The sequence below is a fragment of the Erithacus rubecula genome (assembly GCF_903797595.1).
Source record: "Erithacus rubecula genome assembly, chromosome: 34".
Taxonomy (NCBI): domain Eukaryota; kingdom Metazoa; phylum Chordata; class Aves; order Passeriformes; family Muscicapidae; genus Erithacus; species Erithacus rubecula.
The window spans coordinates 1-141,289 of NC_136684.1; the positions used below are offsets into that span (position 1 = coordinate 1).

Genomic DNA, 141,289 nt, shown 5'->3' on the forward strand with positions numbered 1-141,289 from the left:
AACCCAGAGAGACCCCAAACCCACAGTGACCCCAAACCCACAGGGACCCCAAACCCAGAGAGACCCCAAACCCACAGGGACCCCAAACCCAGAGACACCCCAAACCCAGAGAGACCCCAAACCCATTGAGACCTCAAACCCAGAGTGACTCCAAACCCACAGGGACCCCAAACCAGAGTGACCCCAAACCCCCAGGGACCCCAAACCCCCAGGGACCCTCAAAACCCTGCAGGGAACCCGAGTGACCCCCAGGACCCCTAAGGACCCCTCAGGACCCCCAGGATTCCCCAGGACCCCCAAGGACCCCTCAGGACACCCCAGGCCCCCAGGATCCCCAGGAACCCCTGAACCCCCCAGGCCCCCCAAGACCCCCAGGACTCCCCCAGGCCCCCCCCCCCCCCCAGGATACCCCAGCCCCCCCCTAGGCCCCTCCTCCCCCTCCCCCTCCCCACCTGCAGGGCGATGGGCAGCAGCACGTGTAGGGCGGCGGCAGCGAAATCCCCATCGGTGACTCGGGGCTGGGACAGGGACAGAGGGGATGTGCAGCCCCACAGGACCCTACAGAGCCCTACAGAGTCCTACAGAGCCCCACATGACCCTACAGAGCCCTAGGGAGCCCTAAGGTGCCCTACAGGACCCTACAGAATGCTACAGAGCCCTACAGAGCCCTACAGAGCCCAACAGAGCCCGACAGAGCCCGACAGAGCCCCATACCATCTACAAATGCCCATATTCCCTATAGAGCCCCATATCCCCTATATATGCTCTATATCCCCTACAAATCCCCATATCCCCTATAGATTCCCTATATATTGCCCCTACCTGCTCCCAGTGCAGCTCCATGCTGAATCCCTCCCCATGTCCCTATAGATCCCCTATAAATCCCCTATAAATTCCCTATATCCCCCTATATCCCCCGTACCTGCTCCCAGCGCAGCTCCATGCTGAACCTCTCCCCATGTCCCTATAGATCGCCTATAAATCCCCTATATCCCCCTATATCCCCGTACCTGCCCCCAGCGCAACTCCACGCTGAACCCCTCCCCATGTCCCTATAGATCCTCTATAGATCCCCTATAAATCCCCCATAAATCCCCTATAAATCCCCTATAGATCCCCTATATCCCCATACCTGCTCCCAGCGCAGCTCCACGCTGAACCCCTCCCCAGGGCCCCACCCGGCGCTCGGGGGTGGCTCCAGCCCCGACTGAACCCCGAAATACAGCACACTGCAGGGGATGAGCACAGACCAGTACGGACCAGTATAAACCAGTACGGACCAGTATGGACCAGTACTAACCAGTACGGAACAGTATGGACCAGTACGGACCAGTACGGAACAGTATGGACCGGTATGGACCAGTATGGAGCAGTACGGACCAGTATAAACCAGTACAGACCAGTATGGACCAGTACAGACTGGTACGGACCACTATGGACCAGTATGGGCCAGTACGGACCGGTACGGACCAGTACAGCCCCCCAGTATCCCCAGTACAGCTCCCCAGTGTCCCCAGTGCCCCCAGTACAGCCGCCCAGTGTTCCCAGTACAGCCCCCCACTATCCCCAGTACAGCCCCCCAGTGTTCCCAGTACAGCCCCCCAGTATCCCCAGTAGAGCCCCCCAGTGTTCCCAGTACAGAACCCCAGTGTTCCCAGTGCTCCCAGTACAGCCCCCCAGTGTTCCCAGTATCCCCAGTACAGCCCCCCAGTGCTCCCAGTATCCCCAGTACAGCCCCCCAGTATCCCCAGTACAGCCCCCCAGTGTTCCCAGTGTTCCCAGTACAGCCCCCCAGTGTTCCCAGTACAGCCCCCCAGTGTTCCCAGTATCCCCAGTACAGCTTCCCAGTATCCCCAGTACAGCCCCCCAGTATCCCCAGTACAGGCTCCCAGTGCTCCCAGTATCCCCAGTACAGCCCCCCAGTATCCCCAGTACAGCCCCCCAGTATCCCCAGTACAGCCCCCCAGTGTTCCCAGTACAGCCCCCCAGTGTTCCCAGTATCCCCAGTTCCCACCTGGGGTCCTCCTGGAAGAGCCGGGGGAGGCTCCGCCCGGGCCGGGGGCTCCAATCCACAATCAGGACACTGCGGGGGCAGGGCTGGGACCCCAGACCCACAAACACCCCACAACACCCAAAAACACCCCAAAACAACCCAAAACACCCAGAAACACCCAAAAAAACCCAAAACACCCAAAAATATCCCAAAACCACCCGGGAACACCCCCAAAACACCCCAAAACTGGGCCTGGCCACCATGACCCCTCCAAATGCTGCCCAGAAAGGGATCTGGGCCCTGAGACCCCCCAAAAACACCCCCAGCCCCTCCAAAAAGGGGGATCTGAGACCCCCCAGAAACACCTCCAGCCCCTCCAAAAAGGGGGATCTGAGACACCCCAAAAACACCCCCAGCACCCCCAAAGGACTCAGGGGGCCAGGGGGTGCTGGGCCCCCCAATCTCTCCCCCAGGTGTCCCCTCCCCCTCAGGTGTCCCCCAGGTGTCCCCAGGTGCCCACCCAGGTGTCCCCTCCCCCCCAGGTGTCCCCAGGTGCCCCCAGGTATCCCCAGGTGCACCCCAGGTGTCCCCTCCCCCTCAGGTGTCCCCCAGGTGTCCCCTCCCCCTCAGGTGCCCCCCAGGTGTCCCCAGGTGCCCCCTCCCCCCCAGGTGTCCCCCAGGTGTCCCCAGGTGTCCCCCAGGTGTCCTCAGGTGTCCCCCAGGTGTCCCCTCACCGTTGCACCCCCAGGTGTTTCTGCGCCACCCGCGCGGCCACGGCCGTGGGCTCGGGGGGGTCCTGGGGGCTGGGGGGAGAGAAATGGGAGAGACCCGAATGGATCCTATAGATCCCCATGGACCCCTATGGATCCCTATAGACCCCTATGGATCCCTATGGACCCCTAAGGGCCCCTATGGAACCTATAGACCCCTATGGATCCCTATGGACCCCTACAGACCTCTATGGATCCCTATAGACACCTATAGACCCCCATGGACCCCCATGGACTCCTATGGACCCCTATGGATCCCTATAGACCCCTATAGACACAGATGAACCCCTACAGACCCCCATGGATCAATATACACTGCTATAGACCCCTATAGACCCCCATGGACCCCTATAAACCCCTATGGATCCCTAAGGACCCGTATAGATCCCTAAGGACCCCTATAGACCCCTATGGATCCCTATAGACCCCTATGGATCCCTATAGACCCCTATGGAACCCATGGGCCCCATATGGCCCCTCCCAACTCCCTGCAGACCCCATATGGCCCCTCCCAAATCCCTACAGACCCCATATGGAGCACCCAAGCCCTTATAAACCCCATACAGACCCTCCCTGCCCCCATAGCCCCCCAGACCCTTCTACCCGCCCACATCCCCCCATAACCCTTTACTGCCCCCCACTTTCTGTCCCCCAAACTCCTCACCCCATTCCCCCCCTGTACCCCATTTCCCCCCGTACCCAATTCCCCATCATACCCCATTATCCCCCATTATCCCCCCATACCTCATTATCCTCCCATACCCCATTATCCCCCCATACCCCATTATCTCCCGTGTACCCCATTTCCCCCCCATACCACATTTTTCCCCCTGTACCCCATTATCCCCCCCTGTACCCCATTTTCCCCCATTCCCCCCTCTGTATCATTATCCCCATACCCCATTCCCTCCGGTACCCCATTTCCTCCCCGTACCCCATTATCCCCCTGTACCCCATTATCCCCTGTATCCCATTATCCCCCCTGTACCCCATTATCCCCTGTACCCCATTCCCCCCATACCCCAATCCTCTCCCATACTCCATTATCCCCCCACACCCCATTTCCCCCCCATACCCCATTTTTCCCCCTGTACCCCATTTTCCCCCATTCCCCCCTCTACGCCATTATCCCCATACCCCATTCCCCCCCATACCCCATTTCCTCCCCGTACCCCATTATCCCCCTGTACCCCATTATCCCCTGTACCCCATTCCCCCCATACCCCATTCCCCCCCCATACTCCATTATTCCCCCATACCCCATTATCTCCCCATACCCCATTATCCCCCTGTACCCTATTTTTTCCCCCCATATCCCATTATCCCCCATTTCCTCCGTACCTAATCAGCGCCATCCTGTTGCGCACGTTCCCCCCCATACCCCATTATCCCCCCATACCCCATTATCCCCTCATATCCCATTATCCCCCTGTACCCCACTATCCCCCATTTTCCCCCATTATCCCCCCCGTACCCCATTCCCCCCGTACCTGATCAGCGCTACCCCACTGCGCAGGTTCCCCCCCGTACCCCATTATCCCCCTGCACCCCAATTTCCCCCATTATCCCCCTGTACCCCATTATTTCCCCCATTATCCCCCTGTACCCCATTTTTCCCCCATACCTGATCAGTGCCACCCCGTTGCGCAGGTTCCCCCCCATACCCCATTATCCCCCTGTACCCCATTATCCCCCTGTACCCCAATATTTCCCCCATTATCCCCCCCGTACTCCATTTCCCCCGTACCTGATCAGCGCCACCCCGTTGCGCAGGTTCCCCCCCAGCACCTGCTCCAGCAGCGCCAGTGCCGCTCCCACGGCCCAGCGGGGTCCTGACCCCCTCTGTGGGCACCCCAAAATCAGGGGGAGCCCCCCAAACCCCCGGGGGGACCCCCAAAATGGGGGAGGGCCCCAAATCCCCCAAAACGGGACCCCAAGGGTTTGTGGGGACCTGAAAACGTGGGCGGGACCCCAAAATCCCCATGGGAGGGACCTGGGATCAGGGGGGACCCCAAAACCTCCAGTGAGACCCCAAAACCCCCATGGGGGTTCCCTGGTGTCCAGGAAGGCACCCCAACCCCCCCCCAGGCTCTCAGGGTTTTGGGGACCCCCCAGAGACCCCAAGATTGGGGGTGCTTACCTGGGGGGGGCTGTCGGGGGGCTCCAGCCGTGCCACAAACGAGGGGCTGGGGGACCCCAAAACCGTGCTCAGGGGTCCCCAGAATCTCTGAGACCCCCAAACCCCACAGGGATCCCCCAAACCTCCCAGACACCCCTCCCCAGCCCCCCCCAAAATCCCCCAGACCCCTCAGGGCCCCCTCAAATCACCCTAAGTCCCCCTAAAACCTCCCCAGCCCCCCCAAAACGCCCCCAGACCCCTCAGTGCCCCCCCAAATCACCCAGAGCCCCCCTCAAACCTCCCTGAGCCCCCCCAAAATCCCCCAAACCTCCCAGACCCCTCAGTGTCCCCCCTAAATCATCCTGAGCCCCCTCAAACCTCCCTGAGCCCCCCCAAAAATCCCCCGGACCCTTCAGTGCCCCCCCAAATCACCCTGAGCCCCCCCCAAACTCCCCCAGACCCCTCAGTGCCCCCCCAAAACGCCCCCAGACCCCTCAGTGCCCCCCCAAATCACCCCCAGCCCCCTCAAACCTCCTGAAGCCCCGCCAAAACCCCCCCAACCCCCCTCAAACCTCCCGAAGCCCCCCCAAACCTCCCCCAAATCCCCCCAGCCCCCCTCAAACCTCTCCAGCCCCCCCAAACGCCCCCAAATCCCCCCAGCCCCCCACCTGTGCACCAGCAGCAGCTCCTCATCAGTGGCCGGGCGGCACTGGGGGGGAATGGGGGTGTTAGGGGGGGGCCCCAAAATCCCGGGGGGGTCCCCAAAATCTGCAGGGACCCCAAGATGGATGAGGAACCCCAAAATAGGAGGGGACCCGAATTTGGGGAGGGGTCTCACCTGCACAGGGACGCAGCGCTGCAGCAGCCCCGCCAGCACCGGGTCCCCAGGGGGGCTGCAGAGACCCCCCAGTGTCAGGGGGGTTTAGGGGCACCCCCTCCCACCAAAACCCAGCAGGGCACCCCAAAAACCCCTGACATGTTCGGGGGGAGGGGGAAATGGGGTGTCCAGAACCCTCCACCCCACTATAGGGGGGACCCCAGAATGGGGAGGGAGAGTTTGGGGGTGGGGGGACCCCAGTGTCGGGTGGGGGGGGAGGAAAGGGGAGATTTGGGGGGAATTTGGGGGTGAAATCCTGGGAGGAGGTTTTGGGGGGACTCCAGGAAGGAGGAGTTTGTGGGGAGGGAAATTTGGGGGTGGGGGAACCCCAGCGTCTGGGGGGGTTGAGAAAGGGGAGATTTGGGGGGAATTTGGGGGAATTTGGGGGTGAAATCCTGGGAGGAGGTTTTGGGGGGACTCCAGGAAGGAGGAGTTTGTGGGGAGGGAAATTTGGGGGTGGGAGGACCCCAGTGTCTGGGGGAAAGGTGGAGGATTTGGGGGGGGGGGATTTTGGGGAGGGAAATTTGGAGGTGGGGGAACCCCAGTGTCTGGGGGGGTGAGAAAGGGGAGATTTGGGGGGAATTTGGGGGCATTTTGGGGGTGAAATCCTGGGAGGGGGTTTTGGGTGGACTCCAGGAAGGAGGAGTTTGGAGGGAGGGAAATGTGGGGGTGGGGGAACCCCAGTGTCTGGGGGAAAAGGGAGATTTGAGGGGATTTCGGGGGTGAAATTCTGGGAGGTTTTGGGGTGACTCCAGGAAGGAGGAGTGTGTGGGGAGGGAAATTTGGGAGTGGGGGGACCCCAGTGTCTGGGGGAAAGGGGGAGGATTTGGGGGGATCTGGGGGGCATTTTGGGGGTGAAATCCTGGGAGAAGATTTTGGGGTGACTCCAGGAAGGAGGAGTTTGTGGGGAGGGAAATTTGGGGGTGGGGGAACCCCAGCGTCTGGGGGGTTGAGAAAGGGGAGATTTGGGGGGAATTTGGGGGCATTTTGGGGGTGAAATCCTGGGTGGGGGTTTTGGGGGGACTCCAGGAAAGAGGAGTTTGTGGGGAGGGAAATTTGGGGGTCTGGGGGGAATTGAACAAGGGGGATTTGGGGAGAATTGAAGGATTTGGAGGTTGGGTGGAATTTGGGGGGTCCCTACCGGCCGTCCCCGTGCTCGGCTCCGTCCCCTCCATCACTGACCAGTCCTGTCCCAGTGGGGGCTGCAGCCTCTGCCCCCAAATCCTGCTCGGGGGGGGGACCAGGGGGGTCTGGGGGGGTCCTGGGACACCCCAAAGGGATCCCCAAAGGGACACCCCCAAAAAGAGCCGAGGTTTGGGTCACCCCCAAACCCCCAGCCCCCAAAAGGGACCCTGCTATAGGGGAGCCCCCCAGCCACGACCCCACAGATCAGGACCCCCCCCCCCAAAGGGCTCCTGGTGTCCAGAACCTTCCCCAAAAGAAGCCAAAATCGGGAGCCCCCCAGGGCACCCCAAATTCCACCCCCATTACTGGCTGCTGAAGCCCCCCCATGTCCCAAACCCCCCAACCCCCATTTTTGGAACCCCCCCTCCCCCATTTTTGGCGTCCCCCCCCATTACCAGCAGCTGAAGCCCCCCCATATCCCAGACTCCCTAAACTCCCATTTTTAGGGTTCCCCCTCCCAAAGACCCATTTTTGGCCCCCCTCGCCATTTTTTAACCCACCCCAATTTTTGGGGATTCCCCCCCCCATTTTTGGAGCGTCCCCCCCATTTTTGGGGTGTTCCCCCCCTTTTTGGGGTCCCTCTCCCATTTTTGGGGTCCCTCTCCCATTTTTGGGGCGTCCCCCCCATTTTTGGAGTTTCCCCCCCCATTTTTGGGGTCCCTCTCCCATTTTTGGGTTCCCCCCCTATTTGGAGTCCCCCACCATTTTTGGGGCCCCTCTCCCATTTTTGGGGCGTCTCCCCCATTTTTGGGGTCCCCCTCCATTTTTGGAGCGTCACCCCCCATTTGTGGGGTGTCCCCCCCCTAATTTTGGAGCCCCCTCCCCATTTTTGGGGCCCCCCCATTTTGGGGTCCCCCCCCATTTTTGGGATCCCCCCGTTACCAGCTGCTGAAGCTCCGCCTCCAGCCCCGCCCTCCGGCCCCGCGCGCGCCCGCGCCGCCGCGCCTGGAACAGCGCCCCCTGCTGGGGGAGCCGCCGGCCCGCGCGGCCCTGGGCGGGGCCGGGTCAGACACGCCCCCCGACCGCACCCACCGACCACACCCCCCGAGACCCCGCCCACAGCCCGACCGCGCCCCGAGACCCCGCCCGTGTCAGCCCCGCCCCCCGCGCACAGACCACGCCCACCTCTGTGCGAGCTACAGCCGCCCCGGGATTTGGGCGGGGCCGTGCAAACCCCACCCGTCGGAAGCCCCGCCCCCGCCCCGCCCCCTCACGCGCAGGGACCCCTCCCCCTTTCGGGGCGCTGCGGCCACACCCCAGCCACGCCCCCCCCGCCCCTCTCACCATGGCAGCCGGGGGCTCTAGCGGCGCGCGGGGGGGGGCATCGCGGGGGCCTGGGGGGGACACGGGTTAGGGACAGCGGGGGACAGCGGGGAGGGCGGGGCCGGGAACACACGGGGCTGTGAGGGGAGCGAGGGCGTGCGCCGGAAGCTCCATGGGCGCGGGGCTCCATGGGCCGGGAGGGCTCCGGGGGCGCGGGGGGTCCGGGAGGGGCCTGAGGGCTCCCACAGGGGCTCGGGGGTCCGGAACCGCCTCGCTCACCTGCAGCCCCGCACGACGCTAGCGCCGGGCGCGCCGCGATGACGTCAGGGGCGGGCGGGCCGAGAGCGAGGCTGGGGGCGGGGTCGTGAGGGTGCGGGGGCTTAACCGCGCCTGGGGCGTGGCACCGCGAGTGGTGGGCGGGGCGAGTGAGGGGCGTGGCCTGCAGCTGCCGAACGGCCGCCGCTCGGCAGGCCGCCATGTTGGCTGAGCTAATGGGGGCCGCCATCTTTGCTGTTCCGCATGGAGGCCGCCATCTTGGGACCAGCTATACGTTGTCCATGGCGGGGGAGCATCTTTAAATAAGGATTTTTGTGGTTCCCCCAAAACACCGCCCGCCCCCCCCGCAGTGGGAGCACGACCTCCGCTTTCCTCCCCCCTCATCCCAGCGCAGTCCCCAAGAACGAGGCGCGAGCCGGGCTCCGTTTTGGTACCAAACTGTATTGGGGTCCCCCCGTTAGAGCTGCGGGCTGAGCCCGGGGGGCGGCGCGCTGGGGGCGGGGCTGTAGTCGGCGCTGGCGCCCCCCAGGAATGGCCCGGGGGCAGCGAAGGGCAGCAGGTGCCCCGACAGGACCAGCGGCCCGAGGGCGAACAGCGAGGCCGGGTCCTCGGGGGGGGGCGGGGGCGGCACGGGGGGGGGCAGCGGCGGCCCCGCCGAGGTTTCGGGGACTCCCCCGGGGCCGGCGCCCCCCCCTTGGCGCCGCTTCTTGCCCTTGGCCGAGACCTTGCGGTTGCGGGTCTGGATCCCGTCCTTGCGCATGGTCAGCGGCCGGTTCACCTGGGGGGCAGCGGATTGGGGGGTGGCACCGCGGGGAGGGGGCTGCACCCCGTCACCCCAAACCACCAAAAACCCAAAGCTATCACACCCCATCACCCCAAACCCCAAAACACCAAAACCCCAAAGCTATCACAGCCCAAAACCCCATCACCCCAAACCCCAAAACATCAAAACCCCAAAATCCATCACAACCCGTCACCCCAAAATCCATCAAACCCATCATCATAAAATCTATCAAACCCATCACCCCAAAACCCATCACAGCCCATCACCCCAAAACGCATCATAGCCTGTCACCCCAAAACCCCATCACCCCAAACCCCAAAACCCATCACAGCCCATCACCCCAAAATCCATCACAACCCGTTACCCCAAAACCCATCACAGCCCAAAACCCCAAAGCCATCACAGCCCAAAACCCCAAAACCATCACAGCCCATCACCCCCGGCCACCCCAAAATTTCCCTTCCAGATCCCTTCAATCCTTTCACTGGGCTGAGAATCCGGGGGGATTTGGGAGTTCTGGATGTCTTGGGGTATGTTTGGGATATTTAGGGATATTTTAGGGATATTTAGGGGTATTTTGGGATGTCTCACCCTGTGCAGTTTGTAGTAGAGCCCGCAGGCATTGCACACGGGGTTTGGGGTGGGTTTGGGGTATTTCTGGGGTGTGTTTGGGATATTTTGGGATGCCTCTCACCCTGTGCAGTTTGTAGTAGAGCCCGCAGGCGTTGCAGACGGGGTTTGGGGTGGGTTTGGGGTGTGTTTGGGGTATTTTAGGATATTTTGGGATGCCTCTCACCCTGTGCAGTTTGTAGTAGAGCCCACAGGCGTTGCAGACAGGGTTTGGGGTGTGTTAGGGATATTTTGGGGTCCCTCACCCTGTGCAGTTTGTAGTAGAGCCCGCAGGCGTTGCACACGGGGTCCCCGCGGGGGCTGCGTCTCCACAGGGTGGTGGTGCTGGTCTGGCAGTTGCTGCACACGGTGCCCGCGCGTTTGCTCACCAGCTGCGGCAATGGCACGGCTCAGTGGGGGGGTTGGGGGAATGAGGGGGTTTGGGGGGGCTGCAAGGGGATCTGGGGGGGATTTGGGGGGGTTTGGGGGGGCTGCAAGGGGATTTGGGGGGGGAAAGAGGAGGTTTGGGGGGGTTTGGGGGGGCTGAAAGGGGATTTGGGGGGATCCAAAGGGGATCTGGAAGGGGGTTTAGCAGGGCTGGAAGGGGATTTGGGGGGGGATTTTGGGGGGTTTAGGGGGGCTGCAAGAGGATTTGGGGGGGGTTTGGGGTGGAAAGAGGAGCTTTGGAGGGGTTTAGGGGGGCTGCAAGGAGATTTGGGGTGGAAAGAGGAGGTTTGGGGGATTTATGGGGGCTGCAGGGGCATTTGGGGGGAAAGGAGGAGATTTGGGGGGGATTTTGGGGTGTCTGGGGGCACTGGATGAGGATTTGGGGGTGTCAGGGTGGGTTTGGGTGTATTTGGGGTGTCTGGGAGGAGCCTGAGGTGGATTTGGGGGGACTAGGGGCAGTTTTGGGGTGTCAGGATGGCTTTGGGGGATTTGGGGAGGGTTGGGGCACTAGAGGGGGTTTGGGGTGTAAGGAGGGTTTTGGGGGGATTTCAGAAGGTTTGGGGAGATTTGCGGTGTTTTGGGGGAGATTTGGGGTGTTCCGGGGTGTTTGGGTGTATTTTTTGGTGCTTTGGGTGTATTTCTGGGTGTTTGGGGCTCACCAGGCGCTTTTGGGTTGGATTTTGGGGCTGGTTGTACCCATTGTGGCTTGGGGTAGATTTTGGGGTTATTTTGGGGCAGGTTTGGGGTAGATTTTGGGGTGATTTGGGATTTTTGGGGGTTCAACAGGCACTTTTTGGGCGGATGAGCGGCCGGTTGTGCCGGTGGTACAGGGTGGGTTTGGGGGTTGGTTTGGGGTTATTTTGGGATGTTTGGGGTTATTTTGGGCTCACCAGGCGCTTTTTGGGGCAGATGAGCGGCTGGTTGTGCCGGTGGTACAGGGTGGGTTTGGGGGTTGTTTTGGGGTTATTTTGGGATGGTTTAGGGTTATTTGGGGTGTTTTGGGTTATTTTGGGATGTTTTGGGTGTTTTTGGGCTCACCAGGCGCTTTTTGGGGCGGATGAGCGGCCGGTTGTGCCCGTTCAGACGGTGGTACAGCCCGCAGGCGTTGCACAGGTAGTGCCCGGTGCCGTCCCGGCGCCAGAGCGGTGTCGCTGTTGCCCCACAGTTCACACACTCCCGCGCCTCTGTCCAGTAACGACCAGCACGGACCAGTAAGCACCAGTACGGACCAGTATGGACCAGTACAGACCAGTACAGACCAGTACGGACCAGTACGGACCAGTATGGACCAGTACGGACCAGTACGGACCAGTATGGAACAGTACGGACCAGTACGGACCAGTATGGACCAGTATGGAACAGTACGGACCAGTATGGACCGGTACGGACCGGTATGGACCAGTATAAACCAGTATAAACCAGTATGGACCAGTACAGACCAGTAAGCACCAGTACGGACCAGTACGGACCAGTATGGACCAGTAGGGACCAGTATGGATCATTACAGTCCAGTACAGAGCAGTGCCCACCCCAGTGTCCACCCCCAGCTCTCCCTGTCTGTGCAGTACCAACCACTACAAACCAGTTTGAACCAGTAAAAACCAGTACCAGCCACTGCACACCAGTACAAACCAGTGTTACCAATACATACCAGTAAAAACCAGTACGGACCAGTATAAACCAGTATAGACCAGTATGGATATCCTGCACCAGTATAAACCAGTATGGACCAGTATAAACCAGTACAGACCACTATGGATATCATACACCAGTATAAACCAGTACAGACCAGTATAAACCAGTACAGACCAGTATGGATATCCTGCACCAGCATAAACCAGTACAGACCAGTAGAAATCAGTACAGACCACTATGGATATTCAGCACCAGTATAAACCAGTACAGACCAGTATAAACCAGTATAGACCACTATGGATATCCTGCACCAGTATAGACCAGTACAGACCAGTATAGATCACTATGGATATCCTGCACCAGTATAAACCAGTACAGAAGAGTATAAACCAGTACAGACCACTATGGATATTCAGCACCAGTATAAACCAGTACAGACCAGTATAAACCAGTATAGACCACTATGGATATCCTGCACCAGTATAGACCAGTACAGACCAGTATAAATCAGTACAGACCACTATGGATATCCTGCACCAGTATAAACCAGTACAGACCAGTATAAACCAGTACAGACCAGTTGAAGGCAGGACGAGGCACTGGAAAACCCAGCACACATCCCAGGGTGCTCCTGCAGCTCTGCCCAGTGCAGCCCAGAATAAACCAGTATAAACCAATAGCAATCTCCAAAAACAATACTGACCAGTACAGACCAGTATAAACCAGTATAAACCAATCCAGAAACAATACTGACCAGTACAGACCAGTATGAAGCAGTACAAACCAGTACAAACCAACACAGACCAGTCTGTGCCCCATTATGAACCATTGCAGGCGCCAATATGAGTGAGGACAAACACCAGTACAAACCAGTACAACTCCAGTATAAACCAGTATGAGTTCAGTAAGCTTCCTAGTGCATCCCAGTATGAACCAGCATACCCCAGTAAGCTGCTCCAGTCCCTCCCAGTGCTCCCAGTGCTCCCAGTGCCCTCACAGTCCCCAGCAGTGCTCCCAGTGCCCTCCCCCAGTGCTCCCAGTGCCCTCCCCCAGTGCTCCCAGTCCCTCCCAGAGCTCTCCCCCAGTCCCTCCCAGTTCCCCCCCGTACCTCCCAGTCCCCCCCAGTCCCTCCCAGTGCTCCCAGTCCCTCCCAGTGCTCTCCCCCAGTCCCTCCCAGTCCCTCCCAGTGCCCCCAGTCCTTCCCCCAGTCCCTCCCAGTCCCTCCCAGTGCCCCCAGTCCCTCCCCCAGTCCCTCCCAGTTCCTCCCAGTGCTCCCAGTCCCTCCCAGTCCTACCCAGTCCCTCCCAGTGCTCCCAGTCTCACCGCAGGCCGGGGCAGGCGAGCCCAGCAGGGGTCCCGGGGGAGGAGGGGTGTGTGGGGGCTGCAGCAGCTCCAGGAACCGGGGGGGCTCTGGGGGGGGAGGGGTCCAGGAGGGGCCCCCCAGGGACCCCCCCTCAGGCCAGGACACCAGGGACAGGCGGCCTGGGGACAGGGGACAGTGTCAGGGGGACACTGGGGACACTGGGGGGACTGGGGACAGTGTCAGGGGGACACTGGGGACACTGGGGACAGTGTCAGGGGGACACTGGGGACACTGGGGGGACTGGGGATAGTGTCAGGGGGACAGCGGAGACACTGGGGACAGTGGGGACAGGGGGGACACTGGGGACAGTGTCAGGGGGACACTGGGGACACTGGGGACAGTGTCGGGGGACACTGGGGACACGGGACAGCATCAGGGGGACAGCGGGCACACTGGGGATAGTGTCAGGGGGACACTGGGGACACTGGGGACAGGGGACAGTGTCAGGGGGACAGTGGGGACACCTGGGGGGACTGGGGACACTGGGGACACTGGGGGGATTGGGGGACATTGGGGGGACTGGGGACATTGGAGACACTGGGGGGATTGGGGACATTGGGGCGATTGGGGGACATTGGGGGGATTGGGGACATTGGGGGGATTGGGGACATTGGGGACACTGGGGGGATTGGGGACATTGGGGACAGCGGGGACACCTGGGGGGATTGGGGGCATTGGTGGGATTGGGGACACTGGGGGGATTGGGGGACATTGGGACACTGGGGACATTGGGGGGATTGGGAACATTGGGGGACGTTGGGGACACTGGGGACATTGGGGGGACTGGGGACTGTTGGGATATTGGGGACATTGAAGACACTGGGGACACTGGGGGATTGGGGGCATTGGGGGACATTGGGGGGATTGGGATCACTGGAGACATCAAGAGGACATCAGGGACATTGGGGACAGTGTGAGGCAGGGACACGGGGGGGACATTGGGGACATCAGGGACAGCAATGGGGACATTGGGGACATTTGGGACAAGGGGGAGCAGGGGGCCACAGCAGGGGACACAGATGGGGGGACATTGGGGACAGCATGGGGGACACGGGGGGACATGGTGGGGGTTGGGGACAGTGTCAGGGGGAGGGGACATTGGGGACACGTTGGGGACAGGTTGGGGGCGGGGCGGGCGGTACCTGGCGGGGGGAGGGGCCCCAGCAGCGGCCCCGGCTCCAGCCCCTCGGGCGCCCCCAGCCCCAGGAACGGCCCCGGCTCCTCGGGGAACGGGGGAGGCGCGTCCGGCCCCCCCAGCGCCACGAACTCCATGGCACCCCAAAAACCGCGGGGGGCGGGGAGCCTGCGAGACAGACCCCAATCAGCATCCCAAAACACCGAGTGTGCCCCAAAACACCCGAGTGTACCCCAAAACCCCCGCTCAGCACCCCAAAAAACCCCCGAGTGCCCCCAAAACTTCTCACTGTCCCCCAAAAACCTCTCAGTGCCCCCAAAACCCCTGAGGCCCCCCAAAATCCCCGAGTGCCCCCCAAAAACAGCCGGGGGCAGGGAGCCTGTGAGACCCCGCTCAGCACCCCAAAAACACCGAGTGGACCCCAAAAACACCGAAGTGCACCCCAAAAACACCGAGTGCCCCCCCAAAACCCCCGAGTGCACCCCAAAAACACCGAGTGCCCCCCAAAACCCGAGGGCACCCCAAAAACACCGAGTGCCCCCCAAAAACCCCCGAGTGCACCCCAAAAACACCGAGTGTACCCCAAAAACCCCCGAGTGCACCCCAAAAACACCGAGTGCCCCCCAAAAACCCCCGAGTGCAGCCCGAAAACACCGAATGCACCCCAAAAACCCCCGAGTGCCCCCCAAAAATCCAAGCGCCCCCAAAACCCTAGTGCACCCAAAAACCCCCGAGTGCACCCCAAAAACCCCCGAGTGCCCCCCAAAACCCCCGAGTGCCCCCCAAAAATCCAAGCGCCCCCAAAACCCTAGTGCACCCAAAAACCCCGAGTGTACCCCAAAAAGCCCTGAGTGAACCCAAAATCCCGAGGCCCCCCAAAACCCTTCCGTGCCCCAAAAACCTCTCAGTGCCCCCCAAAACCCCTGAGTGCACCTCAAGAACACCCGAGTACACCCCAAAAACCCCCGAGTGCACCCCAAAAGCCCCCGAGTGCACCCCAAACCCGAGTGCCCTCAAAACCCCCGAGTGCCCCCCAAAAATGCGAGTGCCTCCCAAAACCACTCAGTGCCCGCCAAAACCCTTCCGTGCCCCAAAAACCTCTCAGTGCCCCCCAAAACCCCTGAGTGCACCCCAAAAACACCCGAGTGCACCCCAAAAACACCCGAGTGCCCCCCAAAACCCGAGTGCCCCCCAAAACCCGAGTGACCCCAAAACCCCCGAGTGTACCTCAAAACCCCCGAGTGCCCCCCCCCATCAGCACCCCAAATTCGCTTAGTACCCCCCAAACCAGCACCTCAAAAACCCCAAACCCCCCCACGTGCCCCCAAAATTATCCCCCGGCCCCCCAAACCCTCAAATTCCCCAAACAGGGACTGGGGGTCCCCAAGCCCTGGGGGTCACCCCTCCCCCTCCCCAAATTCCCACCTGGGGACCCCCAAACTTTGATCCCAAAATTAGGGGGTTCCCGCATCCCCGGCTGCCCCCCCAAATGAACACCCCAATCTGCAGAACCCCAAATTTGGGGAGGGGGTCCCAACCCCCTGAGACCCCCAAATTGGGGGTCCCAGACCCCAGGGTGCCCCCAAACCAGCGCCCATCCCCCTCCCACCCCCCCGGCCCCCCAAAATCCCGGGGGGGGGTCCCTGACCTGGAGCCGCCGTGTCCCAGCTTGGACGGACAGACGGACACTGGGGGAGGGGCGGCCCCGCCCTGGGGCTGGGCGGGGGGTGGGGGAGGGGCTCTGGGACCCCACCCCTGCTCCCCCCTCCCCCCCCACACACCTCAAAAATCGGGGGGGGCCCCGAGCCAGGGGGGGTTTGGGGGTGCAGAGACCCCCGGTGCTGCCCCATGGGGGTTTGGGGCGCTGGGGCTGGGGGGGTTTGGGGGGTTTTTTGGGGGGATTTTCGGGGTTTTGGGGGATTTTGGGGGTTTGGGGGGGCGGTAACGGCCCCGGGGCTGCCTGGGGCTGATAAGGCCTTATCAGATTTTGGGGCCCCGGCGGTTGGTTTGGGGGGGCCGGGCAGGGCCGGGGCCCTTTATCAGCCCCGGCCAGAGAGGGGGGACGGGGGGGGCAGGGCAGGGCTGGGGCAGCACCCCAAAAATGGGGCTGGGACCCTAAAATGGGGCTGGGACCCCAAAAACGGTGGATGGAATCCCAAAAATGGGGGATGGAATCCCAAAAACAGGGCTGGAATCCCAAAAACGGGGCTGGGACCTAAAAATGGGGTTGGGACCCTAAAATGGGGCTGGGACCCCAAAAACGGTGGATGGAATCCCAAAAATGGGGGATGGAATCCCAAAAACGGGGCTGGAATCCCAAAAATGGGGCTGGGACCCCAAAAATGGGGCTGGGACCCTAAAATGGGGCTGGGACCAAAAATGGGGCAGCACGCCAAAAACGGGGATGAGACCCAAAAAATGGGGCTGGGACCCCAAAAACGGGACTGGTACCCCAAAAATGGGACTGGTACCCCAAAAATGGGGCTGGGACCCTAAAATGGGACTGGGACCCCAAAATGGGGCTGGGACCCAAAAATGGGGATTGGAACCTCAAAAATGGGGCTGGGACCCAAAAATGGGGGACAGGTACCCCAAAAATGGGGCTGGAACCCCAAAAACGGGACTGGGACCCTAAAATGGGGCTGGGACCCCAAAATGGGGCTGGGACCCAAAAATGGGGCTGGAACCCCAAAAATGGGGCAGCACCCCAAAAATGGGGCACTGACACCCCAAAATGTGGGACTGACACCCCAAAATGTGGGACAGACACCCCAAATTGGGGGATTTGAGCCCAAACTTCAGCATCTCTCAGCCCCAAATTTGAAGTTCTCAGTCAGAAATTTGCAATTTTCCCTCTGCAATGAATTTTTTTTCAGCACCAAAATGGGTTTGAAGTATAAATTTGGTATTTTTGTTAAAACACTCGGAGCACAACAAGAAAAAAAAAAAAAAACATTGTCAGCCTCAAAAATTGAGATTTCAAATAAAAATAAAAAAATATTTCCAGTGTAAAATTTGACAGCTCCAGCCCAAAATCAGGATTTTTGAAGCTCAAGTAAAAATTAGGGATTTTTGGCCTCAAATTCACATTTTTCAGAAGCAAAATGGAGATTTTGAGCCCCAACTTGAAAATTTTTAGACCTCACTGTACCAAAAAAAGCATTTTTTGAGGGAATAAAGGAGTTGGGAGCCCCAAATGTTGAAGTTTGAGGGTGAAATTCACAATTTTTAACCTAAAATTGGAGGTTTCAGGGTAAAATTTGTCATTTTCAGCCAAAGTTTTGGAGATTTTCAGCCTCAAATCCACCATTTTGGCATCAAAATGGGGATTTTTTTAGCCTTAATTTTATTTTTTTTTGGTGACAAATTGGGGAAATTCAGCCCCAAATTTGACATTTGTGGCCTCAAAAATGGAGTTTTTCAGGAAGAAACCCCAAAATTCGGGTTTTTAACCCCAAAATCAGAGAGTTTAACCTAAAATTGCTGTTTTCAGTCCCAGATTGGCAATTTCAGAGACCAAACTGAGAATTCTGATCTCAATATCAGGATCTGGATATTTTTTGGTCCAAAATTCTCATTTTTTAGCATCAAATTCAGGTTTTTTTTATTCCAAATTTGGTATTTTTACTACTGGAATTTTCAGCCTGGAAATTCTATTAACCACTCAAAAAAAATTGGATTTTTCAGCTCAAAATGACAAATTTCAACCCAAAATTTGGAATCTTCACCCAAAATTAGGAGTTTTAACCCAAAATTGAGATTTTTCAAGACAAATTTGGGGTTATCAAAATAAACCACAAAATTTTCACTGTCAAAGTGGAATTTTGCAGCCTAAAATTGGGGTTTTTTTTACCAAAACTTGGGGATTTTCACCCTGAAGCTGAAGATTTTCAGCCCCACATTTCCAAACCCCAAAAATGAGATTTTTCACCCCAAATCTGCTGCTCTCACCTGGACTTTGGGTTCAAATCCAGCAGTTCCAGCTCCAGCCTGTGCAGGTTTCATCTCTTGCTCTTTCTGGCCCCAAATTTTGATTTTTTGGGGTGAATTTTTACCATTTTTGGTGCTGGGGGGGGGATGGGGGGGGTCCAGGGTTTGGGGTTCCCCTCCCCAAATCTGGGGGGATCATCAGGGGTCCCTTAAAATGGGATGGGAGGCAGTGGGGGGGGTGGGTGTCTCCCAGTTTGGGGGGGTCAGTGGGGATCCCCCAGAGTGGGGAGGGGTCTGAGGGGCCTTGGGGGGCTTCCCAGGGCTCTCCCAAAAAGGGGAGGGGTCTCCCAGGATGGGGGGGGCAGTGGGGGTCTCTCAGGGTGGGGAGGGGTCTCAGGGTCCCCCGGGGGGGCAGTGGGGGTCTTTCAGGGGGTCTCTCCGGGGGTCTCTCAGGGTGGGGAGGGGTCTCAGAGCCCCTCGGGGGGGCAGCTCCAGCGCCGTGTCCAGGCTGAAGTCGGGGGGCTGCCGGGACCCCCCCGGGGGTGGGGGAGGGGTCAGCTCCTGGGGGCCAAAGAAGAAGGGGTGCAGCAGGGCCTGGGGAGAGGGGAGGGGTCAGGACCCCCCAAAAATGGGGGACCAGGACCCCCAAACACACCTGGGACCCTCCCCAGCCCCTCGACCCCTCCCCCCACCCAGGGCTCTCACCTGTTACCTGGGCAGGGCTGACCCAGCACCCCGGGACCCCCAAACACCCCGGAACCCCCCAAACCCCTCTGGGACCCCCAACCAGCTCTGGGACCCCAACCTCATCTGGGACCCCTCCAAACCCCCCAAATTCCCCCCAATTTACCCCTGACTTGGTGAGCCCAGGACTGTAGCAGGGCTGAGGGTGTCCAGTTCCCCCAGTTCCCCCAGTTTAACCAGTCCCAGTCCCAGTTCCCCCAGTCCCAGTTCCCCCCAGTCCCACCAGTCCCCCCAGTCCCTCAGTCCCAGTTCCCCCAGACCCCCCCACTTCCCCCATTCCCAGTTCCGCCAGTCCCATTCCCAGTTCCCCCAGTTTAACCAGTTTCCCCAGTTTAACCAGTCCCACCTGCTCAGCCCAGTACCGCAGCCGGGCCGGTACCGCAGCAGGGCTGAGGGTGCCCAGTTCCCCCAGTTTCCCCAGTTCTCCCAGTCCCATTCCCAGTTTAACCAGTTCCCCCAGTCCCACCTGCTCCGCCCGGGGCCGCAGCCGGGCCCGGTACTGCAGGAGGCTCCGCAGCAGGTCCAGCGCGGCCGGCTCAGCTCCCGGCACCAGCAGCTCCAGCGGCGGCGCCGCCCGCGGCCGGAACCGCAGCTTGGGGAAATCGGGCAGCTGGGCCAGCTCCTGGGACAGCATCAGAACGGACCAGTATGGACCGGTACGGACCGGTATGGATGAGTATGGACCGGTATGGACCAGTATAGATTGGTATGGACCAGTATGGACTGGTATGGACCAGCATGAACCAATATGGACTGGTATGGACCAGTACGGACCAGTATGGACTGGTATGGACCAGTACGAACCAATATGGACTGGTATGGACTAGTACGGACCAGTATGGACCAGTACGGACCAATATGGACTGGTATGGACCAGTATGGACCAGAACGGACCAGTATGCACCAGGAAAACACAGTACAGACCAGTACGGACCAGTACGGACCAGTATGGACCAGTACAGATTGGTACGGACCAGTATGGACCAGTACTTGCCTGTAGCCACCAGTATGACCCAGTGCTCCCAGTGCCCTCTAAGTGCCCCCAGTGCCCTCCCAGTGCTCCCAGTGCCATTCCAGTTCTCCCAGTGCCCCCAGTGCCCTCCCAGTGCTCCCAGTGCCCTCCCAGTCTCTCTCCCAGGGCTCCCAGTCCCTCTCCCAGTCCCTCTCCCAGTGCTCCCAGTCCCTCTCCCAGTGCTCCCAATGCTCCCAGTGCCCCCAGTCCCTCTCCCAGTGTTCCCAGTGCCCTCCCAGTGCTCCCAGTCCCTTTCCCAGTGCTCCCAGTGCTCCCAGTGCTCCCAGTGCCCTCCCAGTGCTCCCAGTCCCTGTCCCAGTGCTCCCAGTGCTCCCAGTCCCTGTCCCAGTGCTCCCAGTACCGGGCAGTCCCACGGGCTGGGTGTGCCCAGTGCTCCCAGTGCTCCCAGTCTCTGTCCCAGTCCCCTCCCAGTGCTCCCAGTGCTCTCAGTGCCCTCCCAGTGCTCCCAGTACCGGCCAGTCCCGCAGGCTGGGTGTGCCCAGTGCTCCCAGTCCCTCTCCCAGTCCCCTCCCAGTGCTCCCAGTCCCTCCCAGTACCGGCCAGTCCCGCGGGCTGGGTGTTCCCAGTGCTCCCAGCACACAGCAGAGCTGCTCGATGTCGTTCTCGCCCGGGAACAGCGGGGACAGAGTCAGCAGCTCCCCAAAGATACAGCCCACAGCCCTGGGACCCCAAATACAGACTGGGACCCCAAAACACAGACTGGAACCCCAAATACAGCCTGGGACCACAAAATACAAACTGGGGACCCCAAAACACAGCCTGGGGACCCCAAAAAATACAGACTGGGGACCCCAAAAAATACAGACTGGGGACCCCAAAATACAGACTAGGACCCCAAAATACAGACTGGGGACCCCAAAACACAGACTGGGGACCCCAAAAAATACAGACTGGGGGACCCCAAAACACAGCCTGGGGACCCCAAAATACAGCCCAGGGCCCTGGGGGACCCCCCAAATTCCAGGGGATCCCCAAAATCCCAGGGGGACACCCATGGACCAAAGGGAGACCCAGAATTCCAGGTTGGGGGCACGGGGTGGGGGATGAACCTACAAAACACAAAGGGGGGACCCCAAGATCAAGCAGAGCTGTGGAAAGGCTGAGTGGGGACCCCAAAACCCTGGAAAAGACCCCAAAATCCCGAGAGCCCCCCCAAAAACACAGGCAGGACCCCCCAAAACGGAGCACTCACCACAGATCCACGCCCTCGTCGTAGTGCCGGGCACCGTAGAGCAGCTCGGGGGCTCGGTACCACCTGGGAAAAGGGGGGGTCAGGGGGGCTTTTGGGGGCACCCCGACACCCTGGGGAGGGGGACACCCCAAAATCCGGTACCTGGTGGCCACCTGGTGGCTGTAGGGGCGCCCCGGGGGGGGGCCCAGCAGCCGCGCCAGCCCGAAATCTGCCAGCTTGAGGCGGCCGGCGCTGTCCAGCAGCAGGTTGGCTGGCTTGAGATCCTGCACCCCAAAACTGGTCAGCAGGGCAGGCTGGGGACCCCAGAGACCCCCAGAATGGCAACAGGGTCCTGCAGCACACACAGACTAGGGGGCCCTAACCCAGATTTTTAACCTTCTTTTTAATACATTTTTTAAATACAACTTTAAATGCGTTTTTTGAACTCATCTTCAAATGTATTATTTTAATGCATTAAAATTAAGTGAGCAAAAATTTATATTAGTTTTTGCAGCAATACATTGCTTCTTTACAATAACTCCTCAGCATTTAATATAAAACAATGAAATAAACTCTTCTCTGCTCCTCTCTTTTTCCTTTTGGAAAGGGGAGATAAAGCTTTGTCTATGATTATGCGTACAAATGGTATTTTGGTTGTTTCCATTCAGTGATTGAATAAATAAAAAAATCAAATAGTTAAATATTTGAGAATGTTTTTTTTTTTAAATCTGCCTGTTCACACTTTCATTTGAACTGAGTGCCCCAAAGTTTTGGGGTTTTTTCTCTCAAATAAATGCTTGTGATTTACATTAAAGTGTTGTAATTGCTTGAACAACTTGATAGCTTTCCATCCAAATGTCCTGACACAGAAATAACTGTTAACACAATTTAAAATCAAAAAATACTTTAAATTTGCTTTAAGAACACAGTGCCTGGGGGTTTTGGGGTGCCCCCAGCAGCATGTGTCCCCCCCCCCCAGATATTGGGGTCCCTTTCAGGTCTGGGTTCCCACCCTGCAGCTGACACATTCCCTCCCCCCTCCATTCTGGGGTTCCCAACTGCTTGGGTGCCCCCCCACCCGAGTTTTGGGGTGCTCACGTGATGTGGGAGGTGCTGCTGGGGCCTCCTCCCAATTTCAGGGCTCCCCCTTATTTTTGGAGTCGCTCCTTATTTTGGGGTGCCTCACCTACTGCAGCAGGCAGTGCTGGTGCCCCCATTCCCAATACCCCCCCCCCATATTTTGGGATCCCTTTTCCCATATTTTGCGCTCACCCTGTGCAGCAGGCGGTGCCGGTGCACGTGGCCCAGCCCCCGCAGGGTCATGGCGAGCAGGGCCCGCACTCGGGCTGGGGGCAGCGGGGCGGGGGCCGCGCGCAGGAGCCCCCCCAGGTCCCCCACCAGCAGCTCCAGAGCCAAAACCACGGCGGGACCCTGGGCAAAGGCGGCGCGGAGCCGGATCACCTGTGAGGACAGCGATGGGGACAGTGACACCTGCGGGGGCAGTGAGGACAGCAATGGGGACAGTGACACCTGCTGGGACAGCGTGGGGACAGTGACACCTGAGGGGGCAGTGAGGACAGCAATGGGGACAGTGACACCTGCAGGGACAGCGAAGACAGCAATGGGGACAGTGACACCTGCGGGGACAGCGTGGGGACAGCGTGGGGACAGTGACACCTGAGGGGGCAGCGAGGACAGCAGTGGGGACAGTGACACCTGCGGGGGGACAGCGGGGGCTGGGGGATCCTGGAGCTGGGAGGAAAGGTGGTTTGGGGGCGTTATCCCGGGATTTTGGGGGGCAGCAGGGACTGAGGGGGGCCCAGGGTTTGGGGTCACTCACATGGGGGTGCGCTTCGATCTCCCGCAGGGCTTTGATCTCCCGCAGGGTCTGGGGGGGCAGCCCGTCCTCGGGGCGCCGCAGCGGCACCTTCTTGAGCGCCACCAGCTCCCCGGTCTGGGGAACACGGGGGACACGGGGGGCTCAGGGGGACACGGGAGACACGGGGCCCAGAGCAGCTTCCCCGGCCCCACAGCCGCTCCCCCCCGCCCCACAGCCCCGGCCCCACAGCCCCTTCCCCGACCCCAGAGCCGTTCCCCCCGCCCCACAGCCGCTCCCACCGGTCCCACCTCCCGGTGTTTGGCCTTGAACACGACGCCGTGCGCGCCCTCCCCGATGCGGCCCAGCACGATGTACTGGTCCATGCTGGTGGAACTGGGCGGGCGCGGGGCATTGTGGGGCGGGGTCGGACCTCCACAGACCCACAATGCACAGCGCGGCGCGCGCGGCATCTGGTTGCCATGGCGATAGGCACCGCCCTTGACAACCAGCCATAGCAACGGCTAATCGTGCCCCGCTCTACGCATTAGGCCCCGCCCCCAGCAACGCAAATCCCGGTAACAGGCCAAGCCCCTAGCAACCGCCCGCTACTTCCTAACAACAAACCCCGCCCCTAACAACCAGACCACGCCCTCAGCAACACGACCTGTCCCTAGCAACACGGTCCAGTTCCCCGGCAACTGGACCCCGCCCATAGAAACAGAGCACCGCCCTTGGCAACCAGGCCCCGCCCCCCCGGCATCCCCCGCTCCCCGGCAACCGAGCCCCGCCCCTAGCAACTGCCGCCCCGTCGCGCGCCGCCATTTGGCCGCGCCGCGCTCCGATTGGTCAGCGCGGCAGCGCGGGGAGGTACGGCGGGCGCTGATTGGTGCTCGCGGGCGTCCCGCCCCTTTCCCCTCAGGCGGGCGGGCGGCGGCGCCGGGCGAGGCGCGGGCGAGGGGATTCGGGGGGTTTTGGGGGCGTTTGGGGTTTTTTGGGGGGTCCCGAAACGCAGCGAGCCCCGCTCGGGTCGGGATGGCGGCCTTACCTCCGCGGGAGTTCGCGGCGCAGGTGCTGCCCGGCTGTGTGGTGCCCACGGCGCGCCAGGGCCTGGCCCAGCTCTGGCCGCTGCTGCTGCTCTGCCTCGGGGCGCGGCTGCTGCACCGGCTGCGTGAGTGGGGCCGGGGAGGGGGGCCGGGGGTTTGGGGGGGCCCGGAGTGTGGGGGGACACCCAAGGGGCTGATGGGACTCTGGGGAGGGCCGGAGGGTTGGGGGGTCCCGGCTGCTGCCGGGGCTCCGTGAGTGGCCGGGAGTCCGGGAGGGGTTCGAAGAGTGGGGGAAGCGGGTCCCGGGGCTTTGGGGGCTCGGGGGTGTCTGGGTGTTTTGGAGTCTGGGGGCGGCTGAGGGGAGCCGAGGGGTCGGGAAGAGCTGGGGGGTCTGGGTGGCTCCGGAGTCTGGAGGGGCTCGGAGGAGCTCGGGAGAGTGGGGGACCCGGGGAGGATGCGGGGCTCTGGGGAGGGGTCCCGTAGGGTTTTTGGGGTTGCGGGGCTCTGGGGAGGGGTCCCGCAGGGTTTTTGGGGCTCTGGGGAGGAGTCCCGTAGGGTTTTTGGGGTTGCGGGGCTCTGGGGAGGGGTCCCGCAGGGTTTCTGGGGCTCCCCTGACGCCCTGTGGCACAGCCCTGCCGCGAGGGGGGAAGCACGCGGGGGCGGCGGCCGGGGGGCTCCTGGCCCTGCACCATTTCTTCGGGGCCCAGGCGCTGTGGGTGGCTCTGCTGAGCGGGCTCTGCGTCCTCACCCTGCTGCTGAGCCGCGCCCGCGCCCAGAGAGGGCTCTGCCTCGCCCTGGCTGCTCTCAGCTACCTGCTCATGGGGTACGGGGCGCTGGGCAGGACTGGGGCCACTGGGAGCCGCTGGGAGGGGGTTTAGGGGTGCTGGGAGGGGGATTTGAGGCACTGGGAGGGCACTGGGAGGGGGTTTGGGGGTGCTGGGAGGGGATTTGGGGGCACTGGGAGGGGGTTGGGGGTTCTGGGAGGGGTTTGGGTGTTGCTGGGAGGGGGATTGGGGCACTGGGAGGGGATTTGGGGCACTGGGAGACACTGGGGAGGGGTTTGGGGGCACTGGGAGGGGATTTGGGGCACTGGGAGGGGGTTTGGGGCACTGGGAGGGACTGAGGAGGGGATTGGGGGTACTGGAAGAGGAACTGGCAGAAGTTGGGAAGAACTGGGAGTAACTGGGAAGGATTGAGAGCGTTGAGTGGGAGGAGCACTGGGATGAACTGGGGCATTGGGAGGAACTGAGGAGTTGATTGCACTGAACTGGGAGTGACTGGGAGCCCCCCCAGGGAGCTGCACATGGTGGACACAGTCACCTGGCACAAGATGCGAGGTGAGACACCCACCCCCCCCCCTCCCCCTGCACCCCACAGACCCCATTCCCCTTCCCCCCACGCTTTGGGCATCCCTCCAGTTTTGGGGTCCCTCGGTGGGACCGATGGTGGTGGCCCTGACTGTGACACCTCCCTCCCTTTCCCTTCAGGACACCCCCAAGTTCCCCCCCACCATTGAGCCCCCAGACCCCTGGGGACTCCCCACATTTTAGGGCCCCCCAATTTGGGGTCCCCATGGATTTTGGGGGAGCACAGATGGTTGTGGCCTTGAAGGTGTCTCCCCCTGAGCCCCCAGACCCAGGGCAATCTGGGACTCCCCATTTTGGCTGCTGGCTGATTTTGGGGTGCTGGTTCATTCTGGGGTCCCAGGGGCACAGATGGGGGTGGTACCCCCGTTTTGGGGTGCTGACTTTGGGGTGCTGTCTGATTTTGGGGCTCACTCTGCCTTCCCAGGGGCTCAGATGAGGGTGGTACCCCCATTTTGGAGCTCTGTCTGATTTTGGGGCTCACTCTGCCCTCCAGGGGTGCAGATGAGGGTGGTACCCCCATTTTGGGGCGCTCTGATTTTGGGGCTCACTCTGCCCTCCAGGGGCACAGATGGTGGTGTGACCCCCCCATTTTGGGTTCTCATGGATTTTGGGGCTCCCAGGGGCGCAGATGGTGGTGGTACCCCCATTTTGGGGTGCTCTGATTTTGGGGCTCACTCTGCCCTCCAGGGGTGCAGATGGTGGTGGTACCCCCAATTTGGGGCGCTCTGATGTTGGGGCTCACTCTGCCCTCCAGGGGTGCAGATGGTGGTGGTACCCCCAATTTGGGGCTCTAATTCTGGGGTTCACTCCGGGCTCCAGGGGCACAGATGGTGGTGGCCATGAAGGCCGTGTCGCTGGGCTTTGACCTGGACCGCGGCCCCGCGGGTGCCGAGCCCAGCCCCGCCCAGGTGCTGGGTTACCTGTGCTCACCTGGCTCCGTGGTGTTCGGGCCCTGGGAGCCCTTCAGCGCCTACCTGCGGGCAGTGGAGGGCCCGCCCCTGGTACCGGGGACACGGGGAGGGGACACGGGGGAGGGGACACGGGGACATGGGGAGGGGACACGGTGGGGGAAATGGGGGGTGAGCAGGGATGAGGGGAGGTGCAGTGGGGAGCTGGATTTTGGGTGGGGGGTGTCTGTGTCTGGGGATGTCTTGGGGGATGTTGGGGTTTGGAGGGGGGCGTTTGGAGGTGTCTGTGGGGGGGTCAAGGTGTATGTGGGGGTTCAGGGGTGTCTGTGGGGGTTCAGGGGTGTCTGTGGGTCAGGCTGTCTGTGGGGGTTCAGGCTGTCTGTGGGTCAGGCTGTCTGTGGGTCAGGGTGTCTGTGGGGGTTCAGGCTGTCTGTGGGTCAGGCTGTCTGTCTGTGGGTCAGGCTGTCTGTGGGTCAGGCTATCTGTCCCTGACTGGCTCCCTGGCCTGTCCGTATCCCTTGCAGAGCCTGGCCTGGCTGAGGAAGGCCCTGAGCAGCCTGGCTCTGGCCCTGCTGTGTTTGCTGGTCAGCACCTGCCTGGCCCCGTTCCTGTTCTCCAGCCTGCTGCCGCTCTACGGGGCGCGGGCGCTGCGCAGGTGGGGCCTGAGTGACCTAATCCACCCCAAATCCACCCCAAATCCACCCCAAACACACCCCAAACACACCCCAAACACACCTCAAACACACCCCAAAAACACCTAAATACACCCCAAATACACCCAAATCACCCAAAATGCACACCAAATCCACCTAAATCCACCCCAAATCCTCATAAATACACCCCAAAGACACCCCAAAGACACCCCAAACACACCCAAACGCACCCAAATGCACCCAAACACATCCCAAATCCACCCAAATCCACCCCAAATCCACCCCAAACCCACCCCAAATCCCCCCCTAGAACACAAAACCCTTCTTAGAATTCCAAACACTCTGAGAATCCCAAACCCTTCCCTGGGACCCCAAACTCTCCCCAGAACCCCAAACCCTTCCCTGGGACCCCAAACCCCTCCCTGGGACCCCAAACCCTCCCTGGGACCCCCAAAATCCTCCAGGGATGCCCCCAATCCCCCACTGACATCTCTGTTCCCCCCGGTGCTGCCCAGGAGCGTCTTTGCCAGGTGAGGGGGGGATTTGGGGGGGGTCAGGAGGGGTTGGGGGGGGCAAAAGGGGTGGGGGGAGGTCAGGAGGCGTTTGGGGGGGTCAGGAGGGATTGGGGGGGGTCAGGAGGGGATTGGGGGGGGGTCAGGAGGGGTTTCAGGGGGGCAGGAGGGATTTTGGGGGGGCAGGAGACGTTTAGCGAGGGGGGTCAGGAGGGGTTTGGGGGGAGCAGGAGAGGTGGAGGGGGGGGGGCAGGAGGGGTTTGGGGGGCAGGAGAGGATTTGGGGGGTCCCTGGGGGGAGGGGGGACATTGAGGGGATGTGAGATGGGGGGTGGCACCTTATTGTGTGTCCCCCCCCAAATCCCCTCTGTCACCCCCAAACCCCCCCACGTCCCCCCAAAATCCTCCCAAACCTTCCATTTCCCCCACAACCCCCCAATATCTGCCCCAAATCTCCCCACGACACCCCCAAAATCCTCCTAAATCCCACATTTCCCTCCAAACCCCTATGTCCTCCAAAACTCCCCCACTTCCCCCCCAAATCCCCCCAAACTCCCCCATTTTCCCCCAAACCTCTCATGTGCCCCCAAATCCCCCTAAACCCTGAAATCCCCCAAACCCCCCCAAATCCCCCCCAAACCCTGATCTCCCCCACACCCTAAATCCCCCCCAAACCCTGATCTCCCCCATTCCCCCAACCCCCCCAAACCCCGATCTCCCCCATTCCCCCAACCCGCCCAAATCCCGATCTCCCCTATTTCCCCCAACCCCCCCAACCCCCGATCTCCCCATCCCCCCGTTCCCCGTCCCGGTCCTCCCGGCTGCTAGGTGGCTCCGTGCCTACGAGAGCGCGCTCTCCTTCCACTTCAGCAATTACTTTGTGGCCTTCCTGTCCGAGGCCACGGCCACGCTGGCAGGCTCCGGCACGTCCCTGCAGCACGACCACCTGCACTGGTGAGGGGACAGGGACACTGCGGGGACACGGACCTGTGTGACACCTGTGACACTAATCACATCCGCAGTGACACTGATCATACCCACAGTAACACTGATCACACCCGCAGTGACAATGACCCGTGTGTGACACCTATGTGTGACACCTGTGTGACACTGATTACATCCGCAGTGACACTGATCACACGCACAGTGACACTGACCTGTGTGTGACACCTGTGTGACACTGATCACACCTACAGTGACACTGACCTGTGTGTGACACTGACCTGTGTGTGACACCTGTGTGACACTGATCACACCCACAGTGACCCTGACCTGTGTGTGACACTGACCTGTGTGTGACACCTGTGTGACACTGGTCACACCCACAGTGACACTGACCTGTGTGTGACACTGACCTGTGTGTGACACCTGTGGGACACTGATCACACCCAGTGACACTGACCTGTGTGTGACACTGACCCGTGTGTGACACCTGTGGGACACTGATCACACCCAGTGACACTGACCTGTGTGTGACACTGACCCCAGTGTGACACCTGTGGGACACTGATCACACTCGCAGTGACACTGACCGTGGGTGACACCTGTGTGTGACACTGATCCCTGTGTGACACCTGTGACACTGATCACACCCACAGTGACACTGACCCGTGTGTGACACCTGTGACACTGATCACACAGTGACACTGCCCTGTGTGACCCTGTCCCTGTGACCCCCTGTGACACTGTGCTGTGTGACACTGTGTGTGACACTGTGCTGTGTCACACTGTGCTGTGTCACACTGTCCCCACAGGGACCTGGCTGTGTCCCGGCCCCTGCGAGTGGAGCTGCCGCGCTCCATGGCCGAGGTGGTGACAAACTGGAACCTGCCCATGTCCCGCTGGCTGCACACCTGTGAGCACTGGGACCCACTGGGGACACTTGCAGGGGCACTGGGGGACACTGGGAGGGACTGGGGGACATTGGGAGGGACTCGGGGAGGGAATGGGGGACACTGGGAGGGACTGGGGGCCACTGGGAGGGGCTCGTGGGGGCCAATGGCCCACCCTGGTGTCACTGGTGTCACCAGTGTGTCCCTGGTGTCACCCTGTGTCCCTGGTGTCACCGGTGTGTCCCTGGCAGACGTGTTCCAGACCGCCCGGCGCTTGGGCACCTTCGCAGCCGTGCTGGGCACCTACGCAGCCAGCGCCCTGCTGCACGTGAGGGACCCCAAAAACAGCCCCTAAAGCACCCCAAAAACCACCCTGGGAACCCCCAAATATCCCCAACTCCCTGCTGCATGTGAGGGACCCCAAACCTCCCCCCCCAAAGCACACCAAAAACCACCCTGGAAATCCCCAAATATCCCCAACCCCCCCAGTGCCCTGCTGCACGTGAGGGACCCCAAAAACAACCCCCTAAATCACCCCAAAAATAACCCCCTAAAGTACCCCAACCCTCAATCCAGTGTCCCCTTGCACATGAGGCCCTCAGGACCCCCAACCCCCCTGACCCTCCCCCATTTCCCCCTGAGGACCCAAAAACTCCCCCTGGGATTTCTTGAATCCCCATCTAGGAACCCCAAAAACTCTGTGACACCCCAGCCCCTGCTGGGCTCCCCCAAATCCCCCAGACCCCTCCCAGTCCAGCAGGGGGCTCCCCCAGACCCCCCCCAGTCCAGGGGGGGACTCCCCCAAATCCCCACTGTCCCCCCAGGGCCTCAGTTTCCACCTGGCTGCTGTCCTGCTGTCCCTGGGCCTCATCACCTACACTGAGCATGGTCGGTGCTGGCCCTTTAAGGGGTGGGGCCAGGGAGGGGTGTGGCCAAATGGGGTCATTGAGGTGGGAGGGGCTTAAGGCATGGGGCCACAAAGTGGGGGGAGATGTAAAGGTGGGCGTGGCCTAAAGGTGTGGGTGGGTCTGGATGTGGGTGGGGTCTCTGCTGTGATTGACATAAAAGTGTAGGTGGAGCCTAAGTGGAGCAGGTGAGGCTACGGGTAGAGGCGGGGCCTGTAGATGTGGACGGGGTCTGAAGCACTGTGGGTGTGGCTGCAGTGGTGGGCGGGGCTGTGATTGATGTGGGTGTGGTTTCAGCGGTGGGCGGGGCTGTGATTGATGTGGGTGTGGTTTCAGCGGTGGGCGGGGCTGTGATTGGTGTGGGTGTGGTTTTGGCAGTGGGCAGGGCTGTGATTGGTGTGGGGGTGGTTTCAGCAGTGGGCGGGGCTGTGATTGGTGTGGGTGTGGTTTTGGCAGTGGGTGGGGCTGTGATTGGTGTGGGTGTGGTTTCGGCAGTGGGCGGGGCTGTGATTGGTGTGGGTGTGGTTTCAGCGGTGGGGGGCTATGGGGGCGTTGCCCGCACTGACCCCTCCCCCCAGCCCTCAGGCAGCGTTTGGCCGCCATCTTTGATGCCTGTGTCCTGTCCAAGCGCTGCCCCCCTCACTGCAGCCACCGCCACAAGAACGTGAGATGGGGGCTCTGGGGGGGTCCCTGAGCTTTGGGGGGCCCTGTGGAGTGTGGGGGGGCTTATATGGGTCGGGGGTCCCTGGGTGGGGGAGTTTGGGGGTCCGTGGGGAGGACAGAAGGTCTGGGAGGTCTGAGGGGATTTGGGGGAGGGCTGGGGTTGCCTGCAGGCACGGCAGGGGGTCCTGCAGGTGTTGTGGGGGGGTGGATTTGGGGGGTCTCTGGAAGGGTCTGGGGTCCCTACAATGAACACGGAGGGATTTGGGGGGTCCCTGCAGACGCTGTGGGTGCGGGCTCTGAACGGAGCCCTGGGCGCCCTGGCCCTGTTCCACCTCTCCTACCTGGGCGCCCTGTTCGACGTGGAGGCCGAGGACACCGTGGAGGAGCAGGTGAGACCCCCGAGCCCCCCCCAGACCCTCCCCAAAGTTTTGGGGTCGCCCGCGGTGTTGGGAGCGCCCCGACGCCATCTTGTCCCCTCAGGGCTACGGGATGGCCTACACGGTGCGCAAGTGGTCAGAGCTGAACTGGGCCAGTCACTGGGTGACGCTGGGCTGCTGGGTGCTGGCCCGGCTGCTGCGCTGAGGCTCCGGGAGGGCACTGGGAGCACTGGGAGGAACCGGGAGAAGCGGGCGGCAGAGAGAACGCGGCCGCTCCCTCATCCCAACTTCCGCTTCTCGCTGCTTCCCGCCCTTTCCCGGGCGGAAGTGCCGCGCGACCGCTCTGGGACCAATAAAGCGTCGCCTCGAGGGTTCCTGTCAATCATCGCCGGGCGGCCAATCGGAGCGAGAGGGGCGGTGCATGAGCGGGGGTGGCAGCGGGCAGCGCGCGGAGCCAACGCTTGGACCAAAATCGTCTTAATTGACACCAAAACCGCGCGGGGGGGGTATATGGGCCCTATAGGGACGGGGGGGGGGAAGGGTCCCTATAGCCCCCAAGGGGGTGGGGGAGGGGCCATATGGCCGCTATAGGGACCGGGAGTGTTCCTATAGGGACGGGCGGGGGAGGGCTCCATATGGCTGCTATAGGGACCGGTAGTGTCCATATGGCCCCTATAGGGACTGGGAGTGTCCATATGGCCCCTATAGGGATGGAGGGAGGGCTCCATATGGCCCCTATAGGAACCGGGAGTGTCCATATGGCCCCTATAGGGACAGGGGGTGAGGGCTCCATATGGCCCCTATAGGGACCGGGAGTGTCTGTATGGCCCCTATAGGGACTGAGGGTTCCATAGGGTCCCTCCGGACCCGGGGGGGCACAAGGGCTCTATAGGGGCTGCACGGGGAGGAGCCGGGTCCATATGGATCCTTTAGGGCCCCGCAGGGCCCGGGGGTTGCTCGGTGCCGTCAGGTGCCCTTGTCCTTGTTGGGAGACCTGCAAGAGAGAGAGACCCCGGGCTGAGGGGGGGTCCCTATGGATCCTGTATGGCCCGGGCTGAGATGGGGTCCCTATGGATCCTGTATGGCCCGGGGGGGTCCCTATGGATCCTGTATGGCCCGGGCTGAGATGGGGTCCCTATGGATCCTGTATAGCCCGGGGGGGTCCTTATGGATCCTATATGGCCCGGGTTGAGATGGGGTCCCTATGGATCCTGTATGGACCGGGCTGAGGGGGGGTCCCTATGGATCCTGTATGGCCTGGGCTGATGGGGGGTCCCTATGGAGCCTGTATGGCCCGGGCTGAGGCGGGGTCCCTATGGAGCCTGTATGGGCCGGGGGGAAGGGGGGGGCCCTATGGATCCCGGGGGTCCCTATGGCTTCCCCTGCCCCTCCCCCCGTGTTAGTGTGTTAGTGCCCCTCCCCCAGCACGCGCCGTTAACCAAATCTGCTTTTATTAGCCCCAAACCTCGTTAAAAATGCGCCCGGACCCTCCCCCCTATAAAATCTGTACATCCGGCCCCTCCCCCACCGGCTGGGGGGGGGGCGAGGGGGGGAGGGGAACCCACAGAGGGGCCAGGGGTCCCAATGAGCCCCTCATTAACCCAGAGTTCCCTCATTAACCCCGCTGAGCTCATTAACTTCATTAATCTCCACCTTGGGGTCCCCCAGCACCCAACGAGCCTTAATGAGCCCCCACCAATTAATGAGTATTAATAAGCTTCCCATCCTCTAACGAGCCCATCAGGTCCCTCCTCACCCCACAGCCCCAGGAGGTTCATCAGCCCCTAATGAGCCTTAATGAGTCCCCCATGACCTAATGAACTTCTCCAGGTCCCTAATAAGCCTTAATGAGCCCCCCATGACCTAACGAACCTCTCCAGGTCCCTAATGAGCCTTAAAGAGTCCCCACCACCTGCAGAGGGCCAAGATGGGGTCCCCTCACCTGCTGACCCCTCCCAGCTCCTCCAACACCTTAATGAGCCTTAATAAGTGCTAATGAGACCCTGAACCTGCTGAGCATACAGTTCTTCCACCTTAATGAGCACTAATGAGACCCTGCCACCTGCTGGCCCTGAACCTGCTGACCCCACAGCTGCTGACCCTGAACCTGCTGGCCCCACAGCTGGGTCCCTGTACCTGCTGACCCCACACCTGCTGGCCCCACAGCTGGGATCCTACACCTGCTGGCTCCATACCTGCTGACCCTGAACCTGCTGAGCCCACAGATGGATCCCTGTACCTGCTGGCCCCACAGCTGCTGACCTCACAGCTGGGTTCCTACACCTGCTGGCCCCACAGCTGCTGACCCCACAGCTGGGTCCCCTCCCCCGCTCACGGCCCCCCCATCCCCTCCCCCTCCCCGCCGAGCCCCGGGCCGTCCCCCCTCGCCCTAGGGCCCCACTGACTTGCCGCCATCCTGGCCACGGGCGGCGGCGCCGCGGGGCCGCCCGTAGAGCACCACGGCCGCCAGCACCATGGCGGTGCCGGCCAGGAAGGGCGCACGCGGCCGGAACCCGAACAGGTGCGCGGAGGCGGCCGTGGAGGCCAGGATGGACAGCGCCGTGGCGAAGCCCTTGAGGATGTTGTCAGCGTAACGAACCACCACGGCCACCAGCAGCCCCCCGGCCGCCTGGTTGACCACCACAGCCCAGACGGCGCCGTTGTAGCCGTAGAAGAAGCCGAGCGCGGCCACGGCCGGGCCCTCGGCGGCCAGCATGGCGCCCAGCCCCACGGCCGTGCCCACGGCGCCCAGCTGCACGTTGCGCAGCCAGATGGAGCCGCCCGAGCGCTTCAGCAGCCGCTCGAAGTAAACGCCGGCGAAGCCCGAGGACAGGCAGGAGGCGGCCACGGCCGCCAGCCCCACGGCGTAGCTCTGCGCTGGCCCCTCGGGCCCCGGCGACGGCGACAGCGCCGCGGGCGCCGCCCGAGCCTGCTCCGCCTGCACCAGCGCCACGCCCGCGAACAGCAGCGCCAGCGACAGCCACTGCAGCCGCGACAGCGCCGTGCCCAGCAGCAGCACCGAGAACAGCGCCGTGGTCAGGATCTTCAGCTGGTACGTCACCTGCGGGACAGCGGGGACAGCGGGACACCGTCACACGGGGACAGCGGGGACACGATCACACGGGGACAGGGACAGTAGGGACAGCAGGGACAGGGTCACACAGGGACAGCGGGGACACGGGAACAGGGGGACAGTGGGGACAGGGTCACCTGCTGGACAGCGGGACACAGTCACAGGGGGACAGCGGGACACGGTCACACGGGGACAGCAGGTACAGGGTCACACAGGGACAGCGGGGACACGGGAACAGGGGGACAGCGGGGACACAGTCACAGGGGGACAGTGGGGACAGGGTCATAGGGGAGATGGGGACAGTGGGGACATGGTCACCTGCGGGAACAGCGGGATGCGGTCACACGGGGACAGCGGGGACACAGTCACACGGGGACAGCGTCACAGGGGGACAGCAGGGACATGGTCACAGGGGGACAGTGGGGACATGGTCACAGTGGGACAGGGACAGTGGGGACAGCGGGGACACGGTCACAGGGAGACAGGGACAGCTAGGGACAGTGGGGACACAGTCACAGGAGGACAGCGGGGACAGCAGGGACAGGGTCACCTGCGGGACAGCAGGGACACGGTCACATGGGGACAGGGGGGACAGCAGGGACAAGGTCACAGGAGGATGGGGACAACAGGGACAGGGTCACCTGCAGGACAGTGGGGACAGCAGGACACGGTCACAGGGGGATGTGGGGACAGGGTCACACGGGGACAGGGTCACACGGGGACAGTGGGGACACGGTCACAGAGGGACAGGGGGGATAGTGGGGAACAGCGGGGACACAGTCACATGGGGACAGCGGGGACAGGGTCACCTGCGGGACAGCGGGACACGGTCACAGGGGGACAGGGTCACACGGGGACAGGGGGGACACGGGAACAGCGGGACATGGTCACAGGGGGACAGTGGGGACAGGGTCACACGGGGACAGGGACAGTGGGGACAGCAGGACACAGTCACACGGGGACAGCGGGGACACAGTCACAGGGGGACAGCAGGGACAGCGAGGACACAGTCACAGGGGGACAACGGGGACAGGGAGAGCCAGGACAGGGCCCTGGACACCATCACAGGAGCATGAGCACAGGGACACCGTGACTGTCACAGGGACACGGTGACTGCCACAGGGACACCGTGACTGTCACAGGGACACCGTGACTGTCACAGGGACACCGTGACTGTCACAGGGACACCATGACTGTCACAGGGATATGAGCACAAGGACACCGTGACTGTCACAGAGACACCATGTCTGTCACAGGGACACGGGCACAGGGACACCGTGACTGTCACAGGGACACCGTGACTGTCACAGGTACATGGGCACAGGGACACCGTGACTATCACAGGGACACAGGTACAGGGACACCGTGACTCTCACAGGGACATGGGCACAGGGACACTGTGACTGTCACAGGGACATAGGTACAGGGACACCGTGACTGCCACAGGGACACCATGATTGTCACAGGGACATGGGCACAGGGACACCGTGACTGTCACAGGGACACGGGCACAGGGACACTGTGACTGCCACAGGGACACTGTGACTGCCACAGGGACATGGGCACAGGGACACCGTGACTGTCACAGGGACACCGTGATTGTCACAGGGACACCATGACTGTCACAGAGACATAAGCACAGGGACACCGTGATTGTCACACGGACATGGGCATAGGGTCACTGTGACTGCCACAGGGACACCGTGACTGTCACAGGGACATGAGCACAGGGACACCGTGACTGTCACAGGGACACCCCCACAGTCTCCGAGGTCACCTCACCCCCCGTGTCCCCGTGTCCCACCTGGAAGGTGGCTGCAGGCAGGTTGGAGATGGCCACGTACTGCAGGTTGTTCTGCAGGGTGTAGATGAGGGAGGGGACAGCCAGGCGCAGAGTGTCCCCAAACTGTCCCACCACGGCCTCGTGCAGCGTCACCGCCGTCTGCCGGACACTGCCTGAGGGACAGGGGACAGGGACACTGCCTGAGGGACAGGGACACTGCCTGAGGGACAGGGGACAGGGACACTGCCTGAGGGACAGGACACTGCCTGACGGACAGGGGACAGGGACACTGCCTGTGGGACAGGGCTCAGGGACAGGAGACACCACCCGGACTGTCCTATGTCCCTTCGTGTCCCCAGCATGAGACCCTCACGTCCTGTCATGTCCCCACCTCTCTGCCAAGGACCCCTCGGTGTCCCCATCCCCCCTCCCCCTTCACACCTCAGAGCAGGAGAAGCACCAGGTGTGTCCCTGTCCCCCCCGTGCCCCCCCCGTCCCCATGTCCCCCCCGTCCCCCTGTCCCCGTACCGCGGTGCTGGATGAGCAGCAGCAGCAGCAGGCACAGCCCGTGTCTCCCCCCGTCCCCCCGTGTCCCGTGTCCCATACCCCGGTGCTGGATCAGCAGCAGCAGCAGCAGGCACAGCCCGTGTCTCCCCGTGTCCCCCTGTCCCCCCGTGTCCCGTGTCCCTCCGTGTCCCGTACCCCGGTGCTGGATCAGCAGCAGCAGCAGGCAGGCGCTGCCCTTCATGGCCTCGGCCATCACCACGGCCGTGGTGGGCAGGAAGCGCTCCCCGGGCAGGGTCCGCACGTAGCGGATGCTGAGCACGAGGGACGCGTTCTGCAGCACCAGCACGCCCAGGCTGGCGTACTTCACCCGCCGCGACACTGCGGGGACACCGCGAGTCACGGGGGGGGACGTGGCCCGAGCCCCGCGAGCCCCGCCGGGACCCCGGCCCGGGCAGCTCCCCCCGCGCGGCAGGACCCCGTCACTTCCCGCGGACCCCGCACGGCTCCGCCCGGCCCCTCCCCGCCCGTGCCGCCCTCACCCGTCGCGGGCCCCGCGGTGTCGCCGGAGCCGCCGCCGTCCGCCGTCCCCGGGGCCGCCATGGTGGCACCTGCTCAGCACTTCCGCTTCCGGCCACGACGCGGCCCCGCCCAGCGTAGGGAGAGGCTCCGCCTCGGTTCGTTCCAGCCAATCACCGCGCGCATTTCCGCGGGGCGCTCCGCCCCCTCGGTCAGGCCGACCAATAAGTGCTCGCCTCGCGCCGTTCCCGCCTCTCTTTCCCGTAAGCCACGCCCTGTTCGCGCTCAGGCCAATCGCCGCTCTCCTCACCTGTCACACCTCCTCAGGCCCCGCCCAGCACTCGCCCCACCCCCTCCCCGTGGAACCCACCAATCCCCGCCAGCCTTCCTCAGGCTCTGTCCAATCAGCGCCCTCCGGCGGCAGCGCCGCAGCCAATCAGAGGCGGCGGCGCTCGGCGGGCCGGCGCATTCCAAGATGGCGGCGGTGGCGGGTGGCTCGCGGCGCTTCGACCCCGCGGCGCTGGGCCTGGACCCGTCCTGGCGCCTCACGGCCTACGGCGAACTGCGCGGCTGAGGCTGCAAAGTCCCGCAGGAGACGCTGCTCAAGCTCCTGGCGGGACTCGAGGGACAGCGCCCGGGAGGAGCAGGAGGCGGAGGGGAAGGGGCGGAAGCGGAGAGCGGCGGCGGCCCGGCGCTGGGTGAGAGTGGGGAGATGGCGGGGGTCTCGGGGCGGCTTAGAGATGAGGCTGAGGGGCTGAGGGGGAGCTGTGAGAGAGGGCGGTGGGGTCCCGAGGGGCTCGGAAGGGCTCTGGGGGTGCTCGGGGGGGGCTCTGGAGGGCTCAGGGGGGGCTCTGGGGGGGCTCGGGAGGGCTCGGGGGGGGTTCTGAGAGGCCCGCGGGGTGGCTCTGGAGGGTTCTGGCGGGGTTGGAAGGGCTCTGGAGGGGCTTTGGGGCGCCCGGGGGGGGGCTCTGGAGTGCTCGGGAGAACTCAGAGGGGCTCTGGGCGTTCTAGGGGGACTTTGGGGGCTCTGGGAGGGCTCTGAGGGGGCTTTGGGGGGCTCGGGGGAGGCTCTGAGAGGCTCTGGAGGGCTCTGGGGGGGTCTCTGGGGTCTCACGGCCATGGTGGGGGCTGGGGCAGGACAGAAGGGGGAGCTCGGGCAGCGGCGGGGAACGGGGCAAAGGGCGCGGGGAGAGCGGGGGGCAAAGGGCGGGGGGGAGGGGCCGCGGGGGGGAGGGGCCGCGGAGGGGGGGAGGGGCCCCCTCAGATCCGGCCCCCCCGCCCTGCCCGAGCAGGATCCGAGTTTCTGTTCCCGTCCGGATCTGCCACGTCCGTGTGCCTAACCCCCACCAGCTGTGTGCCCCCCCTGAGTGCCCCCCCTGAGTGCCCTGTGCCCCCCGTGCCCCCCTGACTCTCTTCTCCCCCCAGGCATTGGGCTGGACTCCTGTGTGGTGCCCCTGCGCCATGGGGGGCTCTCCCTGGTGCAGACCACCGACTTCTTCTACCCCATCATCGATGACCCCTACATGATGGTAATCCCCCCAAACCCCCCCTGGGACCCCCAAAACCCCCCCTGGGACCCCACAAAACCTCCCTGGGACCCCCAAAACCCCCCTGGAACTCCCAAATCCCCCCCTGGGACCCCCAAAACCCCCCTGGAACCCCCAAAACCCTCCTGGGACCCCCAAAACCCTCCCAAAACCCCCCTAGGACCCCAAAATCCCCCTGGGACCCCCAAAACCCCTCTGGGACCCCCAAACCCCCTCCAAATCCTCTGGGACCCCCAAAACCCCCCCCAAACCCCCCCCCCAAACCTTCTCTGGGACCCCCAAAACCCCCCTGGGACTCCCCAAAACTCCCCTGGAACCCCCAAAACCCATCTGGGAACCCCTAAAACGCCCCCAAAATCTTCTCTGGGACCCCCAAACCCCTCTGAGACCCCCAAAACTCCCCCAAAATTCCCCTGGAACCCTCAAAACCCCTCTGCGACTCCCAAAATCTCCTCTGGGACCCCCAAAACCCCCCTGGGACCCCCAAAACCCCTCTGGGAACCCCCAAAACCCCCCCCAAAATCTTCTCTGGGACCCCCCAAATCCCCCCAGGGATCCCCACAATTGCCCCCTGATTGTCTTCCTCCCTCCTGGGACCCCCAAATCTTCCCTGCCCCCTCTCCAAATCTGCTTGGGGTTCCCAGATCTACTCTGGACCCCTCAAATCCCCCAATGGGCATCCCAAACTCCCCCAGTCCTATTGCAGCCCCCCAGATGCTCTCTGCAGACCCCAATATCCTCCTCTACACTCCCCAAAATCCCACTTTGGGACCCCAAATCCCCTTGTAGCCCCCCTAGTCCTGTGCCTGGGCCCCCCAAGCCAACCTTGGCTTCCCAAAACCCCTTCAAGGTCCTTCAGTCCCCCAAATCCCCCTGAGGATTTACAAAATCCCCTTGGGACCCCCCCAATTCTATCCCAGGCCCCCTAAATTCCCACTTGGGCTTCCCCAAATCCTACCTGGGGACCCCAAATCCCACCTGGGGACCCCCAGTCCCATCCTGACCCTGCCAGATCTCAGGTGGGGACTCCAAATCCCACCTGGGGACCCCCAAAATCCCCTTGGGACAGTCCTGAATTCAATCCCAAGGCCCGCAAACTCCACCTTGGATCCCCTCAAATGCCATTTTGGGATCCCAAACACCATGAGGGTCCCCCCAAATCCTGTTCCTGCACCCCCCAAACTCCCTCCCCCCATTTCAGGGTCGCATCGCCTGCGCCAACGTCCTGAGTGACCTGTATGCCATGGGGGTGACAGAGTGTGACAATGTCCTGATGCTGCTGAGCGTCAGCCAGCGCATGAGCGAGGAGGTGACAGGGCAGGGGGGACATGGGGACACACCCCTGTCACTGTGTGTGACACAGGGACACACTCCTATCACTGTGTCTGACAATGTCCTGATGCTGCTGAGCGTCAGCCAGCGCATGAGCGAGGAGGTGGCAGGGCAGGGGACAGGGGGGGACGTGGGGACACACCCCTGTCACTGTGTGTGACACAGGGACACACCCCTATCACTGTATGTGACACAGGGACACACCCCTGAGTGTGACACAGGGACACAGCGACACACCCTGAGTGTGACACAGGGACATGGGGACACACCCCTGAGTGTGACTCGGGGACACACCCCTAAGTGAGACACAGGGACATGGGGACACACCCCTGAGTGGGACACGGGGACACACCCCTGAGTGTGACACAGGGACATGGGGACACACCCCTGAGTGTGACACAAGACAAAGGGACACACCCCTGAGTGTGACACAGGGACGTGGGGTGATAGTGACGTGGATGGGGGTGTCACAGTGACACGCTGGGGACAGGGGACATGGGGGTGGCACTGAGATCAGGTGGCACAGGAGATGGGGCTGATGGGGACACATGGAGGTGACAGTGACATGGATGAGGGTCACAGTGGAGTCAGGGGACATGGGGTGGCAGAGATAAGAGGTTTACAGGCCTGTTGGGTGGGTCACAGTGACAGGGGGGTGACAGGACATAGGAAGTGACAGGGACACAGAGGGTGACAGGGGATACTGGAATGGTATCAGGGACCATGGGGTGACAGGGACACTGAGGGTGACAGGACACTGGAGGTAATGGGACACTGAGAGGGTGACAGGAGACAGTGATGAGGTGACAGGAACCCAGGGTGATAGGGAATAGAGGACGCTGAGGATGACAGGGACCCTGAGGATGACAGATGACAAGGACCCAGTGTTAAAGGGACACTGAGGGTGGCAGGGATCCAGGGATGACAGACACCCTGAGAGTGATGGGTGACAAGGGTGACAAGGGGCACTGAGGGTGACAAGGGACAGTGATGTGGTGACAGGGGACAGTGATGGAGTAACAGAGGACACTGAGGGTGGTAGGGACACTGAGGGTGACAGGTGACAAGGACCCAGTGTTACAGGGACACTGAGGGTGACAGGTGACAAGGACCCCGGGTGACAGGGACACTGGGGGTGGCAGGGACACTGAGGGTGACAGGGACCTCAGGTGACAAGGACCCCGGGTGACAGGGACACTGAGGGTGACAGGTGACAAGGACCCCGGGTGACAGGGACACTGGGGGTGACAGGGACCCAGGGTGACAGGGACACTGAGGGTGGCAGGGACACTGAGGGTGACAGGGACCTCGGGTGACAAGGACCCCGGGTGACAGGGACACTGAGGGTGACAGGTGACAGGGACACTGAGGGTGACAGGGACACTGAGGGTGACAGGTACCCCAGGTGACAGGGAATCTGTGCCCCAGGAGCGGGACAAGGTGATGCCGCTGATCATCCAGGGCTTCCGGGATGCGGCCGAGGACGGGGGGACATCGGTGACAGGGGGACAGACCGTGCTCAACCCCTGGGTCATCGTGGGGGGCGTGGCCACTGCTGTCTGTCAATCAAGCGAGTTCATCATGTGAGTGAGGGGCAGGGCCACTGCACCTGTCAGTCATTTGGGTGATGGGTGGGGCCACTGCAGCTGTCAATCAGTTGTAAAGGGGTGGGGGCACTGCCACCTGTCAATCATTTGTGAAGGGGTGTGGCCACTGCACCTGTCAATCATTTGTGTGAGCGGTGCCATGGGGTCACTTGTCAATCAAAGCCATCATTGGTATGATGGGTGGGGCTTAGGAGAGGGTGTGGCCATAGCCGTGTGTCAATCATGTGTTATTCTAATGAGGGGTGGGTGGGGTTTGAGGACAGGACAGGGACATTGCTGTCAATCAAGTGGGTTTGTCCTGTGAGTGATAGACAGGGCTTGGGGTGGGGCCTGGGCACATGGGGGCGGGGTTTGGGGATGGGGGCGGGGTTTGGGACATGGGGGCGGGGGTTGGGGACAGCAAGATTTGGTGACTGGGTGTGGGGTTTGGGGGCGGGGTTTGGGAGCAGGGTTTGGGACAGGGGTATGGTTTGGGGGCGGGTTTTGAGGCAGGGGTGGGGTTTAGAGGTGTGGTTGGGGACAGGGTTTGGGGGCAGGGGTGTGGTTTGGGGGCGGGGTTTGGGACAGGAGTGTGGTTTGGGGGTGGGGTTTGGGGCAGGGGCAGGGTTTGGGGGTGGGGTTTGGGGTAGGCCGTGTCCCCTGCTGACCCCAGCCCTGGCCAGGCCGGACAGCGCAGTGCCTGGGGATGTCCTGGTGCTGACCAAGCCCTTGGGGACACACATGGCTGTCACTGCACACCAGTGGCTGGACATGGTGAGTCACACTGAGGGGACAGGAGGGGACAGGGGGACACCGTGGGGGCCCAGCCCTGTGTCCCCAAGCCACTGGGGCCCTCCCTGACGCTGTCCCCTCGTGTCCCCTCCCTGTCTCCTTGTGTCCCCGCAGCCCGAGCGCTGGAACAAGATCAAGCTGGTGGTGACCCGGGAGGAGGTGGAGCTGGCCTATCAGGAGGCCGTGTCCAGCATGGCCACGCTCAACCGCACCGGTGGGTGACACGGACCAAACACCACCCTGCGCCTCCCCAGACACAGCCCCGCTGTCCCCAGGGGTGCCCAAAGCCACCTCGGGTGTCCCCAGAGTCATCTTAGGGTGTCCACAGCCCCCAAAGTGATCAGGGGGTTCCTTAAAGCCACCCCAGATGTCCCCAGAGCCACTGCAGAGTGTCCCTACTATGTGCTGGGTGTCCCTGTGCCATGTTGGGTGTCCCCAAAGCCACTGCAGGGTGTCCCTGTGCCATCAAGGGAATCCCTAAAACCACCCCACATGTCCCCAAATCCAGCCCCGGGTGCCCCTAGGCTCTGCTGAGTGTCCCTAGGCTGTGCTGGGTGTCCCCTGAGCCATCCCTGGGTGTCCCCAGAGCCACTGTGGATGTCCCTGTGCTGTGCTGGGTGTCCCCAAAGCCACCCCGCTGTCCCTAGCGCCACCCCCGCTGTCCCCTGTCCCATGCCCTGTGTGACAGGCTGTCCTGTGTGACACACTGTCCCGTGTGACACGCTGTCCCCGGGGCTGTCCCGTGTCCCCTGTCCCGTGTGACATGCTGTCCGTGTCGCAGCCGCGGGGCTGATGCAGGGTGACACGCTGTCCCGTGTGACACGCTGTCCCATGTCCCCTGTCCTGTGTGACACGCTGTCCGTGTGACACGCTGTCTGTGTGACACGCTGTCCCCTGTCCCTGTCGCAGCCGCGGGGCTGATGCGGGGTGACACGCATTCCCGTGTGACACGCTGTCCCCTGTCCGTGTCCGTGTTGCAGCCGCGGGGCTGATGCGTGCCTTCGGCGCTCACGCCGCCACCGACGTGACGGGGTTCGGGGTGCTGGGCCACGCGCGCGCCCTGGCGGCGCAGCAGCGCCTCGACGTGGCATTCGTGATCCACAACCTGCCCGTCATCGCCAAGATGGCCGCCGTGAGTCGCGCCTGCGGGGGCCGCGGGGGGCTGCTGCAGGGCACGGCCCCGGAAACATCGGGTAAGGGAACGGGGAACGGGGGCTGCTGCAGGGCACGGCCCCGGAGACATCGGGTACGGGAATGGGAACGGGGAACGGGAATGGGAATGGGGAATGGGGCTGCTGCAGGGCACAGCCCCCGAGACATCGGGAACCGGAATGGGGAATGGGGAACGGGGAATGGGAAGGGGGAATGGGAATGGGGGCTGCTGCAAGGCACAGCACTGGAGACATCGGGTACAGGAACGGGGATGGGGAATGGGGAATGGGGGGTGGGGACTGGGAATGGGGGTGGGGATGGACACTGCAAACGGGGACTGAAAATGGGGATGGGGAACGGGACTGGGGACTGGGAATGGGGGCTGGAAATGGGGATGGGTACTGCAAACGGGGACTGGGAATGGGAATGGGGGCTTGGAACTGGGAATGGGAATGGGGACTGGGGGTGCATTGGCTCTGCCCTGGCAGCGGGATCACTGTGGCAGCACCATAAAAAACGGGGAGAAAACTCCAAAAAAGGGGAAAAGGGAGGGGAGAAGGGGGCGCTGGACCCCAATGCCTGTTCCCCCGGGCAGGGGGGCTGCTGGTGGTGCTGCCCCGCGCCCAGGCCGCGCGGTTCTGCGCCGAGCTGCGGGCGCCGGGCCGCGCCGAGGGGCTGCAGGGCTGGATCGTGGGCGTGGTGGAGAAGGGACCCCGCGGCGCCCGGGTCATCGACAAACCGCGCCTGATCGAGGTGCCCCCCCGCGGGGCCCCCCTGCGCCCCGACAGCCCCGGGACCCCCCCCCCGGAACCACCCCGAGCGCCCTTCTAACGGAGGAGAGGGACCCCCGCCCCAAAATAGACCCCCCAAACTGGGGGAATCCCGGCAGATCCCAAAGAAAATCCCAAAGTTGGGGAAGATCCCCCCACCCCGCCGAGCCCCCTTATAGGGGATCCCAAAGAACCCGCCCCAAAAAACCCCGCGGGGCTCGGCTGTGGCGAAAATCCCATCAAAGGTTGTCCCAAAATCGGGTCAAACCCCAAAATCGGGTCAAACTCCCCCCTACCCCAATTTCCCCAACTCGCTTCCAGGGGACCCCAAAACCACCCCAAATCTCTGCCCATCCCCCCCCCCCCCCCGGGGAGGCCCCCAAAATCCCAACCCAGCTCTGCACAATGGGGGGGGTCCCCAAAATCCTCCCTGAGCCCCCTTTTTTGGGGACTCCTCCCCCCAAATCATCTCCCCCCCTTCCCCCAGGCTCTGCCCGATGAGCAGCGGGCAAAGCCCCTCCCCCACCACCCCACCCCCCCAAAATCCCCCCTCGCGTGACGCCTCCCCCCAAAACCCCCCCTGGGGGTGGGGGAAGGGCCGAGACCCTCCCTCAGTGAGGAGGGGGTTGGAGGGCTTCGGGTTTTGGGGGGGCAGTGGGAACCCCCCAGAAATGGGGCAATAAAAGTGATTTCAGAGAAATTTGGGGAGCATTTATTGAAGGGAGGACCCCAAAACCCCGGGGAGGGCCCAGGGGGATTTTGGGGAGGGAGGGGCGAGGGATTTAGAAGGGTGAAGGGCCTCCCTGGGGGATTTTAGGGTTCCATCCCAGGGGGATTTGGGGGTTCCACGTGGGAGTTTTTGGGGTGCCCCCCGCGGACCTGATTCAATCCCTGATGTGCATCCAGTGAGGAGATTCCCAGAAGAATTTTGGGGTTCCCAAACCTCAAACCCCCAGACTGAGGCTCCCGGGGGGTTTTGGGGTGTCCCTGGGGGTGATTTTGGGGCTCCCCCAGGGCTGAGGCTCCGGGGGTGTTTTGGGGACCCCCGGGGGTGTTTCTGGGGTGCCGGGGGGGGGGTTTTGGGGCCCCCCCCTCACTTGATGCAGTCCATGACGTGGATCTGCAGCGTGTCCATGTCCGGAGCCTTGTACTGGCACTTGGGGCAGCACAGGTCGGGCCCCTCCTCGGGGGGCGGCAAGAGCGCCCCAAAACCTGCAGGGGGAGGGGCGGGCTCAGGTGCTGCCCCTCCCCCAGGGGGGATTTGGGGGTGCGGCCCCGCCCCCACCCTGTACTCACCCCCCGCCGGGGCTGGGGCCGGGGGCGGCTCTGAGTGCCGGTTCCGCATCTCCTCCAGACGGGCCCTGCGGGAATTTGGGGGGCTCAGGGGGGACGGGGGGGCCGGGAGGGGCTGGGGGGAGGGGCAGGGGTTGTTAGGGGGGGGAAGGAGCAGGGGTTGTTTTGGGGAGGTCACCCCGGGGGTTTGGGGGGTCTGGGGGATGTCGGAGGGGGAGGACAGGGGGTTCCCTGGGGCTGGTTTTGGGGTGTTCCGGGTGTTTTGGGGGTGTTCCAGGTGTTTTGGGGTGTTCCGGGTGATTTTGGGGTGTTCTAGGATGGGTCGAGGTGGTTTTGGGATGTTTTGGGGGTATTTGGGGTGTTCTGGGAGGGTTTAGGGGTGTTTTTGGTCTATTTTTGGGGTGGTTTTAGGGTGTTGTGGGATGTTTTGGGGTGTTTTTGGTCTATTTTTGGGGTGGTTCCGGGCTGTTCCCGGGGTGGTTTTTGGGGCTGTTTTCGGGCTGTTCTGGCCGTTCCCGGCACGTACCGGGCCCCGTCCCCGCCCAGCCGCAGCCGCAGCTGGTTCAGCTCCTCCTGCAGCGCCTCCCGCTGCCCGTGCAGCTCCTCCCGCGCCGCGCGCTCCGCCTCGAAATCCGCCCGGTAAATGTCGGCCTGGCATGGCGCGGGTCAAGCACCCCAAAATATCCCAAAGGGACCCCAGATCCCAGAGGGGAACCCCCAAATCCCAAAGGAACCCCCAGATCCCAGCGGGGAACCCCCAAATATCCCAAAGGAACCCCAAATCCCAGCGGGGAACCCCCAAATCCCAGTGGGGAACCCCAAAATCCCAGCGGGGAACCCCAAATCAATCCCTAAATCCCAAAGGAACCCCCAGATCCCAGCGGGGAACCCCCAAATCCCTAAGGAACCCCCAGATCCCAGCGGGGAACCCCCAAATCCCACCAGAGAATAACCAGATCCCCAGGACCCCCAGGACCCCTCCCCAGCCCTTCCAGTGCCTGCAGCATGGGGATGGTCCCCAGGACCCCCAGACCCCCCAGGACCCCTCCCCAGCCCCCCCCCCGGACCCCTCCCCTCCCCACCTGTGCCTGCAGCACTGGGATGGTCTCAGGACCCCCCCCAGCCCCCTCCCCACCTGTGCCTGCAGCACCGGGATGGTCTCCAGCGCCCCCCGCTGGCGCTCGGCCTCGGCCTTGAGGCGATCGATGAGCTCCTGCTTGAGAGCCAGAGCGGCCTCGGCTGCACGGAGCTGCTCCTGCGCCACCTACCAGGGACATGGACACCTTGGGAAGTGTCACCTGGGCCACCCGGGGGTCACCTGGGCCACCTGGGGGGCACCTGTGCCACCCCCAGCCCCCCCACTGCACACCCAGCATGGCCTTGGCCACTGCTCCTGTGTCACCTGGGGCTGTACAGTGACACCTGGGGGTCACCTGTGTCACCTGGGGGTGGCACTGCCACCCAAGGGACATTCCAGGTGTCCCCAGGGTGGGGCCAAGGTGCCACCGCAGGGTCCCCAAGGGAATGAAACGGGACAAGGGATGGGACGTGACCCTCTGTGTCCCCAGTGTCCCCAGTGTCCCCAGGTATCCCCAATGTCCCCACTGTCCCCAGCTGTCCCCAATGTCCCCATGTCCCCAGCTGTCCCCAGTGTCCCCAGGTGTCCCCGTGTCCCCAGTGTCCCCATGTCCCCATGTCCCCAGTGTCCCTGTCCCTACCTGGCTCCTCTTGTCCCCCTCCAGGCTGGCCTTGATGTGTGCGTCGTACTCCTGGAACAGGTGATGGTAGGCGGCCTGCAGCTGCACCAGCTTCCTCCTGGGGACATTGGGGACATTGGGGACACTGAGGGGACACTGAGGGGACAGGCGGCCTGCAGCTGCACCAGCTTCCTCCTGCAGGGGGACATTGGGGACACTGGGGACACTGAGGGGACATTGGGGACACTAAGGGGACAGGTGGCCTGCAGCTGCACCAGCTTCCTCCTACGGGGGACATTGGGGACACTGAGGGGACACTGGGACACTGAGGGGACAGGCAGCCTGCAGCTGCACCAGCTTCCTCCTGGGGACAGGGGACATTGGGGACATTGGGGACACTGGGGACACTGAGGGGACACTGAGGGGACAGGCGGCCTGCAGCTGCACCAGCTTCCTCCTGCAGGGGACACTGGGGACACTGAGGGGACACTGGGGGCACTGAGGGGATACTGGGGACACTGGGGACACTGAGGAGACAGGCGGCCTGCAGCTGCACCAGCTTCCTCCTGCAGGGGACATTGGAGACACTGAGGGGACACAGGGGACACTGAGGGGACACTGAGGGTACAGTGGGGACAGAGGGGACACTGAGGGGAGAGCAGGGACACTGAGGGGACAGGCGGCCTGCAGCTTCCACTTGGGATGAGGACACAGGGGAGAGTGGGGACATTGATTGGAGACATTGGGGATGTTGGGGACATTGAGGGGACACTGGGGACATTGTGGGCATTGGGGACGCTGGGGACATTTGGAACACTGAGGGGACAGGAGGCTGCAGCTGCACTAGTTTCCACCTGGGACATTGAGGGACACTGGGGACATTGACTGGGGACACTGAGGGGACAGGAGGCCTGCTGCTGCAGCTTCTGCCTGGGACATTGGGGACATCAAGGGACATTGAGGGGACATGGGGGGACACCATCAGGGACAGGTGACCTGCAGCTGCACCAGCTTCAGCCTTGGGGACACTGGGAGTGCCACCACCCCCCCCAGTGTCCCCTCAGTGGGACAGGTGGCCTCGAGCTGCAGCAGCTTCCCCTGGGACACTGGGGACACCAATGAGTGTCCCCAGGTGCCATCCCTGCCCATGTCCCCATTGTCACCCACCCCTCCACGTGTCCCCTGCCCCCATTGTCACCCACCCCTCCCCGTGTTCCCTGTCCCATGTCCCCTGTCACTCACTTCTTGGTGGCCCCTGTCCCCTCCCCTGTCCCCTGTCCCCATTGTCACCCACCCCTCCCCGTGTCCCCTGTCCCCATTGTCGCTCCCCTGTCCCCTCCCCTGTCCCTGTCCCCTCCCCTGTCCCCTCCCCTGTCCCTGTCACTCACTTCTCCTCGGTGGCCCCTGTCCCCTCCCCTGTCCCCATTGTCACCCACCCCTCCCCGTGTCCCCTGTCCCCTGTCCCCTCCCCTGTCCCCGTCCCCTCCCTGTGTCCCCTGTCCCCTCCCCTGTCCCCACTGTCACTCCCCTGTCCCCTCCCCTGTCCCCATCATCACTCACTTCTCCTCGGTGGCCCCTCTCCGCTCCACCCTCAGGGCGGTTTCCAGGTTTGTCACCTGCAGCCTCAGCTGGTCCAGCTGCACCTGGTGGCCCTGGGTCAGCTCCTCCAGCTGCTGGCAGCGCTCGGCGTCACTGCGGGCCCTGGGGCAGGGTGACACCGCTGTCACCTGGGACACTCCACTGTCACCTTGTGCCACCCTGTGACACCCACTGTCACCCTGTGACACCCCATTGTCACCCACTGTCACCCTGTGCCACTCCACTCTCACCCTGTGACAGTGTCACCTCCCTGAGCTGGTGACACCACCCAGTGCCCGTTGAGCCCTGTGACACCCCAGAATCACCCACTGTCACCCACACAGCTGTCATCCACTGTCACCTGCACAGCTGTCACCCACTGTCCCCTGCACAGCTGTCCCCTACTGTCACCCACGCAGGTGTCACCCACTGTCACCCGCACAGCTGTCATACACTGTCACCTGCACAGCTGTCACACACTGTCACCCACACAGCTGTCACCTGACTCCACCTGCACAGGTGCCACTCCCCCACCTGTGCTCCAGGTGTTCCTGCTCTGCCTGGCTGCTGCAGTGTCCCCTCCCCTTGGGGACAGTCCCTGACTGCCTGCGCCCCCTGTGCCACCTCAGGTGTCCCTGTACCACCCCCAGATGTCCCCAGGTGTCCCCAAGTGTCCCCGTGTTCCCCCAGGTGTCCCCCATGTCCCCAAGTGTCCCCATGTCCCCCAGGTGTCCCCAGGTGTCCCTGTGCCACCCCAGGTGTCCCTAGGTGTCCCTGTGTTCCCCCAGGTGTCCCTGTGCCATCCCATGGTTTCCCCAGGTGTCCCTGTGCCACCTCAGGTGTCCCTGTGCCCCCCCAGGTGTGTCCCCAGGTGTGTCCCCATGTCCCCATGTCCCCCCAGGTGTCCCCACCTGCGCTCCAGGTGCTCGCGCTCCGCCCGGCTCCGCTCCAGCCGGTTCTGACTCTCGCGCAGCTCCCCCAGCAGCGACGTCACCTGCGCCTGCACTTGCGCCTTGTCCTGCTGGGGACAGGGACAGGGACACTGCCATCCCCCCAGGGACACTGCCACCCCTCCAGGGACACTGCCACCCCCTCAGGGACACTGCCACCTGCGCCTGCACCTGCGCCTTGTCCTGCTGGGGACAGGGACAGGGACACTGCCACCCCCTGAGGGACACTGCCACCCCCCCAGGGACACTGCCACCCCTCCAGGGACACTGCCACCCCCTCAGGGACACTGCCACCCCCTGAGGGACACTGCCACCCCCCCAGGGACACTGCCACCCCCTCAGGGACACTGCCACCTGCTCCTTGTCCTGCTGGGGACAGGGACAGGGACACTGCCACCTCCCCAAGGACACTGCCACCCCCTCAGGGACACTGCCACCTGCGCCTGCACCTGCGCCTTGTCCTGCTAGGGACAGGGTCAGGGACACTGCCACCCCCACAGGGACACTGCCAGCCCCTCAGGGACACTGCCAACCCCTCAGGGACACTGCCACCTGTGCCTGCACCTGCGCCTTGTCCTGCTGGGGACAGGGACACTGCCACCCCCCCAGGGACACTGCCACCCCCTCAGGGACGCTGCCACCTGCGCCTGCACCTGCGCCTTGTCCTGCTGGGGACAGGGTCAGGGACACTGCCACCTGCGCCTGCACCTGCACCTTGTCCTGCTGGGGACAGGGACAGGGACACTGCCACCCCCTCAGGGACGCTGCCACCTGCGCCTGCACCTGCGCCTTGTCCTGCTGGTGACAGGGACAGGGACACTGCCACCCCCTGTGTCACCTGCGCCTGCACCTGCGCCTTGTCCTGCTGGGGACAGCACAGGGACACTGCCACCCCCTCAGGGACACTGTCACTCCCTGTGTCACCTGTGCCTTGTCCTGCTGGGGATAGGAACACTGTCACCCTCTGCGTGTCCCCTGCTATCCCTGGTATGTCCAGTGTCCCCAGGGCTGTCCCCAGAGCTGTCCCCAGTGTTCCCACAGTGTCCCCATGTCCCCATGGTGTCCCCAGGGATGTACCCACAGTGTCCCTAGTGTCCCCATGTCCCCACAGTGTCCCCAGCTGTCCCCATGTCCCCACAGTGTCCCCATGTCCCCAGTGTCCCCACCGTGTCCCCGTGTCCCCACAGTGTCCCCATGTCCCCACGGTATCCCCGTGTCCCGGTACCTCCAGCTGCCGCCTCAGTCCCTGCAGCTGCAGCTCGGCCGCGCGGGAAACGTCCTGAGCCTGGAGCTCGGCCACAGCCACGCGTGCCCGCAGGGCCACCAGCCTGTCCCCAGGGCCACCAGGGTCACCAGGGGCCACCAAGGGTCAGTGGTGTCACCAACCCCCACCCACAGCGCGCCCGCAGGGCCACCAGTGTCACCAGGGGCCACCAAGGGTCACCAATGGCCACTGGTGTCACCAAACCCTGCCCGCAGGGCCACCAGCCTGTCCCCAGGGCCACCAGGGTCACCAAACCCTGCCCACAGTGCCACCAGCCTGTCCCCAGGGCCACCAGGGTCACCAAGGGTCACCAAGGGTCTCTGGTGTCACCAAACCCCGCCCACAGTGCCACCAGCCTGGGGACAGTGTCCCCAGAATGTCCCCAACCCCCCCAGCCTCCCTCAGCCGTGGCCACCACCAGCCTGGGGGGGTCCCCAAACTGTCCCCAAGGTGACCCAAAGTGTCAGTTTTGGGGTCCCAAGAGTCCCCAGGTGTCCCCAAGGTGACTCCAAAGCATCCCCAAAGTGTCCCCAAACTGTCCTCAAGTGTCCCCAACTCACTCAGCCTCAGCCTCCACCAGGCGCTGCCTCAGCTGCTCCTCGGAGCTGGGGGGACACGAGGAGGAGTCAGGGGGGATTGGGGACATCGGGGGCACCCCGAGGGGCAGGGGACAGGGGGGAGGGGCTCACCTGGGCTCCGGGGGGGCGCCGGGGGGGGCCTGGGGGGGCGAGGGGACATCCTCGATGGGGGGGGACACCGAGCGAGGGGGGGGTCTCGAGGGGCTGTGGGGACATTGGGGACATCAGGAGACATTGGGGGGGACAGGGGGAGGATGAGGGGACACGGGGGGGGAGGGGACACAGCACACATACCTTGCTGCTGGTGTCAGGGGTGTCACTGCAGGTGTCCCCAGTGTCCCCGAGCGTGTCCCTCAGGGAGTCCCTGCTGTCCCCAGGGCTGTCCTTGATGTCCCTAGGCGTGTCCTTGATGTCCCCGTGGGTGTCCCTGATGTCCCTGGGCGTGTCCTTGATGTCCCCGGGGGTGTCCCTAGTGTCTCCAAGGGTGTCCCTGCTGTCCCTGCTGTCCCCGCGGGTGTCCCCGTTGCTGTCCCCGCTGTCCCCACGCTGTCCCCGCAGCTGCAGCACCAGCTCCCGCGCCTGTCCCCAGCGGCCCCGCAGCAGCTCCCGCTCCCCGCGGCGCTGCAGCTGCAGCTTCCGCAGCTCCTCCAGGCGCTGCCGCAGCGACTCGGTGCAGTGACACAGCGCGCCTGCGACAGGGGACACGGGGACAGTCAGGGGACACGGGACAGTCAGGGACACGGGGACACTCAGGGGACACGGGGACACTCAGGGACACGGAGACACGGGGACACTCAGGGACACGGGGACACTCAGGGACACGGGGCACTTGGGGACATTGGGGACCTTGGGGACAGCGCGGACACCGAGCGGATCGGCGATATCGCGACATAACGCAAACCCGGGGACACGGCCGGACACCCCCAGCGCGGCAGGGCTTCCCCAGCGCGGCCCAGCCGCTCCCGGTCCGCCCGGTCTCACCCCTCAGCTCGCGGTTCTCCGCCCGCAGCCGCTGCAGCGCCTCCGCCAGCGCCGGCTCCGCCTCGGGCCCCGGCTGCACCATCTCCGCGGGCCGCCGCCAGCGCCCGCCGCTCATGGGCGGCTCCCGGCGGGGCCCGCGCGGCTCGGGGGCGGCTCCGGGCCCGGTTCGGGGGTTTCGGGGCCCAGCTCGGGGATTTTTGGAATCCCGGCGGATCCGCCGCCACTTCCCGCTTCCGCCGGAAGCGCGTGACGTCACCGCGCACCCGCTGCACTTCCGCCTCGGTAAGTGTCTCGGCGGCGCCATAGCAACGCGGAGGGCGGAGAGCCCTGATTGGTCACGCCTCCAGGCGCGGCCCCGCCCACGCTGGGCGCTGATTGGTCGGTGGGGACGCTGCTCGGCGCTGATTGGTGAATAAGGAGCGGGGGCGGGAGAGGAGGCGTGGCCTCTGTGAGGGGATGGGGACCCGCGCGAGCGTGGGGGAGGCGGCGCGAGCGCGGCCGGAGCGGGAAGGTGCCGGGAGAAGCGGGAAATTGGGGAAATAATGGGGGAATTCGGGAGGGCGTGAGGGGATCGGGGCTCTGGGATGGCTCGGGGGAGCCCATGGAGGCCTGAGGGAGCGTTAGGGGGAAACTGGAGGGGGGTGAGGGCGTAAATGGGGGGTGGGGTCTGGGATTTGGGGGGATGCGGGTGGGGTGGGAGAGGGTTGGGGGCGGAAATTTGGGGGTCTGGGGGTGTCGGGGGGTCCGTGAGGGTCTGGGGGGTGGTTGAGGGGGAATTGATGGAGGGGTGGAAATTGGGAAAATTGGGGGATTTGGGGGGCGATGGGGGGAGGGGGAGGGAATGAGGGGTGATGGGAAGGGGAGTCGTGAGGGGCTTGGGGGGGCTGAGAGCGGAAAATGGGGAAGATTTGGGGAGATCTGGGGGGTGGGGGGGGCAGGTGGGATGTGGGGGTTGGGAGGATTTGGGGATCATTGGGGGGGAGGGCGTGTCCTGCCCCCAAATTTTGACCCCTGGTGCCCACCCCCAACCCCCAGCCCCACCCTCAATTTCTCACCCTGCCCCCCCCAAGAGCCAAATTCCGCCGCTCAGCTGCCCCAGCCCCGCCCTAAAACCCTCCCAACCCCCGCCCTGCCCCACAACCCCCCCGCTCCTGCCCTGGGGTGCCCGAACCGGCTCCTCTGCTCCCCAAATCCTGCCCGGGGTGACCCAACCTGCCCCCCCGGTGCTGCCCCCAGGAGCCATGCCGGGCCCAGGTGAGCCGGGGCCGGGCTCCTGCGCGGAGCTGAGCCGCTCGCAGGTGTGCGGGATGCTCCGGCAGGAGCTGAGCCGAGACGGAGCCTTCCTGCAGGGCCACCCCCATGTCCTGGTCATCCTCGGCGCCTCCGTGAGTGCCCGAGGGGGGATGGAGGGGGTTAGGGGGTGATTGAAGGGGGTTAGAGGGGGTAAGGGGGGATTGAAGGGGGTAAGGGGGGGATTGAAGGGGGTTAGGGGGGTTAGGACGGGGTTGGAGTGGGGTAGGGTGGGATTGGAGGGGGGTTAGGGGAGGTTGGAGGAGGTTAGGGGGGTTGGGGGGAATTGAAGGGGGTTGGGGGGGTTGGAGGGGGTTGGAGGGGGTTAGGGGGAGATTGAAGGGGGTTGGAGGGGGTTAGGGGGAGATTGAAGGGGGTTGGGGGGGTTGGAGGGGATTGAAGGGGGTTAGAGGGGTTAGGACGGGTTGGAGGGGGAATGAAGGAGGTTAGGGGGAGAAATATGGGGGTTGTGGGGCGGGATAAAGGGGTTTGGGGAGCTGAGGGAGAACTGGGGGCTGGAGGAGGGAAAGAAGGGGTTGGGGGGAGAAATATGGGACATGGGGGTCAGAAAAAAGGGGTTGGGGGGAGAAACTTGGGGTTTATGGGGAAGAATAAAGGGGTTGGGGAAGAACTGGGGGGAATTGGGGAAGAACTGGAGGGGAATTGGGGACTGGAAAAGGGAAAGAAGAGGTTTGGGGGTAAAAATTTGGGGCTTGTGGGTCAGAATAAAGCGGTTTGGGGAGGAATTGGGGGGGCTAGAGAAGGGAAATAAGAGGTTTGGAGCAGAAATTTGGGGGTTATGCGGGAATAAAAAGGGGTTTGGGGGAAACTGGGGGGGCTGGAAGGGGGAGTGAAGGGTTTGGGGGATGTTGGGGAGCTGGGGGAGGGAATGAAGGAGTTGGGGGGGAACTGGGGGGGCTGGAGGATCAAAAAAGGGGGGAAGCAAATGTGGGGGAGCAATGGGGGGATTATGAGCATGGGAAATAAAATTTGTGGGTGATGGGGGGGTGGGGAATGGGGATTTGGGGAGATATTGGAGGGGAGGGAGTTGGGGGATGGGGAGGAATTTGGGGTGATGAGGGGTTATTGGGGTCCGTTGGGGAGGGGCGGCCACCCCGATGCTTCCAGGGGGGTGAGGGAGGAGAAGTTGGGGTGCCCCGCCCGCCCCTCCCCCCCCGGGGTCACCCTCTGGGGCCAGGGCGGGGCCGCCCCTCCCCCACCCGCACCCCAACTTCCTCCTCCGCCCCTCCCCCACCCCATTACCCAACGCCCCTTAATTAAACACCGCCGGGGGAAAGGGGGGGAGGGGTGGCGACGCTGACTCAGCACATTCCAGGGAGGGGCGTGGCCAGCGCTGGGTGCGGCCCCAGCCCCTCCCCCACCCTGACGGCCCCTCCCCCACAGGGCGACCTGGCCAGGAAGAAGATTTACCCCACGATCTGGTACGGGGACACCTGGGGACAGCAGGGACACTGAGGGGACACGTGGGGACAGCAGGGACATCTGGGGACAGCAGGGACACCGAGGGGACACCTGGGGACAGCAGGGACACCTGGGGACAGCAGGGACACCGAGGGGACACGTGGGGACAGCAGGGACACTGAGGGACACCTGGGGACAGCGAAGACACCTGGGGACACTGAGGGACAGCTGGGGACAGCGGGGACACTGAGGGACACTTGGGGACAGTGAGGGGACAATAGGAACAATGGTGTCATCAAGGCCACCTGTGTTCCACCTGTCACCAGGATCCCCAGGGCCACCATGGTCCCCTCCCTGTCACTGGGTCACCAGGGCTCTCAGTGTCCCTCCTGTCAGCAGGGCCACCATGTCCCCAAGGCCACCAATGTCCCCACGTGTCATCAAGGTCCTGGGTATTGCCAGGGCCACTCTGGGGTCAGTGCTGTCCCCAGTGGCAGAAGTGCTGCCATTGTCTGCTGTCCCCAGTGTCACCACAGCTGTGTCCCCATTGTGCCCGGGGCTCCTCGTGTCACCAGCTGGCACCAGTGTCCCCAGTGTGACCAGTGTTCCTCCCTTTGCTGCTTCTGTCCCCCCTGTGCCACTGCTCCCAAGGTGACACAGGGACAGGAACCACCCTGAGAGAGGGTTGGTGACACTGCTGTCACCTCAGGCCTGGTGTCCCCGAGGGGGGTGGTGACAATGCTGTGAGTGTCCCCTGGGGGGGTTTGGTGGCACTGGGGACAGTGCTGTCCCCCAGGTGGCTGTTCTGGGACAGGCACCCCCCAATTCCAGTGTCCCCGGGGGTTGGTGGCTCTGGGGACAGTGCTGTCCCCTGTCCCCAGGTGGCTGTTCCGGGACGGGCTCCTCCCCGATGCCACGCGCGTTGTTGGCTTCGCCCGCTCGCCCCTCACCGTGGAGCTCATCCGGGAGCAGACCCTGCCCTACCTCAAGGTGACAGTGCTGTGACACCTGTCACTCCTGTCCCCTCCTGGCCTCACCTGTCCCCTCCTGGCCTCACTCATCTTCTCTGACCCCTCCTGACCTCACATGAACTCTTCTGGCCGCACATGTCCCCAGGTGACCCCCAAGGACAGGCCCTGCCTGGTCTTGTGTCCTTGTGTCCTCTCACCTGTCCCTACCTGTCCCCACAGGTGACCCCCAAGGATGAGCCCCACCTGTCCCTGTGTACCCTCACCTGTCCCCACAGGTGACCCCCAAGAACAGTCCCTGCCTGGCCATGTACCTGGCCCTGTCTCACCTGTCCCTGTCCCTGTCTGTCCCCACAGGTGACCTCTGAGACCTGTCCCTGTCTCACCTGTCCCCGTCTCACCTGTCCCCTGTCCCTGTGTGTTTCACCCTTGTGTGTCCCCACAGGTGACCCCCAAGGCCAGGCCCGGTCTCACCTGTCCCTGTCTCTGTGTGTCCCCACAGGTGACCTCTGAGGACTGTCCTCCGTCTCACCTGTCCCTGTCTCACCTGTCCCTGTCTCACCTGTCTCTGTCCCCCAGGTGAGCTCTGAGGACAGGCCCCGGCTGGACGAGTTCCTGTCCCTGCAGAGCTTCGTGCGGGGTCAGTACGGGGACGAGGCCTCGTTCCGGGCACTGGACGCTCACCTGCGGGGGCTGCCCGGGGGGGAGCGCGCCCACCGCCTCTTCTACCTGGCCCTGCCCCCCAGCGTGTACACACCTGTGACACAGCACCTGAGAGCTCTGTGCATGGGGCAGGGGTGAGTGGGGACATGGGGACACACCTGTGACACAGCACCTGAGGGCTCTGTGCATGGGGCAGGGGTGAGTGGGGACATGGGGACAGCCAATGGATGGGACACACAGGTTGGTTTGTCACCATGCCCCACCTCCCATATCCATGTCCCTGCTGTGTCCACCCATGTCCATGTCCCATGTCCTCCTGTGTCCCCATGTCCCCTGTGCATCCCTTTGTCCTTGTGCCCTCGTGTACCCCCACACCTCCTGTGAACCCATGTGTCCCCATGTTCTCCCATCCCCCCACATGTCCTTATGTCCTCATGTTCCCGTGTGTCCTCATGTCCCCATGTGTCCCCATGTCCCTCCGTGTTCATTGTGTCCCCATATGTCCCACGTCCCCTGCATGTTCCCCAGTGTCCATGCCCCTTGTGTCCCCATATTCCCCTATGTCTCCCCGCATGTCCCCCTGTCCCTGCCCTCACCTGCCCGTGTCCCTGTCCCCAGGTGGAACCGTGTGATCGTGGAGAAGCCATTTGGGCGGGACCTGGGCTCGTCAGAGGAGCTGTCGGCGCACCTGAGCTCGCTGTTCTGCGAGGAGCAGATCTACCGCATGGACCACTACCTGGGCAAGGAGATGGTGCAGAGCCTCATGGTGCTGCGGTACGGGGGGACACGGGGGGACACGGGGGGGACACGCACAGGACTCCTCAGCCAACCCTCCCCCACCCCAGGTTCGGCAACCGCATCTTCGGGCCCATCTGGAACCGCGACAACATCGCCTGCGTGGTGCTCACCTTCAAGGAGCCCTTCGGCACCGAGGGCCGCGGCGGCTACTTCGATGATTTCGGCATCATCCGGTGAGGATGGGCGCTCCCTGCTGGCCCCATGTCCCCTCTGTGTCCCCCTGTGTCCCCCCGTGTCCCTCGACCCCGTGGCAGCGCCGGCTCCCCGCAGGGACGTGATGCAGAACCACCTTCTGCAGCTGCTCTGCCTGGTGGCCATGGAGAAGCCGGCATCCACCAACCCTGACGACGTCCGCGATGAGAAGGTGGGGACAGCGCCCCTGGCACTGCACTGCTCACTGAGCTTTGTGTCCCCAATGGTCACATCACGGTCATGGCCACAGGGACCGTCCCCTGTGGCCACATCCTCCCACCCACCATGTTCTCAATGGTGGCCCCCAAAGCCACATCCCTTATGGCCACAGTTCTTACTGCCCGTATCCCCAGCTGTGTCCTGGCATCCTGTCATCCATGCTGGACCCTAATGCCACAACTCCTGTGGCCACATCCCAAACCATGTCCTGTCAGCAACTTCTCACTGGTGACCACCCCAGCCCCAGCCCCCTGTCTGTTCTTACCCCCCATAACCGCGTCCCCAAGCAGTCCCAGCCCTCAGTCTCACCGTAACCAGGTGTGCCTCACCTGTCCCTTACCTGTCCCCCAGGTGAAGGTGCTCAAGTGCATCAGCCCGGTGGAGCTGCAGGACGTGGTGCTGGGCCAGTATGTGGGCAACCCCGAGGGCCCCCCCGAGGCACAGAAGGGCTACCTGGACGACCCCACGGTGCCCCCCGGCTCCACCACGCCCACCTTCGCCGCCGCCGTGCTGCACGTGGCAAACGAGCGCTGGGATGGTGAGGGGGGGATGGTGCTGGTGATGGTGATGACATTTGTGATTGTGATGATGGTGGTGGTTGCCATGGTGATGACGTTAATGGCTGTGATGATGGTCGTGGTGGTGGTGGAGATAGTGCTGGTGATGATGATAATGTTGATGGCTATGCAGATGGTGCTGCTCATGGTGATGGCCACAATGGTGACATTGATGACCAGAGGATGACAGAGGTGTTGCATGATGATGGTGATGGTTGGAATGATGGTGAAGAGCATGGTGATGTCCATGATGATGGTGGAGGTGACAATGCCAATGGTGTCCCAGCTGTGCCACTGGTGCTGCACTGCAGGAACTTGCTGGGACAGGGATGAGGGCTGGTGATGATAAGTGATGATGTTGGTGGTGACAACGGTGGTAACATTGATGGATGTTGGTGACTTTGACAGTGTTGGTGGTGACATTGATATGGATGATGACAATGATGATGGTGCTGGTGGATGAATGTTGATGGTGGTGACAGCGGTGTTGGATGTTGGTGACATTGATGATGGTGGTGGGTGCTGATGATTGGTTGGATGTTGACAGTGGATGATGAGAGTGTTGGTGGCAGTGCTGTTGATGATGGCCATGGATATTCACGATGATGATGATGACAACGTAGATGGATGTTGATGATGACAATGATGATGTTGATGGTGATATTGACGGGTGGTGACACTGATGATTATGACAATGGCAATGATGACAATAACAAGGATGACAGTGATGCCACTGTCCCCATGTGTCCTGTTCATGCTGCGCTGTGGGAAGGCACTGGGACGTTGATGGATATTGATGGACGGTGATGACAATGACGGTGTTGACGATGACGATGTTGATGGGCATTGATGGACGGTGATGGACGTTGATGGAGGTTGATGGATGGTGATGGGCATTGATGGGCTTTGATGGACGGTGATGGATGTTGATGGGCATTGATGGACGGTGATGGACGTTGATGGACAGTGATGGATGTTGATGCACGGTGATGGATGGTGATGACAATGACGGTGTTGATGATGATGATGTTGATGATGGTGATATTGATAGTGACGATGACCTGAAGCCGCTGTCCCAGGTGTCCCGTTCGTGCTGTGCTGGGGCAAGGCGCTGGGATGGTGATGGATGGTGATGGATGACAATGACAATTATGGTGTTGATGGCAATGATGATGTTGACAGTGACAATGACCCAATGCCACTGTCCCAGGTGTCCCGTTCGTACTGCGCTGTGGCAAGGCGCTGGGATGGTGATGGATGGGTGTTGATGGATGTTGATGGATGGTGATGACAATGACAATGACAGTGTTGATGATGATGATGATGTTGACAGTGACAATGACCCGGTGCCCCTGTCCCAGGTGTCCCGTTCGTGCTGCGCTATGGCAAGGCACTGGGATGGTGATGATGATGACGGTGTTGATGACGATGATGTTGATGACGATGTTGATGATGATGATGATGACACTGACAGTGACAATGCCACTGTCCCAGGTGTCCCGTTCGTGCTGTGCTGTGGCAAGGCACTGGGATGGTGATGGATGTTGTTGATGATGATGATGTTGACAGTGACAATGATGCCACTGTCCCAGGTGTCCCGTTCGTGCTGCGCTGTGGCAAGGCACTGGGATGGTGATGGATGTTGTTGATGATGATGATGTTGACAGTGACAATGATGCCACTGTCCCAGGTGTCCCATTCATGCTGCGCTGTGGCAAGGCACTGGGATGGTGATGGATGGTGATGACAATGATGGTGTTGATGATGACAACGATGATGATGATGTTGATGATGATGATGACACTGACAGTGACAATGCCTCTGTCCCAGGTGTCCCGTTCGTGCTGCACTGTGGCAAGGCGCTTGGATGGTGATGGATGGTGATGGATGGTGATGGATGGTGATGACGATGATGGGGTTGATGATGACAATGACGATGATGATGTTGTTGATGACAATGATGACACTGACAGTGACAATGCTGCTGTCCCAGGTGTCCCGTTGTGCTGCGCTGTGGCAAGGCACTGGGATGGTGATGATGATGACGGTGTTGTTGACGATGATGTTGATGATGATGATGATGACACTGACAGTGACAATGCCACTGTCCCAGGTGTCCCGTTCGTGCTGCGCTGTGGCAAGGCTCTGAACGAGCGCAAGGCCGAGGTGCGGCTGCAGTTCCGGGAGGTTCCCGGCGATATCTTCGCGCGGCAGTGCAAGCGCAACGAGCTGGTGGTGCGGGTGCAGCCCTGCGAGGCCGTCTACGCCAAACTCAACACCAAGAAACCGGGAATGTTCCTGCGCCCCGAGGAGTCCGAGCTCGACCTCACCTACGGCAGCCGCTACAAGGTGCCCAAAATGGGCTGGGGACAGGGCTGGGGACATGGAAATGGGATTTGGGGACATGGGAACGGGGCTGGGGACATAGAAATGGGATTTGGGGACATGGGAATGGGATTGGGGGACACGGGAACAGGGCTGGGGACGGGGCTGGAGACAGGGAAACGGGGCTGGGGACATGGGAATGGGACTGGGGGACACGGGAACGGGATTTGGGGGCATGGGAATGGGATTTGGGGACAAGGGAATGGGGCTGGGGATGGGGCTGGGGACACGGGAATGGGATTTGGGGACACGGGAATGGGGCTGGGGACACGGGAATGGGATTTGGGGACACGGGAATAGGGCTGGGGATGAGGCTGGGGGACACGGGAATGGGATTGGGGGACACGGGAATGGGGCTGGGGGACAGAAAGAAGGAGCATTGAGACCCAAAACTGGGGGTTGGAGACATGAAAATGGAGCATTGAGACCCAAAAATGGGTTTGCATGGCCAGAAACGGGGATGGAACCCCAAAATCACAACACTGAGACACAAAACTGGAACATGGAGACCCCAAAATTGTGGGTGGAGCCCTCACATCTCGGGGGGGTTCTGCAGCCCCGGGGGGGTTCCCAAAACCCACCTGGGTTCCTCCAAAGCCCGGGTGTCCCCCCCACACCTGGGGGTGTCTCCCCCACACCTGGGGGTGCCCCCAGACTCCCCCAGACCACCCTGGTGCCCCCAGGACGTGAAGCTGCCGGACGCCTACGAGCGGCTGCTGCTGGACGTGATCTGCGGGAACCAAATGCACTTTGTGCGCAGGTGGGGAGACAGGGGGGACACCTGGGGACAGCGGGGACAGGGGAGACATGGGGACAGGTGACACCTGGGGACAGGTGGGGACTGGGGACAGGGGAGACATGGGGGTTCACCTGGGGACAGGGGGGGACTGGGGACACCTGGGGACAGGTGACACCTGGGGACAGGGGGGGATAGAGGACACCTGGGGACAGGGGGGACATGGGGAGGCATGGGGACACATGGGGACACCTGGGGACAGGGGAGACAGGGGGATGGGGGGACAGGGGGAAGGGAAGACATGGGGACAGGGGGGACTGGGGACAGGTGAGAGGGGACAGGGGAGACATGGGGACACCTGGGGACATGGGACAGGGGGACAGGGGACACCTGGGGACGGGAGGGACAGGGGACACCTGGGGACATGGGAGACATGGGGACAGGTGGGACTGGGGACAGGTGACACCTGGGGACATGGTGGGACAGGGGAGACACAGGGACAGGTGGGACTGTGGACAGGTGACACCTGGGGACAGGGGTACAGGTGGGACTGTGGACAGGTGACACCTGGGGACATGGTGGGGACAGGTGAGGAGGGTGGGGCAGTACAGGTGGGAGCAGTTTGGAGGAGCTGAAGACTCTGGTGGGGACAAGTGGGGCATGAGGAAGCTAGTTCAAGGGGACAGGTGGGACATAGGGACAGATGGGACTGTGGACAGGTGACACCTGGGGACATGGTGGGGACAGGTGTGGCATGAGGGGACAGGTGAGGCCAGTTCAAGGGGACAGGTGGGAGCAGCCTGGAGGGGGAGATTGGGAGGGGCAGGTGAGGCCAGGTAAGGGGGGGCAGGCAGGATTTTGGGTGGGGAAAGTGGAGTTTGGAGGGGCAGATTGGGCTGGTTTGGGGGCCCAGGTGAGTTTTGGGGCCCTCCAGGTGAGTGTTGGGGTGTCCTTGTCCCCCCCAGTGACGAGCTGCGCGAGGCCTGGCGCATCTTCACCCCCCTGCTGCACCAGATCGAGCAGCAGCGCCAGCCCCCCATCCCCTACCCCTACGGCAGGTGAGGGCACCTGGGGGGCACCTGGGGGGTCAGTGGGGGATCTGGGAAGCACCTGGGGGGTCAGTGGGGGCACCTGGGGGACTCTGGGGGGTCAATAGGGGCACCTGGGGGGCTCTGGGGGGTCAGTGGGGGCACCTGGGGGGTCTGGGGGGTCAATGGAGGCACCTGGGGGGTCAATGGGGGCACCTGGGGGACTCTGGGGGGTCAATGGGGGCACCTGGGGGGCTCTGGGGGGTCAGTGGGGGCACCTGGGGGGTCTGGGGGGGTCAATGGGGGCACCTGGGGTGTTAATGGGGGGTCAATGGAGGCACATGGGAAGTCACTAGAGGGTCAATGGGGGCACCTAGGGGGGCTCTGGGGGCACCTGGGGGGTCAATGGGGGCACCTGGGGGGGCTCTGGGAGCACCTGGGGGACACTGGGGGATCAATGGGGGGGTCAATGGGGGCACCTGGGGGAGCTCTGAGGTGTCAGTGGGGGGTCAATGGGGGCACCTGGGAGTACCTGGGGGGCTCGGGGGGGGGGTCAATGGGGGCATCTGGGGGGGTCAATGGGGGCACCTGGGCACACCTGGGGGGCAGGGAAGGGGAGGGTCCTGAGGGTCCTGGTGGGGATTTGGGTTGTCCCAGGGCTTGGGAGGAGTCTCAGGGGGTCCTGTTGGAGATTTGGGGGGGGTCCCATTGTGGGTTTGGGGGGGGTCCCGCTTTGGATTTGGGGGGGTCCCGCTGTGGATCGGGGGGGGGGTTCTGCTGTGGATCGGGGGGGGGTCCCGCTGTGGATGTGGGGGGGGGTCCCGCTGTGGATCGGGGGGTTCCGCTGTGGATTTGGGGGTCTCGCTGTGGATCGGGGGGGGGTCCTGCTGTGGATCGGGGGGTCCCGCTGTGGATTTGGGGTCCCCCTGACCCCGCGCCGTTCCCCAGCCGGGGTCCCCCCGAGGCTGACGAGCTGCTGCGGCGGGCGGGATTCCTGTATGAGGGCACCTACCGGTGGGTGCCCCCCCACGGGCCCGACCCCCGCCCCTGACCCATGGCCTGAGCATGGGGGGACCCCCAGAAACTCCCCAGGGCTCTGGGCTGGGGCTGGTGCATCGTGGGACACCCCCCACCCCATATCCTCCCCATTGCTGCCCCATAGACCCTCCCAGTCCTGAGCTGTGGGACCCCCTCCTCTGTCCCACAGCCCCCCAAAAACACTCCAGCCCCCCAAAAACACTCCTGGGCTGGGGGTGCCCCCCCTAACCTCCCCCACCCCATAGAGCCCCCCAACCTCGCCCCATAGACCCCCCAGCTGGGACCAAAGCTCCCCCTCCCCCCCTCAATCAAGCTCCCAAAGCTTAATTAACCGCCCTTATTACCCCTCCCCCCACCTCGGGGACAATTAATGATTAACACAAATCAAATAATCAAGTAACCTGACATTAACCAGGACCAATTAAACCAAACTTTGGCTAATTAATTATCACTAGCACTTTCTAATTGCCCCAGGCTCTTACGGGGCAGAACCCCAACCCTTGGGGGAGGGGGGCACAATCTCCATGACGGGGGTGGGGGTGAGAAGGGGGTGGGGCTTATGCTAACGAGGCGGTGGGGATAATGAAAGAGGCGCGGCCAGCGGGCCAGCGGCCAATCCGAAGAGGGTGGGGTGAAGGGGGCGGGGTCGAAGGGGGCGGGGTCACACCGCTGTCCCCGCTGTCACTCCACACCTGACCACTCCGGGCAGGGACAGGCAGAGCCGTGTGACACAGGATTGGTGGCACTGTCTACACGCTGTACCTGCTCTGTCCCCAGCTGCTGACGAGGCAGCAGCTACGAGCCCTCCACTCATGGGACAAGGGGACACTGGTACACTCCTGGCTGCCAGGGGCTGCTGTGACACAGCTGGTGTGACACGGCGGGGGCTCATGGAACCCAGGGTGCAGAGTGATACAGTGTCACACTCTTTCACACAGTGTGACACACTGTGGCGCAGTGTGACACAGAGGACCTCATGGAACCCAGGGTGCAGAGTGACACAGTGTGATACAAGGTGACACAGCGTGACACAGTATGACACAGAGGGGGCACAGGAACGCAGGGTGCAGTGTGACACAGAGTGACACAGAGAGGCTCATGGAACCCAGCGTGACACAGTGTGACACAGTGGAACACGGGACGGACTCATAGAACCCAGGATGCAGAGTGACCCAGTGTGAAACACAGGGGCTCCGGAACCCAGGGGGCAGTGTGACACAGTGTGACACAGAGGGGCTCATGGAACCCAGGGTGACGCAGTGTGACACAGTGGAACACGGGAGGGACTCATGGAACCCAGGATGCAGAGTGACCCAGTGTGACCCAGTGTTACACAGTGTGACATAGAGAGGCTCATGGAACCCAGGCTGCAGAGTGACACAGAGTGACACAGAGTGACACAGAGTGACACAGAGTGACAAAGTGTGACACAGTGTGACACAGAGGGGCTCATGGAACCCAGGATCCAGTGTGACACAGTGTGACACATTGTGACCCAGTGTGACACAGAGGACCTCATGGAACCCAAGGGGCAGAATGACACAGTGTGACACAGTGTGAAACAGAGGGGCTAATGGAACCCAGGGTGCTGTGTGACAGACTGTGACACAGTGTGACACAGTGTGACACGGAAGGGGCTTATGGAACCCAGGGTGCAGAGTGACACAGTGTGACACAGTGTGATACACAGGGGCTCATGAACCCAGAATGCAGGGCAACACCATGTGACACAGTTTGACACAGTGAGACACAGAGGGGCTCATAGAACCCAGGGTGCAGTGTGACAGTGTGACACGGAGCGGCTCATGGAACCCAGGGTGCAGTGTGACACAGTGTGACCCAATCAGGCACAGTGTGACACAGAGGGAGCTCAGCAACCCAGGGTTCAGAGTGACACAGTGTGACACAGTTTGGCACAGTGTGACACACTGGGGCTCATGGAACCAAGGGGGCAGTGTGACACCATGTGACACACTATGACACTTTGTGACACAGAGGGGCACATGGAACCCCGGCGGAAGTGTGACACAGTGTGACACACTCTGACACAGAGGGGCTCATGGAAGCCAGGATGCAGAGTGACCCAGTGTGACCCAGTGTTACACAGTAGGACACAGAGGGGCTCATGGAACCCAGGGACGAGTGTGACACAGTTTGACACAGTGTGACACAGAGGGGCTCATGGAACCCAGAGTGCAGTGTGACGCAGTATGACACAGTGTGACCCAGAGGGGGCTCAAGAACCCAGGGTGCCGGTTGAGAACATGTGACACAGTGTGGCACAGTGTGACATAGAGGGGCTCATGGATCCCAGGGTGCAGCGTGACACAGTGTGACAAAGAGGACCTCATGGAACCCAGGGAGCAGAATGACACAGTGTGACAGAGTGTGACACAGAGTGGCTCATGGAACCCAGGGTGAAGTGTGGCACAGAAGGGCTCATGGAACCCAGGGTGCAGTGTGGCACATTGTGACACAGAGGGGCTCATGGAACCCAGGGTGCAGTGTGACACAGTATGACACAGTGTGACAGCGAGGGGCTCAAGAACCTAGGGAGCAGAGTGACACACTGTGACACAGTGGGGCTCATGGAACCTGGGTGCAGTGTGACACAGTGTGACACAGTGTGACAAAGTATGACACAGAGGGACACATGGAACCCAGGGTGCATTGTGACTCAGTGTGACAGAGTGTGACACATTGTGGCACAGAGGGGCTCATGGAACCCAGGGTCCAGTGTGACACAGTGTGACACAGATGGGTGCAGTTTGACAGAGAGGGGCTCATGGAACCCAAGGTGCAAGTTGACAACATGTGACACAGTGTGGCACAGTGTGACACAGAGGGGCTCATGGATCCCAGGGTGCAATGTGACACAGTGTGACAAAGTGTGACACAGTGTGACAAAGAGGACCTCATGAAAGCCAGGGAGCAGAATGACACAGTCTGACACAATGTGACACAGAGTGGCTCATGGAACCCAGGGTGAAGTGTGACACAGTGTGACACAGACAGGCTCATGGAACCCAGGGAGCAGAATGACACAATGGGACACAGTGTGACACAGAGTCGCTCATGGAACCCAGGGTGAAGTGTGACACAGTGTGACACAGACGGGCTCATGGAACCCAGGGTGTAGTGTGACACATTGTGACACAGAGGGGCTCATGGAACCCAGGGGGCAGTGTGACACAGTATGACACAGTGTGACAGAGAGGGGCTCAAGAACGTAGGGTGCAGAGTGACACACTTTGACACACAGGACCTCAGGGAACCTGGGTGCAGTGTGACACAATGTGACATACTGTGGCACAGAGGGGCTCGTGGAACCCAGGGTGCAGTGTGACCCAGTGTGACGCAGTGTGACACAGAGGGGCCCATTGAACCCAGGGTGTAATGTGACACAATGTGACAAAGTGTGACAAAGTGTGACCAAGAGGACCTCATGGAACCCAGGGAGCAGAATGACACAGTGTGACCCAGTGTGACACAGAGTGGCTCATGGAACCCAGGGTGAAGTGTGACACATTGTGACACAGAGGGGCTCATGGAACCCAGGGTGCAGTGTGACACAGTATGACACAGTGTGACAGAGAGGGGCTCAAGAACCTAGGGTGCAGAGTGACACACTGTGACACACAGGGTCTCATGGAACCCAGGGTGCTTTGTGACTCAGTGTAACACTGAGTGACACATTGTGACACAGAGGGGCTCATGGAGCCCAAAGTGCAGTGTGGCACAGTGTGACACAGTGTGACACAGTGTGACACAGTGTGACACAGAAGACCTCATGGAACCCAGGGGGCAGAATGACACAGTGTGAAACAGTGTGACACAGATGATCGCATGGATCCAAGGGTGCAGTGTGACACAGTGTGACGAAGTGTGACACAGTGAGACAAAGAGGACCTCATAGAACCCATGGAGCAGAATGACACGGTGTGGCACAATGTGACACAGAGTGGCTCATGGAACCCAGGGTGAAGTGAGACACAGTGTGACACAGACGGGATATGGAACCCAGGGTGCAGTGTGACACATTGTGACACAGAGGGGCTCATGGAACCCAGGGAGCAGAATGACACAGTGTGACACAGTGTGAAACAGAGTGGCTCATGGAACCCAGGGTGAAGTGTCACACCGTGTGACACAGATGGGCTCATGGAACCCAGGGTGCAGTGTGACACATTGTGACACAGATGGGCTCATGGAAACCAGGGTGCAGTGTGCCAGAGTATGACACAGTGTGAGAGAGAGGGGCTCAAGAACCTAGGGTGCAGAGTGACACACTGTGACACACAGGGGCTCATGGAACCTGGGTGCAGCGTGACAGAGTGTGACACAATGTGACAAAGTGTGACACAGAGGGACACATGGAACCCAGGGTGCATTGTAACTCAGTGTGACAGAGTGCGACACATTGTGACACAGAGGGGCTCATGGAACCCAGGGTCCAGTGTGACACAGTGTGACACAGTGTGGCACAGAGGGGCTCGTGGAACGGAGGTTGCCGTGTGACACAATATGACACAGTTTGACACAGAGGGATTCATGGAACCTAGGGTGCAGTGTGACCCAGTGTGACACAGTGTGACACAGAGGGGGCTCAAGAACACAGGGTGCAGTGTGACACAGTGTGACACAGAGATACCCAGTGGGACACATAGGACCTCATGGAACCCATGGGGTAAAATGACCCAATACCCAAAATGTGACACAGGGAGCCTCATGGAACCCTGGCTGCAGTGTGATATAGTGTGACACAATGTAACACGTGGGTCATGAACGCAGGGCGTAGAGTGACTCAGTGTGACACAGAGTGACACAATGTGACACATAGGGGCTCATGGAACCCAGGGTGCATTGTGACACAGTGTGACACTGATGGGTGCAGTGTGACACAGAGGGGCTCATGGAACCCAGGGTGTAGGTTGACAACATGTGACACAGTGTGGCACAGTGTGGCACAGTGTGACACAGAGGGGCTCATGGATCCTAGGGTGCAGTGTGACACAGTGTGACACAGTGTGACACAATGTGACACAGAGGGGCCAATGGAACCCAGGGTGCAATGTGACACAGTGTGACGAAGTGTGACCCAGTGTGACACAGAGGACCCCATGGAACCCAGGGAGCCGAATAACACAGTGAGACAGATTGTGACAGAGAGTGGCTCATGGAACCCAGGGTGAAGTGTGACACAGTGTGACACAGACGGTCTCATGGAACCCAGGGTGCAGTGTTACACAGTATGACACAATGTGAGAGAGAGGGGCTCAAGAACCTAGGGTGCAGAGTGACTCACTGTGACACACAGGGTCTCATGGAACCCAGGGTGTAGTGTGACACAGTGTGACACAGAGGGACTCATGGAAACCAGGGTGCAGTGTGACACAGTGTGACCCAATGAGGCAGAGTGTGACACAGAGAGAGCTCAGCAACCCAGGGTTTAGAGTGACACAGTGTGACACAGTTTGGCACAGTGTGACACAGTGGGGCTCATGGAACCAAGGTTGCAGTGTGACACCATGTGACACACTATGACACTGTGTGACACAGAGGGGGTCATGGGACCCCGGCGGCAGTGTGACACAGTGTGACACAGTGTGACACAGTGTGAGACAGAGGCACCCAGGAACCCAGTGTGCAGAGTGACACAGTGTGAGACAGAGGGATTCATGGAAACCACTGTGCAGAGTGAAACAGTGTGACCCAGTGTGGCTCAGGAACCCAGCATGCAGTGTGACAGAGTGTGACACAGTGTGACACAGAGGGGCTCATGGAACCCAGTGTACAGTGTGACAGAGTGTGACACAGTGTGACACAGAGGGGCTCATGGAACTCAGGGTGCAGTGGGACACACTGTGACCCAGTGTGACACAGAGGGGCTCATGCAACCCAGGGTGCAATGTAATAGAGTATGACCTAGTGTGACACTGAGGGGCTCATGGAACACATTGTGCAGAGTGATAAAGTATGACACGGAGGAATTCATGGAACCCAGGGTGACACAATGTGACACACTGTGACAAATTTTGAAACCATATGACACAGTGTGACCCAAAGTGACACAGAGGACCTCATGGAACCCAGGGGGCAGAATGACACAGTGTGACACAGTGTGACACAGACTGGCTGATGGAAACCATGGTGCTGTGTGGCAGAGTGTGACACAGTATGACACACTGTGACCCAGAGGAGGCTCATGGATCCCAGGGGGCAGAATGACACAGTGTGACACAGTGTGAAACAGAGGGGCTCATGGAACCCAGGGTGCTGTGTGACAGACTGTGAAACTGTGTGACACAGTGAGACACAGTGTGACTCAGTGTGACACACAGGGGTTCATGAACCCAGGGTGCAGGGCAACATCATGTGACACAGTTTCACACATTGTGACACAGAGGGGCTCATGGAACCCAGGGTGCAGTTTGACACACTGTGACCCAATGAGGCACAGTGTGACAGAGAGGGAGCTCAGCAACCCAGGGTTCAGGGTTACACAGTGTGACACTGTTTGGCACAGTGTGACACGGTGGGGCTGAGGGAACCAAGGGTGCAGTGTGACACCATGTGACACATTATGACACTGTGTGACACAGAGGGGCTCATGGAACCCCGGCGGCAGTGTGACACAGTGTGAGACAGAGGGATCCAAGAACACAGCGTACAGCGTGACAAACTGTGACACAGAGGGATTCATGGAAACCAATGTGCAGAGCGACACAGTGTGACACAGTGTGGCTCAGGAACCCAGTGTGCAGTGTGATACAGTGTGACACAATGTGACACAGAGGGGATCATGGAACCCAGTGTATAGTGTGACAGAGTGTGACACAGTGTGACACAGAGGGGCTCATGTAACCCAGGGTGCAGTGTGACACAGTGTGACCCAGTGGGACACAGAGGGGCCCATGGACCCAGGGTCCAGTGTGACACAGTATGACACAGTGTGACACAGAGGGATTCATGGAACCTGGGGTGCAGTGTGACCCAGTGTGACACAGTGTGACAAAGAGGGGGCTCAAGAACCTAGGGTGCAGTGTGACACAGTGTGACCCAGTGTGACAAAGAGGGGCCCATGGACCCAAGGTCCAGTGTGACACAGTGTGACACACTCTGACACAGAGGGGCTCATGGAACCCCGGGTGCTGTGTGACACAGTAAGACACAGTGTGACACAGAGGGATTCATGGAATCTAGGGTGCAGTGTGACCCAGTGTGACACAGTGTGACAAAGAGGGGGCTCAATTACCCAGGGTGCGGTGTGACACAGTATGACACAGTGTGACACAGAGGGATTCATGTTACCAAGGGTGCAGTGTGACCCAGTGTGGCACAGTGTGACACAGAAGGGGCTCAAGAACCCAGGGTGCTGTGTGACACAAATTGACACAGAGGGACCCAGTGGGACACAGAGGACCTCATGGTACCCAGGGGGCAGAATGGCCCAGTGTGACACAGTGTGACACATGGGGCCTCATGGAACTCAGGCTGCAGTGCGATAGATTGTTACACAATGTAACACCGTGTGGGTCATGGAACCCAGGGTGCAGAGTGATACAGTGTGATACAGAGTGACACAATGTGACACAGAGGGGCTCATGGAACCCAGGGTGCAGTGTGACCCAGTGTGATACAGATGGACGCAGTGTGACACAGAGGGGCTCATGGAACCCAGGGTGCAGGTTGACAACATGTGACAGAGTGTGGCAAAGCGTGGCACAGAGGGGCTCATGGATCCCAGGGTGCAGTGTGACACAGTGTGACACAGTGTGACACAGAGGGGCCAATTGAACCCCGGGTGCAGTGTGACAGAGTGTGACAATGTGTCACACAGTGTGACAAAGAGGACCTCAAGGAAGCCAGGGAGAAGAATGACACAGTGTGACACAGTGTGACGAAGACTGGCTCATGGAACCCAGGGTGAAGTGTGACCCAGTGTGACACAGACGGGCTCATGGAACCCATCGTGCAGTGTGACACATTGTGACACAGAGGGGCTCATGGAACCAAGGGTGCAGTGTGACACAGTATGACACAGTGTGACAGAGAAGGGCTCAAGAACCTAGGGTGCAGAGTGACACAGTGTGACACAGTGTGACACAGTGTGACACAGTGTGACACAGAGGGACACATGGAACCCAGGGTGCTTTTTGACTCAGTGTGACACAGTGTGACAAATTGTGACAGAGAGTTGCTCATGGGTCCCAGAGTGCAGTGTGGCACACTGTTGCACAGTGTGACACAGTGTGACACAGAAGACCTCATGGAACCCAGAGGGCAGAATGATACAGTGTGACACATTGTGACACAGACGGGCTCATGAAACCAAGGGTGCAGTGTGATACAATGTGACACACTGTGACACAGACGGGCTTATGGAACCCAGGGTGCAGTGTGACCCAGTGTGACACAGAGGACCTCATGGAACCCAGGGGGCAGAATGGCACAGTCTGACACAGTGTGAAACAGAGCGGCTCATGGAACCCAGGGTGCTGTGTGACAGATTTTGACACAGTGTGACACAATGTGACACAGAGGGGGCTTATGGAACCCAGGGTGCAGAGTTACACAGTGTGACCCAGTATTACATAGTATGAAACAGAGGGGCTCATGGAACCCAGGGGGTAGAAGGACCCAGTGTGACACAGTGTGACACAGGGGGCCTCATGTAACCCAGGCTGCAGTGTGATAGAGTGAGACACAATGTATCACAGTGTGGGTCATGGAACGCAGGGTGCAGAGTGACACAGTGTGACACAGAGTGACACAATGTGACACATAGGGGCTCATGGAACCCAGAGTGCAGTGTGACACAGTGTGACACAGATGGGCGCAGTGTGACACAGAGGGGGTCATGGAACCCAGGGTGCAGGTTGACAACATGTGACACAGTGTGGCAAAGTGTGACACAGAGGGGCTCATGGATCCCAGGGTGCAGTGTGACACAGTGTGATAGAGTGGGACACAGTGTGACACAGAGTGGCCCATTGAACCCAGGGTGCAATGTGACAAAGTGTGATAAAGTGTGACACAGTGTGACACAGAGGGGCTCATGGAACCCAGGGTGCAGTGTGACACAGTGTGACACAGTGAGACAAAGTGTGACACGGAGGGACACATGGAACCCAGGGTGCATTGTGACTCAGTGTGACAGAGTGTGACACATTGTGACACAGAGGGGCTCATGGAACACAGGGTCCAGTGTGACACAGTGTGAAACAGTGTGGCATAGAGGAATTCATGGAACCTAAGTTGTAGTGTGACGCAGTGTGACACAGTGTGACACAGAGGGCGATCAAGAACCCAGGGTGCAGCGTGACACAGTGTGACACAGAGTTACACAGAGAGGGTCATGGGACCCCGGTGGCAGTGTGACCCAGTGTGACCCAGTGTTACACAGTATGACACAGAGGGGTTCATGGAACCCAGGGTGCAGTGTGACACAGTGTGACACATTGTGACACAGAGGGGCTCATGGAACCCAGGGTCCAGTGTGACACAGTGTGACACATTGTGACACATTGTGACACAGAGGGGCTCATGGAACCCAGGGTCCAGTGTGACACAGTGTGACACAGAGGGGGATTATGGTACCCAGGGTGCAGTGTGACACAGTGTGACACTGTGTGACACAGTGTGACACAGGGTGACACAGAGGGATTCATGGAACCCAGGGGGCAGAATTACACAGTGTGACACAGTGTGGCACAGTGTGACACGTGGGGCTCATGGAACCCTGAGATCAGTGAGTCAGAGTGTGACACAGTGTGACACAGAGGGGACTTATAGAACCCAGTATGCAGAGTGACACAGTGCGACCCAGTGTTACACAGTGTGACCCAGAGGGGGCTCATGGAACACTGGGAGAAGTGTGACAGAGTGTGCCACACTGTGTCACAGAGGGGGCTTATTGAACCCAGCGTGCAGAGTGTCTCAGTGTGACAGAGTGTGATACAGTGTGACATAGTGGGGGCGCATGGACCCCAGTGTACAGAGTGACACATTGTGACACAGTGTGACACAGTGTGATAGAGAGTCACACGTGAGGGACTCATGGACCCCAGGGTGTAGAGTGACACAATGTGACACATTGTGACATAATAGGACTTAGAGGGGCTCATGGAACCCAGGATGCAGTGAGACAGAGTGTGACACAGTGTGACACAGAGGGGGCTTATAGAACCCAGTATGCAGAGTGACCCAGTGTGTCCCAGTGTTACACAGTGTGACACAGAGGGGCTCATGGAACCCAGGGTGCAGTGTGACACAGTGTGACACATTGTGACACAGAGCGGCTCATGGAACCCAGGGTGCAGTGTGACATAGTGTGATCGAGTGTGACACAGAGGGGCTCATGGAACCCAGAGTCCAGTGTGACACAGTATGACACAATGTGACAGAGATGGGCTCAAGAACCCAGGGTGCAGGGAGACACAATGTGACACACAGGGGCTCCAGAACCCAGGGTGCAGGGTGACACCATGTGACACAGTTTGACACAGTGTGACATAGAGTAGCTCATGGAACCCAGGGTTTATTGTGACACAGTATGAGACAGACAGAACTCTGAAATCCAGGGTGCAGAGTGACACAGTGTGACAGAGTGAGACACAGTGTGACACAGAGGGGCTCCTGGAACTTTAGCAGAACTGTGACAGAGTGTGCCACAGTGTGACACAGTGTGATCCTGAGGGTGCTTATGGAACCCAGGGTGCAGTGTGATACAGTGTGACTCAGGGTGACACAGTTTGGCTCATGGAACCCAGGGTGCAGTGTGATAGAAAGTGACTCAGTGTGACACACTGGGGCTCAGGATCCCAAGGTGCAGTGCGACAGAGTGTGACACAGTGTGACACAGAGGGATTCATGGAACCCAGGGTGCAGTGTGACACAGTGTGACAAAGTGTGACACAGAGGAGGCTCAAGGAACCCAGGGTAAAGTGTGACACAGTGTGACAGAGTGTGACCCTGTGTGACACAGGGAGCCTAATGGAAACCAGGGGGCAGAATGACACAGTGTGACAAAGTGTTACACATTGTGACACAGTGGGGCTCATGGAACCCAGGGTGCAGTGTGACAGAGTGTGACACTGTGTGACGCAGTGTGACAGAGTGTGACAATGTTTGACACAGCGTGACACAGAGGGGGCTTAGGGAACCCAGGATGCAGAGTGACACAATGTGTCACAGTGAGACACTGTGTGAAACAGTGTGACACAGAGGGGCTCAGGAAACCATGGTACAGTGTGATACAGTGTGACACAGAGAGGCTCATGGAACCCAGCGTGACACAGAGTGACACAGTGGAATACGGGAGGGACTCATAGAATCCAGGATGCAGAGTGACCCAGTGTGACCCAGTGTTACACAGTGTAACATAGAGAGGCTCATGGAACCCAGGCTGCAGAGTGACACAGTGTGACACAGTGTGGCACAGTGTGACACAGAGGGGCGCATGGAACCCAGGGTGCAGTGAGACACAGTGTGACACAGAGTGACAGAGAGGGGCTCATGGATCCCAGGGTAAAGTGTGACACAGTGTGACACACTGTGACAGAGAGGGGCTCAAGAACCAAGGGTGCAGTGTGACATATTTTGACATATTGTGACCCAGAGTGACAGAGAGGAGCTCATGGAACCCAGGGGGCAGAACGACACAGTGTGACACAGTGTGACAGAGAGGAGCTCAGGGAACCCAGAGTCCAGTGTGACACAGTATGACATAATGTGACGGCGAGGGGCTCAAGAACCCCGGGTGCAGAGAGACACAGTGTGACACACAGGGGCTCCAGAACCCAGGGGGCAGGGTGACACCATGTGACACATTTTGAAACAGTGTGACATAGAGGGGCTCATGGAACCCAGGGTTCAGTGTGACACAGTGTGAGACAGACAGAACTCAGAAACCCAGGGTGCAGAGTGACACAGTGTAACAGAGTGAGACACAGTGTGACCCAGAGGGGGCTCATGGAACCCTGGGAGAAGTGTGACAGAGAGTGCCAAACTGTGTCACAGAGGCAGTTTATTGAACCCAGCCTGCAGTGTGACTCAGTGTGACAGAGTGTGATACAGTGTGACACAGAGGGGGCGCATGGAGCCCACTGTACAGAGTGACACATTGTGACACAGTGTGACGCAGTGTGACACACAGGGGTTCATGAACCCAGAGTGCAGGGCAGCACCATGTGACACAGTTTCACACAGTGTGACACAGAGGGGCTAATGGAACCCAGGGTGCAGTTTGACACAGTGTGACCCAATGATTCACAGTGTGACACAGAGGGAGCTCAGCAACCCAGGGTTCTGGGTGACATAGTGTGACACAGTTTGACACAGTGTGACACAGTGGGGCTCAGGGAACCAAAGGTGCAGTGTGACACCATGTGACACACTATGACACTGTGTGACACAGAGGGGCTCATAGAACCCCGGCGGCAGTGTAACACAGTGTGACACAGTGTGAGACAGAGGGATCCAAGAACCCAGCGTGCAGCGTGACAAAGTGTGACACAGAGGGATTCATGGAAACCAATATGCAGAGTGACACAGTGTGACACTGCTTGGCTCAGGGACCCAGTGTGCAGTGTGACACAGTGTGACACAATGTGACACAGAGGGGCTCATGGAACCCAGTGTACAGTGTGACACAGTGTGACACAGAGGGGCTCTTGGAACCCAGGATGCAGAGTGACCCAGTGTGACCCAGTGTGACACAGAGGGGCTCATGGAAACCAGGGTGCAGTGTGACACAGTGTGACCCAGTGTGACACAGAGGGGCTCATGGAAACCAGGGTGCAGTGTGACACAATGTGACACACTCTGACCCAGAGGGGCTCATGGAACCCAGTGTGCGGTCTGGCACAGTGTGACACAATGTGACACAGAGGGATTCATGGAACCTCGGGTGCAGTGTGACCCAGTGTGACACAGATAGGCGCAGTGTGACACAGAGGGGTCATGGAACCCAGGGTACAGGTTGACAACATGTGACACAGTGTGGCACAGTGTGACACAGAGGGGACCATTGAACCAAGGGTGCAATGTGACACACTGTGTCGAAGTGTGACCAAGTGTGACACAGAGGAACGCATGGAACCCAGGGAGCAGAATGACTCAGAGTGATATAGTGTGACACAGAGTGGCTCATGGAACCCAGGGTGAAGTGTGACACAGTGTGACACAGACGGGCTCATGGATCCCAGGGTGCAGTGTGACACAGTATGACACAGTCTGACAGAGAGGGGCTCAAGAACCTAAGGAGCAGAGTGACACACTGTGACACACAGGGTCTCATGGAACCCAGGGTGTAGTGTGACACAGTGTGACACAGAGGGACTCATGGAAACCAGGGTGCAGTGGGACACAGTGTGACCCAATGAAGCAGAGTGTGACACAGAGAGAGCTCAGCAACCCAGGGTTTAGAGTGACACAGTGTGACACAGTTTGGCACAGTGTGACACAGTAGGGCTCATGGAACCAAGGGTGCAGTGTGACACCATGTGACACACTATGACAATGTGTGACACAGAGGGGGTCATGAGACCCTGTCGGCAGTGTGACACAGTGTGACACAGTGTGAGACAAAGCGACCCAGGAACCCAGTGTGCAGCTTGACACAGTGTGAGACAGAGGGATTCATGGAAACCACTGTGCAGAGTGACACAGTGTGACCCAGTGTGGCTCAGGAACCCAGCGTGCAGTGTGACAGAGAGTGACACAGTGTGACACAGAGGGGGCTCAAGAACCCAGGGTGCAGTATGACACAGTGTGACACAGAGTGACCCAGTGGGACACAGAGAACCTGATGGTACCCAGGCTGCAGAATGACCCAGTGTGACACAGTGTGACACAGGGGGCCTCAACCAAGCCAGGCTGCAGTGCGATAGATTGTGACACAATGTAACACGGTGTGGGTCATGGACCCCAGGGTGCAGAGTGATACAGTGTGACACAGTGTGACACAATGTGACACATAGGGGCTCATGGAACCCAGGGTGCAGTGTGGCAGAGTGTGACACAGTGTGACACAGTGTGACACAGAGGAGCTCATGAACCCAGGGTGCAGTTTGACTCACTGTGACCCAATGAGGAACAGTGTGACACAGAGGGAGTTCAGCAACCCAGGGTTCAGAGTGACACAGTGTGACACAGTTTGTCACAATCTGACACAGTGGGGCTCATGGAACCAAGGGTACAGTGTGACACCATGTGACACACTATGACACTGTGTGTCACAGAGGGGCTCATGGAACTCCGGCGGCAGTGTGACACAGTATGACACAGTGTGAGACAGAGGGACCCAGGAACCCAGCGTGCAGTGTGACACAGTGTGACACAGAGGGATTCATGGAAACAACTGTGCAGAGTGACACAGTGTGACCCAGTGTGGCTCAGGAACCCAGTGTGCTGTGTGACACAGTTTGACGCAATGTGACACAGAGGGGCTCATGGAACCCAGTGCACAGTGTGACACAGTGTGACACAGAGGGGCTCTTGGAACCCAGGATGCAGAGTGACCCAGTGGGACCCAGTGTGACACAGAGGGGCTCATGGAAACTAGGGTGCAGAGTGACACAGTGTGACACAGAGTGACACAATGTGACACATAGGGGATCATGGAACCCAGGGTGCAGTGTGACACAGTGTGACGGAGATGGGCGCAGTGTGACACAGAGCGGCCCATGGAACCCAGGGTGCAGGTTGACAACAAGTGACACATTGTGACACAGAGGGGCCCATTGAACCCAGGGTGTAATGTGACACAGTGTGACAAAGTTGACAAAGTTCGACAAAGAAGACCTCATGGAACCCAGGGAGCAGAATGACACAGTGTGACCCAGTGTGACACAGAGTGGCTCATGGAACCCAGGGTGAAGTGTGACACAGTGTGACACAGAGGGACTCAGGGAACCCAGGGTGCAGTGTGACACAGTATGACACAGTGTGGCAGGGAGGGGCTCAAGAAGCTAGGGTGCAGAGTGACACACTGTGACACACAGGGTCTCATGGAACCCAGGGTACTTTGTGACTCAGTGTAACACAGAGTGACACATTGTGACACAGAGGGGCTAATGGAGCCCAAAGTGCAGTGTGGCACAATGTGACACAGTGTGACCCAATGAAGCAGAGTGTGACACAGAAGACCTCATGAAACCCAGGGGGCAGAAAGACACAGTGTGACACAGTGTGACTCAGATGGTCTCATGGATCCAAAGGTGCAGTGTGACACAGTGTGACGAAGTGTGACACAGTGAGACAAAGAGGACCTCATAGAACCCATGGAGCAGAATGACACGGTGTGACACAATGTGACAAAGAGTGGCTCATGGAACCCAGGGTGAAGTGAGACACAGTGCGACGCAGATGGGCTCATGGAAACCAGGGTGCAGTGTGACACAGTGTGACACAGAGGGGCTCATGGAAACCAGGGTGCAGTGTGCCAGAGTATGACACAGTGTGAGAGAGAGGGGCTCAAGAACCTAGGGTGCAGAGTGACACACTGTGACACCCAGGGTCTCATGGAACCTGGGTGCAGCGTGACAGAATTTGACACAGTGTGACAAAGTGTGACACAGAGGGACACATGGAACCCAGGGTGCATTGTGACTCAGTGAGACAGAATGTGGCACATTGTGACACAGAGGGGCTCATGGAACCCAGGGTCCAGTGTGACACAATGTGACACAGTGTGGCACAGAGGGGCTCGTGGAACGGAGGGTGCAGTGTGACACAGTATGACACAGTTTGACACAGAGGGATTCATGGAACCTAGGTTGCAGTGTGACCCAGTGTGACACAGTGTGACGCGGAGTGGCTCATGGAACCCAGGGTGAAGTGTGACACAGAGTGACACAGACAGTCTCATGGAACCCAGGGTGCAATGTGACACAGTATGACACAGTCTGACAGAGAGGGGCTCAAGAACCTAAGGTGAAGAGTGAAACACTGTGACACACAGGGTCTCATGGAACCCAGGGTGTAGTGTGACACAGTGTGACACAGAGGGACTCATGGAAACCAGGGTGCAGTGTGACACAGTGTGACCCAATGAAGCAGAGTGTGACACAGAGAGAGCTCAGCAACCCAGGGTTTAGAGTGACACAGTGTGACACAGTTTGGCACAGTGTGAAACAGTAGGGCTCATGGAACCAAGGGTGCAGTGTGACACCATGTGACACACTATGACACTGTGTGACACAGAGGGGGTCATGGGACCCTGGCGGCAGTGTGAAACAGTGTGACACAGTGTGAGACAAAGGGACCCAGGAACCCAGTGTGCAGCTTGACACAGTGTGATACAGAGGGATTCATGGAAACCATTGTGTAGAGTGACACAGTGTGACCCAGTGTGGCATAGGGACCCAGCGTGCAGTGTGACAGAGAGTGACACAGTGTGACACAGAGGGGGCTCAAGAACCCAGGGTGCAGTGTGACACAGTGTGACACAGAGTGACCCAGTGGGACACAGAGAACCTGATGGTACCCAGGGTGCAGAATGACCCAGTGTGACACAGTGTGACACAGGGGGCCTCAACCAAGCCAGGCTGCAGTGCGATAGATTTTGACACAATGTAACGCAGTGTGGGTCATGGACCCCAGGGTGCAGAGTGATACAGTGTGACACAGAGTGACACAATGTGACACATAGGGGCCCATTGAACCCAGGGTGCAGTGTGGCAGAGTGTGACACAGTGTGACACAGTGTGACACAGAGGAGCTCATGAACCCAGGGTTCAGGACCACACCATGTGACACAGTTTGACACAGTGTGACACAAAAAGGCTCATGGAACCCAGGGTGCACTTTGACACACTGTGACCCAATGAGGAACATTGTGACACAGAGGGAGCTCAGCAACCCAGGGTTCAGAGTGACACAGTGTGACACAGTTTGTCACAGTGTGACACAGTGGGGCTCATGGAACCAAGGGTACAGTGTGACACCATGTGACACACTATGGCACTGTGTGTCACAGAGGGGCTCATGGAACTCCGGCGGCAGTGTGACACAGTGTGACACAGTGTGAGACAGAGGGACCCAGAAACACAGCGTGCAGCGTGACACAGGGTGACAGAGAGGGATTCATGGAAACAACTGTGCAGAGTGACACAGTGTGACCCAGTGTGGCTCAGGAACCCAGTGTGCAGTGTGACACAGTGTGACACAATGTGACACAGAGGGGCTCATGGAACCCAGTGCACAGTGTGACACAGTGTGACACAGAGGGGCTCTTGGAACCCAGGATGCAGAGTGACCCAGTGGGACCCAGTGTGACACAGAGGGGCTCATGGAAACCAGGGTGCAGTGTGACACAGTGTGGCCCAGTGTGACAGAGGGGCTCATGGAAGCCAGGGTGCGGTGTGACACATTATGACACAGTGTGACACAGAGGGATTCATATTACCAAGGGTGCAGTGTGACCCAGTGTGGCACCGTGTGACACAGAGGGGGCTCAAGAACCCAGGGTGCAGTGTTACACAAAGTGACACAGAGTGACCCAGTAGGACACAGAGGACCTCATGGTACCCAGGGGGCAGAATGGGCCAGTGTGACACAGTGTGACACAGGGGGTCTCATGGAACCCAGGATGCAAAGCGATAAAGTGTGACACAAAATAACAAAGTGTGGGTCATGGAACGCCGGGTGCAGAGTGACACAGTGTGACACAGAGTGACACAATGTAACACATAGGGGGTCATGGAACCCAGGGTGCAGTGTGACACAGTGTGACGGAGATGGGCGCAGTGTGACACAGAGCGGCCCATGGAACCCAGGGTGCAGGTTGACAACATGTGATACATTGTGGCACAGAGGGGCTCATGGATACCAGGGTGCAGTGCGACACAGTGTGACACAGTGTGACACAGAGGGGCCCATTGAACCCAGGGTGTAATGTGACACAGTGGGACAAAGTTGACAAAGTGCGACAAAGAAGACCTCATGGAACCCAGGGAGCAGAATGACACAGTGTGACCCAGTGTGACACAGAGTGGCTCATGGAACCCAGGGTGAAGTGAGACCCAGTGTGACACAGAGGGACTCAGGGAACCCAGGGTGCAGTGTGACACAGTATGACACAGTGTGACAGGGAGGGGCTCAAGAAGCTAGGGTGCAGAGTGACACACTGTGACACACAGGGTCTCATGGAACCCAGGGTGCTTTGTGACTCAGTGTAACACAGAGTGACACATTGTGACACAGAGGGGCTAATGGAGCCCAAAGTGCAGTGTGGCACAATGTGACACAGTGTGACCCAATGAAGGAGAGTGTGACACAGAAGACCCCATGGAACCCAGGGGGCAGAAAGACACAGTGTGACACAGTGTGACACAGATGGTCTCATGGATCCAAAGGTGCAGTGTGACACAGTGTGACGAAGTGTGACACAGTGAGACAAAGAGGACCTCATAGAACCCATGGAGCAGAATGACACGGTGTGACACAATGTGACAAAGAGTGGCTCATGGAACCCAGGGTGAAGTGAGACACAGTGCGACGCAGACGGGCTCATGGATCCCAGGGTGCAGTGTAACACATTGTGACACAGAGGGGCTCATGGAACCCAGGGAGCAGAATGACACAGTGTGACAGAGTGTGACACAGAGTGGCTCATGGAACCCAGGGTGAAGTGTGACACCGTGTGACACAGATGGGCTCATGGAATCCAGGGTGCAGTGTGACACAGTGTGACACAGAGGGGCTCATGGAAACCAGGGTGCAGTGTGCCAGAGTATGACACAGTGTGACAGAGAGGGGCTCAAGAACCTAGGGTGCAGAGTGACACACTGTGACACACAGAGTCTCATGGAACCTGGGTGCAGCGTGACAGAATTTGACACAGTGTGACAAAGTGTGACACAGAGGGACATATGGAACCCAGGGTGCATTGTGACTCAGTGAGACAGAATGTGGCACATTGTGACACAGAGGGGCTCATGGAACCCAGGGTCCAGTGTGACACAATGTGACACAGTGTGGCACAGAGGGGCTCGTGGAACGGAGGGTGCAGTGTGACACGGTATGACACAGTTTGACACAGAGGGATTCATGGAACCTAGGTTGCAGTGTGACCCAGTGTGACACAGTGTGACACAGAGGGGGCTCAAGAACCCAGGGTGCTGTGTGACACAGTGTGACACAGAGTGACCCAGTGGGACACATAGAAACTCATGGAACCCATGGGGTAAAATGACCCAATAGCCACAGTGTGACACAGGGAGCCTCATGGAACCAAGGCTGCAGTGTGATAGAGTGTGACACAATGTAACACGTGGGTCATGAACGCAGGGTGCAGAGTGATACAGTGTGACACAGAGTGACACAATGTGACACATAGGGGCTCATGGAACCCAGGGTGCAGTGTGACACAGTGTGACACAGATAGACGCAGTGTGACACAGAGGGGCTCATGGAACCCAGGGTGCAGGTTGACAACATGTGACACAGTGTGGCAAAGTGTGGCACAGAGGGGCTCATGGATCCCAGGGTGCAGTGTGACACAGTGTGACACAGTGTGAAACAATGTGACACAGAGGGGCCAATTGAACCCCGGGTGCAATGTGACACAGTGTGACAAAGGGTGACACAGCGTGAAAAAGAGGACCGCATGGAAGCCAGGGAGCAGAATGACACAGTGTGACAGAGTGTGACACAGAGTGGCCCATGGAACCCAGGGTGCAGTGTGACACATTGTGACACAGAGGGGCTCACGGAACCCAGGGTGCAGTGTGACACAGTATGACACAGTGTGACAGAGAGCGGCTCAAGAACCTAGGGTGCAGAGTGACACAGTGTGACACAGAGGGACACATGGAACCCAGGGTGCTTTTTGACTCAGTGTGACACAGTGTGACAAATTGTGACGGAGAGGAGCTCATGGAGCCCAGAGAGCAGTGTGGCACAGTGTGGCACAGTGTCACACAGTGTGACCCAGAAGACCTCATGGAACCCAGGGGGAGGATGACACAGTGTGACACAGTGTGACACAGACGGGCTCATGGAACCAAGGGTGCAGTGTGATACAATGTGACACAGAGGACCTCATGGAACCCAGGGGGCAGAATGGCACAGTGTGACACAGTGTGAAACAGAGTGGCTCATGGAACCCAGGGTGCAGTGTGACAGATTTTGACACAGTGTGACACAATGTGACACATAGGGGGCTTATGGAACCCAGGGTGCAGAGTGACACAGTGTGACCCAGTGTTACACAGTATGACACGGAGGGGCACATGGAATCCAGGGGGTAGAAGGACCGAGTGTGACACAGTGTGACACTGGGGGCCTCATGTAACCCAGGCTGCAGTGTGATAGAGTAAGACACAATGTATCACAGTGTGGGTCATGGACCCAGGGTGCAGAGTGACAGAGTGTGACACAGAGTGACACAATGTGACACAGAGGGGCTCATGGAACCCAGGGTGCAGTGTGACACAGTGTGACACAGATAAGCGCAGTGTGACACAGAGGTGCTCATGGAACCCAGGGTGCAGGTTGACAACATGTGATACAGTGTGGCAAAGTGTGACACAGAGGGGCTCATGGAACTCAGGGTGCAATGTGACACGGTGTGATACAGTGGGACACAGTGTGACACAGAGGGGCCCATTGAACCCAGCGTGCAATGTGACAAAGTGTGACAAAGTGTGACACAATGTGACACAGAGGGGCTCATGGAACCCAGGGTGCAGTGTGACACAGTATGACACAGTGTGAGAGAGAGGGGCTCAAGAACCTAGGGTGCAGAATGACACACAGGGGCTCATGGAACCCAGAGTGCAGTGTGACACAGTGTGACACAGTGTGACAAAGTGTGACACGGAGGGACACATGGAACCCAGGGTGCATTGCGACTCAGTGTGACAGAGTGTGACACATTGTGACACAGAGGGGCTCATGGCACCCAGGGTCCAGTGTGACACAGTGTGAAACAGTGTGGCATAGAGGAATTCATGGAACCTAGGTTGTAGTGTGATGCAGAGTGATACAGTGTGAAACAGAGGGGGCTCAAGAACCCAGGGTGCAGTGTGACACAGTGTGACACAGAGTGACACAGAGGGGGTCATGGGACCCCGGCGGCAGTGTGACCAAGTGTGACCCAGTGTTACATAGTATGACACAGAGGAGCTCATGGAACCCAGGGTGCAGTGTGACACAGTATGACACATTGTGACACAGAGGGGCTAATGGAACCCAGGGTGCAGTGTGATACAGTGTGACACATTGTGACACAGAGGGGCTCATGGAACCCAGGGTCCAGTGTGACACAGTGTGACACAGTGTGACACAGATGGGGATTATGGTACCCAGGGTGCAGTGTGACACAGTGTGACACTGTGTGACACAGTGTGACACAGGGTGACACAGAGGGATTCATGGAACCCAGGGGGCAGAATTACACAGTGTGGCACAGTGTGGCACAGTGTGACACGAGGGGCTCATGTAACCCAGGGAGCAGTGAGACAGAGTGTGACACATTGTGACACAGAGGGGGCTTATAGAACCCAGTATGCAGAGTGACCCATTGTGACCCAGTGTTACGCAGTGTGATCCAGAGGGGGCTCATGGAACCCTGGGAGAAGTGTGACAGAGTGTGCCAGTCTGTGTCACAGAGGGGGCTTATTGAACCCAGCGTGCAGTGTGACTCAGTGTGACAGAGTGTGATACAGTGTGACACAGAGGGGGCGCATGGAGCCCAGTGTACAGAGTGACACATTGTGACACAGTGTGACACAGTGTGATAGAGAGTCACACGTGAGGGACTCATGGACCCCAGGGTGCAGAGTGACACAATTTGACACATTGGGACATAATGGGACATAGAGGGGCTCATGGAACCCAGGGTGCAGTGAGACAGAATGTGACACAGTGTGACACAGAGGGGGCTTATATAATCCAGTATGCAGTGACCCAGTGTGACCCAGTGTTACACAGTGTGACACAGAGGGGCACATGGAACCCAGGGTGCAGTGTGACACAGTGTGACACATTGTGACACAAAGGGGCTCATGGAACCCAGGGTGCAGTGTGATATAGTGTGACCGAGTGTGACACAGAGGAGCTCATGGAACCCAGAGTCCAGTGTGACACAGTATGACACAATGTGACAGAGAGGGGCTCAAGAACCCAGGGTGCAGGGAGACACAGTTTGACACACAGGTGCTCCGGAACCCAGGGTGCAGGGTGACACCAAGTGACACAGTTTGACACAGTGTGACATAGAGTGGCTCATGGAACCCAGGGTTTATTGTGACACAGTGTGAGACAGACAGAGCTCAGAAATCCAGGGTGCAGAGTGACACAGTGTGACAGAGTGAGACACAGTGTGACACAGAGGGGCTCATGGAACCCAAGGAGAAGTGTGACAGAGTGTGCCACAGTGTGACACAGTGTGATCCTGAGCGGCCTCATTGAACCCAGGGTGCAGTGTGACTCAGTGTGACTCAGTGTGACTCACTGGGGCTCCGGATCCCAGGGTGCAGTGCGACAGAGTGTGACACAGTGTGACACAGAGGGATTCATGGAACCCAGGGTGCAGTGTGACACAGTGTGACACAGTGTGACACAGAGGGGGCTCATGTACCCAGGGAGCAGTGTGACACAGTGTGACACATAGTCACCCAGTGGGACTCAGAGGACCTCATGGAACCCAGGGGGCAGAATGACCCAGTGCGACACAGTGTGACACAGATGGGCGCACTGTGACACAGAGGGGCTCATGGAACCCAGGGTGCAGGTTGACAACATGTGACACAGTGTGGCACAGTGTGACACAGAGGGGCTCATGGATCCCAGGATTCAGTGTGACACAGAGGGGCCCATTGAACCCAGGGTGCAATGTGACACAGTGTGACAAAGTGCGACACGGTGTGACAAAGAGGGGCTCATGGAACCCAGGGTGCAGTGTGATATAGTATGACACAGTGTGACACAGAGGGATTCATGAAACCTAGGGTGCAGTGTGACCCAGTGTGACACAGTGTGACACAGAGGGGGCTCAAGAACCCAGGGTGCAGTGTGACGCATTGTGAAACAGAGTCACCCAGTGGGACACAGAGGACCTCCGGGAACCCAGGGGGAAGAATGACACAGTGTGACACAATGTGACACAGGGGGCCTCATGGAACCCAGTCTGCAGTGTGAGGGCGTGTGACACAATGTATAACAGTGTGGGTCATGGAACCCAGGTTGCAGAGTGACACAGTGTGACACAGAGTGACACAATGTGACACATAGGGGCTCATGGAACCCAGGGCGCAGTGTGACATAGTGTGACACAGATCGGCGCAGTGTGACACAGAGGGGCTCATGGAACCCAGGGTGCAGGTTGACAACATGTGACACAGTGTGGCACAGTGTGACACAGAGAGGCTCATGGATCCCTGGATTCAGTGTGACACAGTGTGTCACAGTGTGACACAGAGGGGCCCATTGAACCCAGGGTGCAATGTGACACAGTGTGACAAAGAGGACCTCATGGAACGCAGGGAGCAGACTGACACAGTGTGACACAGTGTGACACAGAGGGGCCCATTGAACCCAGGGTGCAATGTGACACAGTGTGATAAAGAAGATCTCATGGAACGCAGGGAGCAGACTGACACAGTGTGACACAGTGTGACACAGACGGGCTCATGGAACCCAGGGTGCAGTATTACATATTGTGACACAGAGGGGCTCATGAAACCCTAGGTGCAGATTTACACAGTATGACACAGTGTGACAGAGAGGGGCTCAAGAACCTTGGGTGCAGAGTGACACACTGTGACACACAGGGTCTCATGGAACCCAGAATGCAGCATGACACAGTGTGACACAGTGTGATACAGTGTGACACAGAGGGGCACATGGAACCCACAGTGCAGTGTGACACAGTGTGACACAGTGTGACACAGTGTGACACAGAAGACCTCATGGAACACAGGGGGCAGAAAGACACATTGTGACACAATGTGACACAGATGGGCTCATGGAACCCAGGGTTCAGTGTGACCCAGTGTGAACCAGATGGTCTCATGGAACCCATGGTGTAGTGTGACACAGTGTGACATAGTGGGGGTCATGGAAACCAGGGTCCATTGTGACACAGTGTGACCCAATGAGGCACAGCGTGACAGAGAGGGAGCTCTGCAACCCAGGGTTCAGGGGGACACAGTGTGACAAAGTTTATCACAGTGTGACACAGTGGGGCTCAGGGAACCGAGGGTGCTGTGTGACACCATGTGACACACTATGACACCGTGTGACACAGAGGGGCTCATGGAACCCAGGGTGCAGTTTGACACAGTGTGACCCAATGAGGCACAGCGTGACACAGAGGGAGCTCTGCAACCCAGGGTTCAGGGTGACACAGTGTGACACAGTTTATCACAGTGTGACACAGTGGGGCTCAGGGAACCTAGGGTGCTGTGTGACACCATGTGACACCCTATGACACTGTGTGACACAGAGGGGCTCATGTAACCCAGGGTGCAGTGTGACACAGAGCGGCCCATGAAACCCATGGTCCAGTGTGACACAGTTTGACACACTGTAACACAGGGGGCCTCATGTAACCCAGGCTGCAGTGTGATAGAGTGAGACACAATGTATCACAGTGTGGGTCATCGAACGCAGGGTGCAGGGTGATACAGTGTGACTCAGGGTGACACAGTTTGGCTCATGGAACCCAGGGTGCAGTGTGATAGAATGTGACTCAGTGTGACCCACTGGGGCTCAGGATCCCAGGGTGCAGTGCGACAGAGTGTGACACAGTGTGACACAGAGGGATTCATGGAACTCAGGGTGCAGTGTGACAGAGTGTGACAAAGTGTGACACAGAGGGGGCTCAAGGAACCCAGGGTAAATTGTGACACAGTGTGACCCGGTGTGACACAGGGGACATAATGTAAACCAGGGGGCAGAATGACAAAGTGTGACAGAGTGTGACACAGTGGAGCTCATGGAACCCAGGGTGCAGTGTGACAGAGTGTGACACTGTGTGACACAGTGTGACAGAGAGGGGGCTTAGGGAACCCAGGATGCAGAGTGACACAATGTGTCACAGTGAGACATTGTGTGAAACAGTGTGACACAGAGGGGCTCAGGAAACCATGGTACAGTGTGATACAGTGTGACACAGAGAGGCTCATGGAACCCAGCGTGACACAGAGTGACCCAGTGTGACAAAGTGTTACACAGTGTGACATAGAGAGGCTCATGGAACCCAGGCTGCAGAGTGACACAGTGTGACACAGTGTGGCACAGCGGGGCTCAGGATCCCTGGGTGCAGTGCGACACAGAGTGACACAATGTGTCCCAGTGTGAAACAGTGTGATACAGAGGGGCTCAGGAATCCAGGGTGCAGTGTGACACAGTGTGACCCAATGAGGCACAGTGTGACACAGAGGAGCTCAGGAACCCAGGTTTCAGAGTGACACAGTGTGTCACAGTTTGTCACAATGTGACACAGTGGGGCTCATGTAACCAATGGTGCAGTGTGACACCATGTGACACATTATGACACTTTGTGACACAGAGGGGCTCATGGAATCCCGGTGGAAGTGTGACACAGTGTGGCAGAGTGTGAGACCAAAAGACTCAGGAACCCAGGGTGCAGCGGGACACAGAGCGATTCATGGAAACCACTGCGCAGTGTGACACAGTGTGAAACAGGGTGGCTCAGGAACCCAGCGTGCAGTGTGACACAGTGTGACACAATGTGACTTAGAGGGGCTCATGGAACCCAGTATACAGTGTGACAGAGTGTGACAGAGTGTGACACAGAGGGGCTCATGGAACCCAGGTTGCAGTGTGACACAGTATGACACATTGTGACACAGAGGCGCTCAGGGAACCCAGGGTGCAGTGTGACACAGTGTGACACAGTGTGACACAGAGGGGCTCATGGAACCCAGGGTGCAGTGTGACACAGTGTGACACAGTGTGACACAGAGGGGCTCATGGAACCCAGGATGCAGTGTGATACAGAGTGACACAATGTGACACATACAGGCTTATGGAACCCAGGGTGCAGGGTGACACAGATGGGCGCAGTGTGACACAGACGGGCTCATGGAACCCAGGGTGTAGTGTGGCACATTGTGACACAGAGGGGCTCATTGAACCCAGGGTGCAGTGTGACACATTATGACAAAGTGTGACAGAGAGGGGCTCAAGGGCCTAGAGTGCAGAATGACACACTATGACACAATGGGTCTCATGGAACCTGGGTGCAGCGTGGCACAGTGTGACACAGTGTGACAAAGTGTGACACAGAGGGACACATGGAACCCAGGGTGCATTGTGACTCAGTGTGACAGAGTGTGACACATTGTGACACAGAGGGGCTCATGGAACCCAGGGTCCAGTGTGACACATTGTGACACAGAGTGGCACAGAGGGGCTCGTGGAACCCAGGGTGCAGTGTGACACAGTGTGACACAGTGTGACACAGAGGGGTCTCAAGGACCCAGAGTGCAGTGTGACACAGTGTGACAGAGAGTGACCCAGTGGGACACAGAGGACCTCATGGAACCCAGGGTTGCAGAATGACCCAGTGTGACACAGCGTGACACAGGGGGCATCATGGAACCCAGGCTGCAATGTGATAGATTGTGACACAGTGTAAAATATTGTGGGTCATGGAACGCAAGGTGCAGAGTGACACATTGTGACACATAATGACACAATGTGACACATGTCGGCTCTTGGAACCCAGGGGGCAATGTGACACGGTGTGACACTGATGGGTGCAGTGTGACACAGAGGGGCTCATGGGACCCAAGGTGCAAATTGACAACATGTTACACAGTGTGGCACAGTGTGACACAGAGGGGCTCATGGTTCGCAGGGTGCAGTGTGACACAGTGTGACACAGTGTGTCACAGTGTGAAACAGTGTGACACAGAGGGGCCCATTGAACCCAGGGTGCAATGTGACACAGTGCGACAAAGTGTGACACAGTGTGACAAAGAGTGGCTCATGGAACCCAGGTTGAAGTGTGACACAGTCTGACACAGACGGGCTCATGGAACCCAGAGTGCAGTGTGACACAGTGTGACACATTGTGACACAGGGGGGCTCATGGAACCCCGGGAGCAGAATGACACAATGGGACACAATGTGACACAGAGTGGCTCATGGAACCCAGGGTGCAGTGTGACACAGTTTGACACAGTGTGACAGAGAGGGGCTCAAGGACCTAGGGTGCAGAGTGACAGACTTTGACACACAGGAGCATAAGGAACCTGGGTGCAGTGTGACACAGTGTGACACAGTGTGGCACAGAGGGGCTCGTGGAACCCAGGGTGCAGTGTGACCCAGTGTGACACAGTGTGACACAGAGGGGGCTCAAGAACCCAGGGTGCAGTGTGGCAAAGTGTGACACATACTCACTCAGTGGGACACAGATGACCTCATGGAACCCAGGGGGCAGAATGACCCAGTGTAACACAGTGTGACACAGGGGGCCTCATGGAAACCATTCTGCAGTGTGATACAGTGTGACACAATGTAACACATTGTGGGTCATAGAACGCAGGGTTCAGAGTGACACAGTGTGACACAGAGTGACACAATGTGACACATAAGGGCTTATGGAACCCAGGGTGCAGTGTGACACAGTGTGACACAGATGTGCGCAGTGTGACACAGAGGGGCTCATGGAACCCAGGGTGCAGGTTGACAACATGTGACACAGTGCGGCAGAGTGTGACACAGAGGGGCTCATGGATCCCAGGATTCAGTGCAACATAGTGTCACACAGTGTGACACAGAGGGGCGCATTGAACCCAGGGTGCAATGTGACACAGTGTGACAAAGTGCAACACATTGTGACAAAGAGGACCTCGTGGAACGCAGGGAGCAGAATGACACAGTGTGACACAGTGTGACACAGAGTGGCTCATGGAACCCAGGGTTAAGTGTGACACAGTGTGACACAGACGGGCTCATGGAACCCAGGGTGTAGTGTGACACAGTATGACACAGTGTGACACAGAGGGGCTCAAGAACCTAGGGTGCAGAGTGACACAATATGACACACAGGGTCTCATGAAACCCAGGGTTCAGCATGACACCGTGTGACACAGTGTGATACAGTGTGACACAGAGGGGTACATGGAAACCAGGTTGCATTGTGACTCAGTTTGACACAGACAGACACAGTGTGACAGAGATGGGCTCAAGGACCTAGGGTGCAGAGTGACACACTGTGACACACAGGAGCTCAGGGAACCTGGGTGCTGTGTGACACAGTGTGACAGAGTGTGGCATAGAGCTGCTCGTGGAACCCAGGGTGCAGTGTGACCCAGTGTGACACAGTTTGACACAGAGGGGGCTCAAGAACCCAGGGTGCAGTGTGGCAAAATGTGACACCGAGTCACCCAGTGGGACACAGATGACCTCATGGAACCCAGGGGGCAGAATGACCCAGTGAGACACAGTGTGACACAGGGGGTCTCAAGGAATCCAGGCTGCAGTGTGATAGAGTGTGACACAATGTAACACATTGCGGGTCATGGAACGCATGGTTCAGAGTGACACAGTGTGGCACAGAGTGACACAATGTGACACATAGGGGCTTATGGAACCCAGGGTGCAGTGTGACACAGTGTGACACAGATGGGCGCAGTGTGACACAGAGGGGCTCAGGGAACCCAGGGTGCAGGTTGACAACATGTGACACAGTGTGGCACAGAGTGACACAGAGGGGCTCATGGATCCCAGGATTCAGTGTGACACAGTGTGACACAGTGTGACACAGAGGGGCCCATTGAACCCAGGGTGCAATGTGACACAGTGTGACAAAGTGAGACACAGCGTGACAAAGAGGAACACATGGAACGCAGGGAGCCAAATGACACAGTGTGACACAGTGTGAGACAGTGTGGCTCATGGAACCCAGGGTGAAGTGTGACACAGTGTAACACAGACGGGCTCATGGAACCCAGGGTGCTGTGTGACACATTGTGACACAGAGGGGATCATGGAACCCAGGGTGCAGTGTGACACAGTATGACACAGTGTGACACAGAGGGGCTCAAGAACCTAGGGCGCAGAGTGACACACTGTGACACACAGGGTCTATTGGAACCCAGGGTTCAGCATAACACCGTGTGACACAGTGTGATACAGTGTGACACAGAGGGGTACATGGAAACCAGGTTGCATTGTGACTCAGTGTGACACAGTCTGACACATTTTGACACAGAGGTGCTCATGGAACCCAGAGTGCAGTGTGACACAGTGTGACACAGTGTGACACAGTGTGACACATAGACCTCATGGAACCCAGGGGGCAGAATGACACAGTGTGACACAGTGTGACACAGATGGGCTCATGGAACCCAGGGTGCAGTGTTACACAGTGTGACACGCTGTGACACAGACGGGCTCATGGAACCCAGGGTGCAGTGTGACCCAGTGTGACACAGAGGGGGTCATGGAAACCAGGGTTCAGTGTGACACAGTGTGACCCAATGAGGCAGTGTGTGACACAGAGGGAGCTCAGAAACCCAGGGTTTAGAATGACAGAATGTGACACAGTTTGGCACACTGTGGCACAGAAGACCTCAAGGAACCCAGGGGGCAGAATGACATAGTGTGACACAGTGTGACACAAATGGGCTCATGGAACCCAGGGTGCTGTGTGACACACGGTGACACGCGGTGACACGCTGTGACACAGGCGGGCTCATGGAACCCAGGGTGCAGTGTGACCCAGTGTGACACAGAGGGGCTCATGGAACCCATGGTGTAGTGTGACACAGTGTGACACAGTGTGAGACAGAGGGACCCAGGAACCCAGGGTGCAGCTTGACACAGTGTGAGACAGAGGGATTCATTTAAACCACTGTGCAGAGTGACACAGTGTGACACAGTGTGGCTCAGGAATCCAGCGTGCAGTGTGACACAGTGTGATACAATGTGACCGAGAGGGGATCATGGAACCCAGTGTATAATGTTAAAGAGTGTGACACAGTGTTACACAGAGGGGCTCATGGATCCCAGGATGCAGAGTGACCCAGTGTGACCCAGTGTTACACAGTAGGACACAGAGGGGCTCTAGGAACCCAGGGTAAAGTGTGACAAGGTGTGACACAGTGTGACCCAATGCGGCACAGGGGACCTAATGGAAACCAGGGGGCAGAATGAAACAGTGTGACAAAGTGTGACGCAGTGTTGCACAGTGGGGCTCATGGAACCCAGGGTGCAGTGTGACAGAGTGTGACACTGTGTGACACAGTGTGACACAGAGGGGGCTTAGGGAACCCAGGATGCAGAGTGACACAATGTGACACAGTGAGACACTGTGTGAAACAGTGTGACACAGAGGGGCTCAGGAAACCATGGTACAGTGTGATACAGTGTGACACAGAGAGGCTCATGGAACCCAGCGTGACACAGAGGGACAAAGTGGAATACGGGAGGGACTCATAGAATCCAGGATGCAGAGTGACCCAGTGTGACCCAGTGTTACACAGTGTGACATAGAGAGGCTCATGGAACCCAGGCTGCAGAGTGACACAGTGTGACACAGTGTGGCACAGTGTGACACAGAGGGGCGCATGGAACCCAGGGTCAGTGTGATACAGTGTGACACAGAGGGGCTCATGGAAACCAGGGTGCAGTGTGACACAGTGTGACAAAGTGAGACACAGAGGGGGCTCAAGGAACCCAGGGTGCAGTGTGACCCAGTGTGACACAGGGGACCTAATGTAAACCAGGGGGTACGATGACACAGTGTGACAAAGTGTGACAGAGTGTGATGCAGTGGGGCTCATGGAACCCAGGATGCAGAGTGACCCAGTGTGACAGAGTGTTACATAGTATGACAGAGAGGGGCTCATGGAACCCAGGGTGAAGTATGACACATTGTGACGCATTGTGACACAGAGTCACCCAGTGGGACACAGAGGACCGCATGGAACCCAGGGGGAAGGATGGCACAGTTTGACACAGTGTGAAAAAGGGGCTTCATGGAACCCAGGCTGCAGTGTGATAGAGTGTGACACAATGTATCACAGTGTGGGTCATGGAACGCAGGGTGCAGGATGACACAGTGTGTAACAGAGTGACACAATGTAATACATAGAGGCTCATGGAACCCAGGGTGCAGTGTGACCCAGTGTGACACAGAGGGGGTCATGGAAACCAGGGTCCAGTGTGACACAGTGTGACCCAATGAGGCAGAGTGCGACACAGAGGGAGCTCAGCAACCCAGGGTTTAGAATGACAGAATATGACACAGTTTGGCACACTGTGGCACAGAAGACCTCACGGAACCCAGGGGGCAGAATGACATAGTGTGACACAGTGTGACACAATGGGCTCATGGAACCCAGGGTGCTGTGTGACACAGGGTGACACGCTGTGACACAGGCGGGCTCATGGAACCCAGGGTGCAGTGTGACCCAGTGTGACACAGAGAGGCTCATGGAACCCATGGTGTAGTGTGACACAGTGTGACACAGTGTGAGACAGAGGGACCCAGGAACCCAGGGTGCAGCTTGACACAGTGTGAGACAGAGGGATTCATTTAAACCACTGTGCAGAGTGACACAGTGTGACACAGTGTGGCTCAGGAATCCAGCGTGCAATGTGACACAGTGTGATACAATGTGACTGAGAGGGGATCATGGAACCCAGTGTATAATGTTACAGAGTGTGACACAGTGTGACACAGAGGGGCTCATGGAACCCAGGATGCAGAGTGACCCAGTGTGACCCAGTGTTACACAGTAGGACACAGAGGGGCTCAAGGAACCCAGGGTAAAGTGTGACAAGGTGTGACACAGTGTGACCCAATGCGGCACAGGGGACCTAATGGAAACCAGGGGGCAGAATGAAACAGTGTGACAAAGTGTGACGCAGTGTTGCACAGTGGGGCTCATGGAACCCAGGGTGCAGTGTGACAGAGTGTGACACTGTGTGACACAGTGTGACACAGAGGGGGCTTAGGCCACCCAGGATGCAGAGTGACACAATGTGTCACAGTGAGACACTGTGTGAAACAGTGTAACACAGAGGGGCTCAGGAAACCATGGTACAGTGTGATACAGTGTGACACAGAAAGGCTCATGGAACCCAGCGTGACACAGAGGGACAAAGTGGAATACGGGAGGGACTCATAGAATCCAGGATGCAGAGTGACCCAGTGTGACCCAGTGTTACACAGTGTGACATAGAGAGGCTCATGGAACCCAGGCTGCAGAGTGACACAGTGTGACACAGTGCGGCACAGTGTGACACAGAGGGGCGCATGGAACCCAGGGAGCAGTGTGATACAGTGTGACACAGAGGGGCTCATGGAAACCAGGGTGCAGTGTGACACAGTGTGACAAAGTGAGACACAGAGGGGGCTCAAGGAACCCAGGGTGCAGTGTGACCCAGTGTGACACAGGGGACCTAATGTAAACCAGGGGGTAGGATGACACAGTGTGACAAAGTGTGACAGAGTGTGATGCAGTGGGGCTCATGGAACCCAGGATGCAGAGTGACCCAGTGTGACAGAGTGTTACATGGTATGACAGAGAGGGGCTCATGGAACCCAGGGTGAAGTATGACACATTGTGACGCATTGTGACACAGAGTCACCCAGTGGGACACAGAGGACCGCATGGAACCCAGGGGGAAGGATGGCACAGTTTGACACAGTGTGAAAAAGGGGCTTCATGGAACCCAGGCTGCAGTGTGATAGAGTGTGACACAATGTATCACAGTGTGGGTCATGGAACGCAGGGTGCAGGATGACACAGTGTGAAACAGAGTGAGACAATGTAACACATAGGGGCTCATGCAACCCAGGGTGCAGTGTGACACAGTGAGACACAGATGGGCGCAGTGTGACATAGAGGGGCTCATCGAACCCAGGGTGCAGGTTGACAACATGTGACACAGACAGGCTCATGGAACCCAGGGTGCAGTGTGACACACTATGACAAATTGTGACAGAGAGGGGCTCAAGAACCAAGGGTGCAGAGTGACACACTGTGACACAATGGGGCTCATGTAACCTGGTTGCAGCGTGACACAGTGTGACACAGTGTGACAAAGTGTGACACAGAGGGACACATGGAACCCAGGGTGCATTGTGACTCAGTGTGAAAGAGTGTGACACATTGTGACACCGAGGGGCTCATGGAACCCAGGGTCCAGTGTGACACAGGGTGACACAGCGTGGCACAGTGGGGCTCGTGGAACCCGGGGTGCAGTGTGACATAGCATGACACAGTGTGACACAGAGGGATTCATGGAACCTACGGTGCAGTGTGACCCAGTGTGACACAGTGTGACACAGAGGGGGCTCAAGGAACCAGGGTGCAGTGTGACATAGCGTGACAGAGAGTGACCCAGTGTGACACAGAGGACTTCATGGAACCCACGGGGGCAGAATGGCCCAGTGTGACACAGTGTGACACAGACGGGCTCATGGAACCCTGGGTGTAGTGTGACACATTGTGACACACAGGAGCCCAGGGAACCTGGGTGCAGTGTGGCGCAGTGTGGCACAGTGTGACACAGTGTGGCACAGAGGGACTCGTGGAACCCAGGGTGCAGTGTGACACAGTGTGACACAGTGGGGCTCTTGGAACCAAGGGGCAGTGTGACACAGTGTGACACAGTGTGAGACAGAGGGACGCAGGAACCCAGGGTGCAGCGTGACACAGTGTGACACAGAGGGATTCATGGAAAACACTATGCAGAGTGACAAAGTGTGACACAGTGTGGCTCAGCAACCCAGCGTGCAGTGGGACACATTGTGATACAATGTGACAGAGAGGGGATCTTGGAACCCAGTGTACAATGTGACAGAGTGTGACAGAGTGTGACACAGAGGGGCTCATGGAACCCAGGATGCAGAGTGACCCAGTGTGACCAAGTGTTACACAGTATGACAGAGAGGGGCTCAAGGAACCCCGGGTAAAGTGTGACACAGTGTGACACTGTGTGACACAGTGTGACACAGAGGGGGCTTAGGGAACCCGGGACGCAGAGTGACACAATGTGACACAGTGAGACACTGTGTGAAACAGTGTGACACAGAGGGGCTCAGGAAACCATGGTACAGTGTGATACAGTGTGACACAGAGAGGCTCATGGAACCCAGCGTGACACAGAGGGACAAAGTGGAATACGGGAGGGACTCATAGAATCCAGGATGCAGAGTGACCCAGTGTGACCCAGTGTTACACAGTGTGACATAGAGAGGCTCATGGAACCCAGACTGCAGAGTGACACAGTGTGACACAGTGTGGCACAGTGTGACACAGAGGGGCGCATGGAACCCAGGGTGCAGTGTGATACAGTGTGACACAGAGGGGTTCATGGAACTCAGGGTGCAGTGTGACACAGTGTGACCCAGTGCGACACAGGGGACCTAATTGAAACCAGAGGGCAGAATGACAAAATATGACAAAGTGCGCACAATGTGACACAGTGGGGCTCATGGAACCCAGGGTGCAGTGTGACAAAGTGTGACACTCTGTGACACAGTGTGACACAGAGGAGGCTTATAGAACCCAGTATTCAGAGTGACCCAGTGAGACCCAGTGTTACACAGTGTGACACAGAGGGGCTCATGGCACCCAGGGTGCAGTGTGACACAGAGTGACAAAATGTGACACAGAGGGGCTCATGGAACCCAGGGTGCAGTGTGACATAGTGTGACCCAGTGTGACACAGAGGAGCTCATGGAACCCCGAGTCCACTGTGACACAGTATGGCACAATGCGATAGCGAGGGGCTCAAGAATCCAGGGTGCAGGGAGACACAGTGTGACACACAATGGCTCCGGAACCCAGGGTGCAGGGTGACACCATGTGACACAGTCTGACACAGTGTCACACAGAGGGGCTCATGGAACCCTAGGAGAAGTGTGACAGAGTGTGCCACAGTGTGACACAGTGTGATCCTGAGGGCGCTCATGGAACCCAGGGTGCAGTGTGATACAGTGTGACTCAGGGTGACACAGTTTGGCTCATGGAACCCAGGGTGCAGTGTGATAGAATGTGACTCAGTGTGACACGCTGGGGCTCAGGATCCCAGGGTGCAGTGCGACAGAGTGTGACACATTGTGACACAGAGGGATTCATGGAACTCAGGGTGCAGTGTGACACAGTGTGACATAGTGTGACCCAGTGTGACAGAGGGGACCTAATAGAAACCAGGGGGCAGAATGACACAGTGTGACACAGTGGGGCTCATGGAACCCAGGGTGCAGTGTGACAGAGTGTGACACTGTGTGACACAGTGTGACACAGAGGGGGCTTAGGCAACCCAGGATGCAGAGTGACACAATGTGTCACAGTGAGACACTGAGTGAAACAGTGTGACACAGAGGGGCTCAGGAAACCATGGTACAGTGTGATACAGTGTGACACAGAGAGGCTCATGGAACCCAGCGGGACACAGAGTGACACAGTGGAATATGGGAGGGACTCATAGAATCCAGTATGCAGAGTGACCCAGTGTGACCCAGTGTTACACAGTGTGACATAGAAAGGCTCATGGAACCCAGGCTGAGGAGTGGCACAGTGTGACACATTGTGGCACAGTGTGACACAGAGGGGCGCATGGAACCCAGGGTACAGTGTGATACAGTGTTACACAGAGGGGCTCATGGAACCCAGGGTGCAGTGTGACACAGTGTGACACAGATGGACGCAGTGTGACACAGAGGGGCTCAGGGAACCCAGGGTGCAGGTTGACAACATGTGACACAGTGTGGCACAGAGTGACACAGAGGGTCTCATGGATCCCAGGATTCAGTGTGCCATAGTGTGACACAGTGTGACACAGAGGGGCCCATTGAACCCAGGGTGCAATGTGACACAGTGTGACAAAGTGAGACACAGCGTGACAAAGAGGAACACATGGAACGCAGGGAGCAGAATGACACAGTGTGACACAGTGTGAGACAGAGTGGCTCATGGAACCCAGGGTGAAGTGTGACACAGTGTAACACTGACGGGCTCATGGAACCCAGGGTGCTGTGTGACACATTGTGACACAGAGGGGATCATGGAACCCAGGGTGCAGTGTGACACAGTATGACACAGTGTGACACAGAGGGGCTCAAGAACCTAGGGCGCAGAGTGACACACTGTGACACACAGGGTCTATTGGAACCCAGGGTTCAGCATAACACCGTGTGACACAGTGTGATACAGTGTGACACAGAGGGGTACATGGAAACCAGGTTGCATTGTGACTCAGTGTGACACAGTCTGACACATTTTGACACAGAGGTGCTCATGGAACCCAGAGTGCAGTGTGACACAGTGTGACACAGTGTGACACAGTGTGACACATAGACCTCATGGAACCCAGGGGGCAGAATGACACAGTGTGACCCAGTGTGACACAGATGGGCTCATGGAACCCAGGGTGCAGTGTTACACAGTGTGACACGCTGTGACACAGACGGGCTCATGGAACCCAGGGTGCAGTGTGACCCAGTGTGACACAGAGGGGGTCATGGAAACCAGGGTCCAGTGTGACACAGTGTGACCCAATGAGGCAGAGTGTGACACAGAGGGAGCTCAGCAACCCAGGGTTTAGAATGACAGAATATGACACAGTTTGGCACACTGTGGCACAGAAGACCTCACGGAACCCAGGGGGCAGAATGACATAGTGTGACACAGTGTGACACAAATGGGCTCATGGAACCCAGGGTGCTGTGTGACACAGGGTGACACGCTGTGACACAGGCGGGCTCATGGAACCCAGGGTGCAGTGTGACCCAGTGTGACACAGAGAGGCTCATGGAACCCATGGTGTAGTGTGACACAGTGTAACACAGTGTGAGACAGAGGGACCCAGGAACCCAGGGTGCAGCTTGACACAGTGTGAGACAGAGGGATTCATTTAAACCACTGTGCAGAGTGACACAGTGTGACACAGTGTGGCTCAGGAATCCAGCTTGCAATGTGACACAGTGTGATACAATGTGACTGAGAGGGGATCATGGAACCCAGTGTATAATGTTACAGAGTGTGACACAGTGTGACACAGAGGGGCTCATGGAACCCAGGATGCAGAGTGACCCAGTGTGACCCAGTGTTACACAGTAGGACACAGAGGGGCTCAAGGAACCCAGGGTAAAGTGTGACAAGGTGTGACACAGTGTGACCCAATGCGGCACAGGGGACCTAATGGAAACCAGGGGGCAGAATGAAACAGTGTGACAAAGTGTGACGCAGTGTTGCACAGTGGGGCTCATGGAACCCAGGGTGCAGTGTGACAGAGTGTGACACTGTGTGACACAGTGTGACACAGAGGGGGCTTAGGCCACCCAGGATGCAGAGTGACACAATGTGTCACAGTGAGACACTGTGTGAAACAGTGTAACACAGAGGGGCTCAGGAAACCATGGTACAGTGTGATACAGTGTGACACAGAAAGGCTCATGGAACCCAGCGTGACACAGAGGGACAAAGTGGAATACGGGAGGGACTCATAGAATCCAGGATGCAGAGTGACCCAGTGTGACCCAGTGTTACACAGTGTGACATAGAGAGGCTCATGGAACCCAGGCTGCAGAGTGACACAGTGTGACACAGTGCGGCACAGTGTGACACAGAGGGGCGCATGGAACCCAGGGAGCAGTGTGATACAGTGTGACACAGAGGGGCTCATGGAAACCAGGGTGCAGTGTGACACAGTGTGACAAAGTGAGACACAGAGGGGGCTCAAGGAACCCAGGGTGCAGTGTGACCCAGTGTGACACAGGGGACCTAATGTAAACCAGGGGGTAGGATGACACAGTGTGACAAAGTGTGACAGAGTGTGATGCAGTGGGGCTCATGGAACCCAGGATGCAGAGTGACCCAGTGTGACAGAGTGTTACATGGTATGACAGAGAGGGGCTCATGGAACCCAGGGTGAAGTATGACACATTGTGACGCATTGTGACACAGAGTCACCCAGTGGGACACAGAGGACCGCATGGAACCCAGGGGGAAGGATGGCACAGTTTGACACAGTGTGAAAAAGGGGCTTCATGGAACCCAGGCTGCACTGTGATAGAGTGTGACACAATGTATCACAGTGTGGGTCATGGAACGCAGGGTGCAGGATGACACAGTGTGAAACAGAGTGAGACAATGTAACACATAGGGGCTCATGCAACCCAGGGTGCAGTGTGACACAGTGAGACACAGATGGGCGCAGTGTGACATAGAGGGGCTCATCGAACCCAGGGTGCAGGTTGACAACATGTGACACAGACAGGCTCATGGAACCCAGGGTGCAGTGTGACACACTATGACAAATTGTGACAGAGAGGGGCTCAAGAACCAAGGGTGCAGAGTGACACACTGTGACACAATGGGGCTCATGTAACCTGGTTGCAGCGTGACACAGTGTGACACAGTGTGACAAAGTGTGACACAGAGGGACACATGGAACCCAGGGTGCATTGTGACTCAGTGTGAAAGAGTGTGACACATTGTGACACCGAGGGGCTCATGGAACCCAGGGTCCAGTGTGACACAGGGTGACACAGCGTGGCACAGTGGGGCTCGTGGAACCCGGGGTGCAGTGTGACATAGCATGACACAGTGTGACACAGAGGGATTCATGGAACCTACGGCGCAGTGTGACCCAGTGTGACACAGTGTGACACAGAGGGGGCTCAAGGAACCAGGGTGCAGTGTGACATAGCGTGACAGAGAGTGACCCAGTTTGACACAGAGGACTTCATGGAACCCACGGGGGCAGAATGGCCCAGTGTGACACAGTGTGACACAGACGGGCTCATGGAACCCTGGGTGTAGTGTGACACATTGTGACACACAGGAGCCCAGGGAACCTGGGTGCAGTGTGGCGCAGTGTGACCCAGTGTTACACAGTGTGGCACAGAGGGACTCGTGGAACCCAGGGTGCAGTGTGACACAGTGTGACACAGTGGGGCTCTTGGAACCAAGGGGCAGTGTGACACAGTGTGACACAGTGTGAGACAGAGGGACGCAGGAACCCAGGGTGCAGCGTGACACAGTGTGACACAGAGGGATTCATGGAAAACACTATGCAGAGTGACAAAGTGTGACACAGTGTGGCTCAGCAACCCAGCGTGCAGTGGGACACATTGTGATACAATGTGACAGAGAGGGGATCTTGGAACCCAGTGTACAATGTGACAGAGTGTGACAGAGTGTGACACAGAGGGGCTCATGGAACCCAGGATGCAGAGTGACCCAGTGTGACCAAGTGTTACACAGTATGACACAGAGGGGCTCAAGGAACCCCGGGTAAAGTGTGACACAGTGTGACACTGTGTGACACAGTGTGACACAGAGGGGGCTTAGGGAACCCGGGACGCAGAGTGACACAATGTGACACAGTGTGACACTGTGTAAAACAGTGTGACACAGAGGGGCTCAGGAAACCATGGTACAGTGTGATACAGTGTGACACAGAGAGGCTCATGGAACCCAGCGTGACACAGAGGGACATAGTGGAATACGGGAGGGACTCATAGAATCCAGGATGCAGAGTGACCCAGTGGGACCCAGTGTTACACAGTGTGACATAGAGAGGCTCATGGAACCCAGGCTGCAGAGTGACACAGTGTGACACAGTGTGGCACAGTGTGACACAGAGGGGCGCATGGAACCCAGGGTGCAGTGTGATACAGTGTGACACAGAGGGGTTCATGGAACTCAGGGTGCAGTGTGACACAGTGTGACCCAGTGCGACACAGGGGACCTAATTGAAACCAGAGGGCAGAATGACAAAATATGACAAAGTGTGGCACAATGTGACACAGTGGGGCTCATGGAACCCAGGGTGCAGTGTGACAAAGTGTGACACTCTGTGACACAGTGTGACACAGAGGGGGCTTATAGAACCCAGTATTCAGAGTGACCCAGTGAGACACAGTGTTACACAGTGTGACACAGAGGGGCTCATGGCACCCAGGGTGCAGTGTGACACAGAGTGACAAAATGTGACACAGAGGGGCTCATGGAACCCAGGGTGCAGTGTGACATAGTGTGACCCAGTGTGACACAGAGGAGCTCATGGAACCCCGAGTCCACTGTGACACAGTATGGCACAATGCGATAGCGAGGGGCTCAAGAATCCAGGGTGCAGGGAGACACAGTGTGACACACAATGGCTCCGGAACCCAGGGTGCAGGGTGACACCGTGTGACACAGTCTGACACAGTGTCACACAGAGGAGCTCATGGCACCCTAGGAGAAGTGTGACAGAGTGTGCCACAGTGTGACACAGTGTGATCCTGAGGGCGCTCATGGAACCCAGGGTGCAGTGTGATACAGTGTGACTCAGGGTGACACAGTTTGGCTCATGGAACCCAGGGTGCAGTGTGATAGAATGTGACTCAGTGTGACACGCTGGGGCTCAGGATCCCAGGGTGCAGTGCGACAGAGTGTGACACATTGTGACACAGAGGGATTCATGGAACTCAGGGTGCAGTGTGACACAGTGTGACATAGTGTGACCCAGTGTGACAGAGGGGACCTAATAGAAACCAGGGGGCAGAATGACACAGTGTGACACAGTGGGGCTCATGGAACCCAGGGTGCAGTGTGACAGAGTGTGACACTGTGTGACACAGTGTGACACTGAGGGGGCTTAGGCAACCCAGGATGCAGAGTGACACAATGTGTCACAGTGAGACACTGAGTGAAACAGTGTGACACAGAGGGGCTCAGGAAACCATGGTACAGTGTGATACAGTGTGACAGAGAGGCTCATGGAACCCAGCGGGACACAGAGTGACACAGTGGAATATGGGAGGGACTCATAGAATCCAGTATGCAGAGTGACCCAGTGTGACCCAGTGTTACACAGTGTGACATAGAAAGGCTCATGGAACCCAGGCTGAAGAGTGGCACAGTGTGACACATTGTGGCACAGTGTGACACAGAGGGGCGCATGGAACCCAGGGTGCAGTGTGATACAGTGTTACACAGAGGGGCTCATGGAACCCAGGGTGCAGTGTGACACAGTGTGACACACTCTGACAGAGAGGGGCTCAAGAACCAAGGCTGCAGTGTGACAGAGTGTGACACACTGCGACCCTGTGTGACAGAGAGGAGCTCAGGGAACCCCGAGTCCATTGTGACACAGTATGACATAATGTGACAGCGAGGGGCTCAAAAACCCAGGGTGCAGAGAGACACAGTGTGACACAGTTTGACACAGTGTTACATAGAGGGGCTCATGGAACACAGGGTTCAGTGTGACACAGACAGAACTCAGAAACCCAGGGTGCAGAGTGACACAGTGTGACAGAGTGAGACACAGTGTGACCCAGAGGGGGCTCATGGAACCCTGGGAGAAGTGTGACAGAGTGTGCCACACTGTGTCACCGAGGGGGCTTATTGAACCCCGCGTGCAGTGGGACTCAGTGTGACAGAGTGTGATAGAGTGTGACACAGAGGGGGCGCATGGAGCCCAGTGTACAGAGTGACACATTGTGAAACAGTGTGACACAGTGTGACACAGTGTGACACAGGAGGGACTCATGGACCCCAGGGTGCAGAGTGACAGAATGTGACACATTGGGACATAATGGGACTTAGAGGGGCTCATGGAACCCAGGGTGCAGTGTGAAAGAGTGTGACACAATGTGACAGAGAGTGGCTCCGGAACCCAGGGTCCAGAGTGACAGAGTGTGACAAAATGTGAGAGAGTGTGACATAGCTGGGCTCAGGAACCCTGGGTGCAGTGCGACACAGAGTGACACAGTGTGTCCCAGTGTGACACAGTGTGATACAGAGGGGCTCATTAATCCAGGGTGCAGTGTGACACAGTGTGACCCAATGAGGCACAGTGTGACACAGTGGAGCTCAGCAACCCAGGATTCAGAGTGACACAGTGTGACACAGTGTGACACAGTGTGAGACAGAGGGACTCAGGAACCCAGGGTACTGCGTGACACAGTGTGAAACAGAGGGATTCATGGAAACCACTGTGCAGAGTGACACAGTGTGAAACAGAGGGGTTCAGGAACCCAGCGAGCAGTGTGACAGAGTGTGACACAATGTGACACAGAGGGGCTCATGGAACCCAGTGTACAGTGTGACAGAGTGTGACACAGAGGGGCTCATGGAACCCAGGGTGAAGTATGACACAGTGTGAAACCTTGTGACACAGAGGGGCTCATGGAACCCAGGGTGCAGTGTGACAGAATGTGACACAGTGCGACACAGTGTGACACAGAGGGGCTCATGGAACCCAGGGTGCAGTGTGACACAGTATGACACAGTGTGACACAGAGGGATTCATGGAACCTAGGTTGAAGTGTGACCAAGTGTGACACAGTGTGACAGAGAGGGGGCTCAAGAACCCAGGGTCCAGTGTGACGCAGTGTGACTCAGAGTCACCCAGTGGGACACAGACGACCTCATAAAACCCAGGGGGAAGAATGACACAGTGTGACACAATGTGACACAGGTGGCCTCATGGAACCAAGGCTGCGGTGTGATAGAGTGTGACACAATGTATCACAGTGTGGATCATGGAACGCAGGGTGCAGAGTGACACAATGTGACACAGAGTTACACAATGTGACACATAGGGGCTCATGGAACCCAGGGTGCAGTGTGACACAGTGTTACACAGATGGGCGCAGTGTGACACAGAGGGGCTCATTGAACCCAGGGTGCAGTGTGGCACAGTGTAAAACACACGGGCTCACGAAACCCAGGGTGCAATGTGACACAGTGTGACAAAGAGGACGTCATGGAACCAAGGGAGCAGAATGACACAGTGTGACACAATGTGACACAGAGTGGCTCATGGAACCCAGGCTGAAGTGGGACACAGTGTGACACAGACGGGCTCATGGAACCCAGGGTGCAGTGTGACACATTGTGACACAGAGGAGCTCATGCAACCCAGGGTGCAGTGTGACACAGTATGACACAGTTTGACAGAGAGTGGCTCCAGAACCTAGGGTGCAGAGTGACACACTGTGACACTCAGGAGCTCAGGGAACCTGGGTGCAGTGTGGCACAGCGTGACAAAGTGTGGCACAGAGGGGCTCGTGGAACCCAGGGTGCAGTGTGACCCAGTGTGACACAGTGTGACACAGAGGGGGCTCAAGAACCCAGGGTGCAGTGTGACACAGTGTGACACAGAGTCACCCAGTGGGACACAGAGGACCTCATGGAACCCAGGGGGCAGAGTGACCCAGTGTGACCCAGTGTTACACGGTGTGACATAGAGAGGCTCATGGAACCCAGGCTGCAGAGTGACACAGTGTGACACAGTGTGGCACAGTGTGACACAGAGGGGCGCATGGAACCCAGGGTGCAGTGTGATACAGTGTGACACAGAGGGGCTCATGGAACCCAGGGTGCAGTGTGACACAGTGTGACACAATGTGACACAGAGGGGCTCATGGAACCCAGGGTCCAGTGTGACACAGTGTGACACACTCTGACAGAGAGGGGCTCAAGAACCAAGGGTGCAGTGTGACAGAGTGTGACACATTGCGACTCATAGTGACAGAGAGGACCTCATGGAACCCAGGGGGCAGAATGACACAGTGTGACCCAGTGTGACAGAGAGGAGCTCAGGGATCCCAGAGTCCAGTGTGACACAGTATGACATAATGTGACAGCGAGGGGCTCAAGAACCCAGGGTGCAGAGAGACACAGTGTGACACACAGGGGCTCCGGAACCCAGGGTGCAGGGTGACACCATGTGACACAGTGTGACACAGTGTGACATAGAGGGGCTCATGGAACCCAGGGTTCAGTGTGACACAGTGTGAGACAGACAGAACTCAGAAACCCAGGGTGCAGGGTGACACAGTGTGACAGTGTGAGACACAGTGTGACCCAGAGGGGGCTCATGGAACTCTGGGAGAAGTGTGACAGAGTGTGCCACACTGTGTCACAGAGAGGGCTTATTGAACCCAGCGTGCAGTGTGACTCAGTGTGACAGAGTGTGATGCAGTGTGACACAGAGGGGGCGCATGGAGCCCAGTGTACAGAGTGACACATTGTGACACAAAGTGACACAGTGTGACACAGTGCGACACTGGAGGGACTCATGGACCCCAGGGTGCATAGTGACACAAGGTGACACATTGGGACATAATGGGACTTAGAGGGGCACATGGAACACAGGGTGCAGTGTGAAAGAGTGTGACACAGTGTGACAGAGAGTGGCTCAAGAACCCAGGGTCCAGAGTGACAGAGTGTGACAAAGTGTGACACAGTGTGACATAGCGGGGCTCAGGAACCATGGGTGCAGTGCGACACAGAGTGACACAGTGTGTCCCAGTGTGACACAGTGTGATACAGAGGGGCTCAGGAATCCAGGGTGCAGTGCGACACAGTGTGACCCAATGAGGCACAGTGTGACACAGAGGAGCTCAGCAACCCAGGGTTCAGAGTGACACAGTATGACACAGTTTGTCACAGTGTGACACAGTGGGGCTCATGGAACCAAGGGTGCAGTGTGACACCATGTGACACACTATGACACTTTGTGACACAGAGGGGCTCAAGGAACCCAGGCGGAAGTGTGACACTGTGTGACACAGTGTGAGACAGAGGGACTCAGGAACTCAGGGTGCAGCGTGACACAGTGTGACACAGAGGGATTCATGGAAACCACTGTGCAGAGTGTCAGAGTGTGACACAGTGTGGCTCAGGAACCCAGCGTGCTGTGTGACACAGTGTGACACAATGTGACACAGAGGGACTCATGGAACCCAGGATGCAGAGTGACCCAGTGTGACCCAGTGTTACACAGTATGACACAGAGGGGCTCATGGAACCCAGGGTGCAGTGTGACCCAGTGTGACACAGTGTGACACAGAGGGGCTCATGGAACCCAGGGTGCAGTGTGACACAGTATGACGCAGTGTGACACAGAGGGATTCATGGAACCTAGGGTGCAGTGTGACCCAGTGTGACACAGTGTGACACAGAGGGGGCTCAAAGACCCAGGGTGCAGCGTTACGCATTGTGACACAGAGTCACCCAGTGGGACACAGAGGAGCTCAGGGAACCGAGGGGGAAAAATGACAAAGTGTGACATAGTGTGACACAGGGGGCCTCATGGAACCCAGGCTGCAGTGTGATAGATTGTGACACAATGTATCACAGTGTGGGTCATGAAACGCAGGGCGCAGAGTGACACAGTGTGACACATAGTGACACAATGTGACACATAGGGGCTCATGGAACCCAGGGTGCAGTGTGACACAGATGGGCGCAGTGTGACACAGAGGGGCTCATGGAACCCAGGGTGCAGGTTGACAACATGTGACACAGTGTGGCACAGTGTGACACAGAGGGGTTCATGGATGCCAGGGTGCAGTGTGACACAGTGTGATACAGACGGGGACATGGAACCCAGCGTGCAATGTGACACAGTGTGACAAAGAGGACCTCATGGAACCCAGGGTGCAGTGTGACACATTATGACACAGTGTAACAGAGAGGGGCTCAAGAACCTTGGGTGCAGAGTGACACATTGTGACACAGTGGGACTCATGGGACCTGGTTGCAGCGTGACACAGTGTGACACAGTGTGACAAAGTGTGACACAGAGGGACACATGGAACCCGGGGTCCAGTGTGACACAGGGTGAAACAGAGTGCCACAGAGGGGCTCGTGGAATCCTGGGTGCAGTGTGACACAGTATGACACAGTGTGACACATCGGGATTCTTGGAACCAAGGGTGCAGTGTGACCGAATGTGACACAGTGTGACACAGAGAGGGCTCAAGGACCCAGGGTGCAGTGTGACACAGTGTGACAGATAGTGACCCAGTGGGACACAGAGGACCTCATGGAACCCATGGGGGCAGAATGACCCAGTGTGACACAGTGTGACACAGGGGGCCTCTTGGAACCCAGGCTGCAGTGTGATAGAGTGTGACACAATGTAACAGTTTGTGGGTCATGGAACGCAGGGTCCAGAATGACACAGTGTGACACACAGTGACACAATGTGACACATAGGGGCTCATGGAACCCAGGTGGCAGTGTGACACAGTGTGACACAGATGGGCGTAGTGTGACACAGAGCGGCTCATGGAACCCAAGGTGCAAGTTGACAACATGTGACACAGTGTGGCACAGTGTGACACAGAGGGGCTCATGGATCCCAGGGTGCAGTGTGACAGAGTGTGACATAGTGTGACACAGTGTGACACAGTGTGACGCAGAGGGGCCCATTGAACCCAGGGTGCAATGTGACACAGTGTGACAAAGTGTGACACAGTGTCACAAAGAGGACCTCATGGAACCCAGGGAGCAGAATGACACAGTGTGACACAATGTGACACAGAGTGGCTCATGGAACCCAGGCTGAAGTGGGACACAGTGTGACACAGACGGTCTCATGGAACCCAGGGTGTAGTGTGACACATTGTGACACAAAGGGGATCATGGAACCCAGGGAGCATAATGAGACAATGGGACACAGTGTAACACACAGTGCCTCATGGAACCCAGGGTGAAGTGTGACACAGTGTGAAACAGACGGGCTCATGGAACCGAGGGTGTAGTGTAACACATTGTGACACAGTATGTCACAGAGGGGCTCGTGGAACCCAGGGTGCAGTGTGACCCATTGTGACACAGAGTGACACAGAGGGGGCTCAAGAACCCAGGGTGCAGTGTGACACAGTGTGACACAGAGTCACCCAGTGGGACACAGAGGACCTCATTGAACCCAGGGGGCAGAATGACCCAGTGTGACACAGTGTGACAAAGGGGGCCTCATGGAATCCAGGCTGCAGTGTGACAGAGTGTGACACAATGTAACACATTGTGGGTCATGGAACGCAGGGTTCAGAGTGACACAGTATGACACAGAGCGACACAATGTGACACATAGGGGCTTATGGAATACAGGGTGCAGTGTGACACACTGTGACACAGATGGGCGCAGTGTGACACAGAGGGGCTCATGGAACCCAGGGTGCAGGTTGACAACATGTGACACAGTGCGGCAGAGTGTGACACAGAGGGGTTCATGGATCCCAGGATTCAGTGTGACACAGTGTGACAGAGTGAGACACAGAGGGGCCCATTTAACCAAGGGTGCAATGTGACACAGTGTGACAAAGTTTGACACAGTGTGACAAAGAGGACCTCATGGAACGCAGGGAGGAGAATGAAAGTGTGACACAGTGTGACACAGAGTAGCTCATGGAACCCAGGGTGCAGTGTGAAAGAGTGTGACACAATGTGACAGAGAGTGGCTCCGGAACCCAGGGTCCCGAGTGACAGAGTGTGACAAAATGTCAGAGAGTGTGACATAGCGGGGCTCAGGAACCCTGGGTGCAGTGCGACACAGAGTGACACAATGTGTCCCAGTGTGACACAGTGTGATAGAGTGGGGCTCAGGAATCCAGGGTGCAGTGTGACACAGTGTGACCCAATGAGGCACAGTGTGACACAGTGGATCTCAGCAACCCAGGGTTCAGAGTGACACAGTGTGACACAGTGTGACACAGTGTGAGACAGAGGGACTCAGGAACCCAGGGTACTGCGTGACACAGTGTGACACAGAGGGATTCATGGAAATCACTGTGCAGAGTGACACAGTGTGAAACAGTGTGGCTCAGGAACCCAGCGAGCAGTGTGACACAGTGTGACACAATGTGACACAGAGGGGCTCATGGAACCCAGTGTACAGTGTGACAGAGTGTGACAGAGTGTGACACAGAGGGGCTCATGGAACCCAGGATGCAGTGTGACACAGTGTGACACAGTGCGACACAGTGTGACACAGAGGGGCTCATGGAACCCAGGGGGCAGTGTGACACAGTATGACACAGTGTGACACAGAGGGATTCATGGAACCTAGGTTGAAGTGTGACCAAGTGTGACACAGTGTGACAGAGAGGGGGCTAAAGAACCCAGGGTGCAGTGTGACGCAGTGTGACACAGAGTCACCCAGTGGGATACAGAGGACCTCATGGAACCCAGGGGGAAGAATGACACAGTGTGACACAGTGTGACACAGGTGGCCTCATGGAATCCAGGCTGCAGTGTGATAGAGTGTGACACAATGTAACACATTGTGGGTCATGGAAGGCAGGGTTCAGAGTGACACAGTGTGACACAGATGGGAGCAGTGTGACACAGAGGGGCTCATGGAACCCAGGGTGCAGGTTGACAACATGTGACACAGTGCAGCAGAGTGTGACACAGAGGGGTTCATGGATCCCAGGATGCAGTGTGACACAGTGTGACACAGTGTGACACAGAGGGATTCATGGAAACCACTGTGCAGAGTGACACAGTGTGAAACAGTGTGGCTCAGGAACCCAGCGAGCAGTGTGACACAGTGTGACACAATGTGACAAAGAGTGGCTCATGGAACCCAGGATGAAGTGGGACACAGTGTGACACAGACGGGCTCATGGAACCCAGGGTGCTGTGTGACACATTGTGACACAGAGGGGCTCATGGAACCCAGGGTGCAGTGTGACACAGTATGACACAGTTTGACAGAGAGGGGCTCAAGAACCTAGGGTGCAGAGTGACACACTGTGACACTCAGGAGCTCAGGGAACCTGGGTGCAGTGTGGCACAGCGTGACAAATTGTGGCACAGAGGGGCTCGTGGAACCCAGGGTGCAGTGTGACCCAGTGTGACACAGTGTGACACAGAGGGGGCTCAAGAACCCAGGGTGCAGTGTGACACAGTGTGACACAGAGTCACCCAGTGGGACACAGAGGACCTCATGGAACCCAGGGGCAGAATGACCCAGTGTGACACAGTGTGACAAAGGGGGCCTCATGGAATCCAGGCTGCAGTGTGATAGTGTGTGACAAAATGTAACACATTGTGGGTCATGGAACGCAGGGTTCAGAGTGACACAGTGTGACACAGAGTGACACAATGTGACACATAGGGGATTATGGAACCCAGGGTACAGTGTGACACATTGTGACACAGATGGACGCAGTGTGACACAGAGGGGCTCATGGAACCCAGGTCGCAGGTTGACAACATGTGACACCGTGGGGAACAGTGTGACACCGAGGGGCTCATGGATCCCAGGATTCAGTGTGACACAGTGTGACACAGTGTGACACAGAGGGGCCCATTGAACCCAGGGTGCAATGTGACACAGTGTGACAAAGTGGGACACAGTGTGACAAAGAGTACCTCATGGAACGCAGGGAGCAGAATGACACAGTGTGACACAGTGTGACACAGAGTGGCTCTTGGAACCCAGGGTGAAGTGTGACACCGTGTGACACAGACGGGCTCATGGAACCCAGGGTGCAGTGTGACACATTGTGACACAGAGGGGCTCATGGAACCCAGGGTGCAGTTTTACAGAGTATGACACAGTGTGACAGAGAGGGCCCAAGAACCTAGGGTGCATAGTGACACACTGTGACACACAGGGTCTCATGGAACCCAGGGTGCAGCGTGACACAGTGTGACACAGTGTGATACAGTGTGACACAGAAGGGCACATGGAACCCAGGTTGACTTTTGACTCAGTGTGATGCAGTCTGACAAATTGTGACACAGAGGGGCTCATGAAACCCAGAGTGCAGTGTGACAGAGTGTGACACAGTGTGACACAGTGTGACACAGAAGAACTCATGGAACACAGGGGGCAGAATGACACAGTGTGACACAGATGGGCTCATGGATCCCAGGATTCAGTGTGACACAGTGTGACACAGTGTGACCCAAAGAGGCACAGTGTGACACAGAGGGAGCTCAGCAACCCAGCGTTTAGAGTGACAGAATGTGACAGAGTTTGGCACAGTGTTATCCTGAGGGGGCTCATGGAACCAAGGGTGCATTGTGACACAGTGTGACCAATGAGGCACAGTGTGTCAGAGAGGATCTCAGCAACCCAGGGTTCAGAGTGACACAGTGTCACACAGTTTGTCACAGTGTGACACAGTGGGGCTTATGGAATCAAGGGTGCTGTGTGAGACCATGTGAAACACTATGACACTTTGTGACACAGAGGGGCTCATGGAACCCCGGCGGAAGTGTGACACAGTGTGACACAGTGTGACACAGTGTGAGACAGAGGGACTCAGGAACCCAGGGCGCAGCGTGACACATTGTGACACTGAGGGATTTATGGAAACCACTGTGCAGAGTGTCAGAGTGTGACACAGTGTGGCTCAGGAACCCAGCGTGCAGTGTGACACAGTGTGACACATTGTGACACAGAGGGGCTCATGTAACCCAGGGACGAGTGTGACAGAGTGTGACACAGTGTGACACAGAGGGGCTCATGGAACCCAGGGTACAGTGTGACACAGTATGACACAGTGGGACACAGTGGGGCTCATGGAACCCAGGGTGCAGTGTGACACAGTGTGACCCATTGTGACACAGATGGGCTCATGTAACCCAGGGACGAGTGTGACAGAGTGTGACACAGTGTGACACAGAGTGGCTCATGGAACCCAGGGTGCAGTGTGACACAGTATGACACAGTGTGAGACAGAGGGATTCATGGAACCTAGGTTGCAGTGTGACCCAGTGTGACACAGTGTGACACAGAGGGGGCTCAAAAACCCAGGGTGCAGTGTGACGCAGTGTGACACAGAGTCACCCAGTGGGACACAGAAAAGCTCAGGGAACCCAGGGGGAAGAATGACACAGTGTGACACAGTGTGACACAGGGGGCCTCATGGAAACCACTGTGCAGAGTGACATAGTGTGAAACAGTGTGGCTCAGGAACCCAGCGAGCAGTGTGACACAATGTGACAGAGAGGGGCTCATGGAACCCAGTGTGCAGTGTGACAGAGTGTGACAGAGTGTGACACAGAGGGGCTCATGGAACCCAGGATGCAGTGTGACCCAGTGTTACACAGTATGACACAGAGGGGCTCTTGGAACCCAGGGTGAAGTATGACACAGTGTGGCACCTTGTGACAAAGAGGGGCTCATGGAACCCAGGATGCAGTGTGACACAGTGTGACACAGTGCGACACAGTGTGACACAGAGGGGCTCATGGAACCCAGGGTTCAGTGTGACACAGTATGACACAGTGTGACACAGAGGGATTCATGGAACCTAGGTTGAAGTGTGACCAAGTGTGACACAGTGTGACAGAGAGGGGGCTAAAGAACCCAGGGTTCAGTGTGACGCAGTGTGACACAGAGTCACCCAGTGGGACACAGAGGACCTCATGGAACCCAGGGGGAAGAATGACACAGTGTGACACAGTGTGAGACAGGTGGCCTCATGGAACCCAGGCTGCAGTCTGATAGAGTGTGACACAATGTATCACAGTGTGGATCATGGAACGCGGGGTGCAGAGTGACAGAATGTGACACAGAGTGACACAATGTGACACATCGGGGCTCATGGAGCCCAGGGTGCAGTGTGACACAGTGTTACACAGATGGGCGCAGTGTGACACAGACGGGCTCATGGAACCCTGGGTGCAATGTGACGCAGTGTGACAAAGAGGACCTCAGGGAACCAAGGGAGCAGAATTACACAGTGTGACACAATGTGACACACAGTGGCTCATGGAACACTGGCTGAAGTGGGACACAGTGTGAAACAGACGGGCTCATGGAACCCAGGGTGCAGTGTGACACATTGTGACACAGAGGGGCTCATGCAACCCAGGGTGCAGTGTGACACAGTATGACACAGTTTGACAGAGAGGGGCTCAAGAACCTAGGGTGCAGAGTGACACACTGTGACACTCAGGAGCTCAGGGAACCTGGGTGCAGTGTGGCACAGCGTGACAAAGTGTGGCACAGAGGGGCTCGTGGAACCCAGGGTGCAGTGTGACCCAGTGTGACACAGTGTTGACACAGAGGGGGCTCAGAAACAGGGTGCAGTGTGACACAGTGTGACACAGAGTCACCCATGGGACACAGAGGACTCATGGAACCCAGGGGCGCAGAAAACCCATGTGACACAATGTGACACAGGGGCTCATGGAACCAGGCTATAGTGTGATAGGGTGTGACAAAATGTAACCATTGTGGGTCATGGACACAGGGTTCGAGGACTCAGTGTACACAGAGTGACACAATGTGACACATAGGGCTTATGGATCCAGGGTGAGGTGCAAGTGTACACAGATGGCAGGTGCACGAGGGCTCATGAACCCAGGTGCAGTTGACACAGTACACACTGTGACACACAGGGTCTTATGGACTTCAGGGTGCAGCGTGACACAGTTTGACCCAGTGTGATACAGTGTGACACAGAGTGGCACATGGAACCCAGGTTGCATTGTGACACAGTGTGACACAGTCTGACACATTGTGACCCAGAGGGGCTCATGGAACCCAGAGTTCAGTGTGACAGAGTGTGACACAGTGTGACACAGTGTGACACAGTGTGACACAGAAGACCTCATGGAACCCAAGGGGCAGAATGACACAGTGTGGCACAGTGTGACACAGATGGGCTCATGGAACCCAGAGTGCCGTGTGACACAGGGTGACACGCTGTGACACAGACGGGCTCATGGAACCCAGGGTGCAGCGTGACCCAGTGTGACACAGAGGGTCTCATGGAACCCATGGTGTAGTGTGACACAGTGTGACACAGAGGGGGTCATGGAAACCAGGGTCCAGTGTGACACAGTGTGACCCAATGAGGCACAGTGTGACACAGAGGGAGCTCAGCAACCCAGGGTATAGACTGACAGAATGTGACACAGTTTGGCACAGTGTGATCCTGAGGGGGCTCATGGAAACAAGGGTGCATTGTGACACAGTCTGACACAGTGTGAGAAAGAGGGAATCATGGAACCCAGTGTACAGTGTGACAGAGTGTGACACAGTGTGACACAGAGGCGCTCATGGAACCCAGGATGCAGAGTGACCCAGTGTGACCCAGTGTTACACAGTATGACACAGAGGGGCTCAAGGAACCCAGGGTGCAGTGTGACACAGTGTGACACAGTGTGACACAGGGGACCTAATGGAAACCACGGGGCAGAATGACACAGTGTGACAAAGTGTGACACAGTGTGACACAGTGGGGCTCATGGAACCCAGGGTGCAGTGTGACAGAGTGTGACACTGTGTGACACAGTGTGACACAGAGGGGGCTTAGGGAACCCAGGATGCAGAGTGACACGTGTCACAGTGAGACACTGCGTGAAACAGTGTGACACAGAGGAGGTCAGGAAACCATGGTACAGTGTAATACAGTGTGACACAGAGAGGCTTATGGAACCCAGCGTGACGCAGAGTGACACAGTGGAATACAGAAGGGACTCATAGAATCCAGGATGCAGAGTGACCCAGTGTGACCCAGTGTTACACGGTGTGACATAGAGAGGCTCATGGAACCCAGGCTGCAGAGTGACACAGTGTGACACAGTGTGGCACAGTGTGACACAGAGGGGCGCATGGAACCCAGGGTGCAGTGTGACACATTGTGACACAATGTGACACAGAGGGGCTCATGGAACCCAGGGTCCAGTGTGACACAGTGTGACACACTCTGACAGAGAGGGGCTCAAGAACCAAGAATGCAGTGTGACAGATTGTGACACATTGCGACTCATAGTGACAGAGAGGACCTCATGGAACGCAGGGGGCAGAATGACACAGTGTGACCCAGTGTGATAGAGAGGAGCTCAGGGATTCCAGTGTGACACAGTATGACATAATGTGACAGCGAGGGGCTCAAGAACCCAGGGTGAAGTGTGACACAGTGTGACAGAGACTGGCTCATGGAACCCAGGCTGCAGTGTGACACAGTATGACACAGAGGGGCTCATGGAACCCAGGGTCCAGTGTGACACAGTTTGACACACTCTGACAGAGAAAGGCTCAAGAACCAAGGGTGCAGTGCGACAGAGTGTGACTCATTGCGACCCAGAGTGACAGAGAGGACCTCATGGAACCCATGGGGCAGAATGACACAGTGTGACCCATTGTGACAGAGAGGAGCTCAGGGAACCCATAGTCCAGTGTGACACAGTATGACATAACGTGACAGCGAGGGGCTCCAGAACCCAGGGTGCAGAGAGACACAGTGTGACACACAGGGGCTCCGGAACCCAGGGTGCAGGGTGACACCATGTGACACAGTTTGACACAGTGTGACATAGAGTGGCTCATGGAACCCAGAGTTCAGTGTGACACAGTGTGAGACAGACAGAACTCAGAAACCCAGGGTGCAGAGTGACACAGTGTGACAGAGTGAGACACAGTGTGACCCAGAGGGGGCTCATGGAACCCTGGGAGAAGTGTGACAGAGTGTGCCACACTGTGTAACAGAGGGGGCTTATTGAACCCAGCGTGCAGTGTGACTCAGTGTGACAGAGTGTGATACAGTGTGACACAGAGGGGGCGCATGGAGCCCAGTGTACAGAGTGACACATTGTGACACAGGGTGACACAGTGTGACACAGTGTGACACGGGAGGGACTCATGGACCCCAGGGTGCAGAGTGACACAATGTGACACATTGGGACATAATGGGACTTAGAGGGGCTCATGGAACCCAGGGTGCAGTGTGAAAGAGTGTGACACAGTGTGACAGAGAGGGGCTCAAGAACCCAGGGTCCAGAGTGACAGTGTGACAAAGTGTGACACAGTGTGACATAGCGGGGCTCAGGAACCCTGGGTGCAGTGCGACACAGAGTGACACAGTGTGTCCCAGTGTGACAGAGTGTGATACAGAGGGCCTCAGGAATCCAGGGTGCAGTGTGACACAGTGTGACACAGTTTGTCACAGTGTGACACAGTGGGGCTCATGGAACCCAGGGTGAAGTGTGACACCATGTGACACACTATGATACTATGTGACACAGAGGGGCTCATGAAACCCCGGCGGAAGTGTGACACAGTGTGTCACAGTGTGACACAGTGTGAGACAGAGGGACTCAGGAACCCAGGGTGCAGCGTGACACAGTGTGACACAGAGCGATTCATGGAAACCACTGTACTGAGTGACACTGTGTGAAACAGTGTGGCTCAGGAACCCAGCGTGCAGTATGACAGAGTGTGACAAAATGTGACACAGAGGGGCTCATGGAACCCAGTGTACAGTGAGCAGAGTGTGACAGAGTGTGACACAGAGGGGCTCATGGAACCCAGGACGCAGAGTGACCCAGTGTGACCCTGTGTTACAAAATATGACACAGAGGGGCTCATGGAACCCAGGGTGAAGTGTGACACAATGTGACACAGTGTGACACAGAGGGGCTCATGGAACCCAGGGTGCAGTGTGACACAGTATGGCACAGTGTGATACAGAGGGATTCATGGATCTAGGGTGAAGTGTGACCCAGTGTGACCCAGTGTGACACAGAGTGGCTCATGGAACCCAGGATGAAGTGTGACACAGTGTGACACAGACGGGATCATTGAACCCAGGGTGCAGTGTGGCACATTGTGACACAGAGGGGCTCATTGAACCCAGGGTGCAGTGTGACACACTATGATAAAGTGTGAGAGAGAGGGGCTCAGCAACCTAGGGTGCAGAGTGAAACACTGTGACACAATGGGGCTCATGGAACCTGGTTGCAGCCTGACACAGTGTGACAGAGTGTGACACAGTGTGACAAAAGTGTGACACAGAGGGACACATGGAACCCAGAGTGCATTGTGACTCAGTGTGACAGAGTGTGACACATTGTGACACAGAAAGGCTCATGGAACCCAGGGTCCAGTGTGACACAGGGTGACACAGCATGGCACAGTGGGGCTCGTGGAAACCAGGGGCAGTGTGACACAATATGACACAGTGTGACATAGGGATTCATGGAACCTAGGGTGCAGTGTGACCCAGTGTGACACAGTGTGACACAGAGGGGGCTCAAGGACGCAGGGTGTAGTGTGACACAGTGTGACAGAGAGTGACCCAGTGGGACACAGAGGACCTCATGGAACCCAGGGGGGCAGGATGACCCAGTGTGACACAGTGTGACACAGGGGGCCTCATGGAACCCAGGCTGCAGTGTGATAGAGTTAACACAATGTAACACATTTTGAGTCATGGAACGCAGGGTGCAGAGTGACACAGTGTGACACATAGTGACAGAATGTGACACAGAGGGGCTCATGGAACCCAAGGTGCAAGTTGACAACATGTGACACAGTGTGGCACTGTGTGACACAGAGGGGCTCATGGATCCCAGAGTGCAGTGTGACACAGTGTGACACAGTGTGACACAGAGGAGCCCATTGAACCCAGAGTGCAATGTGACACAGTGTGACAAAGTGTGACAGAGTGTGACAAAGAAAACATTATTGAACCCAGGGAGCAGAATGACACAGTGTGACACAATGTGACACAGAGTGGCTCATGGAACCCAGGCTGAAGTGGGACACAGTGTGACACAGACGGGCTCATGGAACCCAGGGTGCAGTGTGACACATTGTGACACAGAGGGGCTCATGGAACCCAGGGAGCAGAATGACACCATGGGACACAGTGTGACACAGAGTGGCTCATGGAACCCAGGGTGAAGTGTGACACAGTGTGACACAGATGGGCGCAGTGTGACACAGAAGGGCTCATGGAACCCAGGGTGCAGGTTGACAACATGTGACTCAGTGTGGCAGAGTGTGACACAGAGGGGCTCATGGATTCCAGGTTGCAACGTGACACAGTGTGACACATTGTGACACAGGGGGGCCCATTGAACCCAGGGTGCAATGTGACACAGTGTGACAAAGTGCGGCACAGTGTGACAAAAAGGACCTCATGGAACGCAGGGATCAGAATGACACAGTGTGACACTGTGTGACACAGAGTGGCTCATGGAAGCCAGGGTTCAGTGTGACATCGTGTGACACAGACGGGCTCATGGACCCCATGGTGCAGTGTGACACATTGTGACACAGAGGGGCTCATGGAACCCAGGGTGCAGTGTTACACTGTATGATACAGTGTGACAGAGAGGGGCTCAAGAACCAAGGGTGCAGAGTGACACACTGTGACACACAGGGTCTCATGGAACCCACGGTGCAGCGTGACACCGTGTGACACAGTGTGATACAGTGTGACACAGAGGGGCACATGGGACCCAGGTTGCATTGTGACTCAGTGTGACACAGTGTGACACATTGTGACACAGAGGGTCTCATGGAACCGAGAGTGCAGTGTGACAGAGCGTGACGCAGTGTGACACAGTGTGACACAGAAGACCTTATGGAAAACAGTGGGCAGAATAACACAGTGTGACAAAGTGTGACACAGTGTGACACAGTGTGACATAGAAGACCTCATGGTACCCAGGGGGCAGAATGACACAGTGTGACACAATGTGACACAGAAGACCTCATGGAACCCAGGGGGCAGAATGACACAGTGTGACACAGTGTGACACAGATGGGCTCATGGAACCCAGGGTGCCGTGTGACACAGTGTGACACGCTGTAACACAGACGGGCTCATGGAACCCATGGTGTAGTGTGACACAGTGTGACACAGAGGGGTTCATGTAAATCAGGGTCCAGTGTGACACAGTGTGACTCAATGAGGCGCAGGGTGACACAGAGGGTGCTCAGCAACCCAGGGTTTAGAGTGACAGAATGTGACACAGTTAGGAACAGTGTGACACAGTGGGGCTCATGGAACCAAGGGTGCAGTGTGACATAATGTGACACAGTGTGAGACAGAGGGACCCAGTAACCCAGGATGCAGCGTGACACAGTGTGACACAGAGGGATTCAAGGAATCCACTGTGCAGAGTGACACAGTGTGACACCGTGTGGCTCAGGAACCCAGCGTGCAGTGTGACACAGTGTGATACAATGTGACAGAGAGGGGATCATGGAACCCAGTGTACAGTGTGACAGAGTGTGACACAGTGTGACACAAAGGGGCTCATGGAACCCAGGATGCAGAGTGACACAGTGTGACCCAGTGTTACACAGTATGACACAGAGGGGCTCAAGGAAACCAGGGTAAAGTGTGACACAGTGTGACCTAGTGTGACACAGGGGACCTAATGGAAACCAGGGGGCAGGATGACACCGTGTTACAAATTGTGACACAGTGTGACACAGTGGGGCTCATGGAACCCAGGGTGCAGTGTGACAGAGTGTGACACTGTGTGACACATTGTGACACAAAGGGGGCTTAGGGAACCCAGGATGCAGAGTGACACAATGTGTGACATTGAGACACTGCGTGAAACAGTGTGACACAGAGGGGCTCTGGAAACCATGGTATAGAGTGATACAGTGTGACACAGAGAGGCTCATGGAACCCACCGTGACACAAAGTGACACAGTGGAATACGGGAGGGACTCATAGAATCCAGGATGCAGAGTGACCAAGTGTGACCCAGTGTTACACAGTGTGACATAGAGAGGCTCATGGAACCCAGACTGCAGAGTGACACAGTGTGACACAGTGTGGCACAGTGTGACACAGATGGGTGCATGGAACCCAGGGTGCAGTGTGATACTGTGTGACACAGAGGGGCTCATGGAACCCAGGGTGCAGTGTGATACTGTGTGTCACAGAGGGGCTCATGGAACCCAGGGTGCAGTGTGACACAGTGTGACAAAGTGTGACACAGAGAGGGCTGAAGGAACTCAAAGTAAAGTGTGACACAGTGTGGTACAGTGCGACCCAGTGTGACACAGGGGACCTAATGTAAACCAGGACGCAGAACAACACAGTGTGACAAAGTGTGATACAGTGTGACACAGAGGGGGCTTATAGAACCCAGTATGCCGAGTGACCCAGTGTGACCCAGTGTTACACAGTGTGACAAAGAGGGGCTCATGGAACCTAGAGTGCAGTGTGACATAATGTGACTGAGTGTGACACAGAGGAGCTCATGGAACCTAGAGTCCAGTGTGACACAGTATGACACAAAGTGACAGAGAGAGGCTCAAGAAGCCAGGGTGCAGGGAGACACAGTGTGATACATAGGGGCTCCGGAACCCAGGGTGCAGGGTGACACCATGTGACACAGTTTGACACAGTGTGACATAGAGTGGCTCATGGAACCCAGGGTTTATTGTGACACAGTGTGAGACAGACAGAACTCTGAAATCCAGGGTACAGAGTGACACAGTGTGACAGAGTGAGACACAGTGTGACACAGAGGGGGTCAGGGAACCCTAGGAGAAGTGTGATAGAGTGTTCCACAGTGTGACACAGTGTGATCCTGGGCAGACTCATGGAACCTAGGGTGCAGTGTGATACAGTGTGACTCAGGGTGACACAGTTTGGCTCATGGAACCCAGGCTGCAGTGTGATAGAATGTGACTCAGTGTGACCCACTGGGGCTCAGGATCCCAGGGTGCAGTCTGACAGAGTGTGACACAGTGTGACACAGAGGGATTCATGGAACCAAGGGTGCAGTGTGACACAGTGTGACAAATTGTGACACAGAGGGAGCTCAAGGAACCCAGGGTAAAGTGTGACACAGTGTGACACAGTGTGACCGAAAGTGACACAGGGGACCTCATGGAAACCAGGGGGCAGAATGACACAGTGTGACAAAGTGTGACACAGTGTGACACAGTGGGGCTCATGGAACCCAGGGTGCAGTGTGACAGAGTGTGACACTGTGTGACAGAGAGGGGGCTTAGAAAACCCAGGATGCAGAGTGACACAATGTGTCAAAGTGAGACACACTGTGAAACAGTGTGACACAGAGGGGCTCAGGAAACCATGGTATATTTTAATACAGTGTGACACAGAGAGGCTCATGGAACCCAGCGTGACACAGAGTGACCCAGTGGAATACGGGAGGGACTTATAGAATCCAGGATGCAGAGTGACCCAGTGTGTCCCAGTGTTACACAGTGTGACATAGAGAGGCTCATGGAACCCAGGCTGCAGAGTGACACAGTGTGACACAGTGTGGCACAGTTTGAAACAGAGGGGCGCATGGAACCCAGGGTGCAGTGTGATACAGTGTTACACAGAGGGGCTCATGGAACCCAGGGTGCAGTGTGACACAGTGTGACACAGTGTGACACAGAGGGGCTCATGGAACCCAGGGTCCAGTGTGACACAGTGTGACACACTCTGACAGAAAGGCGCTCAAGAAGCAAGGGTGCAGTGTGACAGAGTGTGACATATTGCAACCCAGAGTGACAGAGAGGACCTCATGGAACCCAGGGGGAAGAATGACACAGTGTGACACAGTGTGACAAAGGGGGCCTCATGGAATGCAGGCTGCAGTGTGATAGAGTGTGACACAATTTATCACAATGTGGTTTATGGAACGCAGGGTGCAGAGTGACACAGTGTGACCCAGTGTTACACAGTATGACAGTGAGCGGCTCAAGGAACCCAGGGTGCAGTGTGACACTGTGTGACACAGTGTGACCTAGTGTGACACAGGGGACCTAATGGAAACCAGGGGGCAGAATGACACTGTGTGAAAAAGTGTGACACAGTGTGACACAGTGTGACACAGTGTGACAAAGGGGGCCTCATGGTACCCAGGCCGCAGTGTGATAGATTGTGACACAATTTATCACAATGTGGTTTGTGGAACGCAGGGTCCACAATGACACAGTGTGACACAGAGTGACACAATGTGACACAGAGGGGCTCAGGGAACCCAGGGTGCAGTGGGACACAGTGTGACACAGATGGGCACAGTGTGACACAGAGGGGCTCATGGAACCGAGATTGCAGTGTGACACAGTATGATACAGACGGGCTCATGGAATCCAGGGTGCAATGTGACACAGTGTGACAAGGAGGACCTCATGGAACCCAGGGAGCAGATTGACACAGTGTGACAGAGTGTGACACAGAGTGGCTCATGGAACCCAGGGTGAATTTGACACAGTGTGACACAGACGGGCTCATGGAACCCAGTGTGCAGTGTGGCACCTTGTGACACAGAGGGGCTCATGGAACCCAAGGTGCAAGTTGACAACATGTGACACAGTGTGGCACAGTGTGACACAGAGGGGCACATGGATCCCAGGGTGCAGTGTGACACAGTGTTACACAGTGTGACACAGTGTGACGCAGAGGGGCCCATTGAACCCATGGTGCAATGTGACACTGTGTGACAAAGTGTGACACAGCGTGACAAAGAGGACCTCATGGAACCCAGGGAGCAGAATGACAGAGTGTGACACAATGTGACACAGAGTGGCTCATGGAACCCAGGGTGCCGTGTGACACAGTGTGACACACTGTGACACAGACGAGCTCATGGATCCCAGGGTGCAGTGTGACCCAGTGTGACAAAGTGTGACACAGTGGGGGCTCAAGGAACCCAGGGTAAAATGTGACATAGTGTGACACAGTGTGACCCAGTGTGACACAGGGGATCTAATGGAAACCAGGGGGAGAATGACACAGTGTGACAAAGTGTGACACAGTGGGGCTCATGGAACCCAGGGTGCAGTGTGACAGAGTGTGACACTGTGTGACACAGTGTGACACAGAGGGGGCTTAGGGAACCCAGGATGCAGAGTGACACATTGTGCCACAGTGAGACACTGTGTAAAACAGTGTGACACAGAGGGGCTCAGGAAACCATGGTACAGTGTGATACAGTGTGACACAGAGAGGCTCATGGAACCCTGCGTGACACAGAGTGACACAGTGGAATACGGGAGGGACTCATAGAATCCAGGATGCAGAGTGACCAAGTGGGACCCAGTGTTACACAGTGTGACATAGAGAGGCTCATGGAACCCAGACTGCAGAGTGACACAGTGTGACACAGTGTGGCACAGTGTGGCACAGATGGGTGCATGGAACCCAGGGTGCAGTGTGACACAGTGTGACACAGAGGGGCTCATGGAACCCAGGGTGCAGTGTGACACAGTGTGACACATTGTGACAAAGAGGGGCTCATGGAACCCAGGGTGCAGTGTGACATAGTGTGACCGAGTGTGACAGAGAGGAGCTCATGGAACCCAGAGTCCAGTGTGACACAGTATGACACAATGTGACAGAGAGGGGCTCAAGAACCCAGGGTGCAGAGAGACACAGTGTGACACACAGGGGCTCCGGAACCCAGGGTGCAGGGTGACACCATGTGACACAGTTTGACACAGTGTGACACAGAGGGATTCATGGACCTAGGGTGCAGTGTGACCCAGTGTGACACAGTGTGACACAGAGGGGCTCATGGAACCCTGGGTGCAGTGTGATAGAGTGTGACATAATTTATCACAATGTGGTTTATGGAACGCAGGGTCCACAGTGACACAGCGTGACACAGAGTGACACAATGTGACACAGAGGGGCTCATGGAACCCATGGTGCAGTGGGACACAGTGTGACACAGTGTTACACAGTAGGACACAGAGGGGCTCAAGGAACCCAGGGTAAAGTGTGACACAGTGTGACCCAGTGTGACCCAGCGTGACACAGGGGACCTAATGGAAACCAGGGGGCAGAATGACACAGTGTTACAAAGTGTGACACAGTGTGACACAGTGAGGCTCATGGAACCCAGGGTGCAGTGTGACAGAGTGTGACACTGTGTGACACATTGTGACACAGAGGGGGCTTAGGGAACCCAGGATACAGAGTGACACAATGTGTCACAGTGAGACACTGTGTGAAACAGTGTGACACAGAGAGGCTCCGGAAACCATGGTACAGTGTGATACAGTGTGACACAGAGAGGCTCATGGAACTCTGCGTGACACAGAGTGACACAGTGGAATACGGGAGGGACTCATAGAATCCAGGATGAAGAGTGACCCAGTGTGACCCAGTGTTACACAGTGTGACATGGAGAGGCTCATGGAACCCAGGCTGCAGAGTGACACAGTGTGATACAGTGTGGCACAGTGTGACACATATAAGTGCATGGAACCCAGGGTGCAGTGTGACACAGTGTGACAAAGTGTGACACAGAGGGGGCTCAAGGAACCCAGGGTAAAGTGTGACACAGTGTGACACAGTGCGACCCAGTGTGACACAGGGGACCTAATGGAAACCAGGGCGCAGAACGACACATTGTGACAAAGTGTGACACAGTGTGACACAGAGGGGGCTTATAGAACACAGTATGCAGAGTGACCCAGTGTGACCCAGGGTTACACAGTGTGACACAGAGGGGCTCATGGAACCCGGGGTGCAGTGTGACACAGTGTGACACATTGTGACAAAGAGGGGCTCATGGAACCCAGAGTGCAGTGTGACATAGTGTGACCGAGTGTGACAGAGGGGAGCTCATGGAACCCAGAGTCCAGTGTGACACAGTATGACACAATGTGACAGAGAGGGGCTCAAGAACCCAGGGTGCAGGGAGAGACAGTGTGACATACAGGGGTCCGGAACCCAGGGTGCAGGGTGACACCATGTGACACAGTTTGACACAGTTGACATAGAGTGGCTCATGGAACCCAGGGTTTATTGTGACACAGTGTGAGACAGACAGAACTCCGAAACCCAGGGTGCAGAGTGACACAGTGTGACAGAGTGAGACACAGTGTGACACAGAGGGGGTCATGGAACACTAGGAGAAGGGTGATAGAGTGTTCCACAGTTTGACACAGTGTGATCCTGAGGGGGCTCATGGAACCCAGGGTGCAGAGTGATACAGTGTGACTCAGGGTGACACAGTTTGGCTCATGGAACCCAGGGTGCAGTGTGATAGAATGTGACTCAGTGTGACCCACTGGGTCTCAGGATCCCAGGGTGCAGTGCGACAGAGTGTGACAAAGTGTGACACAGAGGGGGCTCAAGGAACCCAGGGTAAAGTGTGACACAGTGTGACACAGTGTGACCGAATGTGACACAGGGGACCTCATGGAAACCAGGGGGCAGAATGACACAGTGTGACAAAGTGTGACACAGTGTGACACAGTGGGGCTCATGGAACCCAGGGTGCAGTGTGACAGAGTGTGACACTGTGTGACACAGTGTGACACAGAGGGGGCTTAGGGAACCCAGGATGCAGAGTGACACAATGTGTCACAGTGAGACACTGTGTGAAACAGTGTGACACAGAGGGGCTCAGGAAACCATGGCATATTTTGATACAGTGTGACACAGAGAGGCTCATGGAACCCAGCGTGACACAGAGTGACCCAGTGGAATACGGGAGGGACTTATATAATCCAGGATGCAGAGTGACCCAGTGTGTCCCAGTGTTACACAGTGTGACATAGAGAGGCTCATGGAACCCTGGCTGCAGAGTGACACAGTGTGACACAGTGTGGCACAGTGTGAAACAGAGGGGCGCATGGAACCCAGGGTGCAGTGTGATACAGTGTTACACAGAGGGGCTCATGGAACCCAGGGTCCAGTGTGACACAGTGTGACACACTCTGACAGAGAGGGGCTCAAGAACCAAGGGTGTGGTGTGACAGAGTGTGACATATTGCGACCCAGAGTGACAGAGAGGACCTCATGGAACCCAGGGGGAAGAATGATACAGTGTGACACAGTGTGACAAAGGGGGCCTCATGGAACCCAGGCTGCAGTGAGATAGAGTGTGACACAATTTATCACAATGTGGTTCATGGAACGCAGGGTGCAGAGTGACACAGTGTGACACAGAGTGACACAATGTGACAGAGAGGGGCTCATGGAACCGAGAGTGCAGTGTGTCAGAGTGTGACACAGTGTGGCACAGTGTGACACAGAGGGGCTCATGGATCCCAGGTTGCAGTGTGACACAGTATGATACAGACGGGCTCATGGAACCCAGGGTGCAATGTGACACAGTGTGACAAAGAGGACCTCATGGAACCCAGGGAGCAGAATGACACAGTGTGACAGAGTGTGACACTAAGTGGCTCATGGAACCCAGGGTGAAGTGTGACACAGTGTGACACAGACGGGCTCATGGAACCCAGTGTGCAGTGTGGCACCTTGTGACACAGAGCGGCTCATGGAACCCAATGTGCAAGTTGACAACCTGTGACACAGTGTGGCACAGTGTGACACAGAGGGGCACATGGATCCCAGGGTACAGAGTGACACAGTGTGACACAGTGTGACACAGTGGGACAGAGAGGGGCCCATTGAATCCAGGTTGCAATGTGACACAGTGTGACAAAGTGTGACACATTGTGACAAAGAGGACCTCATGGAACCCAGGGTGCCGTGTGACACAGTGTGACACGCTGTGACACAGACGGGCTCATGGAACCCAGGGTCCAGTGTGACCCAGTGTGACACAGAGGGTCTCATGAATCCCATGGTATAGTGTGACCCAGTGTGACACGGAGGGGGTCATGGAAACCAGGGTCCAGTGTGACACAGTGTGACCCAATGAGGCAGAGTGTGACACAGAGGGAGCTCAGCAACCCAGGGTTTAGAGTGACAGAATGTGACACAGTTTGGCATAGTGTGACACAGTGGGGCTCATGGAACCCAGGGTGCAGTGTGACAGAGTGTGACACTGTGTGACACATTGTGACACAGAGGGGGCTTAGGGAACCCAGGATACAGAGTGACACAATGTGTCACAGTGAGACACTGTGTGAAACAGTGTGACACAGAGGGGCTCAGGAAACCATGGTACAGTGTGATACAGTGTGACACAGAGAGGCTCATGGAACCCTGCGTGACACAGAGTGACACAGTGGAATACGGGAGGGACTCATAGAATCCAGGATGAAGAGTGACCCAGTGTGAGCCAGTGTTACACAGTGTGACATGGAGAGGCTCATGGAACCCAGGCTGCAGAGTGACACAGTGTGATACAGTGTGGCATAGTGTGACACAGATGGTTGCATGGAACCCAGGGTGCAGTGTGATACAGTGTGACACAGAGGGGCTCATGGAACCCAGGGTGCAGTGTGACACAGTGTGACACATTGTGACAAAGAGGGGCTCATGGAACCCAGGGTGCAGTGTGACATAGTGTGACCGAGTGTGACAGAGATGAGCTCATGGAACCCAGAGTCCAGTGTGACACAGTGTGACACATTGTGACAAAGAGGGGCTCAAGAACCCAGGGTGCAGAGAGACACAGTGTGACACACAGGGGCTCCGGAACCCAGGGTGCAGGGTGACACCATGTGACACAGTTTGACACAGTGTGACACAGAGGGATTCATGGACCTAGGGTGCAGTGTGACCCAGTGTGACACAGTGTGACACAGAGGGGCTCATGGAACTCAGGGTGCAGTGTGATAGAGTGTGACACAATTTATTACAATGTGGTTTATGGAACGCAGGGTCCACAGTGACACAGTGTGACACAGAGTGACACAATGTGACACAGAGGGGCTCATGGAACCCAGGGTGCAGTGGGACACAGTATGACACAGTGTGACACAGTGTGACACAGTGTGACAAAGGGGGCCTCATGGAACCCAGGCCGCAGTGTGATAGAGTGTGACACAATTTATCACAATGTGTTTTATGGAACGCAGGGTCCACAGTGACACATTGTGACACAGCGTGACACAATGTGACACAGAGGCGCTCATGGAACCCAGGGTGCAGTGGGACACAGTGTGACACAGATGGGCACAGTGTGACACAGAGGGGCTCATGGAACGGAGATTGCAGTGTGACACAGTATGATACAGACGGGCTCATGGAACCCAGGGTGCAATGTGACACAGTGTGACAAGGAGGACCTCATGGAACCCAGGGAGCAGAATGACACAGTGTGACAGAGTGTGACACAGAGTGGCTCATGGAAACCAGGGTGAATTGTGACACAGTGTGACACAGACGGGCTCATGGAACCCAGGGTGCAGTGTGGCACCTTGTGACACAGAGGGGCTCATGGAACCCAAGGTGCAAGTTGACAACATGTGACACAGTGTGGCACAGTGTGACACAGAGGGTCACATGGATCCCACGGTGTAGTGTGACACAGTGTTACACAGTGTGACACAGTGTGACGCAGAGGGGCCCATTGAACCCATGGTGCAATGTGACACAGTGTGACAAAGTGAGACACAGCGTGACAAAGAGGACCTCATGGAACCCAGGGAGCAGAATGACAGAGTGTGACACAATGTGACACAGAGTGGCTCATGGAACCCAGGGTGCCGTGTGACACAGTGTGACACAGAGGGATTCCTCGAAACCACTGTGCAGAGTGACACAGTGTGACACAGTGTGGCTCAGGGACCCAGCATGCAGTGTGACACAGTGTGATACAATGTGACAGAGAGGGGATCATGGAACCCAGTGTACAGTGTGACAGAGTTTGACACAGTGTGACACAGAGGGTCTCATGGAACCCAGGATGCAGCGTGACCCAGTGTGAAACAGTGTTACGCAGTATGACAGCGAGCGGCTCAACGAACCTAGGGTGCAGTGTGACACTGTGTGACACAGTGTGACCTAGTGTGACACAGGGGACCTAATGGAAACCAGGGGGCAGAATGACACTGTGTGAAAAAGTGTGACACAGTGTGACACAGTGGGGCTCATGGAACCCAGCGTGACACAGAGTGACACAGTGGAATACGGGAGGAACTCATCGAACCCAGGCTGCAGAGTGACACAGTCTGACACAGTGCGGCACAGTGTGACACAGAGGGGCGCATGGAACACAGGGTGCAGTGTGATACAGTGTGACAGAGAGGGGCTCAGGAAACCATGGTACAGTGTGATACAGTGTGACACAGAGAGGCTTATGGAACCCAGCGTGACACAGAGTGGCACAGTTGAATACGGGAGGGACTCATAGAATCCAGGATGCAGAGTGACCCAGTGGGACCCAGTGTTACACAATGTGACATATAGAGCCTCATGGAACCCAGGCTGCAGAGTGACACAGTATGACACAGTGTGGCACAGTGTGACACAGAGGGGCTCAAGGAACCCAGGGTGCAGTGTGACACAGTGTGACACATTGTGACAAAGGGGGGCTCATGGAACCCAGGGTGCAGTGTGACATAGTGTGACCGAGTGTGACAGAGAGGAGCTCATGGAACCCAGAGTCCAGTGTGACACAGTATGACACAATGTGACAGAGAGGGGCTCAAGAAGCCAGGGTGCAGAGAGACACAGTGTGACACATAGGGGCTCCGGAACCCAGGGTGCAGGGTGACACCATGTGACACAGTTTGACACAGTGTGACATAGAGGGGCTCATGGAACCCAGGGTTCAGGGTGACACTGTGTGAGACAGACAGAACTCTGAAATCCAGGGTGCAGAGTGACACAGTGTGACAGAGTGAGATACAGTGTGACACAGAGGGGGTAATGATACTCTAGGAGAAGTGTGACAGAGTGTGCCACAGTGTGACACAGTGTGATCCTGAGGGGGCTCATGGAACCCAGGGTGCAGAGTGATACACTGTGACTCAGGGTGAGACAGTTTGGCTCATGGAACCCAGGGTGCAGTGTGATGGAATGTGACTCAGTGTGACACACTGGGGCTCAGGATCCCAGGGTGCAGTGCGACAGAGTGTGACACAGTGTGACACAGAGGGATTCATGGAACCCAGGGTGCAGTGAGACACAGTGTGACACAGAGGGATTCATGGAAACCACTGTGCAGAGTGACACAGTGTGACACCGTGTGGCTCAGGAACCCAGCGTGCAGTGTGACACAGTGTGATACAATGTGACAGAGAGGGGATCTTGGAACCCAGTGTACAGTGTGACAGAGTGTGACACAGTGTGACACAGAGGGGCTCATGGAACCCAGGATGCAGAGTGACACAGTGTGACCCAGTGTTACACAGTAGGACACAGAGGGGCTTATGGAACCCAGGGTGAAGTATGACACAGTGTGACACCTTGTGACACAGAGAGGCTCATGGAACCCAGGGTGCAGTGTGACACAGTGTGACACAGTGTGACACAGTGTGACACAGGGGACCTAATGGAAACCAGGGGGCAGAATGACACAGTGTTACAAAGTGTGACACAGTGTGACACAGTGAGGCTCATGGAACCCAGGGTGCAGTGTGACAGAGTGTGACACAGTGTGACCCAGTGTGACACAGGGGACCTAATGGAAACCAGGGGGCAGAATGACACAGTGTTACAAAGTGTGACACAGTGTGACACAGAGGGATTCATGGAACCCAGGGTGCAGTGAGACACAGTGTGACACAGAGGGATTCATGGAAACCACTGTGCAGAGTGACACAGTGTGACACCGTGTGGCTCAGGAACCCAGCGTGCAGTGTGACACAGTGTGATACAATGTGACAGAGAGGGGATTTTGGAACCCAGTGTACAGTGTGACAGAGTGTGACACAGTGTGACACAGAGGGGCTCATGGAACCCAGGATGCAGAGTGACACAATGTGACCCAGTGTTACACAGTAGGACACAGAGGGGCTCAAGGAACCCAGGGTAAAGTGTGACACAGTGTGACACAGTGTGACCCAGTGTGACACAGGGGACCTAATGGTAACCAGGGGGCAGAATGACACAGTGTTACAAAGTGTGACACAGTGTGACACAGTGAGGCTCATGGAACCCAGGGTGCAGTGTGACAGAGTGTGACACTGTGTGACACATTGTGACACAGAGGGGGCTTAGGGAACCCAGGATACAGAGTGACACAATGTGTCACAGTGAGACACTGTGTGAAACAGTGTGACACAGAGGGGCTCAGGAAACCATGGTACAGTGTGATACAGTGTGACACAGAGAGGCTCATGGAACCCTGCGTGACACAGAGTGACACAGTGGAATACGGGAGGGACTCATAGAATCCAGGATGAAGAGTGACCCAGTGTGACCCAGTGTTACACAGTGTGACATGGAGAGGCTCATGGAACCCAGGCTGCAGAGTGACACAGTGTGATACAGTGTGGCACAGTGTGACACAGATAGGTGCATGGAACCCAGGGTGCAGTGTGATACAGTGTGACACAGAGGGGCTCATGGAACCCAGGGTGCAGTGTGACACAGTGTGACAAAGTGTGACACAGAGGGGGCTCAAGGAACCCAGGGTAAAGTGTGACACAGTGTGACACAGTGCGACCCAGTGTGACACAGGGGACCTAATGGAAACCAGGGCCAGTTACAATTGGATGTTTCTTCCACCCCTTCCCTGTCAGGCTAATCTCAGCTTCCAGCAAAGTGAATTCCTCTGATACCCCGTCACCCCAACAATGGAAACAGGTACCTTCCCCACATGTTCTGATGGTATCAGGGTGCATTGTGAACCAGTATCAACTAACACTTTATGTTTCTGTGGCTTTGACGTGCCAGGCCATCGCACCCACACTATCCAATAGATCCTGTCATCCCATGCCTCTCCCTGGCTAGAGGCAGGACCCCTCTAGCCCTGATTATTATTTCTTTCCTGGGCATACATAGTGGAGGTTCCTTCCAGGGGATCTGACAGAACATCCTCCTTGCTGTAATACCCTGCACCTTGCTTGTGGGAGGTTGAGGCTACCTTCATTTTAGTGCGGCTCCCTCGGTTAGCATTTCCCTCCCTGAGCTGACGCACCCCTGCTGCCAGGACAGAAGTGGGTTTCCCATCCCAATTTCCCATGTCTTCCCCATGGTCTCGCACGAAAAACCACAGGTCAGCTCGTGAGGTGTACCCTCTCTCTCTAGCTGGGGGATGTGAAGCTCTGACTTGGGGGCCTGTGACTCGTACTGGTGCTACGCTGATCTTCCTCACCTCCTCAATTCTCTCTATCATCTCCTCCCTCATATCCCTCATCCTATCTTCGACCTGTTGGAGGTCCCTGGCCACGGCAGAGACATTAGCCTGCATTGGGCCATTCATCATGCTCTCGAAATTTCTGAGTTTGTTGGCAACAGAACACACTGTCTCTGGACTGTTATCGGCATTAATCATTGCTATGTAGGTGGTATATTGAGATGGACCCAAGGTTGCCAGATTCCATAACATCTGCCCTGTGCACTTGACCTTGTCAGGGTCATTGTTATGCTGTCCATCCCTCCCAAAGAGTACCTCTAATACTGCTCTCTCTCTCAGCTGCTGCATCCCTTCCTCAAGGGTCTTCCAGCGCATCCTACGGTGGTGCTCCTGCATTCTCTCTCTGTGTATAAACTTCTCTCTCACACTCATTAAAAGCCAGTCCCAGAGGGAAAGAAGGCCTTGCTCCCTTACGAATATCTGGTCCACACCTGAATCCTGGGCCAAGGATCCCAAATTCCTGGCCTCAGTTCCATCCAGTTGAACACTTGTTCCCGTAAGGTCCCAGACCCGGAGTAACCAAGTTGTAAAGGGCTCACGGCCCCTCCGAGCGATGTCTTTACGCAGGTTACGGAGACTATCGTATGAGAGGGACTCGGTGACAATCTCAACCTCTGGCTCCCTTGCTGGTTGTGAGGACCCTCCTTGCTGATCCCCATTTTCTAAGTGCCTCATTTTAATCTTAGATTTCCTAGTTTCCACAGGAGCAACTGCTGCTGGCTGTGGCTGCTCCTGTGATCCAGCTGGAACCTGGACAGATACGACATCTACGGGTTCCACTGCAGCACCATCTGACTCTCCCTGTTTAGGGCAGAGGGAGGGTTTCTCACCAGCTGGAGAAAAATACTCCTTCATCATCTGGCTATGCTCTTTCAGCATTTGGCCTATATCCTTCACTAGAGCCCCCACCCACTCTGGATGGCTCATTTCTGCAGTGGGCTGTGGGGCAGGGTTAGGCTGTGGGGCAGCATCCCTAGTCTCTGGGGCAGAGGCAGGTTCTGGGGCAGCATCCCTAGTCCCAGGGGCAGGTTCTGGGGCATCATCCCTAGTCCCTGCGGCAGAGGCAGGTTCTGGGGCAATATCCCTAGTCCCTGGGGCAGGTATCAGAGTTGTCGTCCAAGCCAATATTCCCTTGTTTCTGAATGCTAAGTAAAACAGGCCAATCAGCAACACCAGCCACTGTATAATAACACTGGCAATTAAAACAGATCTGAAATCCTTGAGAACCAGTGGGGTAGCCTCAAAAAACTGGGTGATGGGTTGGGAAAAAATTTCCCTTTCACTCGTTACCTCACAGTAAGTACCATTACTGAAATAGCCCCAGAAACACGCAGTTAGAGTACGATAGCTCCGGATCCATGCAACTGCTTCCCAGAAAAAATTAAAAAACCATGAATTCCTGACATAATCAATCCACCAAACCAATCAGACAATAGCCACAGCAACCTTGGTGAGGGGGCCCAAATTCAAAAAAGGGCTTTCAAATGGGAGGGAGATGGCTGTGACCACATGGAACACAAACCAGATTACACCAGACAACATATTGCCAGTTAAGACAGCTGTTATTCCTGTGTTAACTCTCAACTCAGTGCCCTCTGTCCCACGTCTGGTTTGAAAGGACAGGTGTCTGCCAGTAAGGGCAGAAGTTTCCCTTTGGAATAGAGACTTTGGTTCCACTCCCCTCCCCCAAGTATTATGATTGTTTGAATCAAGGACTCTGAGGCAGAGATAAGGGGGGTGGGAATAACAGTTCTTTTACTAATATATCTAACTATACAAACAGAAAACAATAACAGTTAAAATTGCTAACAGAACGAAATAGGTAACTCGGTGTCAGTCCCTTTAGATGCAAGCACGCTGTCTCTGTGCTTAGTCCAGAACCCGGATTTGCCGAAGGGCAGGCGGGAAATGGAGGAAGGAAGGAGGGGGGGAGGGGCAGCAGCGGCCACGCTGGTCCCGGGTGGGAACGGGCTGCAGCGGCGGCTCCTCGCTCACCGTGTGTGTCCGGGGGATCAGCTGTGTCCGCAGAGGCAGGAGGCTAGAACGGGGCAGATGCAGGGCAGGTGATCGCAGAGGGTCTGGCTCTCCTGTGCTCCGGCCGCGTGGCTGAACGATCCCAGGCATCCTCCTCCGAACTCGCCGAAAATGCGAGTGCCCTCTCGGAAGCCTCAGAGGCCCCTCCGGGGCCGTACCCACCCACCCCTTTGTCTGGACTCATCAGGGACCCTGGGTGTAACCCGGCCAGCTCCATTGGCATGATAATGGAAAAAATTCTTTCAATTGACACAGTAACAGAAAAACACTCAACCCCCAACAACCTTCCACGCAACTTCCAATAGTTTATCTAAATTCCAAGTATCTTCTCCCTCCTACTTCTGTAGTTTCTTTCTAATATCTTCCTGGGACTGCCCCATAAAAATTAATGCTAGCTGTAATTTTCCCCATTCCCCTTCAAATTCTAAATTAGTGTATCTACGAGCTGTCTCCTTAAGTCACTCTAAAAAGGTTGACGGAGACTCATTCTTTTTCTGCCTGACCAAATATAACTTAGACCAATTCAAAGTTTTTGGTATTCCATTCCATATTCCTTCCGTTAACAATTCCTGATAAGCTTTAAGTCTCCGAGACCTGCCCGTCAAGTTGGAATCCCACTCTGGATCTTCCCTAGGTACTAAATCATTTACTGTACCATCCACAAGCCGTAACCTAATCATTTCTCGTGCTTTCTCTGTCATAGCTTTAAACACCATTTCCTTTTCAGTAGAATCCATTATTGTGTCTAACAAAACTTGTAAATCATTCCAATCCGAGTTCTGAGTCTTAATTACCATCTTTACCACCCGCGCAGTCCGTTCAGGATCCTCCCGATACGCCCCCACTGATTGTTTCCAGATTAGCAAATCATTCGGAGAAAAGGGAACTTTCACTATGACTCGTTCCCCATGCGGCCCGACTGCTTCACGCAGCGGAACCATTAAATGAGCACCTTCTTCCTTATTCTTCCTTTCTACCTCCCACCGCCCTCTCTGAGTTCTTTCACATAAGGGGGTTCGTGGTATATCTGTGGTTTCTATTTTTGCTTTCCGATCCTCCCTTTCTACCTCTGGCATACTTTCTCCAAAGTCACGTTCCTCCATTGGAGGGGCACTAGGGGCTACCAATAATGAAACATCCTCCTCAGGTTCCGAAAACCTAACCGAGCATTCCTTCTCTTTCTGCCATCCCTTACATCCTTCACAATTCACCTTTAATGTTTTCAAAACCATGATCCCGCACTCCTTTTGCCACTCCGGTTTATCTTTCAAGTAATAGAAGAGGTCTAAATACGGTATTTCATCCCATTTTTCATTACTTTGTAGGAAATGCATCAAAGGTGTAATAATGTCAGGATTCAGTGTACCATTCCTAGGCCATTGCATACCATCGCGTTCATATAAAGGCCACACATTATTACAAAAATCAATCAATTTCCTTTTACTTAGTTCTTGACCAAAATTCCCCGCATTCCAATGTTGTAATAAACAGCCCAAAGGCGAATCGTCCGGGATTTCTATCCCGGAACTTGCTAGAGTTTTAAACGTTTTCAAAGGCATCATTCCCAAACAGAATAGACATGAAAAGAAAGAAAATCTATGCAAATAGAAGGATAGACCAACCAACCAACCAACTTGTCACCCTCCGACGCCACGGGGGAACAAGTGCCGGACCAGCAAAACTTTCGCCGCGTCTTACAGCCGGCGCCTGGGCTTTACCCAAGATGTCTTTAGCCCAACCCGGCGGAGCCGATGCTTCGTCTTACGGGCAGGCACCCAATACCAAAAAAAAAATAAAGCACCTTCGGGCTTACCTCCTGCAGTTGTCCGACAGGTGCGGGGTCGGGCACGAACAGATGACTCCCCGAGAATCACTCGGTGCCGGCGTGGAGTGTATCAGGACGTGAATTGCCCCAGCAGTCCTCGGAGTCCTGCCACGGTCACCAGAAAACTGTTGCCCGACAGAGAGACACGAAACAACTAGGTTGTTTAGTGCGGTGCTTTATTGAGGGCCCTGAGGTCTGAGGACTAGTGTCCAAAGTCAGAGCCCACAGTTCCCCTTTTTTGTCAGGTTTTTATATCCTTTTACAAAGTGGTCTACATACAGAAGTACACATTCTTCAAGACAATACAGTTACATAAATCTTGTAGATATTATTTCTAAAAGTCATAAATTCTACATGCTTGTCTACTCAAAACTGTAGGCTATCCCCCTTTAATCCCCCTTGCTTATCTTCCCACCACCAGAACCCTTTATCATTGATTATACATTAACCTTTATCATGTATTATTTCATTGTGTTCTGCATGCTCTGCTAGATCCTTTAGTTATTAGTTTGTGGTTCTTAGTACATTCCCAGGCCTGTTTCCCAGGCCTGTTTCCCAGGGCCTGCTTGTGAACTGCCGCTTTCTAAGCCTTAGCATAACTACTGCTATTGCTATATCTACATTAGTTCTTTTCTCATTATTTCGGTATCAGAAGAACATGAGTTAAAGGACTTTTGCCATAGAATTTGTGGAAGTTAATTTTAGTTATTTTTTGTGAGGTATTTGTGAGCAGTCCACAGTCTCAAATGTGTCTTTGGGTTCATGTATCTGTCATAAAATCTCAAACTGTGTACAACTACTGTCAGCTTTATATCTACTTGTGTGATAAATCAATACCTGAGGATGACACAGATACTCCAGGAGATTCCCACATGCCATCCCTTGGCTTGGATGCTCTATGGCTGTCTGTAATTCAGCTCATCAGGATGTCTCTTGACCACCAAGGATGACAAGTATTCATTTCACTCTATATCATAAAATGCATCTTTATACCTCTTTACAGAGCCTTTCTTCCTTTCATGTCTTGTTCTGCCCTCTGTTAGCTCTTGTCTGGGAAATTCTTCCTCTCACGACTCTGCAAGCTTGCCCCAGTGTCAGGAAAACTCACCAAAAGAAAAAGCATAGACTATCCAAGGGGGTTTTATTACCTGTTGTTTTTCAGTTGAGATATTTGTGTACAGTTTAGATCCTTCTTCAAACCAGGGATCTGAGACGCCACACAAATATGGTATAAACTTTGACCTAGAGGAAATCCAGTTCTCTCTTATTTCATACTGTCTTGGACAAAGAAATGAGTAGTAAGTGCAGATCAGTGACATTTTAGTCAACTAAGTTCTGAGGAAGTCAAACTAATTCTCAAGAAGTTCAGGAGTCTGGCTCGTGGTCAATTCTAAAATGTTTTCTGAAGTGCCGCCTAATAGTCATGAAGCATGAGCAATGTCAAAGACACAGCTGAAGTAGCTGTGGTGAGAGGATTTTGTCCTCAGCCATGTTACACTGCAAGGAAAACATCCCCACATCCCAGCCTGTCCTTGCAGATCTGGGAGCAGGGCTGCTCCCTGACACACCTATGGAGCTGACCTGGAAATGACATTGGGATGTGCTGAGATGATGGCTGGATTTGGGAGTGTCTATTTTCCTCAGAATTCTGCCCAGCCATGATTCAAATCTCAGGAGTAATGATGGAAGAGAAGAACTGTTAGGAGCAATTACGGCTCCTGAGCGATGTGCAGAGCGTGCAGGAAGGACACGAATGGGCTGGGATTTGATTTGCACAGCCCACAGCTGTACAAGGGTTAATCGTCTGTGCAGCTGCAGCAGGAGGGTTAATTTGGGCAGATTAGATTACCATGATTAGCGGTGCCTGGGGAGCAGCACAAAGTGATTCACCATTTCAACTGGCTTGCTGCTGCTGGAATGAAAATAACCTGTGTAGAAAAGTCAAACTGGCATTGCTGAGAATATGAGAGTTGATTTTGAGGGGTGACTAGGCTTCTCATATGTCTGATTCAACACAACTAAAACAGTTTACGCATTTCTTCTGAAATCAGAAAATATACATGAAAATTAACCCTGAGGGGCTGCACAGAGCTGAACTACTTGAAATATCACATTTTAAAATGAGAGGTTTGAAATATTCAAATTAGTTCGTGTTTTTTCAGGAATATACCCAAATTAGAAGGAGGTAATTTAAAATACATAAATAATAATAATTATTAATAACAACAACGATTATGTAGAGCCACAAAAGCTGAAATGCAATGGTAGCTTTGTTTTTGTCCTATATTTTTCTAAAACTAAGTGGAATAAAACAGAATAAAATTTCTGAGAGGCAGGGTAGTTTCTAGTCTATCAGACAGAACAATGTTTACTTGAAAAAAATCTGCATAGCAGAACATTTTACGTTTGTCAATTCTTATATGAAATAAATTTATTGAAAATTGTCTATACTATGAAAATGTGATAACTACAGGAATGTATTGTGCCTTCCTACTTGTCAGCAGTAAATTCCTATCTTTATAAGTAACATTTGCCATTAATTCCATCTCTTAGTTATGCATATTGCATATTTTCTTAAACAAAGACTTAACCAGACAAATTATTTTGTTATTTAACATGCCATACTTGGATATTACAATTAGACAAACTCTTGAAGTCATAACACCTACAATTGTGGTACATATATATATATGTATATATATATATATATATATATATATATATATATATATATATATGTGTGTGTGTGTGTGTGTGGTACATATATATATATTTATAATTGTGGTACAATAATACATATGTATTATTGTTACTACAGTGGTATAAGTTACCTGCTAGTAATTTAACTGTATATATGGTCTTACTATTCATTAGTGCAATTGCTTAA

At 57.4% G+C, this 141,289-nt stretch overlaps 8 protein-coding genes across 12 annotated transcripts; 3 read left to right on the forward strand and 5 right to left on the reverse strand.

The window, feature by feature from the left end:
- Nucleotides 1-452: 452 nt before the first annotated feature.
- HDAC6 (histone deacetylase 6) lies at nt 453-8,712 on the reverse strand (the record flags this gene model as incomplete). The annotated part of the gene is made up of 12 exons (XM_079329742.1): nt 453-518; nt 1,133-1,229; nt 2,015-2,083; nt 2,728-2,796; nt 4,511-4,605; nt 4,904-4,949; nt 5,551-5,591; nt 5,721-5,775; nt 6,901-6,983; nt 7,827-7,934; nt 8,229-8,278; nt 8,487-8,712. Coding segments are annotated over 12 exons (1,005 nt in total), but the record flags the coding sequence as incomplete, so codon positions are not given.
- Nucleotides 8,713-8,848: 136 nt separating this feature from the next.
- On the reverse strand, nt 8,849-14,634 carry GATA1 (GATA binding protein 1). Of its 3 annotated transcripts, none has more exons than XM_079329731.1 (5): nt 14,464-14,634; nt 13,282-13,440; nt 11,362-11,507; nt 10,064-10,268; nt 8,849-9,261 (listed from the first exon to the last, which is right to left on the reverse strand). In XM_079329731.1, exons 1-5 carry the CDS (start codon nt 14,591-14,593, stop codon nt 8,864-8,866), a joined length of 1,038 nt encoding a protein of 345 aa, XP_079185857.1. In that variant the 5' UTR covers nt 14,594-14,634; the 3' UTR covers nt 8,849-8,863. The 3 variants fall into 3 exon arrangements, with proteins under 3 accessions (XP_079185857.1, XP_079185859.1, XP_079185858.1); XM_079329732.1 differs by having other exon boundaries at nt 8,905-9,261; nt 10,143-10,268; XM_079329733.1 differs by lacking the exon at nt 13,282-13,440.
- A 4,126-nt stretch (nt 14,635-18,760) lies between these two features.
- On the reverse strand, nt 18,761-23,594 carry CDK20 (cyclin dependent kinase 20). Its single transcript, XM_079329730.1, has 8 exons — nt 23,462-23,594; nt 23,175-23,288; nt 22,607-22,795; nt 21,497-21,618; nt 21,356-21,418; nt 20,700-20,823; nt 19,597-19,752; nt 18,761-18,980 (listed from the first exon to the last, which is right to left on the reverse strand). The coding sequence occupies exons 1-8, from the start codon at nt 23,534-23,536 to the stop codon at nt 18,780-18,782; spliced, it is 1,044 nt and encodes a 347-aa protein (XP_079185856.1). The 5' UTR covers nt 23,537-23,594; the 3' UTR covers nt 18,761-18,779.
- A 474-nt stretch (nt 23,595-24,068) lies between these two features.
- On the forward strand, nt 24,069-31,780 carry PORCN (porcupine O-acyltransferase). 2 transcript variants are annotated; one of them, XM_079329722.1, is made up of 13 exons: nt 24,069-24,321; nt 24,827-25,019; nt 25,490-25,533; nt 26,383-26,564; nt 26,996-27,126; nt 27,640-27,654; nt 28,464-28,589; nt 29,390-29,490; nt 29,719-29,795; nt 30,292-30,355; nt 30,951-31,036; nt 31,314-31,424; nt 31,516-31,780. In XM_079329722.1, exons 1-13 carry the CDS (start codon nt 24,186-24,188, stop codon nt 31,615-31,617), a joined length of 1,368 nt encoding a protein of 455 aa, XP_079185848.1. In that variant the 5' UTR covers nt 24,069-24,185; the 3' UTR covers nt 31,618-31,780. The 2 variants fall into 2 exon arrangements, with proteins under 2 accessions (XP_079185848.1, XP_079185849.1); XM_079329723.1 differs by lacking the exon at nt 27,640-27,654.
- Nucleotides 31,781-32,313: 533 nt separating this feature from the next.
- Nucleotides 32,314-37,448, reverse strand: SLC35A2 (solute carrier family 35 member A2). Of its 2 annotated transcripts, XM_079329728.1 has the most exons (5): nt 37,315-37,448; nt 36,971-37,153; nt 36,290-36,441; nt 33,818-34,473; nt 32,314-32,406 (listed from the first exon to the last, which is right to left on the reverse strand). In XM_079329728.1, exons 1-5 carry the CDS (start codon nt 37,373-37,375, stop codon nt 32,379-32,381), a joined length of 1,080 nt encoding a protein of 359 aa, XP_079185854.1. In that variant the 5' UTR covers nt 37,376-37,448; the 3' UTR covers nt 32,314-32,378. The 2 variants fall into 2 exon arrangements, with proteins under 2 accessions (XP_079185854.1, XP_079185855.1); XM_079329729.1 differs by lacking the exon at nt 32,314-32,406 and having other exon boundaries at nt 33,761-34,473.
- A 287-nt stretch (nt 37,449-37,735) lies between these two features.
- On the forward strand, nt 37,736-44,533 carry LOC306814044 (selenide, water dikinase 2-like). Its single transcript, XM_079329744.1, has 8 exons — nt 37,736-37,989; nt 38,717-38,820; nt 40,040-40,147; nt 41,599-41,753; nt 42,440-42,530; nt 42,663-42,762; nt 43,529-43,741; nt 44,296-44,533. The coding sequence occupies exons 1-8, from the start codon at nt 37,767-37,769 to the stop codon at nt 44,529-44,531; spliced, it is 1,230 nt and encodes a 409-aa protein (XP_079185870.1). The 5' UTR covers nt 37,736-37,766; the 3' UTR covers nt 44,532-44,533.
- Nucleotides 44,534-45,531: 998 nt separating this feature from the next.
- Nucleotides 45,532-53,223, reverse strand: IKBKG (inhibitor of nuclear factor kappa B kinase regulatory subunit gamma). The gene is made up of 12 exons (XM_079329743.1): nt 52,812-53,223; nt 52,114-52,519; nt 51,942-52,034; nt 51,813-51,857; nt 51,214-51,316; nt 49,950-50,059; nt 49,021-49,161; nt 47,482-47,578; nt 46,899-47,027; nt 46,290-46,414; nt 45,767-45,831; nt 45,532-45,682 (listed from the first exon to the last, which is right to left on the reverse strand). Exons 1-12 carry the CDS (start codon nt 53,113-53,115, stop codon nt 45,564-45,566), a joined length of 1,737 nt encoding a protein of 578 aa, XP_079185869.1. The 5' UTR covers nt 53,116-53,223; the 3' UTR covers nt 45,532-45,563.
- G6PD (glucose-6-phosphate dehydrogenase) lies at nt 53,218-64,134 on the forward strand. The gene is made up of 13 exons (XM_079329748.1): nt 53,218-53,322; nt 54,048-54,196; nt 55,506-55,543; nt 56,405-56,513; nt 57,071-57,288; nt 57,773-57,928; nt 58,000-58,125; nt 58,223-58,316; nt 58,715-58,901; nt 61,034-61,269; nt 61,989-62,065; nt 63,007-63,099; nt 64,018-64,134. The coding sequence occupies exons 1-13, from the start codon at nt 53,268-53,270 to the stop codon at nt 64,118-64,120; spliced, it is 1,641 nt and encodes a 546-aa protein (XP_079185874.1). The 5' UTR covers nt 53,218-53,267; the 3' UTR covers nt 64,121-64,134.
- Nucleotides 64,135-141,289: the final 77,155 nt, after the last annotated feature.

What these genes read in the sequence shown, in the direction of transcription:
- PORCN (XM_079329722.1), top strand. Translation starts at nt 24,186, where the DNA reads ATGGCGGCCTTACCTCCGCGGGAGTTCGCGGCGCAGGTGCTGCCCGGC. An exon ending in CATCACCTACACTGAGCATG is followed by an intron (nt 30,356 to 30,950) that starts GTCGGTGCTGGC and finishes CCCTCCCCCCAG; the next exon opens with CCCTCAGGCAGCGTTTGGCC. An exon ending in AGGACACCGTGGAGGAGCAG is followed by an intron (nt 31,425 to 31,515) that starts GTGAGACCCCCG and finishes TTGTCCCCTCAG; the next exon opens with GGCTACGGGATGGCCTACAC.
- IKBKG (XM_079329743.1), bottom strand. Translation starts at nt 53,115, where the DNA reads ATGGCGCCGCCGAGACACTTACCGAGGCGGAAGTGCAGCGGGTGCGCG. An exon ending in CTGGTGGAGGCTGAGGCTGA is followed by an intron (nt 51,317 to 51,812) that starts GTGAGTTGGGGA and finishes CCCTGGGGACAG; the next exon opens with GCTGGTGGCCCTGCGGGCAC. An exon ending in GGCCCCAGCCCCGGCGGGGG is followed by an intron (nt 45,683 to 45,766) that starts GTGAGTACAGGG and finishes CTCCCCCTGCAG; the next exon opens with GTTTTGGGGCGCTCTTGCCG.
- G6PD (XM_079329748.1), top strand. Translation starts at nt 53,268, where the DNA reads ATGGGGACCCGCGCGAGCGTGGGGGAGGCGGCGCGAGCGCGGCCGGAG. An exon ending in GATGATTTCGGCATCATCCG is followed by an intron (nt 58,126 to 58,222) that starts GTGAGGATGGGC and finishes GGCTCCCCGCAG; the next exon opens with GGACGTGATGCAGAACCACC. An exon ending in ATCCCCTACCCCTACGGCAG is followed by an intron (nt 63,100 to 64,017) that starts GTGAGGGCACCT and finishes GCCGTTCCCCAG; the next exon opens with CCGGGGTCCCCCCGAGGCTG.
- CDK20 (XM_079329730.1), bottom strand. Translation starts at nt 23,536, where the DNA reads ATGGACCAGTACATCGTGCTGGGCCGCATCGGGGAGGGCGCGCACGGC. An exon ending in AGCCACCAGGTGGCCACCAG is followed by an intron (nt 21,419 to 21,496) that starts GTACCGGATTTT and finishes CCCTTTTCCCAG; the next exon opens with GTGGTACCGAGCCCCCGAGC. An exon ending in GACGAGGGCGTGGATCTGTG is followed by an intron (nt 20,824 to 21,355) that starts GTGAGTGCTCCG and finishes TTGGGGTCCCAG; the next exon opens with GGCTGTGGGCTGTATCTTTG.
- GATA1 (XM_079329731.1), bottom strand. Translation starts at nt 14,593, where the DNA reads ATGGAGTTCGTGGCGCTGGGGGGGCCGGACGCGCCTCCCCCGTTCCCC. An exon ending in GGGGCCCCTCCCCCCGCCAG is followed by an intron (nt 13,441 to 14,463) that starts GTACCGCCCGCC and finishes CCCTGTCCCCAG; the next exon opens with GCCGCCTGTCCCTGGTGTCC. An exon ending in TCTACTACAAACTGCACAGG is followed by an intron (nt 9,262 to 10,063) that starts GTGAGAGGCATC and finishes GCTGCCCCCCAG; the next exon opens with GTGAACCGGCCGCTGACCAT.
- SLC35A2 (XM_079329728.1), bottom strand. Translation starts at nt 37,375, where the DNA reads ATGGCGGCCCCGGGGACGGCGGACGGCGGCGGCTCCGGCGACACCGCG. An exon ending in GCTGCTGATCCAGCACCGGG is followed by an intron (nt 36,442 to 36,970) that starts GTACGGGACACG and finishes CCTGTCCCTCAG; the next exon opens with GCAGTGTCCGGCAGACGGCG. An exon ending in TGCCTGCAGCCACCTTCCAG is followed by an intron (nt 34,474 to 36,289) that starts GTGGGACACGGG and finishes GCTGTCCCGCAG; the next exon opens with GTGACGTACCAGCTGAAGAT.